The sequence below is a fragment of the Procambarus clarkii genome, chromosome 75 (genome assembly GCF_040958095.1).
Source record: "Procambarus clarkii isolate CNS0578487 chromosome 75, FALCON_Pclarkii_2.0, whole genome shotgun sequence".
NCBI lineage: Eukaryota > Metazoa > Arthropoda > Malacostraca > Decapoda > Cambaridae > Procambarus > Procambarus clarkii.
The window spans coordinates 28759571-28881466 of record NC_091224.1 but is presented as its reverse complement, the minus strand read 5'-3'; the positions used below and the strand labels follow the sequence as shown (position 1 = coordinate 28881466).

The following is a 121896-nucleotide window of genomic DNA, read 5'->3' as shown; positions in this document are numbered from 1 at the left end:
CTTATTCGAAGTAGTACCCGAAATACTATGAAGGCCGTCAATAACGACTTGATGTAGCTTTGTTAAACATTTAAGATGTTTAGACATACAATTAGTTTTGGGGATGGTAGATTAAGCATGTCAAGCTGAAGTTTATTACTTTAAAGATTAAAAGGTTGAGATGTTTGGTACTTTAAGTTCAGTTTTACATATTTAACTACCATAGTATATTACCCTAGTTAACATGTAAAGTTATATGAACGTACAAGTTAATTATTGGAGTACTAAAATACAATCAATTTAAAGTAGTTTATTCAGTGAAAGTTACAATGCAGTAATTTCCTTTAAATTTATCTTTTAGCCATCAGTTCTGCGTCTTCAGTACCTATACCTGGGGAAAAAAAAAAAATATATATAATTTTTTGGCAAATCTCTTGTAGCTGCGCCACTGCACATCTCTTACATACTAACGATCCCCAGTTTACACTAATACTATCGTACCGTCTTCAAAATTTATGAACGAGCGCTGCAAGCTTTTAGCAGTGCACAAGATAAAATTAAATTTTGAATAAGACACTATTACCCTCCCCACAATTTTACTTTTAACAACTAAGCAATTTCGGGTAGGAAGGCTTACCAACTTATTTTTAAGTCACATTTCACAAACTATACCTAGAACACCAGCAGTGAAGAAAATCAGAAAATTACATTTAATAGACACTTTAGTTACTGCAGTAAGGGAGACGGCAAACAAATTAGTCTACTTAATAGAAAGAAATTTCGATGCAACCGTTTTTCGATAATAAAAGTTTGTCACAATAGAAATGAACCTTGTAAACGAGGTAATGCCAAGCTAATGATTTTTAGCTACTTGCGCTCCACACCCCTAAGCATTGCTGGAGTAAGTGCCGACCATGCGACACTTCCCCAAGAGTCCCAGTGGGATACTTGGACCAGAGTTCCAAGTTACTTTAACTATTTGGACAGACTGAAAATTTAAGACTTGGTACAGGTGGGAAATTCAATTAGTGTCCAAAATTGAAGGAAACTTCTAAATTTGCAAAAAGTGCACGAGAACACGTGTCCAAACAGACCCATTGAGAAAGTAGGTTCAATGTGTATGCATACAATTAACAAGATTAAGTTTAGACATTTAACCAACACAAGGGAAATCTTTTGCATTTTTTAGAAAAACTAAATTAGCACCCAGGTTAAACTAAAGTCCTTGCACAAACGGATGTGTATTTTCAACTTTTGAAGTTTTTCCATGCAATAGGTATTTGAAGCACGACAATCTGCCGCATTATTAAAGTTGCGTTTTCGGTTGTCTAGCCTTTTATTGACTAGACCCTTAAAAAAGTAAAACTAGATACTAACGATTAAACTGGCTCAAGATTGTAAAGTTCACTTTCATACTAAATTTAGTATGGCACTTAAACTAATTTTTCCAGAACATTCAGGTTAATCAAGTTACAGTCTAGAGTTATCAGAAATTAAGTTCTCTAGTAGCCCATCACTTAAATATTTCTATTTATGAAAATGTATACGATACAAATTTAATAGTCTACAAATCTCCGCACCTGTGTCTACCATAGAGCCCATCATCGTAGTACTGTTGATAACCGTGGCCGTACGTGGGACGATACCCGTAGTTGTCCTGGTAGTAACCTTGGCCATACACTGGCTGGTACCGACGATCGTGATAATATTGAGCTGTCGAGAAGTGTAGTAGAGCCATGAACACCAGCAGTAGGACCAGACTCTGAAAACAGTTTTATTTGAACTGTAAATTAAACAAATTTCAAAAACTATTAATACTTACTAAACGCTACGAATAATTTAAAGTTACAATACACTTACAACACAACGCATAATAGACATGATGGATACACAGACAACACTGAGTCTCTCCCAAGCTGTACTGACGCTCCACACCCAAGTGACCCGGTTATATATGCTCCGCCAACACAAGCGGGACCCCGAACAAGCCAGGCTAATGTTGGCTCCAGTCGTCTCGTTTATAAGGGTCGAAACCTCGACCACACGTCTCCACAAACCAACCAATGGTATTCTGCTACAGGCAAACAAGGCAGTCATCACCTGTCGGTTCTTTGTTGAGGTGTTGGACCCATTATCTGCCCACATGTTCTCATTCCCCATTGACTCTCCAAACTTGTTAGTGGGAAGAACCATGCACTCTAAGTTTCCAGTTTAGTGAGTTTCCAAATGTATACTTCCCAGCATCGGGCCGAGTAACATTGATGTTCCAAAAATAATGAGGAGGTAATGAGGGATGGAACAAGCAGAGGGAAGAGCCTCTCCCAGGTCAACTCTCCCATGAGGGACTCACAGAGGGAGTGTCGTTCCCAGGTCAACTTTCCCTTCAGGGACTCTTGAGAGACTCCCTCAAGAGCCAGGTAGCTTTATTTGAGATGCAGGCAAATTTATTTGACATACAGGTAGATATACTTAATACGCAGGTAAATTTACATATGTGAAGGTAGATTTATTTTATATGCTGGTTCCCCCTCCCCATCCAGCCCGTTGGCGTCGTGAGGGGGCTTTGTGGACGGCTGCCGGAGTGTCATGCTCCGTGGGACAGTCCTCTGTCCTTTTCTGGCCTTGCACTCCTGCTGCTGTCTTCTCTAATTGTGCCGGATCACTTTTCCTTTTTCATTATGTTTCGTTTTTCTCCCCCTTTTCTCCTATCTGCTTGTCGTTTCCTGCCGACCTTTTGCTTGTTTTGGATTGTTTCTTTGGACTTCTTCTATTTTGACGCCCGGGTGCTTGAGGAGGCATACTCTTGCACCCGTAGAACTGTAGTACCCAACGTCTCGAGCGAGGGGAACCTTTTATTGTCAATCCCCCTTTCGTCGCTAAACCCGATCTCGACGGACTGACGGTTCTTAAGGTGGCGTTTGTGGGGCGTATACTCACGACGCACCCCTAGGGGGCCCCGGCATGATCGGCGATAGCTTCCTGTTGGGTGTCCTGCCTCTAATTGTGGCTCCATGGTGGGTATGGGGGCACATTCGTGGATGAATTTATCACTCTTCGTACCTATGTCGTTGAATGCTTTTGTTGTACCCTCTCAGGCTCGTGGGGTGGGCGACCAAGCCCCCGAGTCAGTCCGTGTTGGAAGACCAGGCTCTGTAGCCTCCGCTGCATTGGGCCCCGACCTTGCTCCTCCTGTGGCCTCTCTGACTCCTTCCCCTGGCTCCCCTCCCTCCTCTGTGGTTGGGTCGAGCCCCAAGCCCTCAGTGGTGACTACCTCGTCTCCTGGCGCGGCTCCATCTCTAGTTGTAACTACTGCGCCTTTTAACCCCTCTCTCTCTGGGGATTCTTACCGCCGTCCTCGTCACGGCCGCCCTCGCTCGATTCCTTCCAGTTCTGCTACCTATCAAGCCTTGTTTGGTCCCGCTACATGGGCCAAATATTTTGATCTCCTCCCTCTTGATTCTGTGCCTCCTGACGATTTCTCCCTCCATCGACATCTCGTTGATTCTGTGGATGCCTCCATTACTTTCAACCCCACTCGTCTCGGTACACGTGTCGTTGCTGCTCCTTCTCAGGATGCTGCTTCCCGCTTGGCTGCCTTATCCTGCCTTGGCGAGACCCCTGTTCGGGTCTCGAAGAACGCTCAGTTGAATGCCAGTGTTGGCACTATTCTGCTCTCGCCCCATGTTGCGACCGGTGTTTGGGACCTGCGCGACTGCCACGACGATATTCGACATATCCTTGCTGCCCAGGGCCATTCTATTCTCCAGGTGGACACGTTTACTCGTCCCCCTCGTGGTAGTCGCCGTCAACCCCTCCGGGTTGTGTAGATTACCTTTGATGGTAGGACCCTTCCACCCTCTGTCATTCTTGCTGGTGCCAGGTGCTCTGTCCAGGAGTACATTCCTTCTCCTCGGCTCTGTAACAAGTGCTGGAGGTTTGGGCATGGTGCCCTCCGCTGCTCCGGGACTGTCTCTCTCTGCAATTTGTGTGGTGGCGAAGGTCACTCTAAGTCGGAGTGCACTTCTCCCCAGGCTCGTTGCCTCAACTGCGGTGAGGCCCATCCTACCTTCTCTCGTGCGTGTGTCCATTACAAGCTTGAGGCAGCCGTCCTCAACTTGAAGCACCGGGAGCGTTTATCTTTTCTTGAGGCGAGACGCCAGGTTCGCCGGCTCCCGCCTTATGCTCTTATGCTCGCGTGTTGCGCTCTTCCTCTCCTCGTCCTTCCCGCCTTCCTCAGACTCACAACCGTTTCCGAGCCTTGGACCCTGATAAGCCCATTGCCCCCTCCTCTGTTCCTTTGGGTTCTCTCCCGAAGGATCCACCTCCTGGTCCTCTGTCTGGGGTTCCCCTTCTTTCTACTCGGTCTGTCGTGTCTCCTGTGTCGTCTTCCTCGTCTCCCTCCGTTCCTCCTTCCCATCCTTCCCCTCCGTCTCTTGACTCTCCCCGCCGCCTGTCGGTGCGGGCTGATGTCCATCGCTCTCCAAACGGCCGTCATGTGTGCTCTCGTTCAGCTTCTCCTGTTGAGACGCTAGAATCCGTTGCCCAGTACGTGATTGCTGGGACACCTGTCTCTTTACGTCAGAAGCGTAAGCCTGGCTCCTCTCCTTCCTCCTCCCCGGCGGGTAAGAAGGTTTTGCTTTCTTCCTCGGCCCCTACTTCTGCCTCTCTCGCTCCTTCCCCTCCCATTTCGGTGGTTGCGCCCCCTGTTCCTGCTATGGAGGTTTCTTTAACCCTCGCTTCCCTCTCGGTTGCTGCCCTTGCTGAGGTGCGCTCCCCTCTTTCTACCCCCCTCTTCCTGCTGCTGTCCTTGACTGCTCCTCTCCGTTGTCTCCTCCTCTTCCTCCTCCTCCTCCGGACCCCGCCCGCCCACCTCTGATCTGTTCTCCCGTTTCCTTCCCTCCATCTTTGCTCAGTTTACCCATGCCCCCTAACCTTTGACTTTGCTGACCCTGATCCCGACCCTGATATTCTTTAACGTACTCTGTTGCTCTTTTGCCTTTGTTTCTTCCTTTTTCTCTGTTTTTGTCCTTTCTCTTCTCGTCGTTGTCCATTCTTCAATGGAACGTTCGAGGTTATTACGCCAATTTCCTCGAACTCCAACTTCTGATTTCGCGGTTTTCGCCCCTTTGTGTCTGTCTCCAGGAGCCGGTGCTTGGTGCTCCTCCTGGTCGTTTTCGTGGCTATTCCTTTCTCTCCCCCCCCCCCAGCCATTGCTGGGGCTTCTAATTCTTCTGCTCTCTTGATTCGTGCTGATGTTCCCTTTGTTCCTTTACTTTTTCCTTCGCCTCTCCATTGTTCTGCTGCTCGTATCTTCGTGGGGAAATGGTACACAGTTTGTTCCATTTATCTCCCCCCGAGTGTCCCGCTCTCTTATCCTGATTTGAAACACCTCCTAGACTCCTTGCCGGAGCCTGTGCTCCTGCTGGGTGACTTCAATTGTCGTCATTCTCTTTGGGGTGACGTTCTGACGAATACCCGGGGTCGCCTTCTTGAGCCGTTTCTCCTCTCTTCTTCCCTGTCTCTTCTGAATTCTGGTGAGCCCACTCATTTGGACTCTCGGACTCGCACCCTTTCTTGTCTTTATCTTTCTCTCTGCTCTTCTTCTCTTTACTTAGATTTCACGTGGCAGGTTCTTGATGACCTCCATGGAAGTGATCATTTCCCCATCCTTGTTTCCTTTTTCTCTTTTCGCCCTTCCCTCTCTTTCCCTAGGTGGCAGTTTGCTTAGGCAGACTGGACCCTATTTACCCTCAGTGCTGCTCTCTCTGACCTCTCCCTTCTGCCTCTCTCTCGCGCTCTCCTCCTTTTTCATGACACTGTCTTCAACGCTGCCCTCCGCTCTATTCCTCGCTCTTCCTCTCGGGGTCCACGGAAGTGCGTTCCCTGGTGGAATGCGGACTGTGCTCGGGCTGTCCGCTGTAAGCGTGCAGCTTGGAAGAGGCACCACCGTAGGCAGACGACCGATTCTTTTCTTTTCTTTCGGAAAGCGAGTGCGGTGGCCCGTAGGGCCATCCGTACGGCTAAACGTGAATGTTGGGCATCTTATGTCTCGACAATTACGTCGAGACATAAGATTACGAAAGACAATTACGAGACAATTACGAGACAATTACGAAACCCCTCTGACCCAGATCTGGAAGCGTATCCGCAAGATAGCGGGTAAGTTCGTTCCCGATGTTTCACCGGTCCTTCACCTCCATGATACTCTTGTGGCGGACCCGTTGCAGGTCGCTTCCGAACTGGGTTCCCACTTTTCTTCTGTTAGGTCTGGTCTTCATCTTCCCCAATCTTTCCTTCTTCGTAAACCTGTCCTTGAGTCTCGTCCTTAAGATTTCTGCACTCATCTTCGGCTTCCCTATAATGATCCCTTCTCTCTCTCTGAACTTCGTTCTGCCCTGGCCCTCTGCGGTTAAACGGCGGCGGGCTCCGATGGTATTCATTATGAGATGCTTCGCCATCTCCCTCCGTGCACGTCTCAGTATTTACTGAGTCTGTATAATCGGATCTGGGAGTCGTCGTCAGTCCCTGAGGACTGGCTCGATGCCGTTGTCCTCCCTGTTCGCAAACCGGGGTCTCTGGGTACTTCCCCTAAGGACTTTCGCCCTATTGCTCTCACAAGTTGTGTCTGCAAACTCTTTGAACGTATGGTTAACGTTCGTCTGATGTGGTTCCTGGAACACCATCACCTCCTCTCCCCTTCTCAATTTGGTTTCCGCAAGTGCCGCAGCACGACAGATGTCCTGGTGAACTTGGAGGTCTATATTCGTACTGCTTTTGCTGCGAAGACCTCCGTTGTTGCCGTCCTTTTTGACCTGGAAAAGGCTTACGACACCACTTGACGATATCATATTCTATCTCAACTTCATTCTTTTGGCCTTCGTGGTCATCTCCCTCTCTTTCTCTGCAGCTTCCTCTCTCGTCGTTCCTTTCGGGTGCGCCTTGGTACCGCTCTCTCTGCCTCTTTTCAGCAATACGAAGGTGTGCCCCAGGGTAGTGTTCTGAGCACTACTCTTTTTCTGGTTGCCCTCAATGGTCTTCTTTCCTCTCTTCCTTCTGGTGTCTTCTCCGCCCTCTATGTCGATGATCTTACCCTTTGCTGTCAGGGTGATGATTCGCCTCTCCTTCAGCGCCGGCTTCAACTTGCAATTGATGCCGTGTCGTCTTGGGCCACCGATCATGGCTTCAAGTTCTCTACTTCTAAGACTTGTGCCATGACTTTTACGCGGAAACGGGTCGTTCTTCGTCCCTCTTTGTCACTTTATGGTCATCCAATTGAATACAAAGATTCCGCGAAGCTTTTGGGGTTATTCCTTGACACTCGTTTGTCTTGGTCTCCCCATATCTCTTACCTCCGTGTTGAGTGCTCTAAGGCCCTTACCCTCCTTCGGGTCTTGTCCCATACTTCTTGGGGGGCAGATAGGCGCACTCTCCTTACTTTACATTCCTCTCTCGTCCTGTCTAAGCTCGATTATGGTTGCCCTGCTTACTCGTCTGCTTCTCCTTCTACTCTTCGCCGTCTTGATGCTTTGCACCATACTGGGTTGCGCCTCAGTTCTGGTGCCTTTCGTTCGACTCCCATCCTTAGCTTGTATGTTGACACTGGCTTCCTGTCTCTCCAGGACCGCCGTGATCGCTACTGTCTTCGCTATCTTGCGCGGTCCTTGCAACATCCTTCCTCTCGCCTCTGTCGTGCTTTAACTTTTACCCCTCCTGCGGTTCCTGTTCCTCTTCACCACCTCCCTCTTTCTGTCCGGTTATCTCGCCTACAGGATTCTCTTTCCGTTCGTATTTCTGATGTTTCTCCTCGTGTTGTTCCTTGTTTGCCCCCGTGGAGGGTCCCTCTTCCGCTGTTTTGTACATCCTTGACCCGTATCACTAAAGCTTTTACCCCTCCTACGGTTCTAAAACGCCTTTTCCTCGAGCACTTTTCTTCTCACTCCCGCTCCGTTTCTGTCTTCACTGATGGGTCTAAGTCTGCGGATGGTGTTGGCTACTCTGTTGTTTTTCCTGATCGCACTTATATGTGTCGCTTACCTCCGGAGACTAGCATCTTTACAGCGGAGCTTTATGCTATTCTCTATGCTCTTCGTCTCCTGCTTTCTCGTTGTCAGTCTTCCTTTGTAGTTGTTGTTGACTCTCGTAGTGCCCTCATGGCTCTCGGGTCCTTTAATCCGGTTCATCCAGTAGTTGTCGAGATCCAGCATTCGCTGTTTCTTGTTCACAGTAAATTTAAGTCGGTTGAGTTTTGTTTGGTTCCCAGCCATATTGGTGTGTGTTTAAATGAGCGTGCGGATGCTGCCGCCAAGGAAGCTGTCCGCTCTCGTCCCATCTCTCGTAAAGGTATTCCATATACCGACTTTTACCCGGTTATCCATTCCTCAGTCCTTACCTGTTGGCAGGCTTCTTGGTCGTCTGTTACTGGTAACAAACTACGTACTCTTAAATGTTGTGTTTCCTCATGGCCGTCCTCCTTCCACCGTAACCGGCGGTGGGAAACAGCTCTGGCAAGGTTGCGTATTGGCCATACTCGCTTAACCCATGGTCACTTGATGGAGCGCCGCCCTGCTCCTTATTGTCCTAGTTGCATTGTCCCTCTTACGGTCGTGCATGTCCTTCTTGAATGTCCTGAATTCCAGGACGAGCGTGTGTCTTGCTTTCCGACCGCCCCTCGCGGTCACCTGTCCCTCAATAGAATTCTTGGTGACTCGGATACTTTTGATATCGTTCGCCTTATGCGTTTTTGTTCCCGTATTGGCATCCTTGGTGATATTTAGCGCCCTCTGATTATTGTGCACATTTGATGGTGCTACATAGCCTTCCTGGTTTGGTGCCTTCTTTTGATAATTACTTACTTACTTTTCATTTGTTTAGTCTGCCATTTGACTAAATTCCAAAAATATAAAACGTATACGTTTGGAGATCCAACAGTCCATTTTGGAGTGTTTGATCAAATAGTTGCTATATGTTGAGAGTTGATATTTGTTGCTTCAGGTTGTCAAAGCAGACATTCTTGCTTCAGGTTTGACAGAGTAGACATTCTTGCTTCAGGTTTGACAGGGTTGACTTTCTTGCTTCAGGTTTGTCAGAGTAGACATTCTTACATCAGGTTTACGTACTACTTGTTGGCCAGGAGCAATGTTATACCTCCAGACACGAGTTCTACCCGGGCAATCGAAGCTCCCTCCTCTCAAGAATCGTCAAATTCTGGACCTCAAGTCAATTGATGTGTAAGAGAAGAAGAGATACCTGGTATGAAGAAGTTGCAAAGCCAGGTAACGTGGAGGAGAACTACTGGATGCGCTCATTCTGCCCTCCAACACCACATCCAGTACTCTCACGTCGCTAAATTCCATCATGGAAGGTCAATACGTTCAGCAGGCTTATCCCAACCTTGTCAGAGTCAGCCACTACCGAGTCTCTCACAATTGGGTCACATGTCTTGTGTGAATCTAACATTTAATTAACTTCATTAATGATTAATGACACTAGTTTTAATACTAGAGAAAACGTTTGAATATCAGTAATTTACAGCATTTTCTACCATTATACAGCGAGGAAAAGGTGTATTGTTCTTTGGCAAAAACAAAAATATCGTATTTGGGTGCGGCTAGGCTAGCCTCGAATTTGTGTCAATGATTTTTAGTAAATTGCGAGCCATCATTTGACCAGTTGCTGCGTGCAATTGTTGTGAGTTGATATCCAGTGAGACTTTCATTTGTATTTACCCTTTGTGAATATATATAAAGTGTGGCCTGACCCAAGTCGGGCATGTATAGTGGGTGTAGTTGACGAGGACATTATGGGGTAAAGAAATCGTCCATTAAAGCTGTGTTATTCATATTCGGTACTTCCAGTGGCCATGTCTGTATATTCATGTCAAAATAATCAGTTGTCTTTGGTGTGGGTAGACATTGCCGGTATTTTCGTTTAAGTAATATATTGCAGATTCATGATGTTGAGTCAGTGTAAGTCTTAATGAAAAATTTTCCTATAATTTCCTTTGTATAATATAAAATATTAGACACAGCAAATGTTTCAAAAAATAAAATTAACTGCAATACTTTGCCTGTAATAAGAATTCATGATGTCATAGTTCTTCATCCCCTTCGCCACACCAGCTGCTCTCTACCAACCCTCTGGGATGTCAATGCTCCATCAGGATTGAGAGAGACAAAGATAGAGATATACTTGTTACATTCACTTACCCCATAACAAACCCCGGGGAGGATTAATTCACCCACAAACAAGTCAAGGCTGAGTTTCAAGACGGACGGTGAACAAGTGAGCATCTGTCCCATTCATTTTTATACTCATTTTATGTTAAAGGAGTGCTCGCCTGGCTCTGGGCGGAGGCGCATATAAACGCCTGTGAGCTCCTGGTTGTTGGCTGGTGGTAGTTTGTGTTTGTGAGCGGACCCTTGGGGCCGTGGCGGCTGGAGGGATTGCGGCCCCCCTTCATCTCTGTGAAGCGGAGGGATACCATTGGACTAGAATTTACCGGCCCAGCGTCTTATCCGGCAGTTGAGATGGTCATGATTGACATGTTGCGAGTAGATGTGGCGTCTGTGTGCAGCGTTCAACTTGTGTCCGGGCATCGAGCTGTTGTGAAATTCTGCTCCACACCTGTGTATCGTGATTTTGTGGACCGCTATGACAGGAAGACATTTACTCTGCCTGAGGGTTGTGGTTCGGTGTAGTGTTGGACAGGTGCAGTGAAACTACCTATGTGGGAGTTCATGGTGCGTCCCTTTGAGTTCCCTGACTCCCTTCTCCGGCGTCACTTTACCCGGTATGGGCGGGTCTCGAGTGTCCGGATGAATGCAGTCTCCTCCGGGCAGTGGAAGGGTATCCCGAATGGGACCCGCACTGTGGCGCTGCGCTTGAAGGAGGCCATCCCTTCGTCTCTCCTGCTTCTGGGCTTCATGGTACGCGTATTCTATGGGAGGGAGGGGGTCAGCCCCGGACTTGTTTCCGGTGGGGACTCTCGAGCCATCAGGCTGCGGGATGTGATGCGAGCCGGGTCGAGGCTTGTGAACCTCTTCAGGGAGGACGACTTTCCCCCGTTGGCGGTCCTGGACCTGTTGGGTGGTGCTGCTGTGGTGAGTGATACTTCCCAGTCGTGTCGTGCCCCGTTGCTGGTCTCTGATGCCAGCCTCGATGTGGCTGTGGGTGTCGGAGTGGAAGTTAGTGCATCCCCCGGCTCCCGCACCTCAGCCACCTTGCCTGCCTTGTCTCCAGTCGAGTCTGAAGATGTGTTTTCCTGTGGTGTGTGGTCTCATGCCCCGGATGTCGAGGCTGTGCCCCGGCCTGTACTGTCTCCGGCAGTTGTGTCTTTAGCCCGAGTCGACGTGCATGCTGTGATGTCTCCTGCGGTGTGTGGCCCTGTTCCCCGAGTTGATGTGGCTCCGATGTTGACTGATCGTACGCTGCATGGAATTGCGCATCCGACCGGAGGTTCTGCTAAGGGTGCCTTTTGGCGGGGATGATAGTTCCGACGACCTGTGTCCAAGCGTTCGCGGCGAGCTTTGAGTCTGTCTCCGTCTCGTGGTGAGGCCTGGGCTGACGTCAGGGATTTTGGGGACTTCGGAAGTTCGTCTTCTGTGGATGATGATGTGGGCGATGCTGTTGGAGTGCCTGCGGCTCCTGTGGGCCGTGTTGGGTGGTGGGTCCTGTGGTGGGATTGTCGCCTGGCCCTGGTCCGGTGTTTCCTCCGGCTGCCTCTGCGTCCCTGGTTGGTGTTCCCCTTGTTGGGAGGTTGTGGCACCGGCCGAGGTTGTTGGAGAGGGAGGGGACTTTGTGCTGGTTCTTAAGAAAGATTCTGTTCCAGCGGCTCCCGCGCCTCTGGCGTCCATGTCTGTGCCTTCCGGGCATATGCCCTCGGTGATGCCAACCGCTGTGCGGCTTGGCCTCTGCTCAGCCCGTCCCTTTGTTACTATGTTGCCCTCTGTGGTGTCGGCCCCTGGACCATCGCTCTTTGTGATTGTGTCCCCTGCGACTCTGCCCACTATGTTACCGCCCCGTGTCCGGCCGGCTCCTGTGCTTCAGTCCCATGTGGTTCCACCGTCTGTTCCGAAGAGCTCTGTGTGGACTCTTCCCATGATTTCCACCTCCCCCCCCCCCCACCCCCTGCGTGGTGGAGGGCGCCGAGCTGGATGTTCGTGACTTCATGCATCGTCTGCGGGGATCACGTGGTCACGTTAACGCGTCTGCAGAGGTGTGGGCTCAGTGGGATGCCTACAGGAAGAAGTATCCGCATCGTTTCTATCTGGATAAATATGACGAGGATTAACTGTGTGTGTGGTTCTTGCTTTGTATTGCTTTATTTATTTATTTTGATGAGCCAGGTGATATGGGTTATTTTTTCATGTGTTTCTTGCCTGGTTATGGTTCAGTTATAATGCTCAAGTGCTTTTTCCTTTCTGACTGTATTTCATTGTTACCTGTGTTTATCATTCCATTTTGTGTATTGTATGACTTTTGTTTGTGTTTTCTTGTTCTACAGTTTGTCAGTGTGTTTCTTGCTTCGTACATATGAATGATGCTTGTTGATGCTTTTCTGTTTTGTTGTATTTGTGTTTCCCAAATAAAAAGAAAAAAATCACCAGCAACAGGTGAGGCTGAGTTTCAAGACAGACGGTGAACATGTGTGTATCTGTCATGGTTGCGCAAACTCCCCGCAGAGCACGATCACATCACAGCAGCCACATCAACTATACACCGCAGGAGACCTCACAGCGTGCTCGTCGACAGGCCGAAGACACAGCTGCCGGAGACAGTACAGGCCGGGGCGCAGCCTTGACACCTGGGGGCACGAGACTACACACCACAGGAAACATCTGCAGACTCGACTGGAGACAAGGCAGGCAGGGGTGGCTGAGGTGCGGGAGCCGGGGATGCACTAACTTCCACTCCGACACCCACAGCCACATCCAGGCTGGCATCAGACACCAGCAACGGGGCAACAGACGACTGGGGAAATAGCACTCACCACAGCAGCACCCTTCGACAGGTCCGGGACCAACGGGGGAAAGTCGTCCTCCTGAAGAGGCTCACAGGCCCAACCCGGCTCGTATCACAACCCGCAGCCTGATGGCCTGAGAATCCGCACCGGAAACAAGTCCGGGGCTGACGTCCATAGAACAACGCGTACCATGAAGCCCAGAAGCAAGAGAGACGAAGGGATGGGATCCTTCAAGTGCAACGCCACAGTGCGGGGTCCCATTCGGGACACCCTTCCACCGGCCGGAGGAGACTGCATTCATCCGGACACTTCAAAACCCGCCCATACCGGGTAAAGTGACGCTGGAGAAGGGGGTCAGGGAACTCAAAGGGAGCACCATGAACTGCCACATAGGTAGTTTCACTGCACCTGTCCGACACTTCCACTGAACCACCACCCTCAGGCAGAGTAAATGTCCTTCCTGTCATAGCGGTCCACAAAGTCACGATACACAGCCGTGGAGCAGAATTTCACAACAGCTCGATGCCCGGACACAAGTTGAACGCTGCACACAGACGCCACATCCACCCCAACATGTCAATCATGACCATCTCAACTGCCGGATAAGACGCTGGGCCAGTAAATTCTAGTCCAATGGTATCCCTCCGCTTCACAGAGATGAAGGGGGGCCGCAATCCCTCCAGCCGCCACGGCCCCAAGGGTCCGCTCACAAACACAAACTACCACCAGCCAACAACCAGGAGCTCACAGGCGACACGTCCGCCTCCGCCCAGAGCCAGGCGAGCACTCCTTTTGTATAAAATGAGTATAAAAATGAATGGGACAGATACTCACTTGTTCGCCGTCAGTCTTGAAACTCAGCCTTGACCTGTTGCGGGTGAATTAATCCTCCTCGGGGTTTGTCATGGGGTAAGTGAATGTAACATGTATATCTCTATCTTTGTCTCTCTCAATCCTGATGGAGGATTGACATCCCAGAGGGTTGGTAGAGTGCAGCTGGTGTTGGCGAAGGGGATGAAGAAGTATGACATCATGAATTCTTATTACAGGTAAAGTATTGCAGTTAATTTTATTTTTTTGAAACTTTGCAGTGTCTAATATTTTATATTATACTAAGGAAAATATTGGAAAAATTTTCATTAAGACTTACACTGACTCAACATCATAAATCTGCAATATATTACTCAATCGAAAATACCGGCAATGTCTACCCACACCAAAGAAAATGATTATTTTGACATGAATATACAGACATGGCCACCGGAAGTAGCGAATATGAATAACATAGCTTTAATGGACGATTTCTTACCCCATTATGTCCTCGTCAACTACACACCACTATACATGCCCGACTTGGGTCAGGCCACACCTTATATAATTTCAGAAAGGGTAAATACAAAAGTAAAGTCTCACTGGATATCAACTCACAACAATTACACGCAGTAAATGGTCAAATTGATGGCATGCAATTTACTAAAAATCATTGACACAAATTCGAGGCTAGCCTAGCTGCACCCAAAATACGATATTTTTGTTTTTGCCAAAGAACAATGCACTTTTCCTCGCTGTATAATGGTAGAAAATACTGTAAATTACTGATATTCAAACGTTTTCTCTAGTATTAAGATTAGTGTCATTAATCATTAATGAAGTTCATTAAAGTCTAGATTCACACAAGAAATATGACCCAACTGTGAGAGACTCGGTAGTGGCTGACTCCTGACAAGATCGGGACAAGACTGCTGAACGTGATGGAACCATGATGGTTCCATCAAGATCATCTATCATGAACCTTCCATGATGGAATTTATCGACGAGAGAGGACTAGATGTGGTGTTGGAGTGCAGAAGAGCGCATCCAGTAGTTCTCCTCCACGTTACCTAGCTTTAAACATCTTCATACCAGGTATCTCTCCTTCTCTTACACATCAATTGACTTGCGGTCAATGATTTGACGATTCTTGAAAGAAGGAGCTTCGATTGCCCGGGTAGGACTCGTGTCTGGAAGTATAACACTGCTCCTGGCCAACAAGTGGAATGTAAACCTGATGTAAGAATGTCTACTCTGTCAAACCTGAAGCAAGAATATCAACTCTGTCAAACATATAGCAACTATCTGATCAAACACTCCAAAATGGACTGTTGGATTTCCAAACGCATACGTTTTATATTATTGAATTTACCCAAAAGGCGGACTAAACGAAATGAAAAGTAACCAAAGATCCTAGCCTAACTTAACCTAACCTAGCCTAACCAAACCTAACCTAGCCTAACCTAGCAAGGCCTAGACTAACCTAGTCTAACCTAACCTAGCAATCCTTGGTCAAATATTCGCTGTCCTGAGCCTAGTATAGCACATATAATCTATACATTGGCCAAAGAATGTTTGAGTTTGGTTTATTATTGGAATTTCGTGACGTTTACAAAATTGCCAGAACTAACGTGACATTGTTGGCTGTAACAGTCCTTTTGTGTACCATGGACCAACTAGTTGCTGTAAGCACTGTCACTCTCAGGGAATGGGTTTACATGTGGTAAGCGAAGTGCCGTGTTGCCTTCTCCTTGTACCTCGGAGAAGGAAATAAGCAGCCTTCAGGAGCCTCGCGTCCTTTCCTTTAAGAATCGACCAATCCGCTGCAAAAGTCGACGATTAGTTTAAATTACAGCACCGCAATATTGACGTTTTCTATGGCTCAGCATCGATAGGTTAGGTGGGTTGCTTGGGGGCATGCTGTTGCATTGCTGTTGGGGGCTGCTAAAGGCAGTTGCATCTTCTTCCGAGTTATCAATCGAGAGAACGTGTATCACATCAACTTACATCAATGATATCTCTGGAGACGTTTCTTTCATTGGTAGTGTTTTAATAATAATAATAATTATTATTATTATTGATTCATTGTGTCGGGGGCAGGCAGCCAGTTTATATAAATATATGTCCTTGTTATGCTTATATCGAGGTCTCCCACCCACACAGGGGCGAACTACTGACCAACCCCCCTACCCCCCCAGGAGGCAACCCTACAAAAAAGCTGAATAACTCCCGGGTACCCATTTACTCCTAGGTGAACAGGTGCATTGGACGATATGAAATGCACCCAACCATTTCTGTCCCGGTATTCGAACTAGGAATTCTGGATTGTGAGTCGAGAACACACCCGACTGTACCACCGGGATCCCTTTTCCAGACTTTCGTCTCCCTATCGATCAAAAGGTTGAATATCTCACGACTGAATTATTCATTTCTCATCGCCCCAGAAGCTGAGCAACAGCGCTGAATATTGCCAAACTTGAGCTTGCTAGTGTCTGGAGCTGAGATATATTGAGGGCTGGGATCTGCAGCTGAGACATGTTGAGGACTGAAGTCCTAACTTTAGAGATACAGAAGGTTTGGGTTAAGAGCCAATAGATAAAGAAGGGCATGTCTAAAGTCGAGAGATAGAGAAGGCAGGGGTCTGAGGCTAAGAGATAGAGAGGTCTGGGGCTAACGGATAGAGAGGGCTGGGTCTGGGGCTAAGAGATAGGGAGGACTGGGGCTAAGGGATAGAGAGGGTTGGGGTCTGGGGGCTAAGAGAAAGAGAGGGCTGGGGTCTGAGGCTAAGAGATAGAGAGGGCTGGGGGCCTGGGGCTAAGAGACAGAGAGGGCTGGGGTTTGAGGCTAACAGATAGAGAGGGCTGGTGTCTGGTGCTAAGAGATAGAGAGGGCTGGGGTGAGGGGCTAAGAGATAGAGAGGGCTGGAGTCTGGGGCTAAGAGATAGAGAGGGTTGGGGTCTGGGGCTAAGAGATAGAGAGGGCTGGGTCTGGGCTAAGAGATAGAGAGGGCTGGAGTCTGGGGCTAAGAGATAGAGAGGGCTGGGGGTCTGGGGCTAAGAGATAGAGAGGGCTGGGGTCTGGGGCTAAGAGATAGAGAGGGCTGGGGTCTGGGGCTAAGAGATAGAGAGGGCTGGGGTCTGGGGCTAAGAGATAGAGAGGTCTGGGGTCTGGGGCTAAGAGATAGAGAGGGCTGGGGTCTGGGGCTAAGAGATAGAAAGGGCTGTGGTTTGGGGCTAAGAGATAGAGAGGGCTGTGGTTTGGGGCTAAGAGATAGAGAGGGCTGGGATCTGGGGCTAAGATATAGAGAGGGCTGGGATCTGGGGCTAAGAGATAGAAAAGGGCTGGTATCTGGGGCTAAGAGATAGAGAGGGGTGGTATCTGGGGCTAAGAGATAGAGAGGGGCTGGGATCTGGGGCTAAGAGATAGAAAGGGCTGGGGTCTGAGGCTAAGAGATAGAGAGGGCTGGGTCTGGGGCTAAGAGATAGAAAGGGCTGGGGTTTGGGGCTAAGAGATAGAAAGGGCTGTGGTTTGGGGCTAAGAGATAGAGAGGGCTGGGATCTGGGGCTAAGATATAGAGAGGGCTGGGATCTGGGGCTAAGAGATAGAAAGGGCTGGTATCTGGGGCTAAGAGATAGAGAGGGGTGGTATCTGGGGCTAAGAGATAGAGAGGGCTGGGGTCTGAGGCTAGGAGATAGAAAGGGCTGGGTCTGAGGCTAAGAGATAGAGAGGGCTGGTATCTGGCGCTAAGAGATAGAGAGGGCTGGGGTCTAGGGCTAAGAGATAGAGAGGGCTGGGGTCTGAGGGTAAGAGATAGAGAGGGCTGGGGTCTGGGACTAAGAGATAGAGAGGGCTGGGGTCTGGGGCTAAGAGATAGAGAGGGCTGGGATCTGGGGCTAAGAGATAGAGAGGGCTGGGGTCTGAGGCTAACAGATAGAGAGGGCTGGTGTCTGGGGCTAAGGGATAGAGAGGGCTGGGGTCTGGGGCTAAGAGATAGAGAGGGCTGGGGTCTGGGGCTAAGAGATAGAGAGGGCTGGGATCTTGGGCTAAGAGATAGAGAGAGCTGGTATCTGGGGCTAAGATATAGAGAGGGCTGGTATCTGGGGCTAAGAGATGGTGAGGTCTGGAGTCTGGGGCTAATAGATACAGAGGGCTGGGATCTGAGGTTAGGAGATAGAGAGGGCTGGGGTTGGAGCTAACAGATAAGAGAGGGCTAGGGTCTGAGGCTAAGAGACAGAGAGGGTCTGAGGCTAACAGATAGAGAGGGCTACGGGGTGAGGCTAACAGATAGAGAGGGCTAGGGTCTGAGGCTAAGAGATAGAGAGGGCTGGGATCTGGGGCTAAGAGATAGAGAGGGCTGGGGTCTGGGGCTAACAGATAGTGAGGGCTAGCGTCTGAGGCTAAGAGATTAGAGAGAGCTGAGGTCTGGGGCTAAGAGACAGAGAGGGCTGGGGTCTGAGGCTAAGAGATAGAGAGAGCTGGGGTCTGGGCTAAGAGATAGAGAGGGCTGGGGTCTGGGGCTAAGAGATAGAGAGGTCTGGGGTCTGGGGCTAAGAGATAGAGAGGGCTTGGGTTTGGGGCTAAGAGATAGAAAGGGCTGGGGTCTGGGGCTAAGAGATAGAGAGGGCTGGGATCTGGGCTAAGATATAGAGAAGGCTGGGATCTGGGGCTAAGAGATAGAAAGGGCTGGTATCTGGGGCTAAGAGATAGAGAGGGCTGGTATCTGGGGCTAAGAGATAGAGAGAGCTGGGGTCTGAGGCTAGGAGATAGAAAGGGCTGGAGTCTGAGGCTGAGAGATAGAGAGGGCTGGGATCTGGGGCTAAGATATATAGAGAGCTGGGATCTGGGGCTAAGAGATAGAGAGGGCAGGTATCTGGGGCTAAGAGATAGAGAGGGCTGGGGTCTGAGGCTAACAGATAGAGAGGGCTGGGGTCTGGGCTAAGAGATAGAGAGGTCTGGGGTCTGGGGCTAAGAGATAGAGAGGTCTGGGGTCTGGGGCTAAGAGATAGAGAGGTCTGGGGTCTGGGGCTAAGAGATAGAGAGGGCTTGGGTTGGGGCTAAGAGATAGAAAGGGCTGGAGTCTGAGGCTGAGAGATAGAGAGGGCTGGGATCTGGGGCTAAGATATATAGAGAGCTGGGATCTGGGGCTAAGAGATAGAGAGGGCAGGTATCTGGGGCTAAGAGATAGAGAGGGCTAGGGGTCTGAGGCTAACAGATAGAGAGGGCTGGGGTCTGGGGCTAAGAGATAGAGAGGGCTGGGGTCTTGGGCTAAGAGATAGAGAGGGCTAGGGTCTGAGGCTAACAGATAGAGAGGGCTAGGGGGTGAGGCTTACAGATAGAGAGGGCTAGGGTCTCAGGCTAAGAGATAGAGAGGGCTGGGGTCTGGGGCTAAGAGATAGAAAGGGCTGGGGTCTGAGGCTAAGAGATAGAGAGGGCTGGGGTCTGAGGCTAAGAGATAGAGAGGGCTGGGGGTCTGGGGCTAAAATATAGAGAGGGCTGGGGTCTGGGGCTAAGAGATAGAGTGGGCTGAGGGCTGAGGATGAAATATACTGCTAGAGTAGGACTAAGGTTTGGACACCTGACACACTGGAAGCAGTAGGCAAGGCCTGACACCAGGAGCTGAGAGAATATCAAACTGGGGGCTAAAACTGAGACACGTGTGGGGCTGGGAGTTGAAGTTGAGAGCTGGGACAAGCTGGGAATGGCAATAAGCCTGGGGGGCTAAGGCTGATAGACGTGGAAACATAAAAATGGTTGTTCCAAAGCTGGCTAAACTCTCCTCCTGAACTGCCTCTATTTCCAGTGCTGGTTGGCAGCGCTCGACATGCAAAAGTGAGTCACTGAGCAAACTGGTGTGTTTGTCCTGTATAACACGGACGGTGAGGCGGGGGGGGGGAGGAGGAAGAGTAGAGGAAGGAGGAAGAGTAGAGGAAGGAGGAAGAGTAGTGAGAGCAGTAAATATAACACAAACTTGGTCATCAGGTAAGAATTGAGAATAAATGTTAATCTGCGCTTCACTAAACTCTCTATGGAAAGGGAACACGATAGAAAAGTGGAAGGCTCTCTCCACTGGCTGACCCTTCCAGCTACCACTATGGTCAGGAAAACATAATTAATTGGTATTAGCAACATGGCGCAGTGAAATATTGCACGATATTTTGACAAGTTATGAGAAATAATATTCCTTCTTGTCCAGGGGTGATATGATTACGTCATACGAGATACTGAGGGGAATGGACAAGGTGAACAAGGAAAGCTTCTTAAAGTGAGAGAAAATAGGACAAAACAGACTTAATGGAAATAGGAAAAGAAAAATAAGTTGAATAAATGTTAGGAAATATTAAGTCCCAGTACGGGACGCCAACAATATTGAAAGAAGAAGTTGTGTAAGCCACCTCCAGCCACAATTTTATAGTGAGACTTGACATGAACTTTGAAAATCAGACTAAGTTAAAATATATCGCAACAGGAAGAGCAGTGCTAGTAAGCAGGGCAAAAAAGATCAAAACCTTAGTTCACTGTTGTCACTAAAATGTAAGCAGTAACTACCAAGAACTACAACAAAATAAAGCACCACCACTACAGTTGCTGCTGCTACTTCCAGCAAACACAATGCTACAAGGACACAACGACGACCATTACAACTAGGGCGTTGCGGGTGGTTTTTGGTGTGGCCATGTAGGCCGGTGTGATGGGGCTCCCATTACCCCCCCTGTCCTGCGGTAATCGACGATTGGCCTGGAATTCTCCGGTCAAGCGACTTACCATGCACTGGAGTTGGTGCTGTTTGACCTACTGCATGTGGATGTGGTTGGTGTGCAGATTCTCTCAGGTTACTGGGTGGTGGTGAAGTTCGGTTCCCAGGTTGTCTTCCAGGATTTCGTCCGGCGCCTGAATGGGTGCTCCTTCCAGCTGCCTGAGGATGGTGGTCCAGTGATTGCTTCGGACAGGAGCGGCACGACCACGTATGTCGTCATTAACAGGGCTCTGTTTGAGTTCCCTGAGGACCTCTTGCGGCATTACTTCGCCCAGCATGGGTGCGTGTTAAATGTCCGGATGAAAGTTGTCTCCTCAGGTAGGTGGAAGGGCGTCCTGAGTGGAACAGGAATGTTGGTCATACGCTTGAGGACTGCTATCTCCTCTTCAATCCAGCTCATGGGTTTTATCCGTGAGGATTTTCTATGCTGGTCAGCCTCGTATGTGACTCTGGTGTGGCTTGTCGGTGCACCAGGCTGCGAGTTGTACTGCTGGCGGTGTGGGGCAAGTGAACCTCTTCCGGGAGGAGAACTTCCCGCCGTTGGAGAGCCTGAGAGACTCCGTTTGTAATGAGAGATGTTATGTCCTGTCCTGCGGATGGGCTGGAGGTATCCATGGTGTCTACGGACCATCCGGTTGACGATGTGGGTGACGCGGACTTCGTGGAAGTGGAGCGGGTCGTCCTGCTCCCGCCGAACCTTGCCGTGTCTCCCCCTCCTCCGACTGCTGGGGCAGTGTCCGTGGGAGCTGGTGTGGTGAATGATGCTGCCGGATTGGTTATGATGACGGTTCCTGTGGTTCCCACTGTGGCGCCTGTGGTAGTACATGGCCTTGTGCCTTCGAGGGCCGCCGCAGCTGAAGTGTTACGTGGCCGTGGTGTCCCCGTGGTGGAGGGGGTCAGTGGTGTGGCGGCTATGTTACCTGTTTCTGCTCCGGTGTCTACTGTATCCCTGGTTGCAGGTTCCCCACGATTGGGAGGTTGTCGCCACAGTTGCGGTGAGGGGTGCAGGGTGGGTGTTGGTTATGGTTTTGATGGCGGATTCTGGGCAGATGGCCATCTTTGCCTCGGCCCTTCGTGCTGCTGGCCCCGGTGCCTCCACCTATGCTTCGGCCGAGTGGGCTACAGCCCCTCGTGCTGCGGCCCCCTGTGCTCCCTTCTCCTGTGCTTCTGCCCTCCGTGCAACAGCCTCCTGTGTAGCAGTCTTCTGTGCTCCATCCTTCCGTGCAGCGGAGCTCTGCGCTGAAGTCTTCTGAAGTGCATCCTTCTGTACAGCAGCTTTCGGTGTTTGCGGATGTTCCGGTATTTATGCAACGACCCAATAGTCACTCGCTTGCTGGGGGCGCTTCCGATGTGGAGTGGGCGTTTTGGAGTACGTATTGTGACAAATATCCTTGGAGAAGTTTTCCTGAGAAATATGTGGATTAGGGGGGGGGGGTTGCCGGTTGTGGTGCTTGTTTTCTGCTTTGCTGGGTGCTTTTGTCTGTTTTTTTGTATTTTGGTGCTTTGGCCCTCTTTCTTTATGAGTGTGTGTGTTTGTGTTTTTGCCTTGGTTTCTCACGATTCCGTTCTTCATTCTCCCAGTCTTGCCGTGTACTTGGGTTGTCTGTTGTGATGCTGTGTGTTGCCACTTGTCCTGCCTGAGTAGGGTTGGCGGCCCTGATGTATGTGCTTGTCATGTACCTTAGTTGGGGCGGGGAAGGTGCATATTGCTGCAGTTTGTAAATTACTATATTCCGCGGTGTGTAGTGTGTCCCGTGGTGCTTCGGGGCTTTCTGGTATGTAGCGCCGTTGTCGGCGGTTACCGTGTATAAGTTCATTATTTGTATTTAATATTTCTGTTTGAGGTGTTATTATGTACGTGTGGTTTTATATGTCTAGTTACGTCGCTCTGGTGTTTGGATTGTATGTTTTGGTTGTTCATGTTTTACTTGTTATGCTTATTGTTTTGTACAAATGTTTTATGTTTCGTGCGTGTTCCTATGTTCAATGATATCCCGCTTGTTTATGTACTTGCTCATGTGTTTTCCACTTTGTTTTCGTGTAACTTTCCCTGTTTTTTTCTTGATCTGTTCCGTTATGGTGCGTTGGCGCACATTTTGTATTGTATTTATTCAGTTTTATATATAAAAAAAAGAAAAAATATAAATCTCTCTACATGCTCTCGCTGTTCAATGTCAACTTTGTAAACGTTAACTACAAAATTAATCGCTTAATGCCTGTAAAAAATATATTTATATATTCGTGTTATTGAAGTCTATAATATTGATGTTTACAAAATAATAGGAAAATGTATTCCAATATTCTTTGACAATGTATAAGCATAACATTGGCATTGTCCTTCATCTATTTTATGAAGTTTCAACAAGAAACTTTCCCTAAGTTTCTTGTTGCTGATTCTACCTGAATCTGAAAAATTTCTGTCTATATCCCAATATATTTACTTATATAACAATAAATCTATTTGCATAATATATAAAGCAACCAACATATAAAATAAATCTCCCTGCACATAAGTAAATATATGTGCTTATTAAGTATATATACCTGTATGTCAAATAAATCTTCCTGAATTTCAAATAAATTTGCCTGCAACTCAAATAAAGCTACCTGGCTCTTGAGGGAGTCTCTCAAAGAGTCCCTCATGGGAGAGTTGACCTGGGAGAGGCTCTTCCCTCTGTTTGTTCCGTCCCTCATTACCTCCTCATTATTTTGGGAACTTCAATGTTACTCGGCCCGATGCTGGGAAGTATACATTTGGTAACTCATTAAACTGTAAACTTAGAGTGCATGGTTCTTCCCACTAACAAGTTTGGAGAGTCAATGGGGAATGGGAACATGTGGGCAGATAATGGGTCCAACACCTCAACGAAAAACCGACAGGTGTTGACTGCCTTGTTTGCCTGTGAGTGAATGCCATTGGTTGGTTTGTGGAGACGTGTGGTCGAGGTTTCGACCCTTATAAACGAGACGACTGGAGCCAACATTAGCCTGGCTTGTTCGGGGTCCCGCTTGTGTTGGCGGAGCATATATAACCGGGTCACTTGGCTGTGGAGCGTCAGTACAGCTTGGGAGACTCTCAGTGTTGTCTGTGTTTCCATCATGTTTACTATGCGTTTTGTCGTAAGTGTATTATGATTTTAAATTATTCGTAACATTTAATGTGTATTAATAGTTTATTATGAAATTTTTTGGATTTGTAGTTTAACTAAAACGTTGCTTTCAGAGCCTGGTTCTCCTGCTGGTGCTCATGGCTCTACTGCACTTCTCGACGGCTCAATATTGGCACGATCGTCGGTACCAGCCAGTGTATGGCCAAGGTTACTACCAGGACAACTACGGGTATCGTCCCACGTACGGCCACGGTTATCAACAGTACTACGATGACGGGCTCTATGGTAGACACAGGTGTGTACATGGGAAGTTTAAGTAGATTTATGGATCATATTTGTAATAAATTAATTCTTTATGAAAATTAATAATTGGAAAACAAATGCCTCAAACTTTAAACGAACGTGATTAAGGTTCACTTTATGAAAGATTCGTATCTAAATACTGCCATACTAATTTTAGTATAAAACAAAACTTTTAAAATCTTCAGCCGGTTCACTCATTCGTATCTTGCATTGCCTCTTAATACAGTTGGATAACTGATAAATCAATATTACGGCAGATTGTCGTTTCACTTACTAGATGAGAATTCAAATTTGAATATGCCTCTATTCCCAGGCCTTTAGTTAAACCTAGTTAAGTTTGGTCTGTATCTTGGAAAAGATATCGACCACGTGTTGACCCTTGTGTTGGGTTAAGTGTCTAAACTTAGTCTTGTGTTCAATGGAAGTATATTTAACCTGCTTCTCAATGGGATCTGTCTTAACCCTTGACACGCATTCTCGTATACTTTTAATTGTTTAAATTTAGAACTTTCCTTCACATTTTGGATACTGAATTTCCCGCCTGTACTGGAAATCCTTAAATACTCTCAATAGTTTAAACTTTACTAGTGGTTAAAGTAGACTAGTTTAATAGTAGCAAAAACTTTGCACGGCCTCCTGGTTGGTACTTCCACCTGCAGTGACTACGGATGTGCAACATTACAATAAAGCGAGCAAGAAATGCCTAATAACCATTGGCTTGGCTTAACCTCTTTAGGTTAATATCGGTTGTGCCGGAAACTTTGCGCAGTTATCGGTAAATTACTTGCATTGCGATTTCTCTAGTGCTTAGACAAATTTGTTTGTAGTCTCTCATACTGCAGTAATTTTTCTATTAATATAAATGTGATTTTCTTAACTGCTAGTGTTCTGGGGTACATTTAGTGAAACATTTAATTAAGAATCATTCGAATAGTTGGTAACCCTTCCTACCAAGAATTTTTTTTCCAAATGTAATATTATGGACAGGGTGATAGTCTTATTAAAAATTTATTCGTATGCACTGCTAAAAGCTGCGTGCTCGGTCATGAATTTTTACACTTGGACTAAATTTCTATTACTGCCTGGAAGACTGAAATTTTGACTTTTCCGTTTATACCACAATCTTAAATTCTTAAATGCGGGTGTGGATCTGGTTAGATAGATTACTAATGGGTGCCGAGTATTCTTCCCCATCTCTCATTTATCGCACATGGGCTTAAGGTATTAGTGTATTTGAAAGTAAAAATAGTTCGCACAAATACAGAACTAAATGACTTATTGTCCACCAGATATTTCTTGCATTACTTTGTAAAGGTCACGCTTTGGCAGCCTTAAGGACGTGGTCCCACATCCTTGAATACTTCCCTGGGGAAAATTCTATGTTCACACTTGTGATAAATATTAGCCTTGATAGCCTTGCTTTCACTAAAAGAGCTGTTGTGTTCTCGGTCTTAATCTGAATCTTTCTAAAAGCGTGGTTTACTGTTCTTACTGTCATTCTAAAACGATAAAATACCTTGACGCTAAATGGCTTCCACCACGAAACTGACGGTAAATTGTATGCAAAATTGGGTATAATTTCTAGACTTCGTACGCTTATTTTGTAAAGTTTAGTGTGTTTAGGTTTTTTTCTTTGCACGCACGCGCACACAGTCCATGGTATCTAGTTACTTGGAATGTGAAGAAAATTGGGTGACACTGGGACTTGCCAGAAGGAAGGTGCGAAGCTATTGTAGACTACCGATGTTGCAGCTTAAAATGATTAAAAAAAAATTTTTATTCTTTTTCAGGTATAGGTACTGAAGACCAAGCAAGAACTGATGGCTGGGAGAATAAATTTAAGATTACCGTTTTGTAACTTGGACTGAATAAACTGCATCCAATGAATTATTTTTACCATCCAATAATAAAATTCTAGGTTCATGTAATGTTACCCGTTAACAAAGTTAATATTAAATCCAACGGTAGTAAAACTGTACTAGAAAGTCCCAAATGTCTAAGTTTTATTTAATCTCTGACCAGTAATAAACTTCAGCTTGAAATGCTGAATCTACCAGACACTGAACCTCACGAACCTTAAAAAGTTTACCCGAGCTACATCAGACTAATGGCTATTGACAGCCTTCCTAGTACTTGGGGTACTGCTTCGTATAAACTAGAAAGCTTCTTTTCTAGACTACCTTCTGCATAAATATAATGTCAACGTTGAACTTCGCTCTGGGCGACTGGGGCCCCCCTCCTCCCATCACTACCGTGCGCACGGTCCTTGCAACATCTTTCCTCTCGCCTCTGTCGTGCTTTAACTTTTGCCCCTCCTGCGGTTCCTGTTTCCCTTCATCACCACCTTTGTCAGATTATCTCTTGCAGGATTCTCCTTTCGTTCGTTTTTCTAATGTTTCTCCTAGTGTTCCGTCTTTGCCCCCATAGTGAATCCCCCTTCCACAGTCTTGTACATCCTTGACCCGCATCACTAAGCTTTTACCCCTCCTACAGTACTAACACCTTTTCCTCGAGCACTTCTCACTCCCGCTCAGTTTGTCTTCACCGATGGGTCTAAGTCTGCGGATGGTGTTGGCTACTGTTCTTCATGATCGCACTTATATGTATTGCTTACCTCCGGAGACTAGCATATTCACAGCGGAGCTTTATGCTATTCTCCATGCTCTTCGTCTCCTGCTCTCTCGTTGTCAGTCTTCCTTTGTTGTAGACTCGTAGTGCCCTCATGGCTCTCGGGTCCTTTAATCCGGTTCATCCAGTAGTTGTAGAGATCCAGCATTGGCCGTTTATGTTCACAGTAAATTAAAGTCGGTCGAGTTTTGTTGGGTTCCCAGCTATATTGGCCTCTTTAAATGAGCGTGCGGATGCTGCCGCCAAGGAAGCTGTCTGCTCTTGTCCTATCTCGTAAAGGTATTCCATATTCAGACTTTTACCTGGTTATCCATTCCTCCGTCCTTGCCCGTTGGCAGGCTTCTTGGTCGTCTGTTACTGCTAACAAACTATGTACTATGAAGTGTTGCCTCGTGGCCGTCCTCCTACCACTGTAACCGGCGATGGGAAACGGCTCTGGCGAGGATGCGTATTGGCCATACTCGCTTAACCCATGGTCACTTGATGGAGCGCTACCCTGCTCCTTATTGTCCTAATTGCATTATCCCTCATAGTCTTGCATTGTCCTTCTTGAATGTCTCGACTTCCAGGACGAGTGTCTTGCTTTCCAACCGCCTCTCGTGGTCACCTGTCCCTCGGTAGAATTCTTGGTGACTCCGATACTTTTGACAACGTTCGCCTAGTGCGTTTTTGTTCTCGTATTGGCATCCTTGGCGATATTTAGCGCCCTCTGATTATTCCGCACATTTGACGGTGCTACATAGCCTTCTCAGTTTGGTGCCTTTTGATAATTGCTTGCTTCCAATAGAGCATGTGCAAATGGTTATCGAATGCCAGCTGTTCGTAGCAGATTTTTTGTGCCAAAGTAAATTTGTAGGCTAAAACATACAACCTTAGTGGGTTCAACCTTGACGCTTCGGCAGTGCTGAAAATAAACTGGCTTGACCAGATTTAAGGACCCGAGCCATGAGGGCACAGTCAAAAACTACAAAGACCCCCCCTCCCTGTCCAGCTCGTTGTCGCCGTGAGGGGGCTTGGTGGGTGGCTGCCAGTGTGATGCTCCTTGGGGCGGTCCCCCTGTCCTTTTGTAGCCTTGTGCTCCTGCTGGTGTCTTCACAAATTTTGCTGGACACCTTTTCATTTTTCTTTTTAGGTTTTTTCTCTTTCTCGTTGTCCTTTCCTGCTGACCTTGTGCCTGTTTTGATCATTCTTTTGGCCTTTTTGTTTTGACGCCCGGGTGTCTGAGGAAGCATACTCTTGCACCCATATAATTGTAGTACCCAATGTCTTGAGCAAAGGGAACCTTTTATTGTCAATACCCCTTTAGTCACTGAACCCGATCTCGATGATCGCTTGATCGGCAATAGCTTCTTGTTGGGTGTCCTGCTTCTAATTGTGGCTCCATGGTGGGTGTGGGCGCACATTAGTAAGAGTTTCTTTTCGTGTCTGTTGATGAATGTTCCTCTTGTACCCTCTCAGGCTCGTGGGGTGGGGGACCAAGCCCCTGAGTCGGACCATTGGAAGACCGGGCTCTGTAGCCCCACTACACTGGGCCCCGACCTTGCTCTTCCTTTGATTCTCTTGACTACGCCCCTCGGCTCCCCTCCCTCTGGTTGGGTCGAGCCCCAAGCCCCCAGTGGTGACCGCCTCGTCCCCTGGCACGGCTCAGTCTCTCGTTGTGACTACTGTGCCTTTTAACCCCTTAATCTGAGGGGTTCTCAACGCCGTCCTCAACACGGCCGCACTCGCTCGATTCCTTCTCGTGCTGATGCGTATCAGGCCTTGTTTGGTCCTGCTTCGTGGGCCAAATACTTTGATCTTCTCCCTCTTGATTCTGCGCCTCCTGACGATTTCGCCCATAGGCACCTTGTTGATTCCGTAGATGCCTCTGTTACTTTCCACCCCACCGATCTCTGTGCACGTGTTGCTGCTGCTTCTCTGGATGCAGCTTCCCGCTTGGCCGCCTTGTCCTTCTGTTACGTACCCCTATTGGATACGTATATAAATATTCAATAATTACTATTTCCAGGCATCATTACTTGTATGTGCTTATATATTATTAATTGTATGTGTTTATATATCATTACTTGTATGCTTATATCAGCACTTCTATGTTTATATGATTACTTGTATGTGCTGATGTTATATTGTGGTAATGATCAGTGGATGGACCAAACCGTGGGAAACCATTATTTTTTTTGTAGTGTCAGCTTCCCGTAAAAGTTATATTTTGTACTGATCACTTATTGGCAAGACAGTGTGAAACCGTTATTATTAGTTCACCTAGACGGCAATATTGTGGGATACTATTTCCTGCCATGATGGGCAGTTGCCAAATAATTCTTTTTATTTTATAAATATATAACTAATATATTAATAACTACATCTGTTTATGCATGTAAATCTGATCATTCCTTAATTTAGTTAAGTAATTCCCATTATATGGCTCCAATTAAGTAAGATTTATATTAATTAAAAACTGTCACTCAAAATGTTGTGCAGAAGCAAGATCGGCTCCTGCCGTGAGAAAATTATTCAGTAACTGTTTGGACACAGGAAGGATCACATCTAGGAGTTAAGTGCTGTTATATTATATCGTGTTCTGTTGTAGTATGTTAGTCTGTGGAGACATAATTTTATTTTGATTTACCTGTGATTGCCCATCTGTTGATATATAAAATACTGATAATTAACTGAAATATGTCTAATACACATTTATTTTTGTGATATTACTTAGTCCTAAGGGGGTGATTAATTTTAAATCTTGCCTGTACAAACCATGGGATTATACTGGTGACACACCTTGAAATTACAGCATTGGTAAATGTCCCTAGACTACAAGATTTTGTTGCTGTACGGGTCACGAGCATTAATGTACGGTTTGTAACGGTGATTTTGGGAGTCTGGCCGGGATATATTGTTCCCACATATATTTAACTTTTGCTAATCTAGCCTTGCCTTCCTAGGTACAAGTGTGCTTAGAAATCTGTGTGTTTAAGAAACTTGCAATATGCCATGCCAGAGTCAGCCTGTGTAACAAGTAACCTACGTTTCACGATTTTGGAGGTAAGTCATCCTATATTTTGTTTGTGCAGTGAGGCCATGCAAATTTCCAGTGTCGTGACAATTTAAAGTGAAGTGTAGTGCCGTGCCATTCTGTTAATTATTTTAGTCAGTCAAGTGCCAAGTGTTAATTAACCATGGAGGATCAAGTGTTGTCGCTAATGGCTAATCCAGACTCTGAGGGAATTAAAAACCTAAAAAAGTCTGCCTTAATAAATATGGCAACTAAGTTAGAATTAGCCAGAAATAACATGACTAAAGCACAAATTCTGAGTCATATATACACATTTAGTAGAAAATGATGAGTTAGCAGAAGAATTTCTAGAGAAATTAAAGGAGATCAGTGAGCAAATTGCTTTAAGGCGTCTTGAGTTAGATGCACAAGTAACGTATGCTAAACTTGAGGCTCAAGAAAATGAATTTGCAAGGCAACAGAAAATATTAGAGCTTGAAGCTCAGCAGAGGGAGCTTGACACTAGACGTTTAGAAACTGAGGCACAAAATAGAATTGTAGTGCAACTTCAGCTAGAAGCCTCAAAGAAACAACAGTTATAAATTCAACAACAAATGGCAGAGGCTAACCACAGACTTGAAACACAGCGTTTGGCAGCTGGCCATGGTAATACTAGCAATGTTTCAAATTGTAGTGATAATAATTCCATAAGGATGAATAAATACATATTTACCCAAGTTCAATGAGGAGGATCCAGAGTTTTTTTCTCATTTTTCTAAGATTGCAGTCAGTATGAACTGGCCAAGGGATCAATGGGTCGCAATCATGCAAAGTCAAATGGAAGGGCGAAGTCAGGAGATTTTTGCATCCTTGCCTGATGAGAATAGTTTTGACTGACTTTGTTAAGAAAAGCATTTTAAATGCTTACCAATTAAATCCGGAAGCACACAGACAAAAGTTTAGGAACCTAAAGAGGGTAAGTGATCAGACAATAGCAGATTTCACCCGTCTAAAAGTTAATTACTGCAGCAGATGGCTAAAATCACTTTCAATAACCGAGTATGATGCTCTTAAAATCTTCTTATAACAGAAGTGATGTCATGTCTCCCAGACAAATTGTCTACTTTTATGGCAGAACAGAAAAATATAACACATTTATGAGCTGTCTAAGCTCGCGGATGAGCATGAGTTGTTGACTAAGGCCCAGTTTAAGGCCCAATCACCTAAGTTTAACCGTAGAGTAAATTATATTGCTCACCGAACTCCTTATCAGTATAAATCCAATCCTAGTGCTCCAGTTACTCCCATGAACTCTTCTCTTATCAATCCTAAAATTGTTACTCCATTGCCAGGACCATCTAATCCTAGTAATGCTAATTCTAAACCTGCAGCTGGTTCCACAGGTGTGTCCACTGTCAGGCATTGTACACATTGTAAGAGAAGAGGACATGTGATTGCTTCTTGCTATAGTTTGCATCCTGAATTACGGCCAACTGGTCTTATTATGAGTAGCGGATTGCAAACTAATAATTCTCCATGTACTACAGTCAATCCCCATTGGATGGCTGAATTTAAACCATACATTTCTACAGGTACATTATTGTGTAAAGATTGTAGTAGTAAGACTGTTCAATTACTCCGTGATACTGGAGCTTCCCAGTCTCTTATTGCCCAGAATGTACTTGCTGATGTTGACACCCGAGATCTTGGTGAAGTTGTGCTTCTCCAAGGTATTGCAGGTAGTGTGCAGCCGGTGTCTAATGCAAATTAACCTTGATTCTAATTTTACTTCAGGATGGTGAAATGTTGGGGTAAGTAAACAACTGCCCATTCCTGGGGGTAGATATTATTCTTGGTAATGATTTTGGTAAGCGAAAGGTTGAAGGGACCAGGTGCTCCATAATGTTAATTAATCCCAATAATGTACTAGATCAACCAGAAGCAGATGATGGCATTATTTACCCTGCTTGTGTTGTATCGAGATCAATGAGAAAAACAGGTGAGAGTAATCCTGTCTTCACTAAGGTAGCTGTTCTCAAGACCAGGGCCCCTTCAGTAAAGGAGTGGGAGGTGGATTTTGAAGATTCTTTTATGACTCGACTGGATGATGAGAGTGAGGCAGTAGTAGAAGCCCCGCAGAACCTAAACCACAAGGAAAGTGAAGGTGAGGAGACTGAACTATCTGTACCTTGCCCGCTTGTCTCCACTAAACCAGTTGTCGAGAGTGAGGCCGAAGTAGCTATGGCTCCAATTTATTCTGATCAATCAGGAAAAGAGATAAAGCTACTAGGTTCTTGCCCGCTCGCTACTGAGTCTGAGTCATTGCCCTTAAGTGTTATACAGACTACTGATCCTAGTTTACTTGAGTGTATTTCTGAGGCTCCTGATAATGTTGATGCACTGGAGGAAAGGACGGGTTTCTTTTTCAAGGATCGACTTCTGATGAGAAGGTGGAGACCCAAGGGAACTCCCTCATCAGATGATTGTGAGACCAGAACCCAACTAGTTGTCCCCAATGTTTATCGTAAGCAGGTCCTGCAGGCTGCACATGATGACCCCCATGGGAGGTCACCAAGGTATCACAAATATATACCATAAGATATGCAAATATTTTTACTGGCCCAAGCTAAAGAAAGACGTGGTCAGGTATTGCCCTGTCAAATTGTTGGCAAACCAAACCAGTCTGTGCCAAGAGCACCATTGCAACCTATTGTAGTTCCTGATGAACCATTTTCTCATGTTGTAATAGATTGTGTAGGTCCTTTACCTAAGACTAAGTCGGGTAACATTTTTATGTTTACTCTGATGTGTATGACGATGAGATTTCCTGAGGCATATGCCTTAAGAAATACCAAGACTCATAATCTCATCAAGTGTCTTGAACGATTTTTCTCCTTGTTCGGAATGCCTAGAGTTATCCAGAGTGACAATGGGGGAAATTTTTGTTCTAAGGTTTTCAAAACTTTCTGCAAATCCAAAGGGATTCAGCACACATTTTCCAGTCCATATCATCCACAAAGCCAAGGTGGGCTTGAACGTTTTCACCAGACGTTGAAACAGATGATAAAGACGACAGGAGAAACTTATCCACGTAATTGGTATAAGAATCTCCCTTTTGTGCTGTTTGCTGCCAGAGAAGGGTTACAAGCGTCATTAGGGTGTTCACCTTTTGAACTCATATTTGGTCACCAAGTGAGAGGTCCGTTAAAAATGGTCCAAGAAAAGTTGATGGGAGATGTCTCTGTTCATCAGAGTGGTTGGTACTTGAGTGAGGTCAAGGACAAGTTGTGTCGGGCTCGAGTGTTGGTGAAGAAACATCTGGAACAGACTCAACAAGCCATGAAACAAAGATATGACAAAAAGTTCAGGGCTAAGCTCAGGTCGTTTGCTGTCGGAGATTTGGTGTTGGTGTTGAAATCTCGTTTGGGGACTTCCATGTCCCATAAGTTTGAAGGACCCTACCAAGTGGTAGAGAAGGTGGGAGACCTAACTTACAAAATATTTAACCCTACTCTTTCAGAACATAAAATGAATCTGCATATTAACAGGTTAAAAGCTTATGTTGAACCACAAGTGGTAGCTTGTTTTATTAGGGAAGAGTTACCATCTGAGGGAAATTGTAGTGAAGAAAATGATGTTAATATTCAACTTCTCAGTTCCAGTTCCAATGGCAGGGAGATGCTATGTCATTTACAGGAGGAGCAACGTGATGAGTTCCAGGTTCTGCTGGACAACCATACATCTCTGTTTGGGGAGGTTCCCACACAGACCCACCTCATCACACATGACATTCAGCTCCTGGACAGCACTCCAATTAGACAACATCCTTACCTAGTGAACCCAGAAAAGAGGAAAATTATACAACAAGAAGTGGACTATCTGCTCCAGCATAATTTCATTTGGCCAAGTCAAAGTACTTGGAGCTCTCCGTGTTTGTTAGTGCCAAAACCAGGGGGAACCTGGAGATCATGTAGATTATCGTAAACTGAACAAGAGCACTACTGTTGATGTATTTCCATTACCATTGTTGGAGGAGTGTATTGAATCAATAGGACATGCTAATTTTGTAAGTAAATTTGATTTATCTAAGGGATATTATCAGATTGCCTTAAGTGATTATGCTAGGGAAGTTACTGCTTTTGTTACACCTGATGGTGCATATGAATTCAATGTCATGCCATTCGGTTTGAGGAATGCACCTGCCACCTTTCAAAGACTCATGAATTTCTTACTCAAGGATGTGCCAGATTGTAGGGCCTACCTTGACGACATTGTTTTATACAGTAAGAATTGGGCAGATCACCTTTCAGGCCTTAAGCAATTGTTTACGGTGTTGAAAAACGCCAATTTATCAGTGAATATGAATAAGTGTAGTTGGGCAAGAGGGACTATAACCTATCTTGGACATGAAGTAGGACAAGGTAAGATAATTCCTTTACAAGATAAGATACAAGCCATTGTGGACTACCAAGTGTTAACCAGTAAGAAGAGTCCAAAGATTTATTGGTATATGTGCTTACTATAGGCGGTACTGTAGAAATTTTTCGACAGTTGCTGCCCCATTGACAAATTTGTTGCGAAAACAAGTAAAGTTTAAGTGGACTCAAGATTGCCAGAATTCATTTCAGAACTTCAAGGGCATATTGTCAACGTCACCTGTTCTTGCTTGTCCCTAATTTGACAAACCTTTTATATTACATATTGATGCTTCAGATGTTGGAATAGGTGATGTGCTTAGACATGTTGGTCTAGATAATATTGAAAATCCTGTATATTATTACTCTAGAAAATTTAATTCAGCCCAGAAGAATTATTCAGTGGTAGAAAAGGAGACGTTGGGTCTCATATTGTCAATCAAGAAACTTGAAATTCACCTTTCAGGTAATAAAGTGCTAGTGTTTACTGACCACAATCTCCTTATATTCATTAATATGATGAAAATCAAAAACCAACGAATTCTGCGCTGGTCATTGTTTTTACAAGAATTTAATGTTGAGATTAAACATATTCCGGGCAGGCAGAATGTCATTGCTGATGCTTTGTCCAGAAGTTTTGTATATGATGTACCATGAGTGAAATATTCTTTTACTTAACATTTTTACTTCAGAAAAAATGCCATTGATCTTCAATCCATTGCATTTTTTTTCTTGGAGGTGGAAGTGTTACATACCCTCATTGGATACGTATATAAATATTCAATAATTACTAGTTCCATGTATCATTACTTGTATGTGCTTACATATTATATTATTAATTGTATGTGTTTATATATTATATCATTACTTGTATGTTTCTATCAGCACTTGTATGTTCTTGTATGTTTATATCATTACTTGTATGTGCTGCCCCCTCCCCATCCGGCCCGTTGGCGTCGTGAGGGGGCTTCGTGGACGGCTGCTGGAGTGTGATGCTCCGTGGGACAATCCTCTGTCCTTTTATGGCCTTGCACTCCTGCTGCTGTCTTCTCTAATTGTGCCGGATCGCTTTTCCTTTTCATTGTTTCGTTTTTCTCCCCCCTCTTCTCCTATCTGCTTGTCGTTTCCTGCCGACCTTTTGCTTGTTTTGGATTATTTCTTTGGACTTCTTCTATTTTGACGCCTGGGTGCTTGAGGAGACATACTCTTGCACCCGTAGAACTGTAGTACCCAACGTCTCGAGTGAGGGGAACCTTTTATTGTCAATCCCCCTTTCGTCGCTGAACCCGATCTCGACGGACTGACTGTTCTTAAGGTGGCGTTTGTAGGGCGTATACTCACGACGCACCCCTAGGGGGCCCCGGCATGATCGACGATAGCTTTCTGTTGGGTGTCCTGCCTCTAATTGTAGCTCCATTGTGGGTATGGGGGCACATTCGTATATGAATTTATCACTCTTCGTACCTATGTCGTTAAATGTTTCTGTTGTACCCTCTCGGGCTCGTGGGGTGGGCGACCAAGCCCCCGAGTCGGCCTGTCTTGGAAGACCAGGCTCTGTAGCCTCCGCTGCGTTGGGCCCCGACCTTGCTCCTCCTTTGACCATCCTGACTTCTTCCCCCAGCTCCCCTCCCTCCTTTGTGGTTGGGTCGAGCCTCCAGCCCCCAGTGGTGACCTCTTCGTCCCCTGGTGCGGCTAAGTCTCTCGTTGTGACTACTGCGCCTTTTGACCCCACTCTCTCTGGGGGTTCTCAACGCCGTTCGCGCCCTGGCCGCACTCGCTCGATTCCTTCCCGTACTGACGCGTATCAGGCCTTGTTTGGTCCCGCTTCATGGGCCAAATACTTTGATCTCCTCCCTCTTGATTCTGCACCTCCTGACGACTTCTCCCTCCATCGGCATCTTGTTGATTCCGTAGATGCGTCTGTTACCTTCAACCCCACTCGTCTCGGTACATGTGTCGTTGCTGCTCCTTCTCAGGATGCAGCTTCCCGCTTGGCTGCCTTATCTTGCCTTGGCGAGAACCCTGTTCGGGTCTCCAAGAACGTTCGGATGAATGCCAGTGTTGGCACTATTCTCCTCCCGCCCCATGTTGCAACCGGTGTTTGGAATCTGCAGGATTGCCACGATGATATTCGGCATATCCTTGATGCCCAAGGCCATTCTGTCCTCCAGGTTGACTCGTTTACTCGTCCCCCTCGTGGTCGTCGCCGTCATTTTTGATGGTAGGACCCTTCCATCCTCTGTCATTCTTGCTGGTGCTAGGTGCTCTGTTCAGGAGTATATTCCTTCTCGACTTTGTAACAAGTGCTGGAGGTTTGGGCATGGTGTCCTCCGCTGCTCTGGGACTCACTCTCTCTGTCCTTTGTGTGGGGGTGAAGGTCACTCTAAGTCGGAGTGCACTTCTCCCCAAGCTCGCTGCCTCAACTGCGGTGAGGCCCATCCTACCTTCTCCCGTGCGTGTGTCCATTACAAGCTTGAGGCAGCCGTCCTCAACTTGAAGCACCGGGAACGTTTATCTTTTCCTGAGGCGAGGCGCCAGGTTCGCCGGCTCCCGCCTTATGCTAACGTCTCTTATGCTCGCGTGTTGCGCTCTTCCTCTCCTCGTCCTTCCCTCCTTCCTCAGACTCTCAACCGTTTCCGGGCCTTGGACCCTGATACGCCCACTGTCCCCTCTTCTGTTCCTTTGCGTTCTGTCCCGAGGGGTCCCCCTCCTGGTCCTCTGTCTGGGGTTCCCCTTCTTTCTACCCGGTCTGTCATGTCTCCTGTGTCTTCTTCCTCGTCTCCCTCCGATCCTCCTTCCCATCCACTTCCTCCATCTATCGGCTCTCCCCGCCGCCTGTCGGTGCAGGCGGATGTCCATCGCTCTCCTAACGGCCGTCGTGTGCGCTCTCGTTCAGCTTCTCCTGTTGAGACACTGGAATCCGTTGCCCGGTACGTAGTTGCTGGGACACCGGTCTCTTTAAGTCAGAAGCGTAAGCCTGGCTCCTCTCCTTCCTCCTCCCCGTCCTCCTCCCCGGCAGGTAAGAAGGCTTCGCTTTCTTCCTCAGCCCCTTCTGGCTCTGTTGCTCCTTCCCCTCCCATTTCAGTGATTGCGCCCCCTGTTCCTGCTATGGAGGTTTCTTTGGCCCCTGCTTCCCTTTCGGTTGCTGCTCTTGCTGAGGTGCGCTTCCCTCTTTCTTCTCCCCCTCTTCCTTCTGCTGTCCTTGACTGCTCCTCTTCCTCCTCCTCCTCCGGACCCCGCCCGCCCACCTCTGGTCTGTTCTCCTGCTTCCTTCCCTCCGTCTTTGCTCCTGCTTCCTTCCCTCCGTCTTTGCTCCTGCTTCCTTCCCTCCGTCTTTGCTCAGTTTACCCATGCCCCCTAACCCTGACTTTGCTGACCCTTATATTCTTTAACGTGCTGTGTTTCTTCGTTTGCTGTGTTTCTTTGTTTCTTCCTTGTTCTCTGTTGTTGTCCTTTCCCTTCTCGTCGATGTCTATTCTTCAATGGAACGTTCGAGGTTATTATGCCAATTTCCTCGAACTCCAACTTCTGATTTCGCAGTTTTCGCTCCTTTGTGTCTGTCTCCAGGAGCCAATGCTTGGTGCTCGTCCTGGTCGTTTTCATGGCTATTCCTTTCTCTCCCCCCCCCCTAGCCGTTGCTGGGGCTCCTAATTCTTCTGCTCTCTTGATTCGCGCTAATGTTCCCTTTGTTCCTTTACTTTTTCCTTTGCCTCTCCATTGTTCTGCTGCTCGTATCTTTGTGGGGAAATGGTACACAGTTTGTTCCATTTATCTCCCCCAGAGTGTCCCGCTTTCTCTTCCTGATTTGCAACACCTCCTAGACTCCTTGCCGGAGCCTGTGCTCCTGCTGGGTGACTTCAATTGTCGTCATTCTCTTTGGGGTGACGTTCTGACTAATACCCGGGGTCGCCTTCTTGAGCCGTTTCTCCTCTCTTCTTCCCTGTCTCTTCTAAATTCTGGTGAGCCCACTCATTTGGACTCTCGGACTCGCACCCTTTCCTGTCTTGATCTTTCTCTCTGCTCTTCTTCTCTTTACTTAGATTTCACGTGGCAGGTTCTTGATGACCTCCATGGCAGTGATCATTTCCCTTTCCTTGTTTCCTTTTTCTCGTTTCGCCCTTCCCTCTCTTTTCCTAGGTGGCAGTATGCTAAAGCGGACTGGAATCTATTTACCCTCAGTGCTGCTCTCTCTGACCTCTTCCTTCTGCCTCTCCCTCGCGCTCTCCTCCTTTTTCATGACACTGTCTTCGACGCTGCCCTCCGCTCTATTCCTCGCTCTTCCTCTCGGGGTCCACGGAAGTGCGTTCCCTGGTGGAATGCGGACCGTGCTCAGGCTGTCTGCTGTAAGCGTGCAGCCTGGAACCGCTCTCAGCCTGGAATCGGTCGTCACCGCCGTCGGCAGACGACCGGTTCTTTTTTTTTCTTTCAGAAAGCGAATGCGGTGGCCCGTAGGGCCATCCGTGCGGCTAAACGTGAATGTTGGGCTTCTTATGTCTCCACAATTACGTCCGAAACTCCCCTGCCCCAGATCTGGAAGCGTATCCGCAAGATAGCGGGTAAGTTCGTTCCAGATGTTTCCCCGGTCCTTCACCTCCGTGGTACTCTTGTGGCGGACCCGGTGCAGGTCGCTACCGAACTGGGTTCTCACTTTTCTTCTGTTAGCTCTGGTCTTCATCTTCCCCAATCTTTCCTTCTTCGTAAACCTGTCCTTGAGTCTCGTCCTTTAGATTTCTGCATTCGTCTTCGACTTTCCTATAACGATCCCTTCTCTGTCTCTGAACTTCGTTCTGCCCTGGCCCTCTGCGTTTCTACGGCGGCGAGCTCCGATGGTATTCATTATGAGATGCTTCGCCATCTCCCTCCGTGCACGTCTCAGTATTTACTGAGTCTGTATAATCGGATCTGGGAGTCGTCAGTCCCTGAGGACTGGCTTGATGCTGTTGTCCTCCCTGTTCGCAAACCAGGGTCTCTTGGGACTTCCCCTAAGGACTTTCGCCCTATTGCCATCACGAGTTGTGTCAGCAAACTTTTTGAACGTATGGTTAACGTTCGTCTGATGTGGTTCCTGGAACACCATCACCTCCTCTCCACTTCTCAATTTGGTTTCCGCAAGTGCCGCAGCACGACAGATGTCCTGGTGAACTTGGAGGTCTATATTCGTACTGCTTTTGCTGCGAGGACCTCCATTGTTGCCGTTCTTTTTGACCTGGAAAAGGCTTACGACACCACTTGGTGATATCATATTCTATCCCAGCTTCATTCTTTTGGCCTTCGTGGTCATCTCCCTCTCTTTATCCGCAGCTTCCTCTCTCGTCGTTCCTTTCGGGTGCGCCTTGGTACCGCTCTCTCTGCCTCTTTTCAGCAATACGAAGGTGTGCCCCAGGGTAGTGTTCTGAGCACTACTCTTTTTTCTGGTTGCCCTCAATGGTCTTCTTTCCTCTCTTCCTTCAGGTGTCTTCTCCGCTCTCTATGTCCATGATCTTGCCCTTTGCTGTCAGGGTGATGATTCGCCTCTCCTCCAGCGCCGGCTGCAACTTGCGATTGATGCTGTGTCGTCTTGGGCCACCGATCATGGCTTCAAGTTCTCTACTACTAAGACTTGTGCCATGACTTTTACTCGGAAATGGGTCGTTCTTCGACCCTCTTTGTCACTTTATGGTCATCCCCTCAAGTATAAAGATTCCGCAAAGCTTTAGGGGTTATTCTTTGACACTCGTTTGTCTTGGTCTTTCCATATCTCTTACCTCCGTGTTGAGTGCTCTAAGGCCCTTACCCTCCTTTGGGTATTGTCCCGTACTTCTTGGGAAGTGGATAGGCGCTCTCTCCTCGCTTTACATTTCTCTCTCGTCCTGTCTAAGCTCGATTATGGGTGCCCTGCTTACTCGTCTGCTTCTCCTTCTACTCTTCGCCGTCTTGATGCTATGCACCATACTGGGTTGCGCCTCAGTTCTGGTGCCTTTCGTTTGACTCCCGTCCTCAGCTTGTATGTTGACACTTGGTTCCTATCTCTCCAGGACCGCCGTGATCGCTACTGTCTTCGCTATCGTGTGCGCGGTCGTTGCAACATCCTTCCTCTCACCTCTGTCGTGCTTTAACTTTTACCCCTCCTGCGGTTTCTGTTCCTCTTCATCATCATCACCTTTCTGTCCGATTATCTCGCTTTCAGGATTCTCTTTCCATTCGTATTTCTAATGTTTCTCCTCGTGTTGTTCCTTTTTTGCCCCCGTGGAGAGTCCCCCTTCCGCAGTTTTATACATCCTTGACCCGCATCAATAAAGCTTTTACCCCTCCTACGGTTCTAAAACAAAGTTTTAGTGCTCAGTTTCCTTGAGCAGTTTTCTTCTTACTCGCGCTCCGTTTCCGTCTTCACCGGGTCTAAGTCTGCGGATGGTGTTGGCTTCTATTGTTTTTCCTGATCACACTTATATGTGTCGCTTACCTCCGGAGACTAGCATCTTCACAGCGGAGCTTTATGCTATTCTCTATGCTCTTCATCTCCTGCTTTCTCATTGTCAATCTTCCTTTGTAGTTGTTGTTGACTCTCAAAGTGCCCTCATGGCTCTTGGGTCCTTTAAAAACTTTCATTCAGTGGTTGTCGAGATCCATCATTAGCTGTTTCTTGTTCACAGTAAATTTAAGTCGGTTGAGTTTTGTTGGGTTCCCAGCCATATTGGTGTCTCTTTAAATGAGCGTGCGGATGCTGCCGCCAAGGAAGCTGTCTGCTCTTGTCCCATCTCTCCTGTAAACGTATTCCTTATTCTGACTTTTACCCGGTAATCTATTCCTCCATCCTTACTCATTGGCAGGCTTGTTGGTCGTCTGTTACTGGTAACAAACTATGTACTCTTAAAAGTTGTGTGTCCTTGTGGCCGTCCTCGTACCAATGTAACCGACGATGGGAAACAGCTCTGGCGAGGTTGCGTATTGGCCATACTCGCTTAAACGCCGCCCTGCTCCTTATTGTTTTCATTGCGTTCTCTCTCTTACAGTCGTGCATGTCCTCCTTGAATGTCCTGACTTCCAGGACGAGCGTGTGTCCTGCTTTCCGACCGCCCCTCGCGGTCACCTGTCCCCTCAATAGAATTCTTCGTGACTGATACTTTTGATATCGTTCGCCTTATGCGTTTTTGTTCTCGTATTGGCATCCTTGGTGATATTTAGCGCCCTCTGATTATTCCGCACATTTGATGGTGCTACATAGCCTTCCCGGTTTGATGCCTTCTTTTAATAATTATTTACTTACAAAGACAGATTAACAAAAAAACAAGAGACGAAGAGAATAGCGCCATGGAGGAAGAGTCGTGGCGTTCTACACTAGCCATGAAATCTTTTGGGAGCGAATCTTCCATGCTGTAAGGAATAATTTACTGTATTAATGGTAGCTTGCCAAGCACGACTCTTAAGAAGAAGAGAATAAACAATCTAGTTACCGTGATCCATGTATTAATCTGAAGAGGTCGAGCGGTTGTCTGCTTCCACTAGAAAATAAAGCGGAAAAGAATAATTGTCTTATATAGTTGTTTTTATAAATGGGTCAATTATATACTGTTTAATAAACTATATTAATATCTATGACTAGTTACTGCAGGGCTGAATAAGGCTCGCTTTCCAATCTATATGAAGGAAATTATAACAATTACCATGATTTATGTAAGAAATATTATACAAATTTCTCAATTTATCAAGAATTAAGAAACATTACCCCATTTTTATAAGAAACTGCAAATAATTTAGTGTTTCTGTACCGTAATGTTTACCATCTACAAATTGGAATATAAAAATTGCAAAATATAAAAACTATACATGCTATAGATAGTTGTATTTAAGGATAATTTATAGACAATTATACAACTAATCAGGGAAAAGCGCCAAGCCATTACACCTATATATACCTGTGAAGGGGTCAGGATAAGGATTTGGGATGGGACGGGGGGGGGGGGAAGGAATGGTGCCGAACCTCTTGGACGGTCGGGGATTGAACGCCGACCTGCATGAAGCGAGACCGTCGCTCTACCGCCCAGCCCAAGTGGTTGGTCATATAGACAAATGAAGGTCTTATCGAAATTAAAACAACTCGGCACAACCACTATGGCTGTCATTAGAAGTGACCCATTGTTAAAAATGTATTAAATTCTTAATCAATATGAAATAATTACACAAAAATATAAAGTAAGATTAGAATAGGTTTATCTGTTAAGCATCGGCACGTTATATGACTTGTGTGAGGATGAGCTCTATACTCTGCAAGATGCGTCAGCTTAAGCAATGTGCTGGACGAAGCGCATATGGCCGAAAATTGACGTAATTTTCACTCTCATAACTTGCATCTCTGTGCGTCCCGTATTCACCAACAGGAACTCATGACTGTAGATACCGCGCACGCGTCCCAAATTCCCCCATATTCTCTTATAATAAACATGAAATGGGCCGCGTACTGTTGTGCACATCACGCATTAACTGACGCCTAGTATATCATGCATTCACCGATACCTTGTATATCACACATTCACTAACGCCTTGCATTCACTAACACATTGCGCATAACGTTTTCCCTCACGTCTTGCACATGTGCATATATAATACATATTCCACGGGAGGCCAAACCGCAGCTCTTTGACCTTTAATTTGCAGCTCGTGAATTTTTTTAAAGAATTTGAATATTGCATAAATTTCGACCCGAATCCAGAGCCAGGAACATGCGGCTATATAAAGAGTTCCAATACCTATGAAAGGGAGTTCAGTATAAGTTCAGACCCGATATATCCTGAACTAAAGAAAACGAGTGTGAGGCTCATATAAATTTTCAGCATATATTATTGTGACTCACGGAACTCTGTCATGAAGGTTGAGAAGTGGAAGCCTCGTGCGATCCTTATAGACCAACACCTGACGGAGCTAGTTCGTACAGCTCTGACGACATATCAGCCAGATTATAAATGATTTACACCCAAGATGGAGACCAGCAAGACCACTACTAGCGGTAAATATTGTCTTTAATACCCTGATATTTGTAGCATTGTATTCTTGCCATAAAAATTAAAATTAATTAAGACTAATATTGTACGGTGGAAATCTGATTACAGTATCAAATTTTTGTGCTTATTTTTTTTTTTTTTACATATTTGTGTGTTTGTGATTCCTGAAACTAATACAAATAAACATTTTAAAACCGCATGAACGAATAAATATTACTGTATTGTATTTGATAGAAATTTTTTTAAATTTATAAAACATTTTTGTAACAAAATGTGTAACAATAAAAACCAAGGTGTAAATTTCGTTCATTTCTTGCGGCGCTCAAACATGTGAACTTTATCATTTGTGGCTCTTACAGTGAGCAAGTTTGGCCGCCTCTTGAGTCATATTCCCTCATAACCAACGTGTATTTCTACAGCCTACACACGCATGCGTTACGGCGCCTTACTCCTGACGCATTACTTGTACTTGGGGTGCGTCTACCCCGACGCACGCCACAACACCTTAGCAAAGTGCTTTCAGAAGGTGGGACCCCCACTGCTACAGTTACCAATCACCATAACGACTGTCCGGTATAATTACACAATAATTTAATTATTTGTATCAGCCGTTTTAAGAGAACGAAATCCTTGAAATTGCCATTTTTTACTACATAATATTTAAGGGCAACAATATTTTGTTGATGAGAAATATTGATAAATGTCTGGCCCATGTTTACACTCTTGTCAGTGGCGTAGACGCCGTGGGCATGGTGGGGCGTGTTTACACTTGGTGCTGGCCAGTGTCTCTTTCTCCAGACAAGTGAGTGTACCATAGGCCAAGCGTGTGTACCTTTGGACAAGTGTGTGTACCATAGGCCAAGCGTATGCACCTTTGGACAAGTGTGTGTACCATAGGCCAAGCGTATGCACCTTCGGACAAGTGTGTGTACCATAGGCCAAGCGTATGCACCTTTGGACAAGTGTGTGTACCATAGGCCAAGTGTGTGTACCTTCGGACAAGTGTGTGTACCATAGGCCAAGCGTATGCACCTTCGGACAAGTGTGTGTACCATAGGCCAAGTGTGTGTACCTTCGGACAAGTGTGTGTACCATAGGGCAAGTGCGTGCACCTTCGGACAAGTGTGTGTACCATAGGGCAAGTGCGTGCACCTTCGGACAAGTGTGTGTACCATAGGCCAAGTGTGTGCACCTTCGGCCAAGTGTATGCACCTAGGGACAAGTGTGTGTACCATAGGCCAAGTGTATGCACCTTCGGACAAGTGTGTGTACCATAGGTCAAGTGTATGCACCTTCGGACAAGTGTGTGTACCATAGGCCAAGCGTATGCACCTTTGGACAAGTGTGTGTACCATACGCCAAGTGTGTGTACCTTCGGACAAGTGTGTGTACCATAGGGCAAGTGCGTGCACCTTCGGACAAGTGTGTGTACCATAGGGCAAGTGCGTGCACCTTCGGACAAGTGTGTGTACCATAGGCCAAGTGTGTGCACCATAGGCCAAGTGTGTGCACCTTCGGACAAGTGTGTGTACATTTGACCAATCGTATGTTCCCTCCGGCAAGTGCGTGTGCCATTGGACAAGTGTTGTTGTTGTTCAGCGGATGTACTCCGTGGACAAATGTGAGTACCTTTTACAAGTGTGGTGGTGACCATTACAAGTGTGGTGGTGACCATTACAAGTGTGGTGGTGGTGACCATTACAAGTGTGGTGGTGGTGACCATTACAAGTGTGGTGGTGGTGACCATTACAAGTGTGGTGGTGGTGACCATTACAAGTGTGTGGGGTGGTGACCATTACAAGTGTGTGGGGTGGTGACCATTACAAGTGTGTGGGGTGGTGACCATTACAAGTGTGTGGGGTGGTGACCATTACAAGTGTGTGGGGTGGTGACCATTACAAGTGTGTGGGGTGGTGACCATTACAAGTGTGTGGGGTGGTGACCATTACAAGTGTGTGGGGTGGTGACCATTACAAGTGTGTGGGGTGGTGACCATTACAAGTGTGTGGGGTGGTGACCATTACAAGTGTGTGGGGTGGTGACCATTACAAGTGTGTGGGGTGAATGATCATTACAAGTGTGTGGGGTGGTGACCATTACAAGTGTGTGGGGTGGTGACCATTACAAGTGTGTGGGGTGGTGACCATTACAAGTGTGTGGGGTGGTGACCATTACAAGTGTGTGGGGTGGTGACCATTACAAGTGTGTGGGGTGGTGACCATTACAAGTGTGTGGGGTGGTGACCATTACAAGTGTGTGGGGTGGTGACCATTACAAGTGTGTGGGGTGGTGACCATTACAAGTGTGTGGGGTGGTGACCATTACAAGTGTGTGGGGTGGTGACCATTACAAGTGTGTGGGGTGGTGACCATTACAAGTGTGTGGGGTGGTGACCATTACAAGTGTGGGGGTGGTGACCATTACAAGTGTGGGGGTGGTGACCATTACAAGTGTGGGGGTGGTGACCATTACAAGTGTGGGGGTGGTGACCATTACAAGTGTCGACCTACGTAAAGTTAGCCACAAGTGGAGGTGGCGGAGCAGCCCTGGAGGACACCTGGACTAATCAGCACGTCAGGACAGGTGGGTGACACTGCTACTGTGTTCACAGATCAGCAGTGATCTCAAAATATCAAATTAATAATACAAAACTTTTAGCAATATTTGTCATCCAAAAATAACTAGTTCAAATTAACTCTTGACAATCTTAACTGTGTAACTACGTAATGATGTAACACCACTCTAATGGAACACCACTATAATGGATACTAAACTAATAATGTAAACACTACTTATCCTGAGTAACACTTCCCCATCGGTTGCACTTGGTAACACTGTTATGAGCTGACATATGATGGTTACACCGGAACTAAAAGATACACTGCCAATAAGGAAATGCTAACACAGGATTAAATACGCTGCCACCATCTGCCTTTGACCATTGAGACTATATCAAGCAACGAGGCAAGAAACATTGCTTGACTTGGAGAGTACTTTCTATGACTGTCATTAATTATGAAAACGGTTGTTAGCCACTATATCCGAAAGGCTAAGAGGATTCAACAATTGACACAGACGGGAAATTTAACATGAGTTTATCGAGACCAAAATTATGTCAATCACCACTTATAAATCCTACTCTAACACTGGCCAAAAGTTAAGAAATTTGGACATGGAACAAAACCTCAGAGATCACACACATTACCTTAAGACCTCTGTCTCTCCCTCTGTCACCTCCCGATGTTCTCCACAGCCCTCTCTGGACCCCGGTGTCCGGCACTCTCCTCCAACTAAGTCTCTACAGGACCTCTATATAGAACTCAACAGGGGGGGAGGGGGAGACTGCTGTTGCTACCTAGATCAGAAATGCTAGGGGGGTCGGGCCACACGTGCACAGACACTTAAAAAATATTTCAATAAGCTGGTTTGACATTCACCATACTCTCTTCAAGAGAAGAGTTATTAATTACGTGTGTGACTGACCTCTGACCTGGCCAAAAGGGGGAGATCCATGGATGTTTACACACAAGAATCTGGGGTCTAATTCCCTTGCAATGTTTGACCAGAGTATCAAGAAATATTACATACTTGAAACTATGCTGACTAAGACTAAGCCAGGAATTTTTAATCAACATACAAGATAATCCGGAGGTCATCTGGGCTGACCTCTTGGAGAAGGCTTCCCTGAGTGACAACTCTAAGGGGGAGAGGGGATGGGTGTTACAATGACCAGAGGTCCTCATTACCGCTGGTCACGCCTCGGTTCATTCTGAAATATGGGATTTTATACAAGTAGAAAACTTAAATAAATGTTTATTATGTATCTATTTATAAAATATAACAATGGACTACACGAAACCTGTGTATCCCAAATTTCTTGGTGAATTAGTTTACTTTTAATTCTGGACTTCGTCCAAGGCAAAGGTAAACTTGCTGGTTGGTCGGTAAACTATTGTGATCAGCCTTAATAACCCTCAAGAAGGCTGATAGGCGCAGTGAGGCCAATACAAAACACAAGACTCAATGAATGAATCTGTTCATAACCCATTACAAATAACGATTTTCTCGTATAAGCTAATATCGTACTATATTGTTTATATTCATAGGACATGGTAAGGTTAGGTGTTGTGGCACTGTTATTTGTATACATAAAACTGGAAGTGAATGGAGCGCGTCTACAGCTATAGTTTCAAGCGTTCTGAAGTGGACCAGAGAACCCAAATACTCTCGTTGGAACCTTCGGACAAGAAGGTTCCAACAAGGTTCCACCAAACATTCAGTATTTGTCAAATTCACTGTGAACGCGGCGGAACTTGTTTTGATGATAAACTGCAGTATTTTACTGCTGCTGGTGAGTCTGTGAGTAAGATGAGGCCAGCCATCCTCAGGCTATGCTCGCCCAAGCGGTGGCCGACCCTAACCGCCACATTCATCAACATAAAGATTCTGCGTATTAAAAACCAGGTATTCTCGTATATATTAATATTACTACATATTGGATTGTTCTGTAAAACTTGGCTCAGGTTAGTTGCTTATGTTCTGTTCCCAATTTATTGTGAAAGTGTGTGAAGCCAGTATAGAGGTGTGTGAACACTTTCCATTTAAAACAGGTGATTTTGGTGCTCGATTAACACGCATTTGGTGTTTGTTGATGAGGACGGGCTGCGCACCTCTACACTGCTTCACGCCAGCCCGTCCTCACCAACACAAAGTGTTCGTTAATCCAGCCCCCAAACACCGTTTATTAATGAAAAACGTTGTCCACACGACTCTCAAATGATGACGTATGTACTTTTCTCGACCAATGTTTCAGTGACCACAGCAACAACCACATCTATCCTTCATTTGCTCTGTCACATCGTTCAGAATATTTACCCCATCATCTTCTCCTTGATAATCCCTGGTGTTTATTTCCCGCAGGTAAGAAGCGGACGCCACCGAGGACGTGTTCAACCAGTCACAGAGGTGGTGAGTGTTACCTGTTCTCTTTATGTTCTGGCAACAATGTCCCGTCGTGCAAAGATGATCGTGCAGCGTTTAAGTTGTGTGGTCTTGAGAGGGAGTTCTCACATGGTGCCTCTCGGACTGTTCATAATTTAAGAGGCTGCTCATTCTTGGAACAATATTACAGTGACAAAGTTTACAATATGCCGAGTCTGAGCCATCAACAGACTTTTTCACCCAATGAAAAGTCTCATCCCATTTACTATTGTACTTAAGGCCGCTACTTTATGATGGTTTCCATTTTTTTATGATGTGGTTATGGGTAAATGTTTTTTAAGTTCACAAATTCACACCATAGAGCAAAGTACACACTGAACAGTCACAAGTCAAAATCTGAGTAATAATGGCAAGATTGTCAGTGAGTGACAGTGACGTGGCATCATTGTGTGCAGCCCGTCCACAGTGACGTGGCATCACTGTGTGCAGCCCGTCCACAGTGTCGTGGCATCACTGTGTGCAGCCCGTCCACAGTGTCGTGGCATCACTGTGTGCAGCCCGTCCACAGTGACGTGGCATCACTGTGTGCAGCCCGTCCACAGTGACGTGGCATCACTGTGTGCAGCCCGTCCACAGTGACGTGGCATCACTGTGTGCAGCCCGTCCACAGTGACGTGGCATCACTGTGTGCAGCCCGTCCACAGTGACGTGGCATCAGTGTGTGCAGCCCGTCCACAGTGACGTGGCATCAGTGTGTGCAGCCCGTCCACAGTGACGTGGCGTCACTGTGTGCAGCCCGTCCACAGTGACGTGGCGTCACTGTGTGCAGCCCGTCCACAGTGACGTGGCGTCACTGTGTGCAGCCCGTCCACAGTGACGTGGCGTCACTGTGTGCAGCCCGTCCACAGTGACGTGGCGTCACTGTGTGCAGCCCGTCCACAGTGACGTGGCATCACTGTGTGCAGCCCGTCCACAGTGACGTGGCATCACTGTGTGCAGCCCGTCCACAGTGACGTGGCATCACTGTGTGCAGCCCGTCCACAGTGACGTGGCATCACTGTGTGCAGCCCGTCCACAGTGACGTGGCATCACTGTGTGCAGCCCGTCCAGTGACGTGGCATCACTGTGTGCAGCCCGTCCACAGTGACGTGGCATCACTGTGTGCAGCCCGTCCACAGTGACGTGGCATCACTGTGTGCAGCCCGTCCACAGTGACGTGGCATCACTGTGTGCAGCCCGTCCACAGTGACGTGGCATCACTGTGTGCAGCCCGTCCACAGTGACGTGGCATCACTGTGTGCAGCCCGTCCACAGTGACGTGGCATCACTGTGTGCAGCCCGTCCACAGTGACGTGGCATCACTGTGTGCAGCCCGTCCACAGTGACGTGGCATCACTGTGTGCAGCCCGTCCACAGTGACGTGGCATCACTGTGTGCAGCCCGTCCACAGTGACGTGGCATCACTGTGTGCAGCCCGTCCACAGTGACGTGGCATCACTGTGTGCAGCCCGTCCACAGTGACGTGGCATCACTGTGTGCAGCCCGTCCACAGTGACGTGGCATCACTGTGTGCAGCCCGTCCACAGTGACGTGGCATCACTGTGTGCAGCCCGTCCACAGTGACGTGGCATCACTGTGTGCAGCCCGTCCACAGTGACGTGGCATCACTGTGTGCAGCTCGTCCACAGTGACGTGGCATCACTGTGTGCAGCCCGTCCACAGTGACGTGGCATCACTGTGTGCAGCCCGTCCACAGTGACGTGGCATCACTGTGTGCAGCCCGTCCACAGTGACGTGGCATCACTGTGTGCAGCCCGTCCACAGTGACGTGGCATCACTGTGTGCAGCCCGTCCACAGTGACGTGGCGTCACTGTGTGCAGCCCGTCCACAGTGACGTGGCATCAGTGTGTGCAGCCCGTCCACAGTGACGTGGCGTCACTGTGTGCAGCCCGTCCACAGTGACGTGGCGTCACTGTGTGCAGCCCGTCCACAGTGACGTGGCGTCACTGTGTGCAGCCCGTCCACAGTGACGTGGCGTCACTGTGTGCAGCCCGTCCACAGTGACGTGGCGTCACTGTGTGCAGCCCGTCCACAGTGACGTGGCATCACTGTGTGCAGCCCGTCCACAGTGACGTGGCATCACTGTGTGCAGCCCGTCCACAGTGACGTGGCATCACTGTGTGCAGCCCGTCCACAGTGACGTGGCATCACTGTGTGCAGCCCGTCCACAGTGACGTGGCATCACTGTGTGCAGCCCGTCCAGTGACGTGGCATCACTGTGTGCAGCCCGTCCACAGTGACGTGGCATCACTGTGTGCAGCCCGTCCACAGTGACGTGGCATCACTGTGTGCAGCCCGTCCACAGTGACGTGGCATCACTGTGTGCAGCCCGTCCACAGTGACGTGGCATCACTGTGTGCAGCCCGTCCACAGTGACGTGGCATCACTGTGTGCAGCCCGTCCACAGTGACGTGGCATCACTGTGTGCAGCCCGTCCACAGTGACGTGGCATCACTGTGTGCAGCCCGTCCACAGTGACGTGGCATCACTGTGTGCAGCCCGTCCACAGTGACGTGGCATCACTGTGTGCAGCCCGTCCACAGTGACGTGGCATCACTGTGTGCAGCCCGTCCACAGTGACGTGGCATCACTGTGTGCAGCCCGTCCACAGTGACGTGGCATCACTGTGTGCAGCCCGTCCACAGTGACGTGGCATCACTGTGTGCAGCCCGTCCACAGTGACGTGGCATCACTGTGTGCAGCCCGTCCACAGTGACGTGGCATCACTGTGTGCAGCCCGTCCACAGTGACGTGGCATCACTGTGTGCAGCCCGTCCACAGTGACGTGGCATCACTGTGTGCAGCCCGTCCACAGTGACGTGGCATCACTGTGTGCAGCCCGTCCACAGTGACGTGGCATCACTGTGTGCAGCCCGTCCACAGTGATGCCACTGACCAGCCACCCGCCCTCACGGTAAAGTCATGCTGATGACTAATGATAAATATCCAGGGATTTAACCGCCTTGGTTAAATACGGTTCCAATAATAGTCTACTTGCAAGTTGGCAATTTAACCTTTGTCCGAAACAGAATATTCGCAGGTTATAACTTTATTATATAATAATTCGTTGGTTTAAAAGTGTCTTTGCCTACTTTAAAAAAAAAAACGAACAGAAAAATTAGGTTTTCTGTTAATAAAATTCTAGGGGGATACTCAAATAGTTTTCAAATTTCATATATGACACGTTTGAGAATAAGACACCTTATTTACGTAGGTAAATCTAACGAACCTTAACCCTTAATCTAATCTAATTATGGATAGGGAGCAAATAATAATGGTTTCGAAGTGATTACCTCCAGGTCACCACCTCTCTGGGGACAGGTGGCTGTGTCAGTTGTGTATCAGTAGGTGGGACGTGAACCAGTATTAAACACGTATGTCTGGATGTGTAACCTGTAAGGATTTGTTTGTGAATATGCTATATGACTTTAGTCAAATATATTTTATGGTTTAAAGCTAAAAAACAAATAGATAGTCTAAAGCCATCCAAGTGAAAACACAACAGACAAAAAAAAATCAGGAAAAGAGCTTAAAAAAAGTTATGGCAACTTTGCTGATAAAATCCTGAGTGTCGCTAAGGTGACCATTAGAGATTGCCATTGTTGATATAAAGTTTCCATATAACAATAAGTCTTAAAAGAGGCCTTATGCATGTTTGTGTTGTTACGTTCCGTCCATTGTTAGGCACTGAGGCAGTCTCTCACTGCGTCAGTGCCAGACTGACGCAGTCTCTCACTGCGTCAGTGCCAGACTGACGCAGTCTCTCACTGCGTCAGTGCCAGACTGACGCAGTCTCTCACTGCGTCAGTGCCAGACTGACACAGTCTCTCACTGCGTCAGTGCCAGACTGACGCAGTCTCTCACTGCGTCAGTGCCAGACTGACGCAGTCTCTCACTGCGTCAGTGCCAGACTGACGCAGTCTCTCACTGCGTCAGTGCCAGACTGACGCAGTCTCTCACTGCGTCAGTGCCAGACTGACACAGTGAAAGGACAAACATAAGCAATATCTTTGTGGAAGTATTTCGTGTGTAAATATTACTATATGGAGTGAATATTTAGGTTGTATATTGATGGATATTCAATGTCTCTGACTGTTATGTTGATTGGTCTCAAGTAACATTGTTGGGCACACTCAAGTAGGGCTGCCAGGCCGTCAGCAGGGGTCCAGCGGCTTCTGGGCCAAGTGCCGGTTATAAGGAGAATATTTAGGTGGTCAAGCAGAGACAGTATCATAGTGAGGGTCGCATGTTCTGTGAAGGGAAACGAGTGAACTTCGTGTGCGGGGGAATTGACCTGTGAGATTTATACTTATTTAATTTAAAAGAATTTATATAGTACTGTAATTTATATATGACATTAATTTGTATTTTTCGATGGCAAACTATGAAGTTTAAAGCGGACTGTATTTCTTATAATGTCTCACAAATTGCTTCCTTACTCATTCTGGGGGTTTATAGTTTAAATGTAGTCAACAATGTAAATTATTCGTTAGTAGACATTCACTACAGTATTAAACTACATATATTATTAACTAATATGGGGAGACCTTATCTGTATTGTTGTTATATCCTAGATAACCAGTATGAACATGGATGAACACGCCAGTCTATACACCTTGTGGATGAGGCTGGCCTCAACTTATGTGCTGGAGTACTAGGTAACCAGTTTTAATTCTTCTTCCTCTTCAGTTACAACTGCCAGAGGGCACACACAATAATAGCAGGAATCCTAATATGACAGGGGAATATATTAGTATATTAATTGAATAAGAGTCAAATAATATACTTTATTGGGTGGCTTGCTGTGTGTCCTGACCGGAATATATCCTAAATCTAAATATTAAAGGCCTCTAATAAGCTTGGTGAAATAGGAATCTAAGGGACTTGCCTTACTGTAGACAAAGTTGGTGTTGATAACGGGAGCACTATTACTCCCGTAACACTGGTCCAAGGGTATTATTTGTAGGTCTGTTCTGCTCCAGCAAGACTTGATGTTAAATTAAATGGCGACTGACTGAGGCTCCCTCCCACTGACCGCATCCCTTGTTCTACAGATGCGTTTTATCAAAGTGGATAGAGGGCCTACATTTATGCTACTTTAGTACTAATAATTAAGTTGATTCAAGGGAGATGTTTTTATGTTTAGAGTCCAGAGATTGTTGTATTAAGAATAATTCCCAACAGAATTAGCTGGTGAATGTAATAGCGACGTGGCAATGATATCCCATTTTCTAGCTAGGAAAATTCCACTGTGCCACATCCTTTAAGTGATACAAACACTATTTCTAGGGTTAATTTGTTATTAGTAGATTAGCAGCAATATTATCTGCCTATTGTATTGAATATTAGTAAATGTTGTCGGGTTTTCCAACATAATTCCCGGGGGCTGCTCAAGGGTCGAAGTCCATTATTTAGGACTGACGAACACCGATACTACTGTTAGTAGTTAGTAATGACACATTTGTGCACAAGTTCGTACTGGACTGATGTCCCGTACTCGAGTTGCAGGGGTTGGAAGTCTTAAGCGATTTCATTTCTGTGCTAACTCTTGGGAAGCTAAAATTCAACCCAAATTACATGTTATTTAATCCAGAGGACTGAATGCTATAAAGTACTACATTCAAGTATGATTCCGGGACTGCAGTGAGAACAGTGACATTAGTTATATTAACTTGAAGCTTGTTCAGGTAACTGGTCACTAATATATAAACACAGAGGCCCATGGAATACCTTGATTAAATATTTTGATTAACTAATAAATGTATCAAAATCAGTCGTCAGATTTATATAGTCAGTCAAGCTCCCTTGTGCTTATTTGCTGGAGTTGATTTGGCTGACAAATTGGGGTTAATTAGATTGATTCAGAGGAATTGAATAGTCAATAAAGTCAAGTATCGTTCTGAGACTGCAGTGGGTTCAGTGACATTGGTCGCAGTGACTTGTAGCCGTTTAGGCTACTGTTCACTGATTTGCCACTGAAGCCTCATGAACTTGTTTTCAGCTTTAAATGATATTAAGATCAACCACTGTTGTTATAGTCAGCTGTAATCTCCTTAGTATAATGCTACTGGAGTTGTATAATCAGCTGACATATTTAGATTTCTACTGGTATTGTTTATCTGCAGGTATAGGTCTCCTCAGGCTTATTACTGGGCCTGAGAGTAATTTGTTTCCTGCAGAATGTAACATGTTTATGTCCTGATATTTAGTTGGGCTAGTTATAAATTGGTGGTAGTAGTCTGCACCTACAAGGATACCGAAGTCGGTGAGGTGATCAGATTTATATTATTTGCCAATTTTATTCCTTTATTTCTCGGGAAATTGGCAGTAGCTCCCAGACCTTGCACTTGTAAGTCTATTGGAATTGTGTACCACAATGGCTTGTCTTTGACAGACGTAGCTGCCTTATCGTGCTGATGGCTGTACTACTTGGTAGACTTGAGGTCCGGTATCTGATAGGAACTCCAAAATATTCAATGTCACCTGCTTAACAGACCTTAATTACAGATCATCTGCCACCTTTTTAGTGACACGTGTTTTCTGGGACCCTTGGTCAAACAACCCATGAGTATGGACCCTGGCCCCTCTTATTTTGAATGGTAACTTTGGCAGTACGCAAAATCACGTTACTTTTTGATTTTGCTGATTGGACACAGATTTTCTGTCGCATCTTGCAATACTGTATTCACCTAGTTGTGCTTGTGGGGATTGAGCTCTGCTCTTTTGGCCCGCCTCTCAACTGTCAATCAACTATTACTAACAACTATTTTTCCCCTTCCCACACCACACATACCCCCCAAGGAATCAGGGTGTGTGTGTGTGTGGTGATTTAAGCGCCGTGACAGCTGACAAACTCCCAGGTACCTATTTACTGCTAGGTAACAGATGCATTAGGGTGAAAGAAATTCTGCCCATTGTTTCTTGCCAGCGCCGGGAATCGAACCCGGGACCACAGTATCACGTTTCCAGTCAGCCACCGGCCCCGTCTGTATTGTGTTGGTATTCCTACCACAATACCACTGTATTGTGGTAGAAATGTTATTCCCCCCTTGGGTTTGTAATACATTAATTTCATATGTTTGCACAGTGCTGCATGGTGCTTACCTCTTCTACACCTGTTGCAGGTGTATAGTTAGGTCTCATAACGCTCGAAGCTGTGTGATTTGAGACACCTTGGTCATTTCCTTAATACCAGGAGTCGCTCAATACGAGTGTGTGTGTGTCAGGATAATTGGTGCAACGGTATGTTGAACATGTTGCTTTTGCAGAGCAAACATGTCCCCCAGCCTACTGCACGCTTGGAAGTTACCGGTTTGGGTGAACTAGTAACAGTAGGCTTGGAGGATTCCGCTGCATAATTCCCTCACTGCCAGATATCCTTCCCCTTGGTTATGGAAGTAATTGGTTGATGTTTATTTGGGGGTATTTGATTTACCCTTTAATTTACTATTTCTGGAGGCTCGCAAAAGGCTTTAACTTCTTCATTTGCACGTCGTTTGTCTATGACCGAACATGAACCTTCAGTGATTGTCAGGATGGGTTTATTGTAATGTGTGTGTAATCCATCTAGTATTTCGCTGGACAGTTTACGTTGAATGACTACTTGGGTCATCCACTCTAAAATGGTTATGTCAACCTTAAGACTGAATGTTCTTAGTTGTGACTCAAACTCCAAGCTAAAGGATTATGAGTCAGAAGTCTGATCAGGTTAAGGTAAGTCCAGTAATTGTAGTACTAGATGTATGACAGCTTTGTCGTGGTCAGCATTATCTCTAAGGAGCTGGACTGGGAGATTAGTGCTGTCAACATTTTCATTTACAGTTTCTACTACTGGTTCAGCGTCACCATTAATTTCAGTTTGGAGGCACTCCAAATTAATTTAGTAGTTAATTATTTAATTCAGTAGCCTCAGATATTGATGATTCAGAATCAAAGATTCAGATTTATCCACAGAGAATGTGGATAAATTCTCTAAGAATTGTTCAGTTTCTGGTTGTATAATATTGGGTGATGCTGAGCTGGATAATGAATTTGTATTTAATTGCTTTTGGCATTGTATAATTTTCCCCAGACGTTTTTGAAACTCCTCCAATTGTGCCATTTGGGCGAGTAAGGTGTTTGTTTGTTCTGGTGCATATTTTGTTGGTTGAGGCTTTGAGCATAAGGGCTTCAGAGGCAGCGAATAATTACTTGTTTTTGATTATCGACTTCTATGTGGATTTCAAGCACTTTAGGTGTCACGTTTGACTGAATTAATTTCTCACACATGTTCAGTTGTTTAGTCGCGTGTTTTTAGTAACGTAGGTATGATCTGTGGTACAATATACTATTACTAGACATTTCGTCTGTTGTACAGATGAAATGAATTCTGTTTTGACATCATAATTTTGTAGTGGAAATAACTGGGGTTTTATAGCTCATAAATTGAGCACGTACTGATAATACTTGCCTAGGGTAAATTTTGGCAGTCACTAGGCTATAATCCAACCTCTCTAGAGGTTAGCATTTAAAATTGATATATATTAAATATAATCATACATACAAATGATTTGAGTGATAATCCAGTGCCACTGGAAGTACCTTCAAGTTAGCTCCTCATTTATCACCCTTGGTTAGTGTAGACATTAATCACTCAAAACGTGCAATGATTATAGGTAAACAATTATAAAATTAGTAAATTATAGATTCACAACTTAACTCGAGCTGGTATAAATCCTACCCGAAATAGGGTATGCACCATTAATTAATGGTGCTAGGTTGTTCAATGTAGTACAACTAGACTATGTAGTACAACTAGGTTATCAATAAACACTAGTCAATATAAATATCCAACTCAGTAATGGGTTGGCAATTAGTAAATATTGTATTGCGTAGTGAAGACTAGTGCAATATATATATGTGGGTTAAATAATTCTCTACTTATGAGAAATTATATAAACAATTGGTGTTGTTAGCCTCTTAAAAACTAATAGTATTATCTAGAAGTATAAAGTCTGTTATTATTATTATTAGTGACCTATCGCAAAATTAAACACCACAGAATTCGTGGATAACTCGGCGAGGTCGCAGCTGGTAATTTGGCTGGTTTTAATTTAAGCGCCGTCTCATCAAGGATATAAACTCCAAAAAAATTTTGTACGTTCCGTGAACCGCTGAGGGGGAAGTGGGGGCTGTAGGCTACCTAGAGGCTACGCGGCCGGTCTGCGACTGACAATATTTATAATGTTCACTAATTTATTAAACTAATTTATTTAATTTGATGGACCAACAATGATCTAGAATTGTGGGGAAATTCTACGAACCCCGAGTGCTGTCCATTGAGCCGTCAGGCCCTACATTCGTTTCTAACTAATATTACACTAAACATCTTCCTGTCTCAGAACTGGTAACACAATAAACAAATTATTGTTATTAATAATCATATATTCAATAATAATCAGTGGAAGGGTGAAAAAATGTACAAAATAACCCACTTGTCTCGAAATATAACGGACCGTTTCTGTAAGTGTGGAGGGGGGGGGGGGCAGCCATTGTAAACAAAGGCCCCTGCCAGTGTTGGTGAACGTTGAGCCCACAGGAGGGGTGAACGTTGAGCCCACAGGAGGGGTGAACGTTGAGCCCACAGGAGGTGGTGACCGTTGAGCCTGTTACCTATCGTACGTTACGGCTCGTGACCCTGAAACAGCTAACAACAACAAGGTCTAGGGTTATTAAAAACTGCTGTTCACAAGAGCGGGTCACCAGTATAACCCCTTGATAAGTAATGAGCACATTAATAAAAAATCTTCCTTTAGGACTGAAAGAATAGATATAAAATCTTATATAGATATATATTACATAAATCTCAATAGCAAACAGATGATTATTTGGTCACAATATATCACATTAAAAATATCACTGTATCTTCCAGACATTAAATTAATATTATTATATGTATGGCTATGACAGAACAAAAAGGTATAACTTAACTCCACAAGATGCTAACTCTCTGGTTCCGGATCAGCTACTGAATAACAATAACGCGGGAGTCAAAAACATTGCCTTGCCCCGCGAACAATTTGCCAAAGTTACAATATTTATTATTTCAACAATGGAGCAATACATTGTGACAAGAGTAATCTTAAACTAACTTAATGAATAATTAATACATATTGATATACAAAAATAAGGTAATTATTTCTTTACATAGTAATTAAAATACGCATACAGAGGGGAATAATGGCATGCTCACCCAGCAACGGACGATCCCACGACAATTTGCCAGATACAGTTCACTCAATTATTATTCACCTCTGTTACCCACATATGATCACATATAAATCATTAGTTCCCATGGGAAAACTGAGCACACAAAGAAATAAAACAATCATTCCCACGATACGTTGGGCCTAACGCCAACACTGTAACATGAAATTACTTTTGCATAGAACATATAAGTATATCAATATACATACTTGTAATTTACACACAATTATAAATGTACATATTAATTTATTTACTTACGTATCTTATAGGGGTACGTAACAGAGCCCACAGGAGGGGGTGACCGTTGAGCCCACAGGAGGGGGTGACCGTTGAGCCCACAGGAGGGGGTGACCGTTGAGCCCACAGGAGGGGGTGACCGTTGAGCCCACAGGAGGGGGTGACCGTTGAGCCCACAGGAGGGGGTGACCGTTGAGCCCACAGGAGGGGGTGACCGTTGAGCCCACAGGAGGGGGTGACCGTTGAGCCCACAAGAGGGGGTGACCGTTGAGCCCACAGGAGGGGGTGACCGTTGAGCCCACAGGAGGGGGTGACCGTTGAGCCCACAGGAGGGGGTGACCGTTGAGCCCACAGGAAGGGGTGACCGTTGAGCCCACAGGAGGGGGTGACCGTTGAGCCGACAGGAGGGGGTGACCGTTGAGCCCACAGGAGGGGGTGACCGTTGAGCCCACAGGAGGGGGTGACTGTTGAGCCCACAGGAGGGGGTGACCGTTGAGCCCACAGGAGGGGGTGACCGTTGAGCCCACAGGAAGGGGTGAACGTTGAGCCCACAGGAGGGGGTGACCGTTGAGCCCACAGGAGGGGGTGACCGTTGAGCCCACAGGAGGGGGTGACCGTTGAGCCCACAGGAGGGGGTGACCGTTGAGCCCACAGGAGGGGGTGACCGTTGAGCCCACAGGAGGGGGTGACCGTTGAGCCCACAGGAGGGGGTGACCGTTGAGCCCACAGGAGGGGGTGACCGTTGAGCCCACAGGAGGGGGTGACCGTTGAGCCCACAGGAGGGGGTGACCGTTGAGCCCACAGGAGGGGGTGACCGTTGAGCCCACAGGAGGGGGTGACCGTTGAGCCCACAGGAAGGGGTGAACGTTGAGCCCACAGGACGGGCTGAAGAACCGACAGGTGTTGCAGCCCGTCCTCCAAAGATCCAAAAGTGATTCCACGCACCCGCCAACCCCCTGTTTATGAATGAAAAGCGGTTTACACACGACTCACAACTGCTGACGTTCGAACATATCCGGAACAAGTGCTTCACTGACGAATTTTGTTCGAACCACAACGCTGTAAATGCTTCACCCACGTACTAAAAATACAAATAATCGCCAACAGAACCTAAACACCTAACCTAACCTATCCTATGCCTATATATACACAATATGCTAATATATTATAATATTAATTTATACTTGAGAAAATTCCTCTTTTGAATGACCAGCATGTTAAAATTTATGAATGCGTCTGTGGGGTTGACCGCTGGATGTAATGGACTTGAGTCGAGGACGGGTTGCGGTTCCTTGTTCAGCCCGTCCTCCAAACAAAGACCCAAAGTTCATTCCATGCACTCGCCAAACCCCCTGTTTATGAATGAAAAGATTTACACACGACTCACAACTGATGACGTTCGAACACTTCCGGAACAAGTGGGCTCCCGCTTGTGTTGGCGGAGCATATATAACCGGGTCACTTGGCTGTGGAGCGTCAGTACAGCTTGGGAGACTCTCAGTGTTGTCTGTGTATCCATCATGTTTGCTATGCGTTGTGTTGTAAGTATTCCAGCTTTAAAATATTCTTAGCTTATATTGATGTTTATTTTCTTGGTCTTTAAAAGTTTGTTAGCCTTGTTATTTGACACTTTATTTACAGAGCCTGGTCCTCCTGCTGGTGCTCATGGCTCTACTGCACTTCTCGACGGCCCAATATTGGCACGATCGTGGGTACCAGCCAGTGTATGGCCAAGGTTACTACCAGGACAACTACGGGTATCGTCCCACGTACGGCCACGGTTATCAACAGTACTACGATGACGGGCTCTATGGTAGACACAGGTGCGTACAGTTCAATCGGGACTTTCAGAACTAAATTAGTACTAAAAAATTGAATAAATTTAAAATAATGGACAATGGACATTAACAGGCTAATGTGTAAATACTAAATTCTTAATTATCTTTGTCCTAATCTAAAATAACTACTCTATTCATTGCTGAATTAAACGGAGAATCTTTATGGCTTAAAGTTTATAAAATGTAGCCACTTTACATTTAATGTTATTGAAGTAGTGGCTACAAGAGCTGCATCCTCAAAACTCGTCAGTACTCAAGACTATCTATACTAGAATTTGACATTTAACATTCTGCACTACTAGGTAAAATTATCGGGGGATCTCCCTACTTGACTAATTTATATAGGGAAATTTGATTTTTATTCATCTAGCGATATTTAGAGTAGCAATCTGCTAGTCTTCCCATCGTTAAGTTTCATAAACTGTGAGCGAGGTAGGATAAGAATGTGGCCACTAATTACCAAAAGGTGATACTACCTCCGTAGGCCTAGGTGATTAACCAGGCCATCTGGCTACTAGTCTAAGTGGTTGAAAGCGGCTGCTTGTATGTGTGTGTGTGTATATATATATATATATATATATATATATATATATATATATATATATATATATATATATATACTAACCAAAGTTACAACCTGATCTCTAAAGTAGCTTGAAAGTACTTGTACTGTTTTCTAAGTTTCGCTGGGTCTCCGTATGTGTAAGGAAAAATAGGGTAATCTTTGGTCACTTCTAGCTAATCCTGTGCCTATTGCACCTGAATTTTTCAGTATGGCGGTTTTGAATCTTGCTATGACTTGCTGTTATCAGTGTAAATCTGAAACCCTTCCTAATTTTTACCTTGTAAAAAGATGGAATATGTCCTGGCTATCCTAATCAATGAACTTTGGCTTGTTTAGGCATTCAATAGTTTAAATTTCTAGCATTCGTGCACTAAAATTTTTGCACGCTTCGTCTGCAATTTTTCAAAACTTTAATAGCGTTTTTAGTATGCGCTTGTCAAAGTATCATTGGCATCTACAAGTTTCTTACCAAACCTGTAATGTGTAATTTGTGACGGCTGTTTTGTCTTCTAATAATTCTAAACTTTAAAATGTGATATAGATAACTTGGATCAAATTAGTGCCGTTGGAAAGTGGTAATATTGTCGGTATTCACTGTAATAGGAATTGCTTCAAAATCCCATGTGACGCTGTGGGGAAGAGTAGTGATGGTTCTCTTGGCCTATGTATTCAACCTGAACTTCTACTTAATACAACGCTGTTTTATTTCCTAACAATTAAATTTCTTGGAAACTCCTTTTTCCTTTGACTGAACCTTGTTTGTCCGCCTACACGTCGGAAATCGCCCATAGGCCTGAGATTTGAGTGTAAAGAGAAACTTACATTCTCGCTCAAATTTGTTTTCAAAATGGTTTAAATGTTTGAAGGTGCAGCACTTCACAAAGGCAGAACTGCACAGGAAAATTAAACTTTACTTTTGACCATGTATAAAGTGGATATTGGATAGTTTTATTTTGGTCTAAAATAGTCGGAAAAAAATAAGACTTTGAAGAAATGACCGTTTCCTGAAAAATGATTAGTTGTTTATTCCATGCGCACTCTGGATTGAAAGTTCGGTTGTATTAAGAGTTAGGCATTAGGTTTCCCCTAGCACATCTGGTCGGTGCCAGTTACGTGGTAACTGGTATTATTCGTACCCTGGTAAATGGTCGGGTAGACCAGTCGTCATTAAACGCAAAAGGATAATTAAAATTTTAATGTTCTAGAAGTCTAATAGATTGCGTAAGTTTCTGATACATTAATTTTAATCTAGAGTATTTAACATTTGGAATTAGTTAGCCTAAAGAAACTTGCCTTGCGAGTGACATATTTTCAGCCACCACTAAACACTGATGGTGACACAATGTATACAAATACATTGGCGACTAGAAAGTAACGTTACCTAAATCTACGTGGTTAGGGAAATAACTGATTATCAAAGGCCATGGAATAGTTAATCATGGAAAGGTGGGTAATTATCAAGCTTGTTGGCAAGTACGAAGCCACTTAACTGTACTTCCTGTTATGGGTAAGCGTTCTTGCCTAGCGATGTACCACGTTGTAGCCGTTGTTACTCATTTTATTTAACTTTTTTTTCCAGGTTTAGGTACTGAAGACTTGGAAAAACTCTAGTGGCTGCTCTAAATCCTGAACCATCTTAAAGTAATGGCACACTTTTTGTAACTTGAATAAATGTTCGTCAACTATATAACTTTAAATTTCCAAATTAAAATGGGTTCTGAACTTTTAGTCAAATTCTGTAAAAAAAACTTGTCAGATTGTAGTACCTGTAATTAACTTAACATTGATTATAAACCTATACAAGTGGCAATTTTAGTTCTTGGTACTCGGTGTTTCTTAAATAAGTAACTATAATCATTGACCAGTAAACTTCAGCTAGAAGTGTTGACTCTACCCGTCCAAGACACTAGACTTCCCCACTGTTCTAAAGTGTTTATACAATCTCCAGCAAAAATATTCACTACAGACAACGTAGACTCGATAAATGCCCCCTCCCCGTTCAGCTCGTTGATGCCGTGAGGTGGGCTTAGTGGACGGCTGCCGGAGTGTGATGCTCCTTGGGACAGTCCTGTCCTTTTTGTAGCCTTGTGCTCCTGCTGCTGTCCTCTACAATTTTTGCTGAATAACTTTTCCTTTTCCGTCTGCTTAGTTTTTCTCCCCCCCCCCCCCCCCCCCCCTCTTCTATCTGCTTGTAGTTTCCTGCCGACCTTTTGCGTGTCTCGGTTATTCCTTTGGACTTCCTCTATTTTGACGCCCGGGTGCTTGAGGAGGCATACTCTTGCACCCATAGAACTGTAGTACCCAACGTAGAGCGAGGAGAACCTTTTGTCAATCCCCCTTTCGTCACTGAACCCGATCTCGACGGTTCTTAAGGTGGCGTTTGTGGGGTGTATTCACGACACACCCCTAGGAGGCCCTGGCATGATCGGCGATAGCTTGTTGCGTGTCCTGCCTCTAATTGTACCTCCATGGTAGGTGTGGGGGCACATTGTGAATGAATGTCTATGGTTTGTACCCATGTTCTGTTCCTCCTTTACCTTCTCAGGCTCGTGGGGTGGGCGACAAAGCCCCCCCCCCCCCCCCGAGTCGGTCCGTGTTGGAAGACCGGGTTCTGTAACCTCCGCTGCATTGGGCCCCGACCTTGCTCCTCCTTTGGCATCTCTGACTACTCCCCTCCCTCTGTGGTTGGGTAGAGCCCCAAGCCCCCAGTGGTGACTACCTCGTCCCCTGGCACGGCTCCATCTCTAGTAACTACTGCACCTTTTAACTCCTCTCTCTGGGGGTTCTCAACGCCGTCCTCGACATGGCCGCACTCGCTAGATTCCTTCCCGTTCTGATGCCTATCAAGCCTTTTGGTTCTGCTTCGTGGGCCAAATTCTTTGATCTCCTCCCTCTTGATTCTGCGCCTCCAAACGATTTCTCCCTCTATCGACATCGTGTTGATTCTGTGGATGCCTGTTACCTTCAACCCCACTCGTCTCGGTACACGTGTCATTTCTGCTCCTTCTTAGGATGCAGCTTCCGGCTTGGCTGCCTTATCCTGCCTTGGTGAGACCCCTGTTCGGGTCTCAAAGAAAGCTGTTGAATGCCAGTGTTGGCACTATTCTCCTCCCGCCCCATGTTGCGACCGGTGTTCGGAATCTGCAGGACTGCCACGATGATATTCGGCATATTCTCGATGCCCAGGGCCATTCTGTCCTCCGGGTTGACACGTTTACTCGTCCCCCTCGTGGTCGTCGCCGTCATCCCCTTCGGGTTGTGAAGATTACCTTTGATGGTAGGACCCTTCCACCCTGTCATTCTTGCTGGTGCCAGGTGCTCTGTCTAGGAGTACATTCCTTCTCCTAGGCTCTGTAACACGTACTGAAGGTTTGGGCATGGTGCCCTCTGCTGCTCTGGGACTTTGACCTTTGAGCGACCTTCGCTCCCACACAAAGTCGGAGCGCACTTCACCCCAGGCTCGCTGCCTCGGCTGCAGTGAGGCCCATCCCATCTTCTCCTGTGCGTGTATACATTACAAGCTCGAGGCAGCAGTCCTCACCTTGAAGCACTGGGAGCGTTAACTTTTTCCTGAGGCAAGGCGCCAGGTTTGCCGGCTCCCGCCTTGTGCTAAGTCTCTTACGCTCGCGTGTTGCGCTCTTCCTCTCCTAGTCCTTCCCACCTTCCTCAGACTAAAGTTTCCGGGCCTTGGACCCTGATACGCCCACTGCCCCTCATCTGTTCCTTTAAGTTCTGTCCCGAAGGGTGCCCCCTCCTGGTCCTCTGTATGGGGATCCCTTTTCTACCTGGTCTGTCATGTCTCCTGTGTCTTCCTCCTCTCCCTCCGATCCTCCTTCTCCTCCATCTATTAACTCTCCCCGCCGCCTGTCGGTGCGGGCTGATGTCCATCACTCTCCTAACGGCGTCGTGTGTGCTCGCGTTCAGCTTCTGTTGAGACGCTGGAATCCATTGCCCAGTACGTAGTTGCTGCTACACCGGTCTAAGTCAGAAGCGTAAGCCTGGCTCTTCTCCTTCCTCCTCCCCGGCAGGTAAGGAGGCTTCGCTCTCTTTCTCGGCCCCTACTACAGATTCTATTGCTCCTTCCCCTCTATTGTTCCTGCTATGGAGGTTTCTTTGGCCCCTGCTTTCCTCTCGGTTGCTGCCCTTGCTGAGGTGCGCTCCCCTCTTTCTACTCCCCCTCTTCCTGCTGCTGTCCTTGACTGCTCCTCTCCGTTGTCTCTTCCTCCTCCTCCTCCTCCTCCTCCTCGGACTTAGCGCGCCCACCTCTGGTCTGTTCTCCCGCTTCCTTCCCTTCATCTTTGCTCAGTTTACCCATGCCCCCTGACTTTGCTGACCTTGATCCCGAACCTGATCTTCTTTAACGTGTTGTTGCTCTTTCGCCTTTGTTTCTTTGTTCTGTTGTTGTCCTTTCTCTTCTCGTCGATGTCTATTCTTCAATGGAACGTTCGAGGTTATTACACCAATTTCCTATATCTCCAACTTCTGATTTCGCGGTTTTCCCCCCTTTGTGTCTGTCTCCAGGAGCCGATGCTTGGTGCTCGTCCTGGTCGCTTTCCTGGCTATTCCTTTCTCTCTTACCCCCTCCCCCCCCCCCCCCCCCCCAGCTGTTGCTGGGGCTCCTAACAATTATAATAATAATAATAATTTTTATTTAGGTAAGGTACATACATAAAGAGATTTTACAAAGTTTGTTGGCTTTATAGATAGAGCTAGTACATACAATGCCTAAAGCCACTATTACGCAAAGCGTTTCGGGCAGGAAAAGCATTAATGACTAAAGCTTAAAACTAATGGGTAAAAAGAAAAGATGTGATGAGTACATATAAAAAATAGAGGTAAAAGAGGGGGGAACATTGTTGAAAAAGCAGCACAAATACAATTACAAATTATTACAGAAAATTACATTCAAACAGCGTTGATTTGAAAAACAAAAAAACAAAAAACATACATGGTTTGACAACAGAGGGGTAAGGTGGGTTACATGGAATTTATTAGGTATAGCTTCGTTTTTAACTTAAACTGGTTGAGAGAGGTACAGTCTTTAACATGGTTGGGAAGGTCATTCCACATTCTGGGTCCCTTGATTTGTAGAGCATTTCTGGTTTGATTTAGTCGTACTCTAGGAATATCAAAACTGTATTTATTTCTGGTGTGGTGCTCATGGGTTCTGTTACAACCTTCTATGAAGCTTTTGAGATCAGGATTGGCATTATAGTTTAGCGTTTTATATATGTATAATACACATGAGAGAATGTGCAGTGACTTAATGTCTAACATATTCAGAGATTTGAGTAGGGGTACCGAGTTCTGCTCTCTTGATTCATTCTGATGTTCCCTTTGTCCCCTTACTTTTTCCTTTGCCTCGCCATTGTTCTGCTGCTCTTATCTTTGTGGGGAAATGGTACACTGTTTGTTCCATTTATCTTCCCCCACGAGTGTCCCGTTTTCTCTTCCTGATCTGAAACACCACCGGGACTTCTTGCCGGAGCCTGCGCTCCTGCTGGGAGATTTAAATTGTCGGCATTTCCTTTGGGGTGATGTTCTGACGAACGCTCGGGGTCGCCTTCTTGAGCCGTTTATCCTCTTCCCAGTCTCTTCTGAATTCTGTTGAGCCCACGCATTTGGAGACTCAGACTCGCATCCTTTCTTGTCTTGATCTTTCTCTTTGCTCTTCTTCTCTCTACTTAGATTTCACGTGGCTGGTTCTTGATGACCTCCATAGCAGTGACCATTTCCCTATCCTTGTTACCTTTTTCTTTTTGCCCTCCCCTCTCCTTCCCTAGGTGGCAGTTTGCGAAAGTGGACTGGAACCTCTTTACCCTCAGCGCTGCTCTCTGACCTCTCCCTTCTACCTCTCCCTCGCTCTCTCCTCCTTTTTCATGACTATCTTTGATGCTGCCCTCCGCTCTCTTCTTCGCTCTTCTCCTCGGGGTCCACGGAAGTGCGTTCCCTGGTGGTGTACAGCCTGGAAGAGACACCGCTGTTGGCAGACGACCGATTCTTTTCTTTCGGAAGGAGAGTGCGGTGGCCCGTAGAGCCATCCGTACGGCTAAACGTGAATGTTGGGCATCTTATGTCTCCACCATTACGTCCGAAACTCCTCTGCCACAGGTCTGGAAGCGTATCCGCATGATAGCATGCAAGTTCGTTCCCGATGTTTCACCGGTCCTTCACCTCCGTGGTAATCTTGTGGCGGACCCGTTGCAGGTCGCTACCGAACTGGGTTCCCACTTCTGTTAGCTCTGGTCTTCATCTTCCCCAATCTTTCCTTCTTCGTAAACCTGCCCTCGAGTCTCGTCCTTTAGATTTCTGCACTCGTCTTCGACTTTCTATAACGATCCTTTCTCTCTGAACTTCGTTCTGCCCTGGCCCTCTGCGGATCTACGGCGGCAGGCTCCGGTGGTATTCATTGAGATGCTTCGCCATCTCCCTCCGTGCACGTCTCGGTATTTACCGAGTCTGTATAATCAGATCTGGGAGTCGTAGTCAGTCCCCTGAGGACTGGCTCGATGCCGTTGTTCTCCGTGTTCGCAAACCGGGGTCTCTGGGAACATCCCCTAAGAACTTTCGCCCTATTGCCCTCACAAGTTGTCTGCAAACTCTTTGAACATATGGTTATCGTTCGTCTGATGTGGTTCCTGGAACACCACCTCTTCCCTTCTCAATTTGGTTTCCGCAAGTGGCGCAGCACGACAGATGTCCTGGTGAACTTGGCCTTTATTAGTACTGCTTTTGCTGCGAAGACCTCCGTTGTTGCCGTCCTTTTTGACCTTCAAAAGGTTTACGACACCACTTGGCAATATCATATTCTATCCCAGCTTCATTCTTTTGGCCTACGTAGTCATTTCCTTTCTCCACAGCTTCCTCTCTCGTCGTTCCTTTCGGGTGCGGCTTTGTACCGCTCTGCCTCTTTTCAGCAATACGAAGGTGTGCCCCAGGGGTACTGTTCTGAGCACTATTTTTCTGGTCGCTCTATGTCTCTCCGCTCTATGTCGATGATCTTACCCTTTGCTGTCACGGTGATGATTCGCCTCCCCTTCAGCGCCGGCTTCAATTTGAGATTGATGCCGTGTCGTCTTGGGCCACCGATCATGGCTTAAAGTTCTCTACTACTAGACTTGTGCCATGACTTGCGCCATGACTTGCTCGGAAACGGGTTGTTCTTCGTCCCTCTGAAACTTTATGGTCATCCCCTTGAGTATAGATATTCCGCGAAGCTTTTGGGGTTATTCCTTGACACTCGTTTGTCTTGGTCTCCCCATATCTCTTACCTTCGTGTTGAGTGCTCTAAGGCCCTTACCCTCCTTCGGGTCTTGTCCCATACTTCTTGGGGGGCAGATAAGCGCACTCTCCTTGCTTTACATTCCTCTCTCGTCCTGTCTAAGTTCGATTATGGTTGCCCTGCTTACTCATCTGCTTCTCCTACTCGTCGCCGTCTTGATGCTTTGCACCATACTGGGTTGCGTCTCAGTTCTGGTGCCTTTCGTTCAACTCCCGTCCTTAGCTTGTATGTTGACACTGGCTTCCTGTCTCTCCAAGACCGCCGTGATCGCTACTGTCTTCGTTATCTTGCGCGGTCCTTACAACATCCTTCCTCTCGCCTCTGTTGTGTTTTAACTTTTACCCCTCCTGCGGTTCCTGTTCCTCTTCACCACCTCCCTCTTTCTGTCCGTTGTTGTGTTTTGTGTTGTTCCTTCTTTGCCCCCGTGGAGAGTCCCTTTCCGCGGTTTTGTACTTCCTTGACCCATATCACTAAGCTTTTACTCCTCCTACGGTTCTAAAACGCCTTTTCCTTGAGCACTTTTCTTCTCGCTCCCGCTCCATTTCTGTCTTAACCGATGGGTCTAAGTCTGCGGACGGTGTTGGCTACATTGTTGTTTTTCCTGATCACACTTACATGTGTCGCTTACCTCCGGAGACTAGCATCTTTACAGCGGAGCTTTATGCTATTCTCTATGCTCTTCGTCTCCTGCTTTCTCATTGTCAATCTTCCTTTGTAGTTGTTGTTGACTCTCGTAGTGCCCTCATGGCTCTCGGGTCCTTTAATACGGCTCATCCAGTAGTTGTCGAGATCCAGCATTGGCTGTTTCTTGTTCACAGTAAATTTAAGTCGGTTGAGTTTTGTTGGGTCCCCAGCCATATTGGTGTGTCTTTAAACGAGCGTGCGGATGCTGCCGCCAAGGAAGCTGTCCACTCTTGTCCCATCTCTCGTAAAGGTATTTCATATTCCGACTTTTACCCGGTTATCCATTCCTCCGTCCTTACCCGTTGGCAGGCTTCTTGGTCGTCTGTTACTGGTAACAAACTACGTACTCTTAAATGTTGTGTTTCCTCATGGCCGTCCTCCTACCACCATAACCGGCGATGGGAAACAGCTCTGGCGAGGTTGCGTATTGGCCATACTCGCTTAACCCATGGTCACTTGATGGAGCGCCGCCCAGCTCCTTATTGTCCTAGTTGCATTGTCCCTCTTACGGTCATGCATGTCCTTCTTGAATGTCCTGACTTCCAGGACGAGCGTATGTCTTGCTTTCCAACCGCCCCTCGCGGTCACCTGTCCCTCAATAGAATTCTTGGTGACTCGGATACTTTTGATATCGTTCGCCTTGTGCGTTTTTGTTCTCGTATTGGCATCCTTGGTGATATTTAGCGCCCTCTGATTATTCTGCGCATTTGATGGTGCTACATAGCCTTCCTGGTTTGGTGCCTGCTTTTGATAATTACTTACTTTTCAACAGGGGAGTGCATGCAGGGGAATTGTTGGACAGTGAGATCTGGATTCCAGGATATAACCTATACAGGTGTGATAGGAAAATTAGGTCACATGGAGGAGTGGGTCTGTATATTAGGGAAGACCTTGTATGCTCGGAGCTCCTAAATGTTACAAATGAGGTGGTAGAGGTACTGGGATTAAAAATAGAGAAAATAAATTTAGTGATTATTCTAATATACAAACCGCCAGATGCAACGGCTGAGGAATTCACAGAACAGATAAGCAAAATAGAGAATAGCCTTGATAATTTGGAGAACCCGATACCTGATATCTTCCTAGGTGACTTCAACTTGCCTAGTCTCAGGTGGTAAATAGCAAACAATAATATTATACCAGGAAATCTATCAGGACCTAACCAACCACAGATTAGAGAACTACTTAGATTCTGTGACAAATTTTCACTCAATCAGCAGATATCGGAGCCAACGAGAAATTAAAATATTCTAGATCTGGTCTTTACGAACAATGAAGACATTATCAGAGATATTACGATATCAGATACCACATACTCAGATCACAAACTCATTGAAGTGCAAACGACCATCAATACTCAGAATAGACCTAAAACGTTGATAAAGCGAGAGGGGCTATTCAGTAAATTCAATTTTAATAATAAAAGGATAGACTGGAGATCTAACGTAGAAAGAGAACGCAGACGACACTATAAACGCAGGAAAAAAATAACGGAACTGCTTATGCAGACACGAATTTCCCGTCAAAGAAGGAATAATTTAAATAGGGAGATTGAAGAAATCGAGCGGAAATTGAAACACTCATATGAAACTGAAGAAAGGCAGTTAGAACACAAAGCAATTCGGGAAATAAAGAAAAATCCAAAATATTTCTTCTCATGTGCGAAATCAAAAGCAAAAACCACCGCCAGTATTGGACCTATTCGTACAAGTGAAGGTTCATACACGGAGGATGACAAAAAAATTAGTGAAATCCTAAAAAAGCAGTATGAGGACATGTTTAGCACTCCAATAAACAACATGAAGGTGGAAGATCCAGACAATTTCTTTATGCGGGATATTCAAACCCCTGTAAATATAACTGATATAAACACGAGCGCACTAAATTTTGAAAAAGAAATTGAAAACATGCCCATGCACTTGGCCCCAGGTCCAGACTCATGGAATTCAATATTTATAAAGAAATGCAAAGTGCCGGTAGCACAGGCACTCAGTATAGTGTGGAGGAAGAGCTTGGATACGGGAGAGATACCAGATGCACTTAGATTCAGATTCAGATTCAGATGTTTATTCAGGTAAGGTATATACATACAAGTGATGTTACATTAATGGATTGATATATAGATAGAGCTAGTACATACAATGCCTAAAGCCACTATTACGCAATGCGTTTCGGGCAAGAAAAACATTAATATCTAGAACTTAATACTAATTGAGCATAAAGAATAAAAGATGTTGAGAACAAATACAAATAAAGATAAAAAAAAGGGGGAACATGACTGAAAAAGCAGCACAAATACAATAGGTTGACAAACAGTGTTGATTAAAAAAAAAAAAAAAAAAAAAAAAAAAAAAAAAAAAAAAAATAACAGACATGGGTTGACAATAGAGGAGTGAGGTAGATTACAGGGAATTTATTAGGTGGTGTTTAGTTTTTATCTTAAACTGGTTGAGAGAGGTACAGTCTTTAACATGGTTGGGAAGGTCATTCCACATTCTGGGCCCCTTGATTTGCAGAGCATTTCTAGTTTGATTAAGACGTACTCTAGGAATATCAAAACTGTATTTATTTCTGGTGTGGTGCTCATGGGTTCTGTTACAACCTTCTATGAAGCTTTTAAGATCAGGATTGGCATTATAGTTTAGCGTTTTATATATAACTGAAAACTCACACCCCAGAAGTGACTCGAACCCATACTCCCACAACTGGTATGTACAGGGACGCCTTAATCCGCTTGACCATCACGACCGGACATAAGGAAGTGATAGCCGAGGCTATATGAACCACTTCCCCGCCGGCACTCGGATGGTAATCTTGGGCATAGCATTTTATCAAATCACCTCATTCTTTGGGGCACACGTGAGGAACACAAATGCAAACAAGCCTGAATGGTCCCCAGGACTATATACAACTGAAAACTCACACCCCAGAAGTGACTCGAACCCATACTCCCACAACTGGTATGTACAGGGACGCCTTAATCCGCTTGACCATCACGACCGATGGTTCATATAGCCTCGGCTATCACTTCCTTATGTCCGGTCGTGATGGTCAAGCGGATTAAGGCGTCCCTGTACATACCAGTTGTGGGAGTATGGGTTCGAGTCACTTCTGGGGTGTGAGTTTTCAGTTGTATATAGTCCTGGGGACCATTCAGGCTTGTTTGCATTTGTGTTCCTCACGTGTGCCCCAAAGAATGAGGTGATTTGATAAAATGCTATGCCCAAGATTACCATCCGAGTGCCGGCGGGGAAGTGGTTCATATAGCCTCGGCTATCACTTCCTTATGTCCGGTCGTGATGGTCAAGCGGATTAAGGCGTCCCTGTACATACCAGTTGTGGGAGTATGGGTTCGAGTCACTTCTGGGGTGTGAGTTTTCAGTTGTATATAGTCCTGGGGACCATTCAGGCTTGTTTGCATTTGTGTTCCTCACGTGTGCCCCAAAGAATGAGGTGATTTGATAAAATGCTATGCCCAAGATTACCATCCGAGTGCCGGCGGGGAAGTGGTTCATATAGCCTCGGCTATCACTTCCTTATGTCCGGTCGTGATGGTCAAGCGGATTAAGGCGTCCCTGTACATACCAGTTGTGGGAGTATGGGTTCGAGTCACTTCTGGGGTGTGAGTTTTCAGTTGTATATAGTCCTGGGGACCATTCAGGCTTGTTTGCATTTGTGTTCCTCACGTGTGCCCCAAAGAATGAGGTGATTTGATAAAATGCTATGCCCAAGATTACCATCCGAGTGCCGGCGGGGAAGTGGTTCATAGCCTCGGCTATCACTTCCTTATGTCCGGTCGTGATGGTCAAGCGGATTAAGGCGTCCCTGTACATACCAGTTGTGGGAGTATGGGTTCGAGTCACTTCTGGGGTGTGAGTTTTCAGTTGTATATAGTCCTGGGGACCATTCAGGCTTGTTTGCATTTGTGTTCCTCACGTGTGCCCCAAAGAATGAGGTGATTTGATAAAATGCTATGCCCAAGATTACCATCCGAGTGCCGGCGGGGAAGTGGTTCATATAGCCTCGGCTATCACTTCCTTATGTCCGGTCGTGATGGTCAAGCGGATTAAGGCGTCCCTGTACATACCAGTTGTGGGAGTATGGGTTCGAGTCACTTCTGGGGTGTGAGTTTTCAGTTGTATATAGTCCTGGGGACCATTCAGGCTTGTTTGCATTTGTGTTCCTCACGTGTGCCCCAAAGAATGAGGTGATTTGATAAAATGCTATGCCCAAGATTACCATCCGAGTGCCGGCGGGGAAGTGGTTCATATAGCCTCGGCTATCACTTCCTTATGTCCGGTCGTGATGGTCAAGCGGATTAAGGCGTCCCTGTACATACCAGTTGTGGGAGTATGGGTTCGAGTCACTTCTGGGGTGTGAGTTTTCAGTTGTATATAGTCCTGGGGACCATTCAGGCTTGTTTGCATTTGTGTTCCTCACGTGTGCCCCAAAGAATGAGGTGATTTGATAAAATGCTATGCCCAAGATTACCATCCGAGTGCCGGCGGGGAAGTGGTTCATATAGCCTCGGCTATCACTTCCTTATGTCCGGTCGTGATGGTCAAGCGGATTAAGGCGTCCCTGTACATACCAGTTGTGGGAGTATGGGTTCGAGTCACTTCTGGGGTGTGAGTTTTCAGTTGTATATAGTCCTGGGGACCATTCAGGCTTGTTTGCATTTGTGTTCCTCACGTGTGCCCCAAAGAATGAGGTGATTTGATAAAATGCTATGCCCAAGATTACCATCCGAGTGCCGGCGGGGAAGTGGTTCATATAGCCTCGGCTATCACTTCCTTATGTCCGGTCGTGATGGTCAAGCGGATTAAGGCGTCCCTGTACATACCAGTTGTGGGAGTATGGGTTCGAGTCACTTCTGGGGTGTGAGTTTTCAGTTGTATATAGTCCTGGGGACCATTCAGGCTTGTTTGCGTTTTATATATGTATAATACACATGAGAGAATGTGCAGTGACTTAATATCTAACATATTAAGAGATTTGAGTAGGGGTACCGAGTGATGTCTGGGGCCAGAGTTGGATATTGTTCTAATAGCGGCTTTGTGTTGGGTAATTAGAGGACGTAAGTGATTTTGGGTAGTAGAACCCCAAGCACAAATACCATAGTTGAGATAAGGATAGATAAGGGAGTAATAGAGAGTCACCAGAGCAGGGCGTGGTACATAATATCTGATCTTAGAAAGAATGCCCACAGTTTTTGAAACTTTTTTTGATATATTTAGAATGTGTCCCTGGAAATTCAGCTTGTGGTCAATGAGAATGCCAAGGAATTTGCCATCTAATTTGTTACAAATTTGGGTATTGTTTATTTTGAGATTTATAAGACTAGAGGATTTATTGCCAAACAGAATATAGAAGGTTTTGTCAATGTTAAGGGTGAGTTTGTTGGCAGTTAGCCAAAGATGGACTTTATTTAGCTCAGTATTTACTGTGGCATTTAGAGCAAGAGGGTCAGGACTGGAGTAAATGAAGGTTGTGTCGTCAGCAAATAGAATTGGTTTGAGGTGTTGGGAGGCATTTGGAAGGTCATTAATGTAGATGAGAAAGAGGAGAGGGCCAAGTATGCTGCCCTGAGGAACACCAATGTTGATGGGTAGGGTGGGAGAAATTGTATTATTCACAGAAACATATTGGAGCCTGTCAGTAAGGTAGGACTCGAGGTATTGTAGGGAGTGTCCTCTGACTCCATAATGATGTAATTTAAGAAGAAGGTTATGGTGGTTGACAGTATCAAAAGCTTTACGCAGGTCCACAAATAACCCAACAGGGAGCTCCTTTTTATCAAGGGCTGTATGAATCGAGTTAAGCATACTAATAAGTGCATCGTTAGTGCTTTTTTTGGGTCTGAAGCCATATTGGCAAGGGCTAAGTATATTGAGTTTGGCTAGATATGAGTAAAGCTGCTTGTATATAAGTTTTTCAAAAATTTTTGACAAGTTTGGCAGGATTGATATAGGTCTGTAGTTGTTAACATCTGTGGGGTCACCACATTTGTGGACAGGCGTTACTCTCGCTTTTTTTAGAATATCTGGAAAGGTTTGGAGTTCAAGTGACTTGTTGAAGAGCAAAGCAATAGCAGGGGCTAAAGATCTGGAGGCTTTTTTGTAAATTAAAGTTGGTATCTCCTCAAGGGCACCAGACTTGGTTTTAAGGGAAAGGATTATCTCATTGACGTCAGTGGAGTTAATAGGCTTTAGGTACAGAGACTGTGGATAGTTACCTGTAAGATAGTCCTTAATGTCAGTACTGGAAGATGGAATATCATTTGCAAGGGATGAACCAATGGAAGAGAAGAACCTATTGAACTCAATAGCAGAATCAGAGGCTGAAAGCTGACCATCGTTATTAGACAGGAGAGTCGGTTTGTTATTTAAAGATTTCTTTGATCCCAATATTTGTGAAATTGTGCTCCAAGTTTGTTTAATGTTGCTCTTTATTTGAGTAAATTTATCTTCGTAGTAATTAGTTTTGGCTCGTCTAATTATCTTAGTTAGCAATAATGAGTAATTCTTTGAGAATTCTTTGGAGACAATTCCTAACCTATACTTCTTCTCAAGGTCGTGTTTTTTGTTAATGGATTTCAGTATTCCCTTTGTAAGCCAAGGATTGTTAAGCCTTTTGCTTGTGACTTGTTTTGTAAGCCTAGGACAGTGGGTGTTATAAAGGCTAAGAGTTGTTTGTAGAAAAGATTGCACTGCTAGGTTGATGTCCCCTATGTTACCTAACTCGGACTCCCAGTTGACATTATCAGCAGCAGTTATAAAATTGTTTATAGCAGTTTCATTGTGCAGCCTAAAGCTTAACTCCCTTGTTTCTAGAGGTGGTTTGCTAATGTTAGTTAAGAGAAATGTGGGGTAGTGGTCTGTAGTGCTATCGGTGATTATACCTGAAGTAAGCGGAGAGGTTATGTTGGTCCAGATGTGATCTAGAGTCGTGGCAGTGCTATCAGTGACTCTAGTAGGTCTAGTGATTAAGGGTATGAGGAGGCAGGAATTCATACAGTTGAGGAAGCTAACAGCAGTAGGGTGTTCTGGCTCGCAGAGGTCAATATTAAAGTCCCCTGCGATAATTAGGTGGTTTTTGTTCAGTCTGTTATCAAGTATTAGATTTCTAAGGTTTGAGTTGAATACAGACACATCAGTGTTGGGAATTCTATAGACTGCACCCACAGACAGGACAGACTCGGCACCCTTGACTCTGAAGCTGGCGAAGATATACTCCCCATAGCAGTCTCTAGTTCTAATTTCTTTTAAGCATGTTAGTTCTTGGTGGTAGTAAAGAGCAGTGCCACCACCTCTCTGAAGTTGACGACAGTTGTGAATTGCTGAGTAGTTAGGCATGTTAAAGAGTTGAGTAGTATCCTCTTTCAACCATGTTTCAGTAAGTATAATAAAAGAGAATTTGTTGCCAATAGTTTCAATCAAGGCACTAACATCATCGAAGTGTTTACCTAGGGATCTAACGTTCAAATTGATTACAGAGATATTGTGATTATGAGTTAATACATTGTTTACATCATGTGCTGCAAAATATCTGCAATTTAGATCATTAAAGTGATTATTGTCATAGATAGTGGATAAGAGGTTAAGTTCTGGGTCTATACTTGACTGCATAAAAGAAGCTGATTGTAGAATCAGAAATAAGTAGAAAAAAGCTATAAAATAGGGAAAAATATATACACAATACTGTACAAAACAACCACAAAAGGGGCTTACAGGGGTACAATGGAGTAAGGGAGTATGGCTAGGCTAGGCAACCTAGGCAATTAATGAGATTAAAGAAAAAACATGTAAACATGGACTATACAAAACACAAGATATGGAAATACAAAACAAAAAATATAAGCAAGACTAAGCAATACAAAAAAAAAAACAAAAAAACAAATTGAGCAAAAATGAGGTAGATTGCTTACGAGTACTCACAGGTACACTGTAAGTAACAATTTGCAATTTGAGATGCAGGCAAAGCCAGGGGTACAATGGAGTAAGGGAGCATGGCAAGGCTAGGCAACCTAGGTAATAAATGAAATCAAAGAAAAGTTGAATAATAAACATAGGCAAATTTGAGCTAATGATTAATAACTATAGATAGTTCAGTAATGACTGTATAATTAAAAAGACCTGAAGAACTACTTTAATAACTCAATTAAATAATTTCGGTAAATGACTAGGTAAGAGTAAGTTAAAAATTAAGTCAGAAAATGAACCAAGGAGACTTAGGATACCTAGCCCCACTAGTTGACAGGGGGTTAATTAAGTTAATTCATTGGGAGTGATAAGGTGAGACAAACCACATTGGGAGAGGAAAGTGTTGAGGTTTTCTTCTCTAGTAATAGTAAACATTTTGCCCTCTGCGGTTTTTCTCACCTTTATCAGACCATCTCTAACGAAGCACTGATGAATAGCATCTGGGTTTTGTTGCCGGATTTGACGCAGGCGGTAGAGGATTTGCTGTCTGTTCCTGGTCAAGCACTCGTTGATGTATAATCCCTTCCGTAGGGATGCAGAAAAGCTGCTACTTAAAGTAGCAGACATAGCCCCTCTACACAAGGGAGGGAGCAAAGCATTGGCAAAAAATTATAGACCAGTTGCACTAACATCACACATCATAAAAGTATTTGAGAGTGATTAGGAGTCAGGTCACCAATTTCATGGAGACCAATGACCTTCACAACCCAGGCCAACATGGATTTCGAGCGGGAAGATCGTGCCTCTCACAGCTACTTGAGCACTAAGACAAAGTCACTGAGGCATTAGAAGAAAAACAGAATGCTGATGTGATATACACGGACTTCGCAAAGGCTTTCGATAAATGTGACCATGGCGTGATAGCACACAAAATGAAGTCAATGGGAATAACCGGTAAAGTAGGACGAAAAGCTCTGTACCTCAGGGTACAGTCCTTGCACCGCTGCTTTTCCTTATTCTCATATCAGATATAGACAAAAATACAAGTCACAGCTTCGTATCATTCTTTGCAGATGACACAAAAATCAGTATGAAAATTACCTCGGCTGAGGACATTGAAAAACTTCAAGCTGATATTAATAAAGTTTTCGACTGGGCATCAGAAAATAACATGATGTTTAACAGTGATTAATTCCAGGTACTCAGGTACGGTAAAAATGAGGACCTTAAACATAATACAGAGTACAAAACACAATCAAATGTACCCATAGTAGGAAAACAGCATGTAAAGGATTTGGGAATAATAATGTCTGACGACCTAACGTTTAAGGAGCATAACAAAGCAAATATTGCGACAACCAGAAAAATGATAGGATGGATTACGAGAACTTTCAAATCCAGGGATCCCATCACAATGGTTGTACTCTTCAAGTCACTTGTGTTGTCCCATCTTGAGTACTGCTCAGTACTCACTTTCCCCTTCAGAGCAGGAGAGATTGCTGAAATAGATGGAATACAGAGAACATATACGGCACGCAATAAAGCACCTAAATTATTGGGATCGTCTCAAAGCCCTCCAAATGTACTCACTAGAAAGAAGACGAGAGAGATATCAAATAATATACACCTGGAAGATACTGGAGGGCCAAGTACCAAATCTACACAGTAAAATAACAACGTACTGGAGCGAACGATATGGAAGAAAATGTAGAATAGAACCAGTGAAGAGCAGAGGTGCCATAGGCACAATCAGAGAACACTGTATAAACATCAGAGGTCCGCGGTTGTTCAACGTCCTCCCAGCAAGCATAAGAAATATTGCCGGAACAACCGTGGACATTTTCAAGAGGGAACTAGATTTATTCCTCCAAGGAGTGCCGGACCAACCGGGCTGTGGGTATGTGGGCCTGCGGGCTGCTCCAAGCAACAGCCTGGTGGACCAAACTCTCACAAGTCAAGCCTGGCCTCGGGCCGGGCTTGGGGAGTAGAAGAACTCCCAGAATCCCATCAACCAGGAGTCCTACTACATCGTCCATTCTCCCACACTGGTGCTAAGACCCCATTTTCCCTATCTCCTCAGCCTGGATACCCAACCATCCACTCGGGGCGGCCTCTCACAGGCGACCCCTCCAGCGGGTGGTCCGATGGCTCACAAGGCCCCTACGTGATGCCCTTCAGCACATACACCACTCAAAGAGGGGGCAGGAGAGGGGGCAAAGGCAACCCACACTGGTCCCAGGGAGGTGTATGTGAGCCCCTCACCACGGCAAGGAGGCACCACAGAGGGGTATGACTCTAAAAGTGCTCTGCTGTCCTTAAATAACCTATTACAATAAATGTCTGAAGTAGCTTGTAATATTAAATGGAATGGAATTTTTGCCAATGATAATAACTTTTGTATAAAATTTGTGTGAATCCCATCCCATGTTGGAGTTGGAAAACATAACCGTAGATCAATTGGCCAATGAGGCTTGCAGGAAAGAAAACACTGATTATAACTTTGGACTATCTAATGCAATTATTAGGAACATACAAATTAAAGAAATTACTTCAGAATTGGAATAACTAAGACATACCCAGAGACCTGAAAGCTAAAGTATTAAAAGCTATGACAACTTTTGTAATCATAGGTACTGTATTTGTATGGTCAGCACAGTAACCAGACCAGGCAATGTGATGAAGTCATTGTGCGAATTCGCCTTGGCCATAGCCACATCTGGCAGGTTAGTTAGGCTGAACCACTACCAGAATATTCAGCTTGTAAACTCTGTGACAAACCTTTAAGGCATTCACTTGAACACTGTTGTTGAATGAAACCATAAAAGACATTAAACCTCCCGGCCTATTGTACCACCAGATGTGTAACTATTTCATTGAATCTGGTGCACTGGACAACATCCTAACAATTAATCCTAAATTCGCTTGTCCATTTTAAAAAATGAAGAGCAATTTTATTTATTTTATTTTTAAGCTGCATCTCTTATGAACCCCTCCCTGCCCTTGTGTGGCAGTGCACAACAGAAAGTTGGATTTACAAATCTGTAAATTGAAACATGTGTACTGTCTAATGTAGTTGATTGTAACCACGATATATATATATATATATGTGCTTCAGCCTACAGTTTGGACCTTTTGTCTTGTGTATGATCCTCTGTCCTGTGTGACAGTGAATACCATCATCATCCTTATTCTAAAAAGACCTAATTGAATTTATCAGATTATGCCAAATTCTAATTAATTTTTGTCATTAATATTGTTAATAATAATAAATCCAATTTAATTTTGAGAGGATTATATCTTTTACATCTGAAAAATTTTTGAGGGGATAGATACAGAGTGCTTAAGGCAACTGAATAGAAAGACATAAGTGTCATAAAACAATGTGTGCAAGATAGGAATATTAAATAAAATAATATAAAAGTAATGGACTAAAAGGTACATTTACATTATGAAGTATATCTATGAATACTCTCTCTTTAGCTGCTAAAAGCAGAGATTCAGGGACATGTATAGCTATAGTACACTGGAACTTGTAAATGAAGATAGGGAGGGATTATGTTTATATGGGGTTAACTAAGATGGGGCAACATCAGGGGTCATGTTTTCTGATAGTCCACTGAGGGTGAGGAAGTTAATGAGGTTTCCATCATTAGTCTCAGGAAAAGTTTCTGTGCTAGATATTTTCACTCTTATTTTCCCATCTATAATATAGCACTGTCGGCTTGCTCCTTGGTTTTGTTTACATACTTCACTTAGTAGAAAAGTGCCTGTCTGTTCTTGGAGACGGGCAACCATCTTGGACATGGCCATCAAGGCCGGAACCACGGGCCGTATTGCCTGTTTCCCAGAACAGACCCCAGTGGCACCACGTCTTCACAGAGACACACACACACACACACACAGGAACCTGAGACGTGGAACTTTAAGAACAAGAGGTCATAGATATAAACTAGCTAAACACAGATGCCGAAGAAATATAAAAAAATTCACTTTCGCAAACAGAGTGCTAGACGGAACAAGTTAGGGGAGAAGGTGGTGGAGGCCAAGACTGTCAGTAGTTTCAAAGCATTATATGACAATGAGTGCTGGGAAGACGGGACACCACGAGCGTAGCTCTCATCCTGTAACTACACTTAGGTAATAATTAGGACTCTCCATGAGGATCAAGACACGCAATACCACTGCCAAGTGGGAACGTACCCTGTGGTCTTCCACATTGAGGGCCTTGGGCAGTGTAAGTAGCTGCACATGAAGCTGCTACTTGCCCACGTTTTTGGAAAACACTGAAGCAAACAAAGTTCTGGATCAGAGCAAAGGAAGTCCCAGTTAGAAACTCCTGAAAGAGGGAGCTCACATACTGCCAATCAAGTATTTGGGTCTGAAAAAACTCTTGCCAAGCCAAAAAACAAAATAGAAAAAGACTGAAGCATCAAAACAATGTGAAAACCACTGAGGGAGTTTGTCAGGGAGCCTTCGAGGCTCATCCAGAAAATGGCGTTTCATTACATTCGACGCTCCCCCACAGCCGGAGGGGCTCCCCCAGGGGACCCCCTCCCGCTGTGGGGGAGCCCCTCCGGCTCCTTGGAGCTACATCTTGAGGTTATCTTGATGATTTCGGGGCTTTAGTGTCCCCGCGGCCCGGTCCTCGACCAGGCCTCCACCCCCAGGAAGCAGCCCGTGACAGCTGACTAACACCCAGGTACCTATTTACTGCTAGGTAACAGGGGCATTCAGGGTGAAAGAAACTTTGCCCATTTGTTTCTGCCTCGTGCGGGAATCAAACCCGCGCCACAGAATTACGAGTCCTGCGCGCTATCCACCAGGCTACGAGACCCCTACATGACCAAAGATAAGGAAAAAAGGGACCACTCGAAACGACCAGCCCCAAAGAGCCAAGGACCGAAGAGAACCCCTGCAGCTTAGGCAATGAATAGAGAGCAGTCCGAATGGAGCCTGATAGTGAAGCCCTGTGGGACCCAAATCCTCTGAAGTGACAACCAAACTGCAGTGATCACCTGCACCGTGCTGTAAGCCCGACGGAAGGACAGACCCCACTATCCCTGGTCGACCTGGCGAGCACTAGTCACAAAGCCCCAGCCGAGAGACAATGCATCCATGAACACATTGAGCGAAGGCTCAGGAAGGCGCCAAGACAATGAACCCCAAAAAACACAAAGAGGAAGCCGGGGACTCAGCAACCAATGCAAGACCCACGGAGGCAAAACCCAGCGATCGCAAGAGAGGTGGAAAGGGCCATCCTCGAAGGAACCAGAACAGACGCCGAAGAAAACCGGACCTGGCGGGTAAACCGAGTGACCCGGGAGTCCCCAGAACAGCTGAAGGCGGGACCGCAGCCGCAGCAATGCCTCTGGAGGGAAAGACAAGGAAGCGGACTGAGAGTCCCACACAAGGCCCAGCCAGGTCCGACCTAGGGACAGAACAAGGTGGGACGTCTGCCAGTGCACCAGGAACCCGAACCCGGTGAACCGGGAAAGAACCACCCTTCCAGCGAGCAGACAAACAGACTGGCTGGGAGCCCACAACAACCAGCCATCGAGGTGGACCAATACCTAAATACCGAGCAGACATAGAACAGCCACCACGAACCGGGTAAGACGGGGAAAATGAGAGGCAATAGAAGCCGGCCAAAGGAAAGACAATGAAAACAAAAAGCATACTGCCCCACAACAAACCAATCCAGTCCTAGAACCCCAGATGAAGTGGGACATGCCAAAACACCACTCGACGTGCCAACAACCTGGCCCCAAAAGAAGCCAGATCTGGGACAGAGTCATCCAGAATCCAGCGGTAAAGACAGGACAAATCCAGAAGGAACCGAAGATCCACACATTCCCAAAGCGGGACTGGACCAAGATGACTGGATGGAGCGAAGGGGATGAAACCTGACCCACTAGCCCCGAATCCCCCGAAAGAGGAACCGCCGCCCAAGGCCACCACAGGCCGAAGGACACGACCTGAGGTACCAAGTGTGGGCAAACAGAACCAGCCTCCACCTAGTGTCCTATCAACGGGGCAACCTGCATAGAGACTGACACCCCCTCTGAGGGGAAAAAAAAAAACCAGCGTTGAATGTAATGAAACGCCATTTTCTGGGTGAGACCTGGAGGCTCCCCAAAGCTATCCAGGCTGATATGTAATATATTAGACTTTGGCATCAGTCAGCGTGAATGGAGTTCATAGGCCTACCGGGGACCACGAGCCAAAACCTGGCCCTCCTCAGAGAGGCACGAAGAGTAATGGCCAATAGAATAGCACATGTGATTTGGAGCATTCGATGTCTGCTATCGACCATCGACCGGTTCAGGCACCCAGAAAGGTAAGCATCCCAAAACAAACCCCTATTCTGGTTGAAACTACTACTGAAAGTCAAACGAGTGGACAGAACTCTCCAAAGAAAAACAAGCAAACGAGCATGATGTCATCAATTGCCGCACCGCCGTCTGCGCAGCTCACCCCTCCCCGGGAGGGGGGAAGAGGGAGCCACAGACCCCTCGCACCAGCAACCCACACACTTCAGTTCTGAGGCTGAATGTCAAAACACGCAAAAAAGCCACCAACTGGAGGGAAGGAGGGAGGGATGCTGGGGAGCCTCCTGGTCTCACCCAGAAAATGGCGTTTCATTACATTCAACGCTGGTTTTCTGGGGGGAGCCCCATCAGCTCTCCAGAGCTATCTACCCAAAGACAAGGACAAAAGAGGGACAAACCCGGGTGGCGAAAACCATGCGCCCGAAACCCGAAAGCAAAAAAACGACAACACCAAAAGATCCCGCGGACGACCTGGGAGACCCGAACCCAGGAACAGGGACGAAGGGAACTTGAGTCAACCCAAAGCGTGTCCATGGCCACAGAGGCTGTGGCACGCAGGCAAAGGCTGAGAGCTACAACTGGAAACAAGAAGATGCACCCCAGCCAAACCAACCAAGCAGCAACAACCTTAGGACCCCCCACCAGAAAACAGCCGTTCCAACCTCGCCAGAAAAGAAGAGATGGCTAAAAACAAACTGATCATCAGAACCCAAAGGAGCAGAAATGTCCGAGAAACAATCCTGAACCGAAGGGGCCACAGCAAACCAAGAGGAAGAGAGCACCTTGTCCAAAGACCAGGACAGCTCAGACGGCTCCGCTCATAAGCGGACCGGAGGTGAAATGACGCCCGAGACGGCCCGCAAAACGGTGCAAAAGGAACACCAAAACCAAAAGCAAGCCGTAGCGGCTTGCTTTTGCTTTCAAACCGCCAACGCCACACAATACGAGGCAACAGTATGCGGCATAAGAGGACGGTCCTGAACAGCCACAAGAGAAAGGACAAGACCACCTCAACAAAAAATACAGTATACCTACAAAGATACAAAAAAGAAAAGGGAAGGACCGCCAGTAAACCACATACAGTTGTACCTCAGCTTACGAATTTAATCCGTTCCCAGTGACGAATCGTAACCCGAAAATTTGTAACCCAAAGTGAACTTCCACATAAGAAATAATGTAAAATTAATTAATCCATTCCAGACTCCCCAAAAACTTAACATCAAAGTAAATTTTATACCCAATTCACCAAAATCTTCAGTACAAAAGTATGTACTAGTTATTACTTACCTTTGCTGATGACTCCTGTTGGTGTATGGAAGACAGTGAGGAGGGGAGGGAGGAGGTGAGGTGTTACTGTTTGGAAAGGGAGTCCCCTCCCATTATAACATCAGGCAGTGATGACTTCTTTGGGGTACTTTCTCTGGCACGTTTTGCCTGCAATACCACTAGAATCCGCTTCTGGCTCATTGCTTGATTTTCTCACTAGAAATTGTTCCATTGAAGGTTGTTTTTCCCTTCTTTGTAACACTTGTCTGTAGTGAGACATCACATTGTCATTAATAAGATCTGCAACGGCCTGCTAAAGCTTTATCTGGGCAATTCTTTTCAGCAAAACTTTGCAGATCTTCCCATATTGCACACATTTTCTTAATTAATGAGGAAGGGACATCCTCTACTGCCTCCTCCTCCTCCCCTGAAGATTTGTTGTACTACCTAGCTAGTTCAACAACACGTGTACCATTTTCATGTTTATGTATGATCTCTTCTTTTTACTCTATGGTCATTCTCACATGTGTTTTCTTACCTTGAACCTTACCACTGACTTTCTTGGGACCCATGACGAGATATATAATGACAAATTTTATGTTCAAATAGGCAAAAATCCAAAAAACTGTAAATCCTTGCAAAGAATTCAGGCGCGATAGTCACTAGGCAGGAGGCACTGGTAAACTGAGGCGCGATTGCCGTGCCACCACGCGCTAGGTCGGCCAAACGCGTATCAACAAACTCGTTTCCCGAGGTAAAGTTCGTAACCCGATTCAAATTTTCTGAAGAAATCGGGCTTGTAACTGAAAAAGTTCGTAAAGAGGGGCATTCGTAAGCCGAGGTACCACTATACTGCCTCCAAGTCAAAGTACGCAGGTGGGACACCATCAACAAAGCCACCTAATCACCAACAGATGGTGAAAGACTTGAGTCAAAATTACCAGATGCAAAGACTCGAGGAGAAAACCGAACCAGCCATGTAAATGACTGGACCAAGCAACTGAAACAGGCAGAGCCATGGGAAAACCCCCTGGGTGCGGACACCAAGCAAGCAGCGCCTGAAACCAAACCAAATCCCTGGAGAGCAGACATGACCTGTCCAGGAAAACTCCCCCCCCCCACATGAGACCCCCGAAGGACCAACAAGTCCAACAATGGACGACAACGAGAAGCTGCTACTTGCAGAAACTGCCTAACTGTAGACTTCGCAAACAGCAAGGACAAAATGGTGACGAAAACCTAAGAGCCAGGGTCCAGGCAGATTCCAACGAGGAAGCGAGCACCACCAGCTGACATGCAAGACGTGAAGCGAAAAACTGTGACACCGCATCCCGCAGGATCGGCACAAACAGCTCCAGCAGTGCAGACGATGCACGCGCTGCAAGTTTATGGAAGAGAACAATGTAGGACGTGTGCTGCATTAAATAAAAAATTTACAGTATGTAAGATTAACACAAATAAAAGTCCTTAGCTAGGGATTGTAAATCCTAGCTCCTCTCGTCCTAATGACAATGAACTGCAGGGGGCAGGAGCGGTTGATTGGAGATCTACACTCACTTACAGATATGTCAACACATCAGCTTGTAGTGTTATACTGTACAAGGAGAAGATTAAATAACTCAGTTCTAGAACTGAACACTGGTTTTGTTCAAGATCAGGGAACTGAATATGTATATAGTCCAGCTGAGCACTATTATTATTATATCCAATATGCACATACCAATAAACACAACAATGCGTATTATAGAGGTATGAAACATGTAAATACATATGCAGGTCCAAGTATGGTCCAAGTACTGGTATCTAGGTACAAGAGAGTATATTCAATATGAGGAACTAATATGACTTGGTTAGCAATTAGTAGCTTAATGTATATGATCAATTACACATACAGAGAGATTCCAATGTATATTAAAGGGTTCAATCAGGCACTGAATGACGTTCAATGAATGAGTGTCTAGAGAGCATTGAACGATTGTCAATGAATGAGCGTCCGGAGTCAAGAAAACTTCAGTTGCTGAAAGATTAAATCAAAACTTACTGAAATTCAGGGCTGTGTCCCACAGTGTAACGATTAAAAATATATACAGTATGGACATATTAAGGTTATGTTAAGATGCATGCAAATTGGCCAATCAACATACCACAAACAATATCCAACACTCATCCAAAAATCGAGAACCAGTGCCTGGCTGACAGTGTCGCCAGACTGTATAATCTCTCTTGTAGAGCGTAGGCACTATAGTGTTATGGCACAGCTTTGCCGTTTAATATTCTGGGAGCATTGTTAGTGGATTATGCAGGAGGATAAGATTAGGTGTGGTGCAGAGGTGGAGGCAGCATCACTTCAAGCCACTACACCATTATGTATATAAAAGTACTAGGAATTTTCCTTATATATAAAGTCCAGAACTTCCCCAGTATCTAGGGAGCTATAACTGGTGATATAAGATTAGTTAGTGTGGTGTATTACCCGTGATAAAGGTCACGGAACACCAACACGTGTGTAAACCGGCCACAAACAAAACGATCTCCCTCGGGCCATGCACAGGATGCTTGAGGTCCGAGCTGGCTCCTCCCTTCTTTCGGGGAGGGTAGCCTACTATGTTTATTTGTTCAATATTTTTATTGTCGAGACAGATTATTGAGATAAGACATGAATATAAAATACTGTAATTAGATATAGTATTTAAAGATTATAAGTGGTACTGATGAGTACCATCAATTCCTATAAAGGATTGGAGGTAATCCACACTGAATATCGACAGATGTTCCAATAGTTTTTCAATTAACGAAGTTCTTCTTGAACCTTTGAGATCCTTGATAAGCAAGCACAATTTTTTTTTTTTTTTTTTTTTGAGATATATACAAGAGTTGTTACATTCTTGTACAGCCACTAGTACGCGTAGCGTTTCGGGCAAGTCCTTAATCCTATGGTCCCTGGAATACGATCCCCTGCCGCGAAGAATCGTTTTTTCATCCAAGTACACATTTTACTGTTGCGTTAAACAGAGGCTACAGTTAAGGAATTGCGCCCAGTAAATCCTCCCCGGCCAGGATACGAACCCATGACATAGCGCTCGCGGAACGCCAGGCGAGTGTCTTACCACTACACCACGGAGACTGCTCCTCACATAAAATCATATGAGCTCATATGATTTTCAAAATCACATAAGCTCATATGGGCCCATTGGCACACGTGACCAATGGTCACGCAGGATCCAGTTGATGTAGGATATAAGGAATCTGAAGTGATGCTGATACGATTCTGACATGATTGTGATATAATTTAGAAAGAAGACATGTCCTAGATAATAATATTGATGAAGTGGGTAAAAGTACCCACAGGAAGGATAGAACCAACAAACCCGAAGGGACACTGAACCGAAGCTGAAGAAGGGCCCGACACCAAAACCAACTCGTACATAGAGGGGAGGGGGAAGAAAACCCCACTCCATGTAACAATAAGCCCCACTTGGAGAGTTGGAAAACCCAGGAGGGGTCCAATGGGGGCCCAAGGCCCCCAAGTCAGCCCCTCCCCAACCCAGAGCTGAATCGTCCTCCAAAGCCCCTGGCCTCAAAAGAAAAAGCCGGGGCAGCTGTAAAAACACTAAGGATGGAGGCCCACTGGTCAGACCCATACGCAACGACTGGAGGAACCAACTCGAATGCCTCTGTCGCCACCCCAGAAGGGAAATCCCCTGAGACTGCCAGTCTCAAAACCAGCTAAACTCCGCCCTGACCCTGATGCCCTCAGACGCTTTGGAGTCGGAAGCAGGAGGGGGAACAGAATGTACCACAGCAGGGAAAAAACAAGGGGCACGGACCGAAACAAAGCCGAAGCGACCCACACCTCCAAGTCCGAGTCCCTAAAATCAAAACGGGGCAGCCTCGGAGCTTCCGGGGTAGCAAACAACCTAGCACATTGCAGCAATCGAAACTTAGCATGCAACACCAGAGCTGCCTGCCCCCGGATAGTCATCAGCGGACTGGGTGAAAAGAGTCACTAACAAGCAACAAAACTCACAGGACTCTGGGTCGAAGGTGTCACCTACCAAACAGGTAGCTAGACAGAGGCAAAAACAGTGAGTCACCCTGAAACAAGGGAACAGAGCAACCTCCCGACTTGCACCAGGCGAAGGGAACCCAGGGGTCGCATTCATCGGACCTGAGTGCCCCCAAGGAGTTTCCCTGGGCCCTTAGATCTGTACCTTTAAGGAAAGCCCAGGCAGGGTACTGCAAACCGGCACCCAATACTACCAAACCAACCACTTAAAGCTGAACCCCCCTGGAACGTGTCTACTCACGGGGGCCAAGCAGGGGGTACCACCCAGAAACGGAGAGAACCTAAAGGAAAGATAGGGGGGCAACGAACCAAAGGCAGACCCCCCCACCAGGCAGGAAAACAAAAGCAAAAGAAAAACCCTGCAAGAGGACAACATACCCAGGCAGAACAGAGCCGGCTGTCATTATAGGTGATAACTAGCTGTGCAGTACCCTGTGCCCCTACCAGTGCAAACTGCCTCTTACCCTAAGGTAAACAAGGGAGGAGGAACACCCCCAGCACACTCAGGGCGGTCAATTACCGAGCAGCAAAAGACCAACAGAGGTAGACCCCAAGGTGACTTGTGGAAGATAACCCCAAGCCCCAAGGGCAGTATTTACAGGGCACCTAGGGAAGGTGACTCTAGGTGCATGCAACCTGAGTACTTGGGAAATTACTCCTGGCTCAGACATCACCAGAGAAGACTCGCCCCACACCACAAGGCATAGAGAAGAGGACAGAAGCAGGAGCCAGAGCCACAGCAACCAATGCCATTCACATCAGCCAAAGAACTGAAGGTGTAGGTTGCCGGCACAAGGGGTCTGGGGTCTTATTTTCCCTTCCCCCCCCCCCCCTCCCAGGGAGGGGTGAACTGCGCAGACAGCAGCGCAGCAATTGGTGACATCATTCTCGTTTGCTTCTTTTTCTTTGGAGAGTTCTATTCACTCGTTTGACTTTCAGTAGTAGTTTCAACCAGAATAGGGGCTTGTTTTGGGATGCCGACTAGCGAGCAGAACGAGCACCGACCAGACGAAGACGGCTTCGGAGGAGGCACTGGCACAAAAGCTGCAACAAAGATCCTCTTTGACAAGCAGAAACCGGAGCCCCGGCACGACCACAAAACTCATGCAAAGACCAAGAAGTGAAGTCTGCAAGCCAGGAAGACCCCGACGCAGAAGAGGCAATACCGGGGCGCACAGGAGGAAACCACCAAGGGCCACCCAAATACCAGAGGGGAAACCCAAGAGGAAGAAAACCTCCGAAACAAAACAGAAGAACCCAAAGGAACCCAGAAATAAACCCCGGGGGGATAGCCCTAACCACCACATTTGCCGGCAGATGACGCAAAGGAGCCGAAATCATGCCAGCAAATGTGGAAAACAAAGTAGATGAGAGAAGGAATGGAAAAAAAAACACGCCCAGAAGGCACAAAGCCCAAGCAGGAGCAAAAAGTCTAGAACTGCAAGTGGGCTTCCCCTATAACCCCGGGAACCACTCAACTGAGGCCACAGGGTAGAGCCATCCTCCATGCCCTCTACCCTTGAAGAAAAGGCACAGTCCAGGAAAAGGGCAGCAAATACCCAAATATCAATGTCATCAAAATGGGTAAATGTAGAAGAATGGGTAAATGAAGTAAAAGCATTAAACACGACTCGCAAGACTCCGGGTCAAAGGTGTCAATGACCCAACAGGCAGCATGAAGGAGCAACCTTCAAACTCACACGAGGCGAGCTGGAACCCGGAAGACGCATCTATAGGTCCACCAAGCCCCGGCAGGGTTTCCAGAGCCTGTAGGCTGACTGCTATAGGAAGCCTGGGCAAGGTGTTGCCAACCGACGGGCCGAGCCGTCCTCCAAACTCCCCGCCGCTAAAGAAAAGGCAGGAGCCGGCGAAAAAGCAGGAACAAAGGGGGTCCACTGGTCAGACCCAGAAGCTTCGGCTGAAGGACCAGGTTTGAATGTTTTTGACCCCAACTCCTGAAGGGGGACTCCCTTGAAACTGCCAGTCTCAACACCAACTAAACCTTGCTCCAACTCCGAAACCCTCAGACGCTTCGGGACCAGAAGCAAGGGGGTGGGGAGGACTAGGAAGTGTGGACGGAACCAAAGCTGAGGCGACTAACCCCCCCAAGTCCGGGTCCCTATAGCCAAAGCGGGGCAGTCTCGGGGCATCCGGGGAAGCAACCAACCCCTTGCATTGCAGCAACCTGAACCTAGCATGCAACACTGAAGCTGCCTGCACCCGCATATAATCATCAGTAGGTTGGGTGAATTGGAGTACGTACAAGCAACAAAACTCGCACGACTCTGGGTTGAAAGTATCACCAATCCTACAGGCAGCATGGCGGGGCACAACCGGTGATTGTCATCCTGAAACAAGGGGACAGAGCAACCTTCTGACTCACACGAAGCAAAAGGGGACCCAGGGGTTGCAGTCATTGGACCACAGAGCCCCTGCAGGGTTTCCCAGGGCCCCTTAGTCGTGGTATTCCACCAAGAAAAGCCCGGGCAGGGTACTGTTAGCCGGCGCACAAAACTAATAAGCAAACTGCTAAAGCTGAACCCCCCCCCCCCCTTTGGGACATGTACACTCGTGGGGGGCCTAGTGGAAGACCACCAAGTAAGAATAGGGTATGACCAACCAAGTGGCAAACCCCCCCCCCACTAGGCAGTTAAACAAAAAGAAAAAGAAAAGCCCTGCAAGAGGATAACGTACTCAGGTGGAATAGAGCCCATCACTATGTGAGGTGATAACTAGCACCACAGGACCCTATGCTCCTACCAGTGACGAAAACTACCCCCTTCCCACAGACAAACAGAGAACACAGAAACCCCAGCTGACTCCAAGGGCAGTCAATCACTGAGCAGCAAAAGACACAGTGGAGGTAGATTCCAAAGTGACTTGTGGAAGGTGGCCCCAAGCCCCAAGAGCAGTACTTACAGGGCACCTAGAGAAAGAAATCCTAGGCGCATGCAGCCCGAGTACTGAAGAAATTACTCCTGACTCGCACACCAACCATAGAGACAGCACCACACCACAAGGCACAGAACAAGCAATTTTCTGGAGCCAGAGGCACACGACCTTGCCAATGTCACATCAGCCAAGAACTGAAGGGTGGGTAGCCGGCGTGAAGGTCTGGGGCTCCCCCTTCCCCCTCCCGGGGAGGGGGGGGGGGGTTGCACAGACAGCAGAGTGGCAACATGGTAACATCGTGCAAGTTTGCTTGTTTTCATTTGGGGAGTTCTGTCCACTCATTTGGCTCTTTTTAGCAATGTTTTCACCAGAATAGGGGTTTGTTTTGGGGCACTTACCTTTCTGGGTGCCTGACCTGGTCGATGACAGACATAGAATGCTTCCAACCACACGGGGAGTTTCTATAGGCCATTGCTCCTCGTGCCTCTCTGAGGGGGCCAGGTTCTGGCTCGTGGTCCCCAGTAGGCTTAGAACTCCATGCATATAGACTTATTCCAGAAATCTAATATATCCCTATCAGCCTGGATAGCTCCGGGGAGCCGACGAGGCTCCCCAGAAATGCCCATCCATGCTACAGAAGGCGAAAGGCAGGATGACAGAAACCTCCAGAAGTAAGATGATTCCATGGAACCATACAGTATATGTAAGCACATCCTGTGGAAGCAGCTGAGGGCACCTCTGGACTCTCCTCGAGCTTACTCCCAGCCCCAGAAACCCAGCTATAATGACCCTGGGGAAGAACCATATTCTGCACCTTCTGTCCGAGATGGCAAGGCATTGTCCCAAAGAGACATATCGGAAAAGAGAAGATCGGAGATAGGTATTGGTTGTGAAGGCAAAGACTCTGCATTTCTAGAGGGAAGGGACAGCTGATCTGCCTCACAATCAAAGCAGAGGGAAATGCCCCCTGGGTGGGCAAGCTATCCTCAGCTAAACCTCAACCAGACTCTGAAACCCTCAGATGCTTCAGAGCCGGAACCATGGAGAGGGGGGGGGAGGGGGGGAGAGACCACAAGCCAAGCAAATCAATCAGCAGAGGAAAGAAAAGGATTTTATTTTTAGAACTACAGTATTTAAACCAGGCAGAATACACCCTACCCTTCCATAACCAGTTCCTTAAATACTACAGGGTTATCTAAATCAAATACCAAGCTGCAAACCAGGATTTGGGAAAAATAAGCCCGTAAAGTGACAGTTGCATGAAATTCCTCCAGTCTTAAGGCTGGCTTAGCCAAAATGAGACCTAGCAAAATGAGCACACACTTTGCAGGTCTCTGGGTCAAAGGTGTCAATAACCCAACAGGCAGCTTAGCGCAGACAGACAATGATCGTTGGTGTGTAGCAAGGTCGCTGATCACCCTTCAAACGTGCACATAACAAGTGTGGACCCGATTGATTGATCTACAATGAGGCACACTGCAGACCTGGAGGCAAGTTACCTCTAAGTTACTTAGATATCTGAAGCCAACTAAGTTGGACACTCAGACTCCAGGAATGCTTGACGAAAGAATACACCGAGCACAGCCTAGGAATAAACACGGCTTCGCAGATCTACACCACATACCATATACAACCATGCATACACTAGTGCCTCAAATCACACCCAAGAGATCATTCCCAACCATAGGGCCTCACAGTGGAGTCGACTCGTGTACTACTCTGGGACAAGCCTCTTCACCCTGGTGACCTGGTCTTTCAAGGCTAAACTCACAAACATACCAAAGATGGTATTCTATCAGTGCAGGAATAATGCTGCACTAACAAAGCTGCATACCTGGAGCATAGCATACTACACCTGGAGAGGATTTTGGGAGTTCTTCTAATCCCCGAGTCCAGCCTGGGGCCAGGCTCGACTTGTGATAACTTGATCCCACAGGCTGTTGCTTGGAATGGCCTACAGGCCCACATACCCACTACAGCTTGGTTAGTCCGGCACTTCTACCTTGACCTTGAGGTTACCTTGAGGTGATTCTGGGGCTCAGCGACCCCGCGGCCCGGTCGTCGACCAGGCCTCCATGTTGCTGGACTGGTCAACCAGGCTGTTGGACACGGCTGCTCGCAGCCTGACGTATGAGTCACAGCCTGGTTGATCAGGTATCCTTTGGAGATGTTTGTCAAGTTCTCTCTTGAACACTGTGAGGGGTCGGCAAGTTATGCCCCTTATGTATAGCGGAAGCATGTTGTTGAACAGTCTCGGGCCTCTGATGTTGATAAAGTTCTCTCTCAAGAGTACGTACCTGTTACACCTCTGCTCTTCAACGGGGGTATTCTGCACATCCTGCCATACCTTCTGGTCTCATGTGCTGTTATTTCTGTGTGCAGGTTTGGGACCAGCCCCTCTACTATTTTCCTTGTGTAAATTATTATGTATCTCTCCCGCCTGCGCTCAAGAGAATACAGGTTTAGGCTCTTTAGTCAGTCCCAATAGTTTAGATGTTTTACTGAGTGGATTCTAGGTAAGGGCCAGCATACACACATGCAGCTTGAAGTGAAGAAGAGACCATATTCACGCCTGAAGTGCAGCAAACAAACCCATGTTCATGAAGCAATTACTAAAAAAAAAAAAAAAAAAAAAAAAAAAAAAAGCAGGAATGATTAACAAGCAAATAGCCTCTGCAGGACAAAGTCCAAAGGATGGCTGGCACTTATCTGAGAAAGAAGTGGAACTCACTATAATGAGCCTACTTCAGAAGGACCAACTGATCTAACATCAGCAGCAGGATTGGTTGTTCCTAACTGAAGCAGAAGACTGGAGCTTCTGGGGAGCCACCTGTTGGCAGCCATTTGCACTAAGGAGTTCGAGCTAGTTTCAAGTGGAAATTTTTGTTTTAATGAATCGTTTGCAGAGTAATTTGGCCGTTTCCGTGCTTCATTTTCATGAACAATACAGTTGTCTCTTAGTGTTTTGCTGACTTTCTGCACCTCTATGAGGTTAGCCAGGTTCATCTCTGGTCCCCAGTACACCAACAGGACTCATGACTGATGTGACTTAGCACTGGGAAGCTATATCAGCGAGACAGCTTCATGAAGCCACCAAGAGTCTACCCCCCAGGAAAACTACTGATACTGAAATGCAAATTTATATGGCAAATAATTATCATCAAACATATGCATTTTGTTATAACATTCAGTGTGATCAGAAATTTAGTAATCTATCAAGTTCAATTGAAGAACTGAGATGTAGCAGAAGAACAGATGGGATACAATCAACACTGCACAAGAATATGAATACAATACTGTGCTGTATTATACAATCGGCTAAAATCATGAAGTCAATGAAAGACAAAGTTTAACAGATAAACTGCTAACTAAATATCTCAATAAATTATAAACATTTTAAAATAGAAATATTGTATTCAGGGTCTAAGATAACTAGAATGCCCAGACACACGTCTCAAAAATACTCTATACAAAATACCATAAAATCTAAAGGAAATGTTACCTCAGTATAATAACACCACCTTTAAGTTATATGGGAAAATACTTTTTTATAGCAAAATTCCCACTTTCAACAACAGTCTGTTGATATTAGTAATCTATATCCTGTTCATGGGTTGAGGTTGGAGGCATTAAATTTCATCTCATCAGGTATAAAAAACAATAAGGTTCATTCAGCACATGAAATACTGTACAGTAACTATGCCAGAGTTTCAGAAGAGGTGTTAACCTTACTCTTTTAAAACAGAGGAGATTAAATCCCAGATAGGGTAAATGTAGACCAGCCATTCTCAACATGGGGTGATATCACCCCTTGTGTGCTCATTTGAAATAATTCTGGAGCATAAATTAAATAAACACACATGGATTTCATTGAGAACTGAAAAAGACGATTTCTGCCTTTGCTCTTGATGATGATTCGGTGAGAAAAATTAAACAAAAATTAATTAAACATATATTTACATGTGATTAGAAGTAGTCTATCACTACAGTATTTCTTGTAGAACTTCTAGTTACCTTGGGGGCTCTATTGAGCACAGGTTGAGACTCTTATGAAGACCACGAAGTATCCTGCAAGACTCATTAGGTTAATGGTCAAGAGTGTAATGGTCCCCACAAAGATAATAGTGCCCTATTATCTTTGTGGAGAACCGAGTTAAAACATCTAAATCTACAGACTTAACAGAAGCGTATCAACACAAATGTCAGAAATCAGTCTTACCATTACTTTCAGTAGATTATATTTTCATTGCATTACAAAGTTTGTATTGTATTGTCTATTACTGAGATGACTAACTGCTTTAGCTTTAGGCCAAAACAAAGAACTGGAACCCTGTAAAGTTATTCAGTGTTATTACTTGTCACATACTTGTCAACGACTGAATCAGAACTGATCCCAAGCAAAACTTGGAGAAAAACAAAAGAAAGTACTGCAGCAATTACAGGAATTGATGTGGCTTAATTGGCAAGAAGTATCCTTAGGGCACATTAACAACTTATAAGAACTTATTGACCTTACTGGGAATTATGTCAAAATTACAAATTTCTACTTAAACTTTCCTATGAATTGATACTTTTTGTGTATACACATGCTGCTGTGCCCTTACAAGTAAGAAATGATTTACTACCTTATTCTCTCTACTTTAAATGGCTCTTCATTCAAGTAAGTTTAGAATCTCTCCCTCCCTCTCTCCTTCCTACTACATGTTGGCTGCCTTTCCAAAATTAGTCAATTATCAGTCAAGTGAAGGATACAAAAACCAATGCTATGTTTTGTTTATAATTGCACAATTAACTTATTTACAACCGGGAATAATAAAACATTATATACTGTACTTAAATCTATTGATGCTACTGTAAACAACTGTCAATGCCACAATATAAACTAAAGTGTTTACAGAATTTATATATAGAAGGGAAAACTTTATTGTAACTCCTTATTCTTACTCCTACTCATGAAATCTTGCTTAAGTTATCTATATTCAAATTAAAGTCAGACAAAACTAACCATATCAGACATCCGACACAAGCATCACATACCATTTCTTTCACAAGGGTCTGTATAAATCCATGTTCCGACACTAAGTACTGTTACCTTTCAATTTACTTACTTTCCACTGGATAAGGTATGCTAATGATCTTGTCAACATTTTGAGGTCATTCGTGTCTCCTCCAAAAGTCTCTGCCAGCCATTCTACAACCATTCTGAAGTGAACTGCAGTGGTCAGGTCAAATGTCTTGTGATACGTTTAAGGAATGTGGTGGTCAGTAAGAAAATTAACACTTAATCTTATTGACAGTTGCTACCCATTACAGAGATTCTACTCACACTCGGGCACTTTTGTAGACTTCTTATAACCTTGGTACAGCTTTGTGTACTACACTGTTTAACTTGCACTAAAATTATATAGCTTGGAAATAGACAAGCACATGAATATTAATTAAAAATACATGTCAAATATAATTAAATAGCACATGCCAAATGTCATTATAGAATCCCCTATAGGTCTGGTTTGTGATGCATCATCCCATGGTACTGAAGAACTTACTTTTTAAGACATTGCACAGTGATATGAATTCTGGTTTTCTTTCAAGTATGAGCTCTCATATGTTCTACAAGATATGACCTTCTTTTAAAAGCTTTTTGACACACTGAACAATGATGTGGCTTCTCTCCAGTGTGAGCTGTCATATGTTCTAGTAGATATGATCTCCGTTTAAAGGCTTTTTGACACACTGAACACTGATGTGGCTTCTCTCCAGTATGAGCTGTCATGTGTTCTAGAAGATACGATCTTTGTTTATAAGATTTTTCACACATTGAACATTGATATGGCTTTTCTCCAGTATGAACTCTCGTATGTTCTACCAGATATGATCTTCGCTTAAAGGCTTTTTGACAAACCGAACACTTGTGTGGTTTCTCTCCAGTATGAGCTGTCATATGTTCTGCTAGGTAAGATTTTTGTTTGAAAACCTTTGGACACTCTGAACATTGATATGGTTTCTCTCCAGTATGAACTGTCATGTGTTCTGCTAGATACGATCTTCTTTTAAAGGCTTTTTGACAAACCGTACATTCATGTGGTTTCTCTCCTGTATGAGACGTCATATGTTCTACTAGAAACGATTTTTGTTTATAGGCTTTTGGACATACTGTACATTGAAAAGGTTTCTCTCCAGTATGAGATCTCATATGTTCTACTAGGTATGATTTTCGTTTAAATGCTTTTTGACACACTGAACACTTATGAGGCTTCTCTCCAGTATGAGATGTCATATGTTCTGCCAAATATGATTTCTTTTTAAAGCATTTTGGACATTCGGAACATTTGTAAGGTTTCTTTGGTTCTTGACCATTCTTTTCCTCTGGGTCATTCATGTTCTTTTCTTCTGGATCACTCATATTCTGATCTTCTTGATCACTCATATTCTTATCGTCTTGATCATTCATATTCTTTTCTTCTTGATCATTAGCATTGTTTTCTTCTTGATCATTCATATTATTTTCTTCATCGTTATCATTGTTTTCTTCATCGTTGTCATTGTTTTCATCTTCATCATTCATATTCTTTTCTTCTTGGTCATTCATATTCTTTTCTTCTTGATCATTCATATTCTTTTCTTCTTTGTCACTCATATTCTTTTATCAAATTTTATTTTACAAATCTTTGATACAAAAATATATTATTTCTCTTGTGTGTAAACTTTTGAACACTTAAAAGATTATATCTCAAAAGACCTTTTTAATAAATCTAGCAGATTATTAGACAAGATTAACTGACAATGAATTAAAAAACAAACGTAAGCAAACTTTCTCAGTTTTCAAGATGGTTTATGCCGTTCTGAGACGTAATAGAGATGTTCTTCTTCGGAATGAATTTCAAGGTCTTTTACATAAAATACTAAGTAATCTAAAAGTTTCTAAAGCAAACACAAATTTGTTTAAAAATTTAAGAGCCAGTAAAGTACTCAAATATACTCCAGCATGATCAGTACACATGAAGTGGCCGTGCACAGGAACAGAGACTGGTGGAAGCTGCTAAGAGGAAGTAAATGCTGTGCTGTATACAGATCTAAGTGGCCAAAATACTGCTGGCGATGAATTCCTGGAGCACGTATTCTGCAATGCTGTTGAATATAGAAAAATGCATGAATGGACTCATCATTTTGAATATTGATTATCACTAACGTGTTTCCTACTTTCATTGGGTGGAGGAACCATCATCCCAAAGGAAATAGGAGACTAAAACGAAAACAATAGAAAGCAGCATTGAATGTAATGAAACGCCTCTTTCTGATGAGTCCTTGGTGGCTCCCTGGTGCTTGCTGCCTCACAACATTCACCTAATTCAATCCACACCAGGCCCTTGCAAGACGTATTTATTTCTACAGACACTTTTTCTCCACGGCCTACAAAGCGGAGGAAAGAGCCCTGAGAGAGATCATTGAGAGGAACGTTACCCCCCCAACTGATGTCAACCAAAAGATAAAATTAACAATATATTATACGAGTAAGAAAACCGCCAATTTGCTAATGAAGAATTCTCCCTACACAAAGTAAAACACCTTGAAAGAGACCAACATTGTCTACGCCTTTACGTGCCCACTTGGGGATTGTCAGCCCCAACGATATCAGTATATAGGTCAGACAACAACATCCCTCTCTAGGTGATTAACACTGCACAAACAACAGGGCTCCATCAAAGAACATATAATCGCCACACACAACGAGACGGTCACCAGGGATATTTTGACGAGTAACGCCAAAATAATTAATAGATACAATGACAATAGAAGATTTGATATCGGTGAGGTGTTGAATATCAAGAAATCTAAACCAGCAATCAACAAACGACTGATACACAATTACATTCTACCCACTTCAAGACCCCAGGCCAATGCAGAAGCAGGACCGAATGACCCTGCAACAGGAATGGAAGCAGGCAGAACGTAAGCTGCCAACATGTCACACACTATGTTGATACATTTAATACCTTATCAATATCCCCTATGTAATGCCATTCATCCATATGTTCCCTATTCATCCATATGTTACCTAACCACCTCACCATAAGAGGAAAGTACCCAGTGCTAAGCACGGTAGAATTTGTCTTATAGAATGTGAGGAGTGACCCTGTGAAACGCATCACTAGGTGTCAGACCCAATAAAAAGTAAAAGTGAGCTTTGGAGAGTTCATTTTTCAACTTCCTGCTTCAGTGAAGAAGAGCCTGCTCAAATCCACCCACCCTGCCCAAATAGCTGCCCACCCACACCGCCCGACCAAATAACCGCCCATCCACACCAGGCGAAACTCATTCATATATACAATATAATGAGCTTGGTTGGATATAAATGGGAGCTGCCACTTATAGGACGTAGCCATTCTGCAGTTTCTTTACAATTATGTTCAAATAATGATTGGTAGACCTGGTATACTTAATTATACATTCATTATGACCTGGTATACTTCACCCCTCGACACCCATTAGGGTGTCAGTGAAGGGTAGTTTCTTTTGAAAGGAAACAGTCACAGTCTTGGGTGGTTTGTCAACATTGGTCCTCACCTACACTCAACTCTCACCTGTGGCTTCTAGTAGCTGTTTGCATGCAACAGCAGTCACGTCACATCCCAGTAAACCACTTCAACCATCAGGCAAAACCAGGTGAAGGGTAGCCAATGGGTTGAAAACATTTTCAGCTGCCCCCACCACACCAGCAAAGAAAGGAACCGCTAAAAAGAGGCCAGCACAAAGAACCCGATGAGCCACTTCCACCCAAGAACGCTGCACAAAAGAGGAAGCCAAAGTTGAAGTCAGTGCATCACCCTTAAAATCAGATGCCTCCAAACATCTACGCAGACATCAAGGCCTGAACCCCAGAAGGCTGCCCACCCACCCTGCAGCTGACAAAACAGAAAACCAGAAGAGAAACAGGGGTGAAGTGGACAAGAGGGAAAGAGACCAAGCTATATCTCCAAACATGGGAAGGACCCAAGAGCAATAGTCAACAAAGTAGAATTCAGATCATCCACTGCAAAAAGCTGTCTCCCAGAGTACTGTGCTTGCTCTAATGCTTTTTCTCATTCTCATATTGTACACAGGCAATGCATGAAATGGGTAGAACTAATACAGTGCACAAATAATTACACCCAATACAGTATACAAACATTACTGTATTACTAAACATCACAATGCTCAGGATGCTGTAGCACTTTTTAAATTGTAACCAGCATTGTGTTCACTGATATCTGAATCCTGTAGTCCCTGTGGAAAAGTGGTAACACACTCTCCTGGTGCTTTGCGAGTAATTTGGCCCACGTTCATATCCTGGTTCGGGAAGATTGACTCGGCACCAATCCTTAATTGTATGCCTACTAACAGGAGTCAGCAGCTGTCTTTTCCAGTACCCACCTGCATATAAATAATAAAAATAAAAATAAAAATAATAATAATAATAATAATAATAATATGCAGGCGATGAGTCACAATAACGTGGCTGAAGTATGTTAACCAGACCACACACTAGAAGGTGAAGGGACGACGATGTTTCGGTCCGTCCTGGACCATTCTCAAGTCGAGAATGGTCCAGGACGGACCGAAACGTAGTCATCCCTTCACCTTCTAGTGTGTGGTCTGGTCAACATAATAATAATAATAATAAAATAATAATAATAATAATAAAATAATAATAATAATAATAATGAGAAAATCCACTCTGGCTATGGGTGGGCACGAACGTACGACCACAACATTGGTGGTCTAGTGGTAGAGTATGCGGCTTGGCAATGCTGTGGTCGTAGGTTAGCACCCACCTATAACCCTAGTGGATTTTTTCATTGGTATATACTGTATCCCGTTAATGTAATTTCTCTGTGTTAATAATAATAAACTTGTACATAGTCTATTACAGTCAGGATCTTCTATGACATTATTATCATAAAACAATAGGACAATGATGATATTATCATCATAAAACAATAAAACAATGATGACATTATCATAAAACCATAAAACAATGATGACATTATCATCATAAAAAATAAAACAATCTTAAGTGATGTGGACACAAACTGCACAGTGGTGCTGTGAGCTGCTACAGCATGCACTCACTTTCTGTGGTCACCTTTTCAATAATGAAGACGTCACACCCATATTTTTTTCCAAAAATGGCACCTGTTTACTGTAGGCCTGAGGAATCAAATGTGAGCCACATGTACACACGAGACGTTAAAATCTTCTGAGGGACTTTAAAACAGCCTGGGGCTATGTCGCACTCTTTGGGGATAATTAGCCTCATCAACGATGGCCGTGTCATGCACCAGAAGGATAAAATGTTGCAATGAATGGCCTCTATTTGCCATTTTTATTAACAAGTTGTCTACCAGCAGCAATAATGATGCTGCACTTGATGTGAGATGTAAAAAAAAAAATTCCAAGGCACAGAAAATGTATGACACAAGACAGGGTGTGAAAATAATACCCCTTCCTCCATCATCTCACTGCAGTCATACTGGTGAAGAGCGTTTTCGAGCGTTTAGAAAAGGAAATATCATCTGGGGTGGAGTGGCATCAACACATGGTGCATCACATGTTGTGTCCAGTGGAGGCTTTACACCACTACCTGTTGGCCACTAGTTCTGTGACAGTGGACGCTCTTTGGGTGGCTCTGGTTTCCCTGGTTCCTTGTTCCAGGGCTCGTGTGTCGCAGGTTGTCCGCAGTGTCATCAAGTCCAGCCACCCTGCGATCTACCCTCAAGCCCATGGCGTACGGAAGTACATGGCACTCGCCGTGGTGTTTGGAAACATGTCTTGGATTGACATCTAGGCACCTAGGTTCTGGAGCTCGAAGAGGGTCCTGGCCGCCAGATATCTTGTGAACGTTCCAGGCCCCCACTTACTTTAAGGAGTCTGTCTCTTTTTCGACTTGAGACCTGCGATGCTGCCGCCTTCCGGGTAAGTCCCTGTTTTTCCTTCTCTGTGGGTAGTTAGCTTCCGGGAGCTGATAGGGCTTTCCCCAGAAAACCAGCATTGAATGTAATGAAATACCATTTTCTGGGCAAAGCCATGGAGGCTCACTGACACCCTCACTCCCTCCGGACAGCAGTTTTTTGGGCTTTACATCAGGCCTAGAACTGAGGTGGCAAGTAGACGGCTTGCCTAGGTGGGCTCCCCCTCCCCCTTTGAGGGGGAGGGGGATACGCTAACAAGCGGGAGTACTAGTTGAGGGTAAGGTTGCCAGTTTCGATTATTTTCTGATACTTTTCTTCTTTTCTGAGGAGAGCCCCTTTGGCTCCCCAGAGCTATACTGGGCTGATGTGTATATATTAGACTGTGGCAACAGTCAATTGATGGAGTTCTTAGCCTACCGAGGACCACGAGCCAGAACCTGGCCCCCTCAGAGAGGCACGAGGAGTAATGGCCTATAGACACCCTCATGTAGTTGGAAGCAGTCTATGTCTGCTGCTATCTACCAGGTCAGGCACCCAGAAAGGTAGGAATCCCAAAACAAACTACAGCTGGTTAAAAATTGCAAACCGAAAGCCAAACAAGCAGGCAGAACTCCCCCAATCCGAAAACAACCAAATAAGCATGACGTCACCACAGCCGCCACCCTACTGTGTGCAGCTCCCCCCTCCCTGAGAGGGGAAAGGGGGACCCCAGACCTCCTGCACGGCTACCCAACCCCAGTTCTGAGGCTCTGGCTCCAATCCTTGAGCAGTGCTGTGCCTTGTGGTGTTGTGCTGCGGTGTGGTGGTAATTCCAAAAGGTGCCAGGTGTAATTCCAAAAGAACTGGGAATAGATGTACCTACAGTTACCTTCCCTAGGTGTCCCTGTAAGTACCGTACTGCCCTTGCAGTTTGGGGTTACCTTCCACAAACTGTTTAGGGACTGCCTCCGCAGAGTTCTTTTGCTGCTTGGTGATTGCCCACCCTTAGGGTCAGCTGGGGGTTTTTCCTACCACTGTTTTGCTTTAGGTTAGAGGAAGTATCATCGCTGGCTGGGATGCAAGGTACTGTGTAGCTGTCTTATAATACGCATAGCAGCTGGTTCTGTTCCTCCTGGAGACGGTGTGCATTTGTGGGGTGTTTATTTTCTTTTGTTTTGTTTTACCTGGTGGGAGTTTGTCCTGGCCAGGCCTCCAACCAGGAGGCCTGGCCAAGGACCGGGCCACGGAGACGCTGATCCTCGGAATCATTGACAGCTATACAACAGGTATGATCTAGGCATGGTTAATCTGCAACTTGCATCCATGTATATATCACTGATGAGTCATGCAAATATGACCGATGTCAAAGAATGGAAATATGTCAAAGAAACGAGTGAACACTAAATTTACAAATGAAAAAAAAATGTCAGAATCATGCAGCACAGAACACTGAATTTCCTGTGTCAAAACATTATTTGTGGGGAACAAATGTCTCATATATTTACCATTTAAAGGTTCAGCATTGTTTACATTCTGGATTACTAAAAAGGAAAAAAAGTTTGTACTCGAATGAAGGATTCAGTGAAAGAAAACATGGATCTTCTTACACGTAGAAGCATGGAAAATAATTTGGGTCATCGAGAATTGGTTAACCTGGACATCACAAATGTAAACTTGGTAGATAAATGGAAACAGCTATGGACACAATTTATAAGCTGACAGAATATTGACAATGTTTTAAAGCACACGTCACTGTGAAATGTCTAGGACCGAGATAGTTGACTTTACATAAATAAGTGGGGGGGGGGGGGACTGAAGTCCTGTGACAGTGGAAATTTTATGGGGCACTGTAGAATTTATTTATGAACTCCTCAGTAATCATCTGGCCCAATATGGAAATCGGAGAAAAGTCAAGAGCTTCATAACTTTTATCTACAATTTGTAAATGGTAACAAACATTGGGAGATAAAATCATATCAGTTATCAGTGAAGTAAGGAAAGCAAACTTTTTCATCATGTGTAGATGCGATACCAGTCATGCAAATGTTGATCACCTTACTATAATTCTTCATTGTGTTTAGAAATTCACTCAAATTACAAAACAATTCATTCAATTTATACAAATAGTCAGAGGGGCAATTATCTGGCCAAAGAAGGTCTGAGTCTTGAAAATACATGAAAAAAATATATATATACTGTGTGTGTGTGTGTGTGTGTGTGAAAATATATATATATATATATATATATATATATATATATATATATATATATATATATATATATATATATATATATATATATATATATATATATATATATATATATATATATATATATATATATATATATATATATATATATATATATATATATATATATATATATATATATATATATATATATATATATATATATAATATATATATATATGTCGTACCTAGTAGCCAGAACTCACTTCTCAGCCTACTATTCAAGGCCCGATTTGCCTAATAAGCAAAGTTTTCCTGAATTAATATATTTACTATAATTTTTTTCTTATGAAATGATAAAGCAACCCTTTTCTCTATGTATGAGGTCAATTTTTTTTATTGGAGTTAAAATTAACGTAGATATATGACCGAACCTAACCAACCCTACCTAACCTAACCTAACCTATATTTATAAGTAAGGTTAGGTTAGGTAGCCAAAAAAAGCTAGGTTAGGTTAGGTTAGGTAGGTTAGGTAGACGAAAAAACATTAATTCATGAAAACTTTGCTTATTAGGCAAATCGGGCCTTGAATAGTAGGCTGAGAAGTGAGTTCTGGCTATTAGGTACGACATATATATATATATATATATATATATATATATATATATTATATATATATATATATATATATATATATATATATATATAGTGTGTATCACGAAAATAAACACGTGATTAAGAATGTGACAATGTCAGACCACGGAGGAAAAATGAAACAGGAAATTTCCTTAAGTACTTTCGTATATTAACCAAATTATCGAGCCATAGTATATTGACCTTCTGAAGATGTATTTAATATACGAAAGTACTTAAGGAAATTTCCTGTTTCATTTTTCCTCCGTGGTCTGACATTGTCATATATATATATATATATATATATATATATATATATATATATATATATATATATATATATATATATATATATATATATATATATATATATATATATATATATATATATATATATATATATATATATATATATATATATATATATATATATATATATATATATATATATATATATATATATATATATATATATATATATATATATATATATATATATATATATATATATATATATATATATATATATATATATATATATATATATATATATATATATATATATATATATATATATATATATATATATATATATATATATATATATATATATATATATATATATATATATATATAACTGAAAACTCACACCCCAGAAGTGACTCGAACCCATACTCCCACAACTGGTATGTACAGGGACGCCTTAATCCGCTTGACCATCACGACCGGACATAAGGAAGTGATAGCCGAGGCTATATGAACCACTTCCCCGCCGGCACTCGGATGGTAATCTTGGGCATAGCATTTTATCAAATCACCTCATTCTTTGGGGCACACGTGAGGAACACAAATGCAAACAAGCCTGAATGGTCCCCAGGACTATATACAACTGAAAACTCACACCCCAGAAGTGACTCGAACCCATACTCCCACAACTGGTATGTACAGGGACGCCTTAATCCGCTTGACCATCACGACCGGACATAAGGAAGTGATAGCCGAGGCTATATGAACCACTTCCCCGCCGGCACTCGGATGGTAATCTTGGGCATAGCATTTTATCAAATCACCTCATTCTTTGGGGCACACGTGAGGAACACAAATGCAAACAAGCCTGAATGGTCCCCAGGACTATATACAACTGAAAACTCACACCCCAGAAGTGACTCGAACCCATACTCCCACAACTGGTATGTACAGGGACGCCTTAATCCGCTTGACCATCCGCTTGATCCGTGTGAGTTTTCAGTTGTATATAGTCCTGGGGACCATTCAGGCTTGTTTGCATTTGTGTTCCTCACGTGTGCCCCAAAGAATGAGGTGATTTGATAAAATGCTATGCCCAAGATTACCATCCGAGTGCCGGCGGGGAAGTGGTTCATATAGCCTCGGCTATCACTTCCTTATGTCCGGTCGTGATGGTCAAGCGGATTAAGGCGTCCCTGTACATACCAGTTGTGGGAGTATGGGTTCGAGTCACTTCTGGGGTGTGAGTTTTCAGTTGTATATAGTCCTGGGGACCATTCAGGCTTGTTTGCATTTGTGTTCCTCACGTGTGCCCCAAAGAATGAGGTGATTTGATAAAATGCTATGCCCAAGATTACCATCCGAGTGCCGGCGGGGAAGTGGTTCATATAGCCTCGGCTATCACTTCCTTATGTCCGGTCGTGATGGTCAAGCGGATTAAGGCGTCCCTGTACATACCAGTTGTGGGAGTATGGGTTCGAGTCACTTCTGGGGTGTGAGTTTTCAGTTGTATATAGTCCTGGGGACCATTCAGGCTTGTTTGCATATATATATATATATATATTAATAATATATAATGTCGTACCTAGTAGCCAGAACACACTTCTCTGCCTAGTATGCAAGGCCCGATTTGCCTAATAAGCCAAGTTTTCCTGAATTAATATATTTTCTCTAATTTTTTTCTTATGAAATGATAAAGCTACCCATTTCATTATGTACGAGGGCAATTTTTTTTTATTGGAGTTAAAATTAACGTAGATATATGACCGAACCTAACCAACCCAACCCAACCTAACCTTACCTAACCTATCTTTATAGGTTAGGTCAGGTAGGGTAGCCGAAAAAGTTAGGTTAGGTTAGGTAGTCGAAAAACAAATATTTAATGAAAACTTGGCTTATTAGGCAAATCAGGCCTTGCATAGTAGGCTGAGAAGTGCATTCTGGCTACTAGGTACGACATATATATATATATATATATATATATATATATATATATATATATATAAAATTGTACACACAGTAGAGGGGTAGAGAGATATAGATATATGCAAACTGATCAATTATACTATAATAGGATGCATGCTAGAGTACAATATTGTATGTGATACAAATTATCGAGCCATTTTTGCTCCTTGTGGTGCCCACTAACACAGTTTAACTGGACTGTGTACTGTTGATTGTTGCATTAAAGCCATATCTTTTTATTGGAGAAGTTCAGTCATGTGAGTGTGACCTTCCACACACAGGTACCCCATGTTGAAGATTTTTATTGGATTCAGGCTTCCAGTCATAAAACATACTCTGGCAAAAAATGGGCACCCATTCACTATCAAGCAGATACACAGATTTATGTAGCTTTGAAAGCACTGTACCTTCAGGTGACTACAGTAGCAACAAAAGCTTAAGTCATGTAATTTAGCTGTATCACTTTAGAAAAGTATCTTACCAAGTAACTGTGATCCTCAATTATGTCTAGAGAATAATACAAAAGAGTTAGGACTGATGAAAGTTTATTGCTGACCCTGAATATCTAGCAGGATTACGTGACCAGTTTTCTTATCTTGAAAAATCGGAACCAGAAGGGATCTGCAACAGAAAACGACATGTTATAAAAGGTCAAAAAGAGAGCAAATGTCTAGTAATGAAAATGTTTGAATTAACACATTTCTTTAAATCACTGACAGTGTGCATTGCTCTAAATAAGCAGACTAAAGTCTACGTGCATGTGAATATTCAAACCTGTCATCCAAAAGTGATAGCACAATACAGTACTTATATGTAGCAACTATTTACTATAATTTACCTGTGTGGGCCACTATATCTCTAGTGGCCTTAACAAGGACAAAAAGCCAGCAGCTTGTCAAAGGTTCCCCCTCATTTGTTGTGATGATTTTGTCGAGTTGGATGTTGAAATTCCAGTGTTTTGGAATTTACGGCTTCATTGGGTTTATAACTCTAAGGGTGAAAAAGAATCTCCTTTCTGTCCTGCATTGTGCCTTGTTGATCTTGAAACCACTCCTCCTTGTTTGTGTAACATCTCACCTTTTTAAGAAGTGGTCAAGATCAATATCCTCCAAATTGTTCAGAATTTCAAGTTTCAATGAGATCAGACTTATTATGTCTGGTTTGCACTTTTGTTAGCCCTGTGGCCCTCAACCAATCCTGGTATGAGAGACAACTTAGTTCAGGAATGATTTTTGTTGTCAGTGTTAAACTTTCTCCACACCAAATGTCTTTCTGAAAATGAGGTCTCCATGCCTAGATACAATAATTCAAGTTGGGGGTGCACCAGATACTTGTACAGTTGTATAACTACCTTCATTTCCTTGAGGTCAATGCTTCATTTGACCATTCCTAGGATCCATCTTTGTTTTCATTTGACTATTCCTAGGATCAATTTTTTTTTTTTACACTGCAGCTCCCAGTTGTGACCACAATTTTCGGTGATTGGTGAATTCTGACTCCAAGGTCTTTTTCATCAATCTGATGCAAGGTAATGTTGATTTGTACTAAAAACAAATATGTATTAAATTAGCCCAAATATTATATAAGGCCTAGGACAGGCAAGTTTGTATAGTTCCTGTACCGTTCTTGTGCCATGCCATTTGAAGTAATCCGAAAGTACAGATCATGAACTTTCTATTTTCAATAGTAAAATAATAATTATACTCCATCAATAGTTGCAACAAGTATAATACTCTATTAGTACGAATGCGTTATGGAGGAAAAACGTGTTCCGTGGCAGAATTCGTGAAATGTTGGAGGCTGGTTAACCATAAGCTATCTGTATATAAATAATTTCCATGGTAGCACTCCAGATTCTGATTGCATCAAGTTGACACCTATCCATAATATTTAAAATTTTACTATACCCATTAATTTTTGTCTGATTTTAATATAATACTGCATAGCTTATTTTAAAGGAAATTTTGTATACAACGAAAGAAGTTATTACCAACATTAGGATATAACTTGCAATTTCTAAGATAAAGGAGTATATACAGTATATATATATACACTGTATATTGGTACAGTGGTACCCTGATTTACAACTGCCCTAGAGTACAATTTTTTTGCTATACGACATCAAATTCATCGTAAAATTTGTTGGTGTACAATGTTTTCATTGGAATACGACGTCTGTTGATACATGTATGGGTCAAACGAGCACATGGCACTGGGGGCGAGGCACGCTCAGTTGTTTACCAGTGTATCCCGCATAATGACGACCATGACCACACTTGATTTCTTTGTAAAGAATTTCATTGTTTTCTACTTTTTGATTTATGAACATAAAAGTTTTTATTATACAGTGGGGCCTCGACTTACAATGGTAATCCGTTCCCAGAGACGGATCGTAAGTCGAAATATCGTAAGTCGAAGCGATTTTTCACATAAGAAATAAAGGGAATTGAATTAATCCGTTTCCCCACCCTCCAAAATATTAACTTACAAATACATTTTATACTGAATACAATTTTGTTCTCTAACTTCAATACAGTACATATGTTTATCTTACCTTTATGGAGGACTCTTAACGGTGTATGGAAGATGGTGATGAGGGGGGAGGAGGAGAGGTGTTACTGTTTGGAAGGGGAGTCCCCTTCCATTATCACATCAGGCAGTGATGACTTTTCTGGGATACACTCTCTGGCATGTTTTGCCTGCATACCACTAGGACCTGCTTGTGGCTCACTGCTTGCTTGTCTTACTAAGAATCTGTCTACAAACACTTGTTTTTCCCTACATTTTAATACTTGTCTGTAGTAAGACATTACATTGTCATTTAAAAGGTCAATGCAACGGTCTGCTACAGCTTTATCTGGGTGAGTTTTTTCAACAAAACTTTGCAGTTCTTCCCATACTTCACACATTTTCTTAATGAGAAAGGGATAACCTCTACTGCCTCAACTCACAACTATTTTCTTAGGTTGAACCTTACCACTGACTTTCTGCGACCCATTGTGTGATATATAATAATCAGTTTTATGTTCAAAAAGCAAAAAATCATCACAAAAACGAAATTTCTTATAGGTGTGATTGTCACTAAGTGGGCAGCTCTAGTAAACTGAGGCAGGTTGGCCCGCGTGACCGGGAACCACACGCTCGGTTGACCCAAACGAGTACCAACAAATATCGTTAGTCGACGACACTATCGTAAGTCGGGTCGCATTTTTCGATCAAATTTCCATCGTAACTCGAAATTATCGTAAATCGGGGCAATCGTAAGTACAGTATAGGTGCCACTAACCATTTTAATGACAATGTGATGTCTCACTACAGACAAGCTGAAAACGTAAGGAAAAATAAGTGTCTATAGACGGATTCTTAGTAAGACAAGCAAGCAGTACCCCACAATCAGGTCCTAGTGGTATGCCTGCAAAACAGTCGAGAGAGTACCCAAGAAATGTCATCACTACCTGAGGTTATAATGAGTGGGAATCCTCTTTCAAACACTAATACCTCTCCCTCCTCCTCCTCCGCACCATCTTTCAAACACCACCAAGAGTCCTAAATAGAGGTATGATATACAGTACTGTAGTATAAAATATGAGTGGTACTCGGTATAAAATGTATTTTCAAGTTAATATTTTTGGGCGTGTGGAACAGATTAATTAAATTTACATTATTTCTTATGGGAAAATTTGTTTTGGTTTATGATTTTTTGGGGACCGATGCGTCCCTGGGAACGGATTAGAATCGTAAACAAAGGTACCACTGTACAGTACATATATATTTTTTCCTTAATTTCTCGAGCTTAATTGTAAACAAATTTATTTATAAAGTTTAATTTTCCAGAATATGTTTTTTAATTTTGTTGCTGATTAAACCTTTTTTTCTGTGACACTAAAACTTCTAATGATTCCAATACTGATTCAGGTTCCACTAAAAAGTCTTGATTCCGATTCCTCTCCTTTTCATAAAAATAGTTTGTTACATACTTATTTTTCTGAAAAATTTGTATTCTAGTTTGGAAAATTAATGATTAACATTATGAGTATGACAAATGTATTAATAATAGATTTAAGAATAGAAAACAAGAGTAACTCCAACTTAATCCACTGAAAGAAACCTGAAACCATTCCATTATACATGCTTGAACTGTGTACAATACAATAAAATAAAATCTGTAATCTTATTTCAGATAAAGGTAATATTGCAACACTAATTCAATAAAAGCATACATAAGCATAGAGGGTGTGCTTATCTATGAGGTATAGATAAGCTCAATTAAAGCATACAGGGTCCCGGTAGTACAGTCGGGTTCATGCTCTACACACAATGAAGAATTCTGAATTCGAATTCCAGGCGGGACAGAAATGTTGGGCCCATTTCTCTTCACCTAATGGCTCTGTTCACCGAGCAGTAAGTACTCAGGAGTTAGTCAGCTTCTTGTGGGGTTACATACTGGGAGGGTCAGTAATTCAACCTGGGGGGGGGGGGGGGAGGAGGAAGAGGGAGCTCAATATAAGCCTAACATGTATGAATACACTTTGGCTTCCTGTTTCCTGACACAATGAATTATTAATTGAAAAAAATTCTTAAACAACAATCCTCAATCTACAAAACACGAGAAAATAAGAAATACAGTACTGTATTGAAAACATTCAAGTACCCACTAACACTGCCCTCCTCAGGAAGATTCAAACTTGGGACCATTGGACAGCCAAGAATGTTAACTTCTGATGTTATAGCCAATAAGTTTAAATCAGTATCTTTGCAAAACATTTTAGTAATGGGAGAGTAATTCTTTCTGTAGATACATTATTTTTCTGTAAATGTATAGTACCGTACCTCTTGCATTTTACTTGTATCTGATACATCATCTATATTTTCAGTGAGGTTACCTTACCTTGAGGTTACCTTGAGGTGCTTCTGGGGCTTAGCGTCCCCGCGGCCCGGTCGTCGACCAGGCCTCCTGGTTGCCGGACTGATCAACCAGGCTGTTGGACGCGGCTGCTCGCAGCCTGACGTACGAGTCACAGCCTGGTTGATCAGGTATCCTTTGGAGGTGCTTATCCAGTTCTCTCTTGAACACTGTGAGGGGTCGGCCAGTTATGCCCCTTATGTGTAGTGGAAGCGTGTTAAACAGTCTCGGACCTCTGATGTTGATAGAGTTCTCTCTCAGAGTACTAGTTGCACTTCTGTTTTTCAACGGGGGTATTCTGCACATCCTGCCATGTCTTCTGGTCTCATGTGATGTTATTTCTGTGTGCAGGTTTGGGACCAGCCCCTCTAATATTTTCCACGTGTAAATTATTATGTACCTCTCCCACCTGCGCTCAAGGGAGTACAGTTTTAGGCTCTTTAGTCGGTCCCAATAGTTTAGATGTTTTACTGAGTGGATTCTAGCAGTAAAGGATCTCTGCACGCTCTCCAGTTCAGTAATTTCTCCAGCTTTGAAAGGTGCTGTCATTGTGCAGCAGTACTCCACTCTAGAGAGCACAAGCGTTTTGAAAAGTATCATCATCGGTATAGCATCTCTAGTGTGAAAAGTTCTTGTTATCCAACCTGTCATTTTTCTTGCAGTTGTGACGGCTACTTTATTGTGTTCTTTAAAGGTAAGGTCTTCCGACATGAGTACACCCAGATCCTTTACATTGCCTTTTCGTTCTATGTTATGATTTGCCTGAGTTTTGTACGTGGTTTCCGTTTTTATATTTTCATTTTTTCCATAGCGCATGAGCTGGAACTTATCTTCGTTAAACACCATATTATTTTCTGTAGCCCATAGAAAGACCTGATCTACATCTGACTGGAGGTTCGCCGTGTCCTCTATGTTGCCTACTCTCATGAAGATCCTAGTGTCATCTGCAAAGGATGATACAGTGCTATAGGTTGTGTTCTTGTCTATGTCCGAAATGAGGATGAGAAAATGCATTCTGGCTGAGCTGGCAAATGCATTCTATTTCACACATTCCATTCCTTCCAAATGTGGTTGAGGGGCTTAACATTAAAGAACTTAATGTTAAGCTCCTTAATTAATGTTAAGGAACAGACTAGAGGAGAATTGGAATACTGTATATGAAAGTTCTGAAATTGGCCTTTAAAGCATAATGATTAGTAGAAAGACAAACAATGTGAAATAATAAATAGGTAGGTGATAGATTTATCAAAAGAGAACAGGGCCCCATTAAAAAACATAGAAAATATATATAACTAAATTAACATAAGAGTGAGGGACAAATTAGTTTTTCTTCAAGGTGAAAAAGCTCGGGAAATGCATGAAATGGTATACTATAGGGAAACATGACTGAACAATTGGTACTGGACATGGACCAAACATGGGAAGCAATTGAAACTAAAAGGATGGCTAATCAAATTGCAATATAAAACTTGTATACACAAGTATAAATCAAATTATCTACTGTAAGTGATATGGTTCACTTTAAGTAGCTGGGTATCATTGATTTGATGGAGGCCAAATTGGAAGAGATAATTCTAAATAAAGAAGTCTTTGAAAAGGGCAACTCATTGCAGTGTGGAGAATTGGTAAGAATTAGTAAGAAGAGTGGGGGGTACAGTAATATAGGAAAGAGTCACTAAAACTAACCACATAACTAAAAAAAAATGAAATTTAAATAGATTATAAATATATAGTGAAAAATATATTACTGTATGTAAGGAGCCCTGACAGCTGAGTGGACAGTGCTTCGGATTCGTAGTCCTGAGGTTCCGGGTTCGATCCCAGGTTGAGGCAGTAACAAATGGGCAGAGTTTCTTTCACCCTGATGCCCCTGTTCATCTAGCAGTGAATAGGTACCTGGGAGTTAAGACAGCTACTACAGGCTGCTTCCTATGGGTGTGTAACAAAAAGGAGGCCTGGTCGAGGACTGGGCTGCGGGGACGCTAAGCCCCGAAATCATCTCAAGATAACCTCAAGATAATCCATCACAGGTGCTCTGTACATATAATATGCAACTTAAAATGCAATAAAATTGTTAATCCTTTTTTTTTAAATAAAATTACAATGCAATAATAAAATGAAACTTTTGAGTATAATGCTTAATTGTTACTGATCATATGCAGATGAGGAGTCACAATAACGTGGCTGAAATATGTTTACCAAACCACACACTAGAAAGTGAAGGGACGACGACGTTTCGGTCCGTCCTGGACCAAAACGTCGTCGTCTCTTCACTTTCTAGTGTGTGGTTTGGTCAACTTAATGATCATAATTTAAACAATTTTAATTGTTACCTCAAACAAATAATTTTATTATTAAATGTTACACTCATTTTAAGAATCGGAAATCAAGATAAATTTCTCTCAATTCAGATACTGATTCCGATTACTGAAAAATGTTAAATTCTTCCAATTCTCGATACAGATTCCAATTAATCCCATCACTAAAGAGGTCATACTGTGGGGGATGGGTTATCATACAACTAGTGGGTTATCAGGCTGACAAAGGTCAAAATTAAAATCTCCTGTTAGTATTAGATGATTTGTGCTAAGTTTGTTATTATTAGATCTCTAAGATTAGAGTTGAATTAAGTTACGTCTGTTTGGAAGTTGGCAGACTAACCCCAATGTTAGGCTGAACCCTAGATTTTGAAATGGGAAAATATATACTGTAATTTTCATAGATATCTCTAGTTTTTATAACTTTTAGCACAATAGTTCCTGGTGGTAGTTAATTGCTGTGCCACCACCTCTCTGAGTAGGCCTACAGTTGTGGATAACAGAGCAGTTGGTTATGTTAAACATGAAAATATGGAAATGAAAGTTATAAAATATTCCATAATATACATGGTCTTACTGGCAAAATTCCTTTATAAATAGGCAATGTCTTATCATCTTGAGACTAGTACTTGGGTGTCTGGAGCCTTTCTTTTGTGATACATTTATCCCATAAATTTTGCAATACAGTATACCCAACACTTTTTTTTTTGTTGCCACTGCAAACGTCCATAATTTTACGTTACCATTCGCTAATGAATTTTAAAATCTAATGCAGCCTACCCTAACCCAATCCTGCCTAACTGAGTATTCAAAAAGGGGCCCAAACCTAGCATGCTACATCATCACTACTCTCTAAACAAACCTAACCTATGCTATCCTATCTTAACCAAATCTAACCAATCCAATTTTAATCTAACAAGAATAACAAAGTGGCAGATTTTATATCAGGTGTCTCAAAAAATGTAAGCAAACCCTGATAACTGTAATTCATAATTTGTATTAAAAAAAAATACAAAAAAGGTAAAATTCAGTTCAAATGTTACATTTTTATTACCATTTTACAATTATGTCACAGTCTACCTTAAACTTATCATGGGGGGCATTAAAAGACTTAACAGCCATCAAGCAAATGTTGAAGTTACACTGGATTACTGTCGGTAACATTGATCCAATATCCGAGGGAGCCGGTTGGCCGAGCGGACAGCACGCTGGACTTGTGATCCTGTGGTCCCAGGCTCGATCCCGGGCGCCGGCGAGAAACAATGGGCAGAGTTTCTTTCACCCTATGCCCCTGTTACCTAGCAGTAAAATAGGTACCTGGGTGTTAGTCAGCTGTCACGGGCTGCTTCCTGGGGGGTGGAGGCCTGGTCGAGGACCGGGCTGCCGGGACACTAAAGCCCCGAAGTCATCTCAAGATAACCTCCACCCAGCATTACTCTAAAGCTGTTCAAGTGTGGATACCTTGTACTGAGACAGAGTGTGTGTGCTCTCTCAGAGATGCGTCAAGTTGCTCTCACGTCATGGTTACACCCGAGGACTGTCTTGCTTACTACTGGCCTAACTAAACCCATCTTGCCTAATAACCCAATCTAATGCAACCTAACCAAGGTTAACCCAACATACTGTGCATAAATAATAATAAACAAATATTTATTTAGGTAAAAGGAACATACATATAAGATGAGTTATAAACAGAATATTGGATTTCTAAATAGAGTAGGTAGAACATACTATGCCTAAAGCCATTAATATGCACAGCGTTTAGGGCATAAGGAGTTTTAAAAAATATGCAAATAATGTACCTATCTGAGCCCATTATGTGCCTCTGTAACCCTTTCCACTACCGCCCACAAGATGGGTATGGGGTGCATAATAAATGAACTAAACTAACTATCAAGTAACCACCAAAACGATACATTTCATATGTTAGGAATTAAAAGATTACTATATATATACATAGTTTTAACGACTATAAAAGAGGGTGTGGAAATGCGTATATACGCCTTGACAGTAATGGGTAGATGGGGGCGAGTTGTCCACGCCAGCTCCCCCCCCAGGCGTACATGAAGCTGTACCAGGAATATCCAGCAGTAAGGTGTGGCTGGACACGTGTTATGACACGTGTCTGAACACGTGGCTGAACACGTGTCAGGACAACAACTGTCCAGCGGGAAGGAAAGCCTTGAGGGAGAGCCTGGCCCAGTCCACCAACCATTACGACGCGACCACTCTCTCGGGTGAGTCGTGTCACACCGCCATGTTACCTTATCATCTCACACCATTGACGACTTTTACTCATGAGAAGTGTTCTCGCACTCCTACTAACCTCGATTATCAGTCTTACAAAGATAAGTCTTGCTTAATCTTGGTATAATAAGGCTTGGTGGGAAGTGCGTGGCTTGGGCCGGTGGGACTGTGTTGATAACACCAAGCTGTCATCCTGGCGGGAACCTTCAAAGTCATCACAAAACACTATTATTAGGTTTTTCTTTATACTGTATACTTCGTTGATTGTTTTACTGAAATTAACTTTAAAATTGGTATAAAAATGCTTAGGTTAGTTCATCCTAACTCTTGCACAGAAGCCCTCCAGAATGTCTTAATTGAAGGTCAACATTGTTCCAAATGAATAACTAAATGGAACTGAACTTGGAATGTTTCAGATATATAATTTGTACCAAGAGACACTGCAACGGCACTTTCCTGCACCGTGGGAGATTACACCCTTTCCAATTTTAATCCCTCCCTTTTCACCCAAGAAGCAAATTAGAGATTAGCCCAAGCTTCGTCTTGAGGCAAAGCTCAACGTTTTAAGCCATATTTATTTATTTATACAAGAGTTCTTAAATTCTTGTACAGCCACTAACTAGCACGCATAGCATTTCGGGCAAGTCCTTAATCCTAATTTTCACAAACACATTCCCAGGAAGCAGCCCGTAGCAACTGTCTGACTCTCAGGTACCTATTTACTGCTAGGTGTACAGGGGCATTATTACGGTGAAAGAAACTTTGCCCATTTATTTCCCGCCTCCGCCGGGGATCGAATCTGGACCCTTAAAACTACGAACCCCGAACGCTGCTGTCCACTCAACCGTCAGGCCCCCATATTGATGCTCTATCCACAGAGCATTCTCTGTCAAATCAAATACACTGATGGTTCCCTACACCGCCCCACGGGTGTTGCTGGAAGTGCAGTTGTTAGTATTAGATGATTTGCCCGAATGATGATTCTGATGATGATTCTGCCCGAAACGCTGCGCGTGCTAGTGGCTTTACAAGACTGTAATTACCATATTTGTATCCTCACATTCCTTATGTACATTCTTGTATATGCATAAATAAATAAATAAATAAATTTGACAATGGGCGATGGCTTGTGTTTTGAGTGGGGAGTCCGTATAAACAACTGGGCCTCTACCCTTCACACCGAACTATTTGCCTTGCTTCTTGGGCTGAAATGTGTACAAGTCTCCAAACTTTGATACATTAATTGTAAGTGACTCTTTGTCATCCTTAATTATACTCAACTCTTTAAGATACAACTGTGACATGCTCGTGTCTGAAGCTAGACACAAATACAACACAATTATTAATGATGGTAACAGAGTTCATTTCATGTGGAATTCCATCTCATGTTGGCCTCCGAATGCATGATAGAGCTGATGAGTTAGCCAAAGAATCTGCCTTTAAAGGAGAAATTGAGTATAACTTTAGATTGCCAATAAGCAGTCTGAGAACAATAGTACACCAAGAACTTCAACAAAATTTTATAGATCTGAGGCAAAGATCTATGTCGAATGTCAAACCCGTCAGGCTGAACGGAAGTGGATAGTGGATGCCAGACCTACTCTTACACGCCAAGCCCGGACATTCAACATCCAATCAACAGAGTTCCTGCACTGTCAAGCACAGCTACCGTGACACCACAACCCACCACTCCATGAAGCAGACAATCCCAGCACCAAGAAGTTGGCAATAACTGCCTCCGAACCAACTGCAACCCAAACGGACTCCACCACCAGAAGATAAGACTAAAGTCATTCCTGTTCTACTCCACTTCGCTGGCAGGACCGAACAACAGGAGGTTTGTTACCATCATTAACCAGCTCCTCACCGCAAACAATCTGCCAACCATCGCGGCACCTGAGAACCTACTCACCATACCCGACCAGTCACCAGAGCCAGCAGCCACCCCTGACCACCTCTCCTGCTCCAGTTGCTACGCCTACCGCGGACCATGCGCAGCAAAACGACAGAGACCGAATTACCACCACCTGGCCCCACGACCCCCACCGCTGGCACCCAAACGAACAAGGACGACACTCCTGCACCAGCACTTAACCTAAGCGACACTTCGGATGACGAATCGATATCTGTGGGGAGGCCGACCCCACCACTGTTGCAAAACACCCAAGAAGTGGGTGCGACCATCTTCGCCTCCACAGCAACAGAGGCCGCCGTAAACACCGCCACCGATAATGATGCAATATAGACTACGAGACTACTGGAAGGAAGGCAACGCCACCATCTTGCGAGCGCCAGACTACATATACAACGACTACGACTCAAAAGGCACACCAACCAGCAGGAAGATCCTCACCTATCAAGCCAACAAAACACGGGACATCGACCACAGTCACAGCGGCAACTTGCCACTGTACATACAGCCAGACGACATCCATAACTACTACGACCTGGAAACACTCAACCCTGAACTGATACACCCTACATGCTACAAGCTGTACCCTGTGCATCTAACCCCCCCCCCCCCAACGTCCAACCTGAAGCAGGACTCGAGGGAAACAGAACCAAAACAACAAGTCGTGAAGACCGACAACACCTCCGCATACTTACACTGAAGGTGGAAGCCTTAATAATAATAATAATAATAATAATATTTTATTCAGGAAAAGTAATACATAGATGCAGAGTTACAAACATAATGTTGGATTCATATATAGAGGTAGTACATACAATACCTAAAGCCACTATAGTACGCATAGCGTTTCGGGCAAGGTGAGGGGGGAAAAAAACACTTAAGACTAAAACTTAATAGTAATTGGGATTAGGTATAAATTGTGTTGAATAAAGGAATACAAAATAAATAAGGGGAAATATGGCAGAAATCAGCAATTGTACAAGTTGGTCAACAAACAGCATTGTTTAAAAATTAGCAAGACATGGGTTGACATTTAGGGGATAAGGTAGGTTACATGGAGTTAATTAGGTAGTGCTTAGTCTTACTCTTAAACTGGTTGAGAGGAACAGCCTTTGAAATGATTGGGGAGGTCATTCCACATTCTGGGTCCCTTCAATTGTAGAGCATTTCTAGTTTGACTAAGTCGTACTCTTGGAATATCAAATAGGTATTTGTTTCTGGTGTGGTGCTCATGGGTTCTCCCAGCAAACACAGAACGTTTGTGGACGTTTTTAAATGGTTCCACAAAGGTAATACTGTAACTTTTGACATAAATACGTATATCTGACATTCTTAAAACCAAAGGATATAACTAAAAACATATATTCTTATGACACAGTTTTTTAAGATTTATGTAAAAATTTAAAAATAATAGTAAATGCTATGGTATTATAATGTTTTCATGCTTTATATTTAAGAATAAATAATTTTCAGTCAACATTTAGTTTTTTTTGTTTACTTTCTGTAAAGCTATCCAATTTACGTTCTTATAACATAAATATAACATTTATATGACGTCAGTATAACGTTATTTACACGACATCATTACGTTATTATGATGTTATATTAACGTATAATTCCTGTGTGAAAACCAGAATATATATTGAACTTTATGTTTTAAACATTGTAAAGTTATCATAAAACTTGGATTAGACGGTAAGCATGCTTTACTTATGAAAATATACAAACAAATCAACAAAAACATTTTAACATAAAAAACATAAACATAACATAAATTAATTGCATGCATGGGAGTTAACTGGAACTCTGTAATATTGCATACATGAACCTTAAGGTACAAACCCAGTGTATTTACTCATACAGTTCTTTCCTAAATCTAAATTTTTCCAATTTTTACACTTTGTTTCGAGTTCTGTCTTGTGTTGCTACTTTTAATACCCCATTAATGTCCCCTTTGTTATGTCCATTCATCCCATTGTGCACCTCTACCATATATCACTCCTAATTCTTTGCTTTTCTAGAGAATGTAATATAAGCTTTGACAATCTTTCTTCATATGACAGGTTAACAGGTAGAACAAAGATTACCATTTATATATGGATAACCATTATAAGTCGGTTTGAATGAGTGAATTGCTGCTTGAAGATAGGTATATACACGTGTGGTACTATCAGATTGCATCGTGGTGAGCCTAAAACCCTTCAGATCCAAGCAAAGGGTAAAATGCCAGCAGATACAATTGCGAACACATTGATACCAAAATGAAAGACATATGACGAGAATTGAGGTAACCAAAGTGAAAAGTGTGTTCACATTACATTGCACTAGAGTGCTCCCAGGTTACTTTCTCTCACTTTCTCTGTTTTGTGTGGATGGTCCGCCGTGCTTTCATCACGTCAGCGGGTGGAGCACGCTGCTGTTTTTGACATTTCATGCATAAATTCCGGTTGGAAATTCTATTGCGAACACATTGATACCAAAATGAAAGACCTAGGATGACAATTGAGGTGACCAGAATGAAAAGAGTGTATACATTTTATCGCTCTTGTGCGCTCCCTGGTAACACGCTCTCGCTTTCTCTGTTTGTTGCGGATGGTAAGCCGGGCTTTTGGAGTTTATATGCCTTTAGTCCTGTAGAGAATTCTATTGCGAACACATTGATGCTAAATTGAAAAACCTAGGATGAGAATTGAGGTAACAAAGTTGAAAAGGGTATACACTTTTCAGTATTATCACGCTCAGCTTTCTTTTTCTGGTACCCTTGGCCTACATTCATCTTGTCGGCGGGTGGAGCGCGCTGCTGTCTTTGACATTATATGCACATAGTTCTGTTGGGAATTCTATTGCGAACGCATTGATACCAAAATGAAAGACATAGGACGAGAATTAAGGTGACAAAGTTGAAAAGAGTATACACTTTTCAGTATTTCCGCACACTACCAGGGAATGTCCAAAAAAAAATGGAGAGAGTGGAGGGGTAACTTGCTCAAAACGCGAAATTGTTTGGGGAGATTAACTTTCGTTCAATACTATTATGCAAGAGGAGCGACACATCTATGGTTCATCCAATAAAATCAGCAGACTTCTAGATGTTACTACTGCTCGGCTTAGACTCGGTTACAAGTATTTCTGGGAATTCTCATTATCTGCCGATGTAGACCTGACCAAATGTTAACTGTCAACAAAATTATTCGCACACCCTCCGTCACTATGTGATAGTGAATTCAGAGACAATTTTATAACCAATGTACCAACGATGTGTCAATATTTCATTCAAAATTATCTGGTACCAGAAAT

General features: G+C 44.3%; 3 protein-coding genes and 1 long non-coding RNA gene across 13 annotated transcripts; 2 read left to right on the top strand and 2 right to left on the bottom strand.

The window, feature by feature from the left end:
- Positions 1-274: 274 nt before the first annotated feature.
- On the bottom strand, positions 275-2187 carry LOC138356908 (uncharacterized). The gene is made up of 3 exons (XM_069313442.1): positions 1840-2187; positions 1560-1741; positions 275-370 (listed from the first exon to the last, which is right to left on the bottom strand). Exons 1-3 carry the CDS (start codon positions 2170-2172, stop codon positions 358-360), a joined length of 528 nt encoding a protein of 175 aa, XP_069169543.1. The 5' UTR covers positions 2173-2187; the 3' UTR covers positions 275-357.
- LOC123771767 (uncharacterized) lies at positions 2179-25804 on the top strand. Its single transcript, XR_011224719.1, has 4 exons — positions 2179-2193; positions 23385-23624; positions 23728-23909; positions 25708-25804. It is a non-coding gene; the product is annotated as an uncharacterized lncRNA (long non-coding RNA).
- Positions 25805-43615: 17811 nt separating this feature from the next.
- LOC138349674 (uncharacterized) lies at positions 43616-62507 on the top strand. Of its 6 annotated transcripts, none has more exons than XM_069313498.1 (4): positions 43616-43732; positions 47851-47898; positions 60056-60237; positions 62397-62507. In XM_069313498.1, exons 1-4 carry the CDS (start codon positions 43631-43633, stop codon positions 62407-62409), a joined length of 345 nt encoding a protein of 114 aa, XP_069169599.1. In that variant the 5' UTR covers positions 43616-43630; the 3' UTR covers positions 62410-62507. The 6 variants fall into 6 exon arrangements, 2 of the variants coding, with proteins under 2 accessions (XP_069169599.1, XP_069169600.1); XM_069313499.1 differs by lacking the exon at positions 43616-43732 and adding an exon at positions 44011-44551; XR_011224729.1 differs by lacking the exons at positions 43616-43732; positions 47851-47898 and adding an exon at positions 59800-59955.
- A 33515-nt stretch (positions 62508-96022) lies between these two features.
- LOC123771634 (zinc finger protein OZF) lies at positions 96023-117422 on the bottom strand. 5 transcript variants are annotated; one of them, XR_011224718.1, is made up of 4 exons: positions 116767-117422; positions 108058-113066; positions 107701-107840; positions 97895-98386 (listed from the first exon to the last, which is right to left on the bottom strand). XR_011224718.1 is itself a non-coding variant. In XM_045764248.2 (3 exons), exon 3 carries the CDS (start codon positions 97893-97895, stop codon positions 96846-96848), a length of 1050 nt encoding a protein of 349 aa, XP_045620204.2. In that variant the 5' UTR covers positions 97896-98386; positions 107701-107840; positions 116767-116917; the 3' UTR covers positions 96023-96845. The 5 variants fall into 5 exon arrangements, 4 of the variants coding, with proteins under 4 accessions (XP_045620204.2, XP_045620206.2, XP_045620205.2 ...); XM_045764248.2 differs by lacking the exon at positions 108058-113066 and having other exon boundaries at positions 96023-98386; positions 116767-116917; XM_045764250.2 differs by lacking the exon at positions 108058-113066 and having other exon boundaries at positions 96023-98386; positions 107776-107840; positions 116767-116917.
- Positions 117423-121896: the final 4474 nt, after the last annotated feature.

Excerpts from the sequence above, each read along its gene's own strand:
- LOC138356908 (XM_069313442.1), bottom strand. The coding sequence starts at position 2,172 with ATGGTTCTTCCCACTAACAAGTTTGGAGAGTCAATGGGGAATGAGAAC. Across the intron at positions 1,742-1,839 it reads TGTCTATTATGCGTTGTGTT|AGTCTGGTCCTACTGCTGGT; the intron begins GTAAGTGTATTG and ends AACTGTTTTCAG.
- LOC138349674 (XM_069313498.1), top strand. The coding sequence starts at position 43,631 with ATGTCTGGCCCATGTTTACACTCTTGTCAGTGGCGTAGACGCCGTGGG. Across the intron at positions 43,733-47,850 it reads GTGTCTCTTTCTCCAGACAA|GTAAGAAGCGGACGCCACCG; the intron begins GTGAGTGTACCA and ends TATTTCCCGCAG. Across the intron at positions 47,899-60,055 it reads TTCAACCAGTCACAGAGGTG|AGCCTGGTCCTCCTGCTGGT; the intron begins GTGAGTGTTACC and ends CTTTATTTACAG.
- LOC123771634 (XM_045764248.2), bottom strand. The coding sequence starts at position 97,895 with ATGAGTGACAAAGAAGAAAAGAATATGAATGATCAAGAAGAAAAGAAT.